The sequence below is a fragment of the Uloborus diversus genome, chromosome 5 (assembly GCF_026930045.1).
Source record: "Uloborus diversus isolate 005 chromosome 5, Udiv.v.3.1, whole genome shotgun sequence".
Taxonomy (NCBI): Eukaryota; Metazoa; Arthropoda; class Arachnida; order Araneae; family Uloboridae; genus Uloborus; species Uloborus diversus.
This window is the reverse complement of record NC_072735.1, coordinates 118,804,765-118,948,615: the sequence shown is the minus strand read 5'-3', so window position 1 is coordinate 118,948,615 and position 143,851 is coordinate 118,804,765. Positions and strand designations below refer to the sequence as shown.

The window sequence follows — 143,851 nt, the reverse complement described above, 5'->3', positions numbered from 1 at the left end:
TCCTTTTTTCGTCCTGTTTTCCCTTTTGTTTTCCGTGGCAGGTTGCTACTTCTTACAGTGGAATGCTAGAAGCGTCACTAACAAGCGCACCTGGCTGAACACGGAATTTTTTTTTGGGCACTGATGTTATCGCTATTCAAGAAACTTTTTTAAATAATCAAATTAATTTTAACCTAAAAGATAAGACCATCTTTCGTAAGGACAGGGGAAACCGTCATGAGGGCGGGCTCATTACCGCTGTCAGTACAAAATATTCTGCTAAAATTATCAACATCACCCTACCTAGCTCCAATGTTGAAGTACTTGGAATTGAAATTTTTTACAAAAAAAAAAAAAAAATAAATAAAATAAAATAAAAAATAAAAATTTTTAATATCTACTCTCCATCCAGCTCATGGAACAAAAACTGGCTCTCTGCCTTTCAACAATATTTTACCCCTCCTTTTTTAATTATGGGGGACTTCAATATCCACCACACCTCCCTATTGGCAGTGATAATGACTCCCGGCATGCTGAAACAGTAATCGACTGGATAATTAACAACAACATGGTTCTTTTAAACTGCAGTACTCCCACGTACTACTCAAACAACAATAAACCTGCTCTTCTGGACTTAACAATCACATCATTGGACCTTTACAATTATCTATCATACGAAGTAATTGCCGAAACCTTTGACAGCGCCCATCACCCTATCAAAATAAATATTCCGCATCTTGGGAGTCATTACCAAAACAGATGGAAAATAAACTGGAAGAATTTCAACTCTGACTTAAACAAATACCTTAATGATGCCAACAACATTAATATTAACGAATTTAATAATATCATAGAAAAAATCCTTTTTAAAAACAGCAAGAATGAAATTATAAAAACAAGCGGCAATAATCTCTGGTGGAACAGAGAATGCAGCTTTCTCCTTGGCCAAAAAAGAAAATATCATCGACTTTCAAGAAACTCTCTAAACCGTGATGCATGGGAAAAATACAAGCAAATAGGGGCAAAACTAAGAAGATTATGTAATTGTTTAAGAAGAATTTATTGGAATAAGACCATGAAAAAAAAATGGCAAAGGAAAATCACAGCATAAATAAAATTCTAAAGAGTCTTAATAACAGAACGTACGAAGATACAAAATCTCACTTTATCCTAAATACGCCTGCGAGAGAGCTCCATTCACCTGTTGCCCAAGCGAATGCGTTCAGTAAATTTTTTATGCATCAGAAAATCAACGAATTTATTCCCCTAGACCTCAGTGGAAACTGTGACTTAGATGCACCTTTCACTTTAAACGATCTAAAGGAAGCAATCAATAAAAACAGGAATTCTGCCCCCGGACCTGATAAAATATCTGCAAAAGCATTAAAAAATATTTCAGCAAATAACCAGAATAAAATTCTGAATACAATTAACCATCTCTGGAACACCGGAGAGGTCCCAAACTCCTTTAAAAATGCATATATAGTTCCAATTCACAAAAAAGGGAAGAATAAAGAAGACATTAACTCGTACAGACCAATTTCACTCACATCTACTCTCGCTAAAACTGTCGAACGCATGATATAAACCAGGCTGACAAACCATAGTAGGGACTGCGATGTAATTTTGGCAGAAATCCATCATGAGTTGTTCCGAGCAAGAAATGAAGGTCGATTCACCTTCCTCGTCGCATTGGATCTTAAGGGAGCCTATGATGCAGTTTGGGCATGATGGTCTAATATGGAAATTGCTACAAAACGGAATACAAGGCAAAACTGCACAACGGATACACAATTTCATCAGCCACAGATCTGCCCAGGTCAGATGGAGAGAACATTTCTCAACTAATATAACATCACAAAGAGGAGTCCGCCAAGGCGCGGTATTGAGCCCGTTTCTTTTCCAAATTTACATCAAAGATCTTTGCCTCCTACATCTTAAAAATGTAAAAATGATCACTTACGCTGATGATATTTTTATCTTAGGCTCAGGTGTGAACATTGACAACACACTTAATGATGTTCAAAACTCGCTAAATAAAGTATATTCCTGGTGTAAAACTTGGCACATGACGAATGTACCGGAGAAATGTGTGGCAGTTAATTTTTCAAGTAAAAGAAAGAAGACAGATCGTAATTTATCTATAAACCAAGATACCATCGAATGGAGGGAAGATATCAGAATATTAGGCATTTACTTCAATAACAACCTCACCTTCAAATCACACATAAACTACTTAGCCAAAAAAGTTTTTACATATACTAACATTCTAAAAGTTGTCGCCTCGAACAGATGGGGAGCAAGAACAAAAGATCTTCTAAAAATTGCGAACAGCTGCATCAAGAGCAAGATTAATTTTGGCAGTCACATCTACTCATCTTCTTTTCCCAGAAAAATAAAAATAAAATTGAAATAATATACCATGCTGCTTTACGAGTAACAAAAAATTCACCCCAATCCCTATCCTGCTTAGAGAAGCAAATGAGACCTCCTGCAGCCAAACACATGATTTCAAATCTGAGATGTTTTTTATCAGACAAGTTGCCTTGGACAAGCTCTCACCAATCAGGAAAACACTTCTCTCTTATGAGATTAAAAAAATTCCTACCAAATTAGAAAAAACTCCTTTAGGAATTCGGAACAAAAATTTACTGACAGACACCTAAACATCTATCTTAGCCAATGCATACCTATTTGTATTCCTTCAAATATTAATCCAAACAGAACTACAATTTCCCTCAAGTCCCTTCCTTTCCAAAAAGAAGATATTCCAAGGCAACTAATTAGCAAAGCTTTCGACGACTACTGTTCCACCCACTGGAAAGACTGCCATATTATAGCAACTGATGCATCAAAAACCCAATACTCTACAGCAATAGGGGTCCACAATTCGAGTTCAAATGAAAATATAAAGGGAAAAATTTCAAATATGAACTCCATCTTCACCGCTGAAGGGCTCGCTCTATGGCTCGCTATTATTAGTTTCGGAAACAAAGGTCCAAAGATAGTATTCTGCTCCGACAGTCTGTCAGTCCTTTCTGCCCTCGAAAGAGCTAACAATAAGTCTCCCCACATCATCACGATGATTACAAAAAGTATTGCCAATCACACTTCAAACGGTCATGCACTCGAATTCGTTTGGACCCCTGCCCACGTGGGTATCAAAGCAAATGAAACTGCAGACAGACTGGCTAGCATGGGACACGGGGAAAATATCATTCTCCACTGGATTGCCCCTGAAGACATAATACAAAACCTGAAACAAAAGTACAGAGATAAAGCTACAACTTCCTGGAACAGATCTAAATACTATACCGGATACAGCCACTTAAATGGTCAAGGAAACAGCAAACACAATTTAACAAAAAATCGATATGAAGATGTCCTGCTATCAAGAGCTCAGACCCGTACCACTCTCACTCAATTCAACCAGCACCGAATCAAACATAGTAACTCACCTCTGTGCTTAACATGTAATACTCCTGATACAGTAGACCATGCCATTCTAGTCTGCAATAAATATAATAAGGAAAGAGACAGAATTCGTGCCTATATGGGATGTGTACCCTTGTCCTTTTCTCTTGTTTTCTCGGCCGCTCATGTTTCTCGCCGCTTGATGTCCCTTCTCATTGGTTTGCTCAAGGCTATTGATTCATAATTTCCTTTTCCTTTTGGTGTTCTCCTTCCTAGGCTTTCCCCTAGTTGCGGGGTTAAGCTTTGTTCCTTTTTGCATCTTCCTTGCCCTCTGCTCTCAGCCTCTCGTTCTTTATTGTTTTGTCGAATTTTCTGATTATTGAAGCTTGTCCTTCCTTTTGTTTCAAGCAGAAACAGGAAAAATTTTGGAGTAATAGAGGTGAAGCCACTGTGTTAGAGTGAAGCATATACCTCAAGAGAGAGAAGAAGAAGAAGAAGAAGAAACACATTACCCTCCTTTGCGTCGCGCACACGCAGTCGGGTAAAAAAAACCTGTAGGCGCAACAAAGTAAAAATAAGATTAAAAAAAAAGTAATCAAAATAAGTTAACAAAATAAAAAAAATAAAAAAAAAACGAAAGTGCAAAAAAAAAAAAAAAAGGGGGGGGGGGGACAACCGATGACGACACAAAGGCGCACAAGTTGTAAAGCAAAAAAAAAAAAAAAAACAAGAAGTTCCGTCTAGAACTATACGAGTCTACTTTCCCGGATACCCATACTACTTTCTAGTACCTGATCAATATTCTCAAAAATAGCTAAAATCGCAAATTGTTTCAAACATATCTTTTCTAATTTCTAGGAATAAAGTATTCCTCACACATCTAATAATAATAATAATAATAATAATAATAATAATAATAATAATAATAATAATAATAATAATAATAATAATAAAGCAACAGCACCTTTTAAACAAAGCAGCTAATACACTTTTTCCCTTAAAAAAATTTTTTAACAGCTTTCAAAACGAAAAAAATAATAATTAAAATTAATAAGCTTATTAAAATAAATACATCATATCAAAAAAAAAAATCGTTTCTTTTTCCCCTGTTGCCAAAAATAATTTTTTAAATGAATTAATGCACTTACCAAAATAAATAAAAACAATAAAATGTCAACTTAAAGAATAACTTTCCATTGTCAAAAAAAAAAAAAAAAAAATCGTCTGCGCAAATCGTTATGTAGAAACATAAATGACTTCGAGTTTATTCGCAACTCCAACGCTCGAATACGCTACATTGCGGAGATTTACAAATTTGCCGACAAAACTAAAACATTGCGTTCCATGTGTTCATTTTGGGCAAAACAAATAGTTTGTTATGTGTATTTTTTTTATTTGCGTAATTCATCATTTGGAATTGTCATCCGCAACAGCGTAACATCAAAAACTGTGAGTACACATTTTATTTATCTTGTTCTGAGTGAATTTGAATAAATATCAGTTTTTCAATTCGATGAAAAAAAAACGAACTTAACAACATAGACTGGACACTTTTCCTTAACCTAATTCCACATAAATGATTTAAATAACCTTTGTTACTACAATATCCTACTGAAATGGACAGTATGCAAATAAATTTTCTTGAAAATATTTATCGCAGAACAGATTGAAAAAACCCGGAAAAAACGTTAAGAATTTGAACAATAAAAAATAAAAGTTCGCCAAAAATCTGTTTATAGGGTTATGGTTTTAAAATTGTGTGAAAGAATAATGTATCTTGACAAGATTTCGTATATCAGGTAAATCATTTCCATGACGAATGAATTAAATGCATGATTTCTTTTGATATTCAATCATATAGTCATAGAAATAAATTATCTAGTGTTAAACGTTACTCTTGACAGTCTGTCACGTATGTGCACTATGTGACAAAAATGTCAACAAATGCCGGAAATGTCACGAAACTGAACTTAATATGTACTAATGTATAGAAAAAACGGTACAAAATGAAAATGCCGTTCGAAGCGAACCAAAAATTTATGAATTTCGAATTCAATATTGTGAAAATGGCTGCTTCAGAACAACTTGTTCTGCATAATTTTTTACTTTCGTAATACTTTTTGATTTCTAATCTCTTTCTACATGGGTCAGAATAACCAAAAGACTGTGAAAAGTCTTTTCAAATGAATAAAGAACAAAAAATCATACATGCGAACAAAAATATCAATCATTTCCGAAGTTTAGAAGCAATTTATATGTTACAGCGTGCGTTTGTTTTAGTTTTTTCATCGGCCCTTAGACAGTGGCTGCAACGCCCCCTATAGTTTGTTGGAGTTGCGAATTCGCCTAAATTAAAACTTTAGCGTGAAAATAAAAACAAATCATATCAACAATAATTATTTTACAGTTAAAACCATAGCTGCGGAATTGGAGTCGGAGTCGATCTCATTTCGGGATAAAGGAGTCGGAGACGAATATCCAAGAATCGGAGTCAGTCATTTGTTCTCCGTGTATAAATTTTTGCCAAAGCTACGAAGTCGGAGTCGAAGTCGGGGAGTCGGAGTCCGATTAATTGTCGGGCACAGGAGTGGGAGTCGGAGTCAGGTGCCTCTAAATTCTCGGAGTCGGAGTCTGGAGTTTGAGGTCAATAGCTATTTCCAACAAAATTTGTTTGAAATAAATCCGCCTTCAAGCACGGAATCTACATTGACTTTCAATTTCCCCGTAGGCGCTAATGTTAAGTTTTTTTGAACTGTTCGGAATTGAACAAAAAATAGTTCAAATCAAAAAGTGAAATATAGGAATGAGGTGTTCTCGCCGAGATCTTTCGAACAAAAAAAAGTTTGTTCGAATCGGACTATTAATTCAAAAGTTATTGGGGGGGGGGGGGACAGACCGACAGACATTTTTCCCTATCTCAATACCCTACTTTCCAATTTTTAATTTTTCGATATTTATTTAATTATTTTATTTATTTTTTATTTTATTTTATTTTTATTTTTTTCGCGACATTTTTAAGATGCATTAAACCTTCTTTCATGATTTTTTCTCCTTTTTCTGACTTTTACTGGAAAAGTAGGCTAAAAAAGAGACGCACGCGTTCGAAGACGCAAATAAAGTAAAATAAAATAAAGTTTTTATTAAAAAAAAAAAAAAGGCTCGAGAGCGAGGGGGGGAAAAACCGCACACGCTGGAGGCAGGACCGGATTAACATCTATTTACGCCCAAGGTCAAACTTTGAGATTCATACGCCCCACCTCACATGTCTGAACTCTATCGAAATCGTATCCCCCCCCCTGCCATTAATTGAGGCGTAGTAACGTCCAATGACAGTGACAGTTGAAGATTTCGTATGCTTCCCACATGTTTGACAAAAGGAGGGATGGATTTCTTTCTTTGTTTACCTTCAATGGTGTTCGAAAAAGAGGGGTTTGAGAGTGCTCCTCCGCGAGTTTTTTGAAATTGAAGCGATACAAATGCAGTTTTAGACCTTCTAAGGCTATTTAAAGGGAAGTAATGGCATTTGGAATTCCCTGTCTGTTATCTTTGATGATGCTAAAGATAAGGATGAGTTCGGGAACTCTCCTCCCCTCCCCCGTAGAAATTAGTTTTTAAAACGAAATTCTCGACGATCTTTTTCTAATGATGCTGGGAAACGGTGGGAGTCGGGATAACCCTCCTGAAATTTTTTTGAACTTGAGATCCTAGAGCGCAATTTTAAAAGATTTTTTTTTTTCTGCTGCAGTGCGATTGGTGACTCTGGCGAAAAAACTTTTCGAAACTGAAAACCAAAAAATTGTAGGACTTCTTTTATGACGTCCGGACATAGATGGGGTTTAACCGTTCTTCTCCAGAAAGGTTTTGAAATTGAAAACTTAAATACGCAATTGGAAACCATCTCTGATGATATTACGAGAAGGAATAGGGTTCGGTAACTCTCCTCCGTAATTGTTTTGAAATTGAAGTCGTTTGGACGATTTAAATATCCAGGCTCTTGAATTTCTTGATGCACTTTTGTTTTCCATTCATTTTTTTTACCTCAGAAAAATTTAGAACATTTACATCATTCTTTTTTTTTTTTTTTTTTGCGCCCTCCAACCTGTGCGCTCTTTGGGAGTCAAGGTTAACGCGCTCTTGGAAGACCCAGTCCGCCCCTGGGGAAAGCTATATTTAAAAAAAATACTGTTTTAGTCAAAGACATTGAAAATTATCTGCTTTGACCAAAAATGGAACTCGACTCAATCATTACGCCCCTTCCCTTTCCTCCAATTGCTTTTTTTTCCCTACCTAACGGGCTGGTTGCAATCTATTCTAGTTGAACTTTGCTTCTTCATTTTTAGTAGCGCGCCACATTTTTTTTTTTTTTTTTTTTAACAAGCTGTTTATTAATTTTCTTTTTTGCTGTGATGTGCGTCCTTTTCGACTAGCGCCCCTAGGCCAGGACCTAAGGTGAACTATTGGATAATCCGTGCCTGGCTCGAAGACACAAAATAAAACCGAGGGAGCTCAGGCTTAAAGGTGCAAGAGAGAAAAAGATCGTACTGGTGTGCAGGGTATCAAAAAAAAAAAAAAAAAAAAAAAAATAGAAAAAAAAAAGAAAAGAAAAGAAAAGAAAAAAAAAGATCTGTGAACCACTTCCCCGAATTAACTCTAATTTGAATTCCGAAACTTTGAATTCAAATTATGTTTTTCGCAATCACGAGTTGCGACAAGACCCTACTGATTAGAGTTATTGTTTCTGGAAATGGCTCCCCCCCCCCCCAAGCATGTCCCTCCTCCTGGGTGGTTACGTGTGTATTGTTGTGTGTGTAGGCTTACGTGTGTGCACGTAGGCGTGTGTATGTGTGTAAAGGCGTGCGCGCGTAGGGGAGTGTGTATGAGCATGCGTGTGTAGGCACCACCACCGAGATTCTACTCAAGGCCAAACAGCGGGAGGAAGATGGCTCCCCAAGAAGACCTATGCGGCTGGATGCAGCTTGATGCAGATACCGATATTTTATGCGATTTTCTTTCTTAATCCATCGTTTAAATAGTTTCCTTTTGTCAGCGAAATGCTTATTTTGATGCTCGTGACGCGCATTTCCTTTCGGTGAAAACAAAATAATTCCTACTACAATTATTAAATGAGTATGAATACATTCCTGAAAAAATTATTGAAAGTATTTCTGTTTGTCTTCAGCATTCAGTATGATTATCTCTACAACACATTATCAACAATAATATTTTTTTCAGCGTGGGATAATTTAATAGTCGTGTTTAATGTTCACAAAAAAAGCAAAGATTCCAGTCATGGAACTCATTTATTCCCTTTTGGCACATCAAAATATCACTAAAATAAAACCCATTTCACTATCTCAACAAATAAATGCACAAATAAAATATAAAGAAAAAAAAAATTATTCAAAATATCTATTTTATATTTAAAAAAGACATTTGATAACATAATTAGACTTTAATAAGTTAAGATTCATCGCTTGTGCATCTGTGTCTGACTTTTTTTAATTTAACAGTGCAAATTTTGACAGTTCATTAGTTTAGATCAAAAAGGATCAACACCAGTAAAAATCTGGAGATTTTTCTGACTAATACTTAAGTGGGAATAAAAAATAAAAAATATATTCTGAGAAAACCGTAAGGAAAAACACCTTTTTAGCTATTTTCATTTCATGGCAGTAGCTATTTTTTAATGATAGGTATAAGTTGACTGCTTCTGCTTTTAAAACAAAACATGATTCAAATTAAATTTTACATTAACACCCCCACCCCTTAGCTACAACCACCATTTTTTCAACTATAATTCTGGGAAGCAGAGGTACCCACTATTTCCTAAAATTATTATTTCCATACTTTTTAGAAGAAATTTTTCTTTTAATTTGGCAGTTTTCTATGTTTATCAGCTTAGAGTCAACATAATTTCTGAAATGAATTCAATTGTTCAGTTGGAATGAAGAGGGCAAAAAACTTTGATAAGAAAGCAATCTGAACTAATGGAATCAATTCGGCTAACTCCTATAATTTTGGGGTAAGATTTTTAAATAATAAATTTTTAAGATTTATAAATATATTATTATGTTAAGATAAGATGTGATGCTCTATGATATGCTTAAAGATAAGGTTTCCATCATCCTGTAAATTTCTAGTGTAAAACAGTATGTTCAACAATTATTTTTCTAAATTATATTAGTCATGATGTATAAGAAAAACTGCAAATTTTTTTATCTTGTTCTGAAGTAATTTTGAAGTAAAAACAATATTGCTAAAGTCTGAAAATCTGTTACACACACAGAAAGAGGGATATATATAATTTTGCTAGTTTAATTAAAATTATGTAATGCAGTATAATTAAATTTAGAGTAACATATTTCAAAAATGCAAAATTAATTTATGTAAAATAAACTCATTTCAATCAATGACTTTGTTAAAAAAAATCACTAGATTCAAATCAATTGATTTAAAAAATAATCATTTGATTTAAATCATGATTTTAATCACGATTTAAAAAAAGCTGATTTAATTCAACGAACCCTGCTTATAACATTAAGTACATTAAAATTAAATCTGTGAACTAGTTTACTTTAATAATGTTTGGAACTTGCGTTCATTCAACAGCGTGCAACAATAATTGTGCCAGACAGTTTTCCCCAGAACAATCAACTTCAGTAATTATTAGTAATTATTATTATTATTGTAAGATGCATTATATATATATATATATATATATATATATATATATATATATATATATATATATATATATATATATATATATGTTATTTAATGAAGCTGTAAATTTTAATGTTCGAATATGTTTCATTCTGCTAATATTTCATTCCCTTACTTTTTAAATTTTGTAAATAATTTATGTATTTAAGAATTTTGAATATTTTTCATGACCAATATTTTTTTTACATAAAAAGCCCTTACATATGTCTATCTCTATAAAATGTTTCATTTGATTCCACTCACTTTAACTTTTCTGATTTTTATAAGCTCAAAATGGTTGCTTTTATGAAAGTGACTCATTTCCATTTTTAGGTTCTTAAAAAACCCTCTATTTAAAGTACAGAATTTGCTGCCCTATATATAGTAGGAACTATTGCTATATTTAGTATGAACTATTGCAACATCGGTAGTGGGTACTTCCAAAAACTAAAACATTAGATAATTTAGAATTTATAAAATTTATTATTATTTATTTAAACTTTTATAATGATTGTAAAAGTGTTTATTTTTTGACACGGGGTTTTTGACTTAACATGGTTAATATTAAAACTGACATGGTTAAAATTAAAACTGTCAAAAGCCCAAGTAACACTGAAACGTTACGTCATCGTTACATCACGTTGCAATTAGTTGAAACATCGTTACCGTTTCCCACGCAACGTGATATTACGTTGCTTTATCGATTCGTTACAAAAAGTGTAATTTTGAAACGTTACATCACGTTGCAAATTTCTTAAATTTGTAACGTTGACAAACAGTTGCAAAAGAAACGTTACTTATCGTTACTTTTCGTTGCACCTTGCCTCGTCTTCGGCAACCTCCGAACCCTAGTGGCCATTTTCAGTAAACAACTTCTGGCTTGCTATGCCGCCATTGTTTTGCTGCTTCGCAATCGCGATCTCTCATCACTTTTAGCGGTAAGTTCTTTGTATTATTGTTAGAGTATTATTGTTGATATACTTATTTAATTAAAAAAAAAGTGTTATCACATATTTTTGTGAAGTTAATGAACCGCCGTTTGTCGGAGTTTGAGTATTTTCCCCACCGTTACTTTTATTTATAATATTGTTTGAAAGAACAATGTTAGATGCTTTTATTTGAGTATTTATTCATTGATTTCTTAAAAAGATGTTGAAGCTTGGGGATATGTTCCATTAATAAGCTATAAAAGCGATAAATGATACCGTTTTTTACTCATTTAATCGGCTTTTTGCAGAATGTTTTGACGAAATAATTGTAACAATTTTTTGAGAAAAATTTTGTCATGTAACTGAAATTATCTTTAGTAATAATACTGCAAATTTTTGTTAAAGCACTGATGTAAGAGGATTTTTTTAAAACTTTCATGCCTTTCGAAAAATATTTCTGGAGTTCTTTAGTAATAATAATAATTATTTTTTCAAGGATTTATTTATGAAAGAAGTTTTTATTTAATTTGTAGTAATATCGTTAATTTTGACTATTAATAGAACTCCACTTGTTGTAAATTCGGCTATGCTATGTTATGCTCTGTTTATTTTTAAATGTCAGGACTGCTCTTACAAAATATTGTAAATGAAGCAACAGTGTGAGAATACTCGAACGCTTTTAACGGCATGAGACATTTTATAAATTAAAAAAAAAAAAATTTTTTTTTGAAGATTTTATAAAAGTATATTAACAATAATTGCATTAACAAAAAATGCAGAATACTTACTGTATCAAAAATTAAGGGTTCAATGAACCCACCTCCATTCTCTCCAAGAAAAAAAAAAACATTTTTTTTTTTTTCAAAGCTTGAATAAAATTTTAATACAACGTTTAAAAGCAACGTGATGTAACGTGATAAATAAAGATTAATGTAACGTTTCAAAAATCGTTGATGTAACGTTACTGAAACCGTTGATGTAACGTTACTAAAAACCGTTGCTTTTGCGTTTTGCAACGAGACATATTTTCGCTCTATCAACGTTACCAGTAACGTGATGTCAACGCTTCAGAGCAACGTGATGTAACGTGATTTATGTTACTTGGGAGCTTGCCCACCAGGTTTTTTCCATATTAACAAATTAATGCAGAAAATTTAAACATTTTAATAATAATATAAATGATTACATATTGTTAAATTATTGTTTTGAATTAAGAATTTAAATTCACTTTCAACAGATATTTGTTGTGACGAGGAAAATAATTTAAAAAAATTAATGCATAAAATACGGAATTTAACAAAAATTTAATTTTCATGAAACGTATTTTAAATATTTCTGTCTCATTGAATGTGAAAAATATTTTATAATTAGGATACAACCACACAAAGGAACAAAAACACTCATGAATAAAATAGGTATAAGGTATACTGAACCTGATACTATCCCAAGTAACATAAATCACGTTACATCACGTTGCTCTGAAGCGTTGACATCACGTTACTGGTAACGTTGATAGAGCGAAAATATGTCTCGTTGCAAAACGCAAAAGCAACGGCTTTTAGTAACGTTACATCAACGGTTTCAGTAACGTTACATCAACGATTTTTGAAACGTTACATTACTCTTTATTTATCACGTTACATCACGTTGCTTTTAAACGTTGTATTAAAATTTTATTCAAGCTTTGAAAAAAAAAATGTTTTTTCTTTTCTTGGTGAGAATGGAGATGGGTTCATTGAACCCTTAATTTTTGATACAGTAAGTATTCTGTATTTCTTGTTAATGCAATTATTGTTAATATACTTTTAAAAAAACATCTTCAAAAATTTTTTTTTTATTTATAAAATGCCTCATGCCGTTAAAGGCGTTCGAGTATTCTCACACTGTTGCTTCATTTACAATATTTTGTAAGAGCAGTCCTGACATTTAAAAATAAACAGAGCATAACATAGCATAGCCGAATTTACATCAAGTGGAGTTTTATTAATAGTCAAAATTAACGATATTACTACAAATTAAATAAAAACTTCTTTCATAAATAAATCCTTGAAAAAATAATTATTATTATTACTAAAGAACTCCAGAAATATTTTTCGAAAGGCATGAAAGTTTTAAAAAAATCCTCTTACATCAGTGCTTTAACAAAAATTTGCAGTATTATTACTAAGGATAATTTCAGTTACATGACAAAATTTTTCTCAAAAAATTGTTACAATTATTTCGTCAAAATCAAAAAAGCCGATTAAATGAGTAAAAAATGGAATCATTTATCGCTTTTATAGCTTATTAATGGAACATATCCCCAAGCTTCAGCATCTTTTTAAGAAATCAATGAATAAATACTCAAATAAAAGCATCTAACATTATTCTTTCAAACAATATTATAAATAAAAGTAACGGTGGGAAAAATACTCAAACTCCGACCAACGGCGGTTCATTAACTTCACAAAAATATGTGATAACACTTTTTTTTAATTTAAATAAGTATATCAACAATAATACACTAACAATAATACAAAGTACTTACCGCTAAAAGTGATGAGAGATCGCGATTGCGAAGCAGCAAAACAATGGCGGCAAAGCAAGCCAGAAGTTGTTTACTGAAAATGGCCACTAGGGTTCGGAGGTTGCCGAAGACGAGGCAAGGTGCAACGAAAAGTAACGATAAGTAACGTTTCTTTTGCAACTGTTTGTCAACGTTACAAATTTAAGAAATTTGCAACGTGATGTAACGTTTCAAAATTACACTTTTTGTAACGAATCGATAAAGCAACGTGATATCACGTTGCGTGGGAAACGGTAACGATGTTTCAACTAATTGCAACGTGATGTAACGATGACGTAACGTTTCAGTGTTACTTGGGATATTACCAATGAACTGTAATAGGGGAGGGGGGAGCGGAATAATGATTTACTTCCTGGTTATTCACGTTACTGTATACGGTTTATGATTATTCAGCATTTTAAAAACTGCCAAAAAAATCATTTTGCTAAAAGTAATTATTGACATTTGTTATTCAATGTACCAGTCTTATTTTTGAGAAACAACAACAGAATTAATTTGTGCACATTCGTTTTTAATGGGGAAAAATGTTAAGAACTCACCCGAGATGACTTAGTTGGTGCAAAATCCTTGCGTGTAATAGATTTAATCCATCTTTTGCACATCTCTACATCGGCCGAGAATTAAAAAAGTTTACATTTTATAGGTGCTGTCGTAATTGCACTGAAATCCAGGCACACAGTATCTGAACGGCATGATTGATACACTTATACACAATAACAAAAGAAATAACTATAATAAGCGAAACTTAACCACTAAACAAATAAAATATGCGAATCAACAAAAACAATTCACAAAGTAAAGTCGTCATAATCCCAAGAGTAAATGGCGGGGACAAAGCATAGCGACCATTACTTTCAGCAAATTCAACGATGTGAGAGATTGAAAACACTCCCCCAGAAGGTTTGGGGAAAGCACTAACAGGTCTTCTTCGCGTGACTCATACACTTCCCTTCGGATAGGTTGTTTGGCCTTGAGGAGTATCTCGGTGGTGGTGGTAGGACATGGACGCCACCGCCCAGCAAAAGTGGATTCTGGTGGACAGTGCTCAGGACCAGCCGCGCCGCCGCCGGTGGACGGTGGTGCTGCAGCCCTGGTCCAAGCTGAAAAAGGAACCACACGCCAAGGACGGTGAAATGAAAGCAATAAGCAATTGTGATTGCTCAAAAAAGAAACTCGGATTTAAAGGAACGAAAAAAAAAAAAAGAAGTCGCACAGCCTTGAGGGCTCACAACCAAAAAACGAAGCCATTTATACTACTCAAGGACGCAAAAAAAAAAACCTAAGGCAGAAAATGTTTATGGGCATTAAAAAAAACGAAGACGCACAAGTTCGTGGGTGGAAAAAAAAATGAAAGAGAGTAAAAGTCGCACAAGTTTGAGGTTGAGAGCGAAAGAGAGAGAGAGAGAGAAGAAGAAGGCGCAAAAAAAAAAAAAAAAAGAAAGAAAGAAAGAAAGAAAGGCTTCCAGAGGACGTTTGAGGGTGCACAAGCGGCGGGAGGGTGCATCGCCCGTGGGGTGCCGGTTCGGCGGAATCCCTATATGAAAAAAGTTTTCATATCGGTCAAGGAAGATTGGGCGCCGTCAATTCCCAAGTAACATAAATCACGTTACATCACGTTGCTCTGAAGCGTTGACATCACGTTACTGGTAACGTTGATAGAGCGAAAATATGTCTCGTTGCAAAACGCAAAAGCAACGGTTTTTAGTAACGTTACATCAACGATTTTTGAAACGTTACATTAATCTTTATTTATCACGTTACATCACGTTGCTTTTAAACGTTGTATTAAAATTTTATTCAAGCTTTGAAAAAAAAAAAAATGTTTTTTCTTTTCTTGGTGAGAATGGAGGCGGGTTCATTGAACCCTTAATTTTTGATACAGTAAGTATTCTGCATTTTTTGTTAATGCAATTAGTGTTAATATACTTTTATAAAATCTTTGGTTTTTTTTTTCTTTTTTTTTTTATTTATAAAAATGTCCCATGCCGTTAAAGGCGTTCGAGTATTCTCACACTGTTGCTTCATTTACAATATTTTGTAAGAGCAGTCCTGACATTTAAAAATAAACAGAGCATAACATAGCATAGCCGAATTTACATCAAGTGGAGTTCTATTAATAGTCAAAATTAACGATATTACTACAAATTAAATAAAAACTTCTTTCATAAATAAATCCTTGAAAAAATAATTTTTATTATTACTAAAGAACTCCAGAAACATTTTTCGAAAGGCATGAAAGTTTTTAAAAAATCCTCTTACATCAGTGCTTTAACAAAAATTTGCAGTATTATTACTAAAGATAATTTCAGTTACATGACAAAATTTTTCTCAAAAAATTGTTACAATTATTTCGTCAAAATCATTCTGAAAAAAGCCGATTAAATGAGTAAAAATGGAATCATTTATCGCTTTTATAGCTTATTAATGGAACATATCCCCAAGCTTCAGCATCTTTTTAAGAAATCAATGAATAAATACTCAAATTAAAGCATCTAACATTATTCTTTCAAACAATATTATAAATAAAAGTAACGGTGGGAAAAATACTCAAACTCCGACCAACGGCGGTTCATTAACTTCACAAAAATATGTGATAACACTTTTTTTTTAATTAAATAAGTATATCAACAATAATACACTAACAATAATACAAAGTACTTACCGCTAAAAGTGATGAGAGATCGCGATTGCGAAGCAGTAAAACAATGGCGGCATAGCAAGCCAGAAGTTGTTTACTGAAAATGGCCACTAGGGTTCGGAGGTTGCCGAAGACGAGGCACGGTGCAACGAAAAGTAACGATAAGTAACGTTTCTTTTGCAACTGTTTGTCAACGTTACAAATTTAAGAAATTTGCAACGTGATGTAACGTTTCAAAATTACACTTTTTGTAACGAATCGATAAAGCAACGTGATATCACGTTGCGTGGGAAACGGTAACGATGTTTCAACTAATTGCAACGTGATGTAACGATGACGTAACGTTTCAGTGTTACTTGGGTTGGGCGACTGGAACATTGGGAGCCGAGTATTTTGAGCGGCGAGCACATTTGTCTCAATGTTCCTGGCAGCCAATATGCCCGACGCCCGATGTTCCCGGCGCCCAAAATGCTGGGCGCCCAAAGTGCTCGGCGCCCAATGTTCTCATCTCCCAGTGCTCGATGCGTCGGTGCCCAAAATCTCCCAATTGACGGCCCCCAATCTTCCCATTTCGTTTTCCTATAGGCACTCTAGTATTAGTATGGAACTGTCCATGGGAAAGCAGGAAACTCGCATCAATGTTGGCCTTAAAGGCGAAACCATTTTTTAAAAAAATCTACCGCTCCCTTTGAAAAAACTGTAACTGTAGCTGTACCGGTAACTTTTTTGTTTATGTTGTTGAATTCGAAAAAAATTTGCAAATTGGAAGCTCCAGTAATGAATTTATGAAAATAATAGTTGATTTATCCGTCAGTTTTTGGAACAAAAGATTGCGATGTGTTGCTATAGCTTCATCACTATGTCGTTAATTTAATTTTTTGCCCATATTATTCGTTTTTTAGCACATAATCATATCCTTTGAAAAAATCTTTAAATCCGAATGTAATCCTTGCTTAGCAGTTTTAAAAGAAATCTGTTTGAAGTGCTATATTTCTTAGAACAGTTGTATTCATTGCTTATTCCCTGTAATTTCAAGTTTGATAGCTCATAATGGCAAACATTGAGTTAACGTCAAACCAGCTTATTGAGGCTGTAAATTTAATCATGAATCCATATACTCCTGCCGATCAACGAGCTGCTGCTCATAAGGTATATGATGTTAAAGTTTAGTATGTTTTATTGTTATTATATTCCAGTATGGCTCGTTTTTGAGATGGGGCTCGTCTGACCGTGGGTCACGTTGGACCGGTTTCAATAATTTTAATAAAATACTAATGTTTTTTACTTATGACTAACAAACTGCCCGACAGTCGTCCTATAAATCCTATTCTGATGTAACTTAGTGCAGTTATAGTCAACAAATTTTACTTCAGAAACAAATTTCATTGCTATTTTTTCAGTGCTGAGTATTTTCATAATTCTGCAATAATGATTGTTTAAATGGGTGTTACGTAGAGTAATAAATTGAGCTCCTCTCCTATAGTAAGTTCTTTTAGTCATAATTATTTGAATTTTCTTTATCTCTTGACATAAAGAAAAAAAAATTAATTTGAATTTTGTCATCTTGAATTCAAATTATGTTTTTCACAATCACGAGTGTGTGTACACATGGATGCGTGTGTGTTTGTGTGTGGGGGTATGTGTGTGTGTGTAGGCATGTGTGTTTGTGTCTGTGTGTGGGTAGTTGTGTGTGGGGGTATGTGTATGTGTGTGTAGGCATATGTGTTTGTGTCTGTGTGCAGGCATGAGTGTGTGGGTAGTTGTGTGTATGTGAGTATGTAGGTGTGTGTATGTATGTGTTTGTGCATGTCTGTAGGTGTATGTATGTGTGTGTAGATGTATGTATGTGTGTGTAGGTATATATATGTATGGGCAGTTCTCAAAAGGTGGGAGCAAACACAGACCTCAACTTTGAAGCTTCAACACCTAATAATTTTCATTTTAATTAATTCAAAAATTTTTGAGTTAAATTATAATACTGTATAGACACAAGAATTGACATAAATTATGGAAAAATTGCTCTTCAAATGCCCTTAAAAAATATTTTCTTTGCTAAAAGGCACAATTTTGGACATACCAAAAGGGCAGTTCTCAAAAGGTGGGAACAAACACAGACCTCAACTTTGAAGCTTCAACACCAAATAACTTTCATTTTAATTAACTCAAATTTTTTTTGGGTTAAATTATAATACTGTATAGAGACAAGAATTGCCATAAATTTTTGAAAAAATGCTCTTCAAATGCCCTTAAAAAATATTTTCTTTGCTAAAAGGCACAATTTTGGACATACCAAAACGTTAACTGAGCAAATGTACCATTAAAAAAATTTTTTTTAAATTATTTCCATACGTTTCAAAAAAAAAATTAAAGGCATGAATCTTACACTGAATAATTTTTTGTTAATATTTTACACAAATAACAAAAGTAAAGTAAAGACAGATTATTTACTTTGTAAACGATTTTAGAAAAAAGTTAAGTTTGAAATTTGATGCATGTCCAAAAGTTACGATCTTTACAATGCTATTTTTTGAGAACTAAGTATATGATGTTTTCGTTTTAAAGGTATTCATCGATCTTCAGAATCAATTTTTAATTGTTTAAAAGTGTTTTCATAAGTTTTTATGCAGTATCTTAAAAGAAAAGTAATTTTTCTTAAACATACATACGAGATGTCCAAATAGTGTTACGATCTTGACGCCGATAATTCTGTCCGTTTATTCATAATTTTTAGATGATCCACTGTCTTCTAACCTCAATAAAAAAGGTTATTATAATGTTATCTTCTTTAATCCATCGGTATTTTGCATAATTAATACGTTACACATTGAACAATACATAAATTGCAGTGGAAACATGGCTATTATGATCGCAACGAAAGCCATTTTGCGCTAAAATCGCCAAGCAAACCTCCGTTGGCGACAACTCAGTATACGATAAGCTAAAGGTTACCAGAGGGGAATTCCAATTTGACAAATGGAGTTTATCGTCAGCTGTACCAGTTTTGGCGACTTTATCACCTGCGCTAGCAATTTTTTTTTTTCCCGCTTTTATTATTTTAGAATTCTTTTTCTCTTCTTTCTTTTGGAAACATAATTTAACGATCTCCAAATAGAAATACGAATTTCTTTCTTCAATAATTTTTTTAGACATCATTTTAATTCTTATGACATTAGAAAAAATATTCATTATTAAAACTGATGTCACTTTTTACAATTGTATTATTTTTAATTTGAAGCTTTTTTTTAACTTTGCATCAATTTCTTCAAAATCATTCCAAAACTTTATTAAATGTAAGGAGCAGCATGTATAGCCATTCAAGTATTTCATTAATATCCTCTTTATTATTAAATTGCAAAATTTAAAAAGTAGTAAATAAAATTTTCATTGGAAAAGTTAAAAATCAGATTAACAATTGTCAAAAATGGTGAAACTTACGTTATGATGATGTCCAAAATCCGTTACCTACAGGAAAACAATGTCCAAAATCTGTTACCTACAGACTGCTGATTTAATTTGCTAATTAACAATTTTTACAAATACCTGCTGTCTTTTCATGTTCATATATTGTGTTCTAGGTATGCATACTATAGAATAAAATCAAAATTGATATCAAATTCGAAAATTTTTGAAATTGCTCAAAGTTAACTTTTTTGTTCCCACCTTTTGAGAACTGCCCAAAACGTTAACTGGGCAAATGTACCGTTAAAAAAAATTTTTTTTAAATTATTTCCATACGTTTCAAAAAAAAAATTAAAGTATGAATCTTACACTGAATAATTTTCTGTTAATATTTTACACAAATAACAAAAGTAAAGACAGATTATTTACTTTGTAAACGATTTTAGAAAAAAGTAAGTTTGAAATTTGATGTATGTCCAAAAGTTACGATCTTTACAATGCTATTATTTGAGAACTAAGTATATGATGTTTTTGTTTTAAAGGTATTTATCGATCCTGAGAATCAATTTATTATTGTTTAAAAGCGTTTTCATGAGCTTTTATGCAGTATCTTAGAAGATTAAAAAAAACATACATGTGAGATGTCCAAATGGCGTTACGATCTTGACGCCAATAATTCTGTCCGTTTATTCATAATTTTTGATCCTCCACTGTCTTCTAACCTCAATACAAAAGGTTATTATAATGTTATCTTCTTTAATCCATTGGTATTTTGCATAATTAATACGTTACACATTGAACAATACATAAATTACAGTAGAAACATGGCTGGTTATGATCGAACGAAAGCCATTTTGCGCTAAAATCGCCAAGCAAACTCCGTTGGCGACAACACAGTGTACGATAAGGCACTATAACGATAAGCTAAAGGTTACCAGAGGGGAATTCCAGTTTGACAAATGTAGTTTTTCGTCAGCTGCACCAGTTTTGGCGACTTTATCACCTGTGCTAGCAATTTTTTTCCCCCGCTTTTATTATTTTAGAATTTTTTTTTTCTCTTTCTTTTCGAAACATAATTTAACGATCTCCAAATAGAAATACGAATTTCGTTTTTCAATAATTATTTTTAGACATTGTTTTAATTTTATGACATTAAAAAAAATATTCATTATAAAACTGATGTCACTTTTACATTTGTATTATTTTTAATTTGAAGATTTTTTTTACCTTTCATCAACTTTTTCAAAATCATTCCAAAACTTATATTTAACTTTATTTATCACTAGCATTCCCGTACTTGATATTGCTCGGGTAATGGAATTAGCTGGGTTTAACAGTGTTTGGTGCACCTTGTTTCGAAAATCCCCTGTAATAATTACTTATTACCTATAATTTTTTCTAATTTTGGGAGGATCCCGGAGCCCCTGGACTCCTTATATGTATGCCCTTGTCCTTAACCGATCTTTAACTGTTACTAACGATCCTTTTAAAGTATTAATTATCTTTGCAAACACAAGTCATCCACATTTTATTGTTATGCCTATGTTTAAGTGAGAACTTCTTTGTATACAACATTTTTAGTTTTTTTTATGGTGATAAAATTATTTTTTACTTTTTGGTGACTTTGGAGCAAGCTACACAACATTGGCTGTTTGAAAAAAAAGTTTTCTCTTAAATCGATCCCTGCTACTTTTAATGTCTGTCCATGTGACTTATTAATGGTTATTACAAAGCAAACTTTAACAGGAAACTGCACTCTTCTAAATTCAAAAGGATAGTCCGCCAGTGATGATGTTCTTAAAAGCTTCGTTTCTAGTTTTGAAAAAACAAAAGCGAAAGACAGAAACATTATGATTTGACTTGAGAAAAGCCTCGAAGAATCACGTGAGAAACAAAAATAATATCAAATTTATAGTTCGCTATCGACCAAAAGTTGAGATGAAGTACTGAATAACGATTTGAATGGAGGAAAGCCTTCGAAAATAAGGGATTGAATTTCAATGACAGGTTTTAATTTCGCAGAAATTAAGGGGTTTTAATTAATTTCTCCCGAACTAATTGAGATTTGGAAGAATCCTTTCTTAGTGGTTAGTTTTGTAATCATACGGACATGTCTGCCAAATTTCAAGTCTGAAGCTTCAGCGGTATTGGCTGTGCGATGATATATATATATGTGTGTATATATATATATATATATATATATATATATATATATATATATATATATATATATGTTATCTCAGGACATTGATTTTTATATATTAAGATTATATGTAAAGAGCGGTATGTATAGCCATTCAAGTACTTGATTAAAATCCTCTTTATTATTAAATTGCAAAATTCAAAAAGTAGTAAATAAAATTTTCATTGGAAAAGTTAAAAATCAGATTAACAATTGTCAAAAATGGTGAAACTTACATTAAGATGATGTCCAAAATCCGTTACCTACAGGACAACAATGTCCAAAATCTATTACCTACAGACTGCTGATTTAATTTGCTAATTAACAATTTTTACAAATACCTGCTGTCTTTTCATGTTCATATATTGTGTTCTAGGTATGCATACTATAGAATAAAAGCAAAATTGATGTCAAATTTGAAAATTTTTGAAATTGCTCAAAGTTAACTTTTTTGTTCCCACCTTTTGAGAACTGCCCGTATATGTGTGTAGGTGCGTGTATGTATGCGTGTAAGTGTAGGATATTGATGAAACCTAGAGACGGTTTTTGCTAGAGGTGCAGCATCGTGAGGAACCGGTCGACGGTGATGCTGTGGAGGGTGCTGGTGGGAAAAATCAAAGGAACGTCAAAAACAGTCAAATGAAAGCAATAAGCAATCGTGATTGCTCAAAAAATGACTGCATTTCTACATTCCAAGTTCACAGGGTATTATTAGGCTTGCCAGATGTCCCAGTTTTCAGATAAAATCTCGGTGTGCTGGCCAATTTACTCCACATCCCGGAAAAAGATTAATTTGATTACAGATGGCGAAAAAAGTCTAAAATTAATTAATTGGGAAAAATTATTTAGGATAATTACTTTGTCGTTTGAACAGTGACCAAAAAAAAAAAAAAAAACTATTGGATTAGCTTATGAGGATTTTTGCCAGATTAAATCCAAAATGTGGTTCTATTTTTTATTGCTCAGAATTTAAAATGTTTCTTCTTACTAAAGTAGCTTTAAAATATTTGTGTAGAGGAAATAAAATGAATAAACACTTACCTGTTTGTGTCATTTATTACTACCCCTGGTGAAGATTCATAATTAGCAACCATTTACCCATGTACCATAGCAATGAGAATGAACTATTCTCTTAAAACCAGCTAGGTATATCTACCCTTTTGAATACTCGCGACACTGGAGGGAGGGGGGGGGGGCTCATTCCGGTGGCCTGGTTGAACATTTCATAAATCTGGCAAGCCTGGGGTATTATGTTAGTTCACTTTTAGACCCCCCCCCCCTTTAAAAAAAAAACGAACTTTATTGACTATTTAAAAAATAATTTTCGTCAAAACATCATGTAAATCTTATAAATAAGTTTTACATAAAAATTTTCTGTAAACATTAAAGAAATTAAGAGCTATTCCATTTCAGATCAGGCAGGGTCTGTCACATGACCATCACCGATTTTTTTGAAAAAATTACAGTAGTTACAACTAAAGGACATATGAAATATCCCAAAAGGATTTTGCAAGAAAATTTTTTTTTCTTCAGTTACAGCTAGTGATGTAAAATACCCGGGTATTTATTTTTAGGGGTAAATACCCAGGGTATATACCTGGGTAAATACCCAAAATGGGTATTTACCCGGGTATTTATTTCAAAAATTTATATTCAACTAAAATACTTTTCTGTATGTATTCCACTATGTATATATACAGAGTGTTTTGTTTTAGCCTTCAAGACCTCTATTTTTGCAACCGTTAGTCCTAGATGCATGCTTACAATTGCAAAAATGTTCAAAATCAGATGCAGACTTAAGATATTGAAAATTTGAAGTAAAAATAAAAATGAGTAAAAAAATACAAATTTTAACTTTTTACACGGGCCCCAGATCCTCTGACTTATTGATATTTAAGGAAATAATCTCTACTGAAAACCAATTACAAAAAAAGTTTGACATTAGTACGACCAATATTCACTGAGATATGAAACGCAGCGTTTTATAACTTACACCATTTTACACTCGCCGTCAGTAACATCTTTTGGGGGAAAATATAGCAGTTAATGAGTGTTTATATAAAATTATATGTGTTCAAAGTGATTTTTCAAATTGTTCAAGGTTTTGCAGCGTGTTTTGCGTATCACGGCATAACATTTGCATGAATTTTTGAGTAGAAATGAAAAATGTAATACCTTGTGTTTTTTACTTTGCCAACCTGTCATTATTCTGAAAGGGTAATAAGTTCTAATCACATCTTCTGCATGGTCCCTTAAAACTTTCAAATGGAATATCTCCTTGAGTTTTCATTGCACAAATGTCAAGTTTTTTTGTGTCAGTAAGTTTTAAATTCAGATCATTTCTCTAAATATAAGTTAGGGGACCTAAAGCCATATAAAAAGTTAAATTTTGTAGTTTTTGACTCATTTTATATTTTTGCTTCAAACTTCCAATGTCTTTACTCTGCATCTGAATATTTTTGCAATTGGAAATAAGCATCTAGGACTAACGGTTGCAAAAATAAAGGTCTTGCAGGTTAAAACGAAACACCTTGTATAACCAACTATATATACAAAACAATACATTTTTCCCTAAAATTTGTATTTTGATCACATATTTAAAGAATTATTGTGTGAAACAACTCAGCAATCTAATATGATATTCACATTAAATGTGTTGGATATGCCTAATCAATGTTGATAGCCAAATTTCACATATAAAAAGCAATTCTACAAAAAGCAAAAAGCTTAACTGGTTACAAAAAAAAAAAAAAAAAAAAAAAAGCAAACATCTTCTTCAATTATGGCATTGAAAAGAAAGATTCTTTGGTTCGTGATATGTTTCTTTCATAATTTCATTAAGTCTTTCGATAAAAAATATTATAAACTGTGTAATACCATATGTATGTATCAGTTTTACCAATTATTTCATATTTAGAATTTAAAAAAAATTCTCATTCACTTTTTGCATTTTTTTGTAAAATACCCAGTTTTTGGGTATTTACCCAGGCCTTGGGTAAATACCCGGGTAAATACCCAAAAAATATTTACCTACCCACTGGGTATTTACCCGATCCACATCACTAGTTACAGCCTATTAAAATTCTGCACAAAATCCGCCATTTTGGAAAAAACCGGCAAAACACTCCATTTGAAATGGACACTATTTCAAAAGTATTTAACCTATTCGAATAATTCTTTTTTCTAAAAATAAATAAGGACACATATATCCTCTAGACATCATTTTTGAAAGTTTAGTTAGATTTTTTGATAAAGAAAAAAATTCATTTTTGCCGCGAAAAAACTGCATTTTTACCGATTTCATGATTTTTTTTCTCCATGAAAAAAAAGTTTTTTTTACTAAACGGAGATGGCAGTCTAAAACCCTTATATGATAGTTTCATAACATATTTTATTAGAATCCTTGGATACATACAGCCTCGGAAATAAAATTTGAAATTTTGAAAATTTTCAAAAATTAGCGATTTTTGAAGTGATTTTACTCAAAAAACCCATTTTTTTAAAATCTAAAAATTGGCTCATTTGAACCCCATATAATGCTTAACAAGTGGATAGACACCGCATCCAGTATTTTTTCCCATAAAATGTTTTATGATTTTTTGAAAGTGACCTTATCGCCCATGGCATGCATGTAAAATAAAAATTTCAGTCACTGAAAATCTGATCATATTAATGGATTAATGCCTAATAGCTACAATGATGGTGCACTTCATCAGCAACAAATAAAATTTTACTGACTTTTAATAATATAGCAATATCAAACCGCTTTTGATGAACCAGTCAATTCGTCTTTTTGTAAGACTCTGTGTGTAGCCTTTAGATAGAAGAGCCTTTGGTGATTATATTAATGACTAATTCAGTGGCTCCCAAAAGCGTTCGTACACCTTGAAATTTTGTAGTAAAACCAAAATAACGCAAAACTGAATTCGAATATGAAGTCCAATTTTTTTTCACATCATTCCTATGCCATTCTGAATAAAACCCAGCAGTTTTTTTTTTCAAAATATCTGATGACTCAGTCAATTCGCCTTTTTGTATTTCGTTATATAAATATATTTTTCTGTTGATCAGCGCCTAATTGTTATGGGAGCTGAGCTCCCATACTTCCTTATATGTTTTACTCGAATTTTTGTATTTTTGACCGAATTCAGGCCACTTAAGCATTAAAACAAGTTCTAAAGACTATAGGGGATCCTGCACTTCTTTTGTTAGAAATTGGATCCCTGGCTATAATAGTCACCTTTAGTGAGATCTGTTTGATTACCTCAACTTACAACCATGTTCAATTGATTACTTCTCTCATAAAACAGGTGGGCTTTTTAAATTCTTAAACTACAAATGAGTTTTACGGTTTGAATTTAGTATAAATATTCTTACGTATAAAAGTAATCATACGAGGTAGGATCCAAAAATTATGTGACAACATTCGCCAATGACAACCAAAGCACGAAATTAAAATTAATCGTTTTAAATGCATTGTATTGTTCTTGATTTTCCCTGTTGTGTAATTGAGTTGAAGAGAATGACTATTGAAAGAGAAAAAATATGATTTGTTGCTGCATATGAAAGTAACGGTGAATGCATAGCTTTGGAGACGAAATAAACTAATATTTATTTTAAAAAAAGGAAAGATTTTAACTGTTACTGATAAAGTACATCATTATCATAGCTAGTCATTAATATAATCACCAAAGGCTCTTCTATCTATAAACTACACACAGAGTCTTACAAAAAGACGAATTGACTGGATCATCAAAAGCAGTTTGTTACTGATATATTATTAAAAGTCAGTAAGATTTTAGTTGTTCCTGATAAAGTGCACTGTTTTTGTAGCTATTAGGCATTAATATAATCAGATTTTCAGTGACTGAAATTATTAGACATTTTTATTTTACATGCATGCCATGGGCGATAAGGTCACTTTCAAAAAATCATAAAACATTTTATGGGAAAAAATACCGGATGCGGTGTCTATCCACTAGTTAAGCATTATATGGGGTTCAAATGAGCCAATTTTTAGATTTTTTAAAAATGGGTTTTTTGAGTAAAATCACTTCAAAAATCGCTAATTTTTGAAAATTTTCAAAATTTCAAATTTTATTTACGAGGCTGTATGCACTCAAGGATTCTAATAAAATATGTTATGAAACTATCATATAAGGGCTTTATACTGCCATCTCCGTTTAGTAAAAAAAACTTTTTTTCATGGAGAAAAAAAATCATAAAATTAGTAAAAATGCAGTTTTTTGGCGGCAAAAATGAATTTTTTTCTTTATCAAAAAACCTAACTAAACTTTCAAAAACGATGTCTAGAGGATATATGGGTCCTTATTTATTTTTAGAAAAAAGAATTATTCGAATAGGTTAAATACTTTTGAAATAATGTCCATTTCAAATAGAGTGTTTTGCCAGTTTTTTCCAAAATGGCGGATTTTGTGCAGAATTTTAACAGGCTGTAACTGAAGAAAAAAAAATTTTCTTGCAAAATCCTTTGGGGATAGCTCATATGTACCTTAGTTGTAACTACTGTATTTTTTTCAAAAAAATCGGTGATGGTCATATGACACTTTTCATACCTGCCTGCCTGATTTGAAATGGAATGACTCTTAAGCTTTTTTTTTTTGACCTAAATATTGTACTTTTAATAACATTCCTTTGAGTTACAAATGGAACTGAAATTAGTTGTCTTGATAGTGTTAAGGAATTTACTTTTTAACTCATACCAACTGTTACAAAAGGGGAAATTTTCATGTAATAGAGTTTTTGCCAATTTTTTTGAGTAAAATATTTTTTAAATGAGCATTTTGGAGAAAAATATTTTCAAATGCTCATTATAATTAAACCTTATTAAAATTTAAATTTATGCATTGCAAATATTGCAGTAAATGCAAATTGATTCTTACACCGACTATACTCCTTTAGTTTTATCATACTTTTGGACTCAACCCAAACCCAACCCTGGTTCCATGTAATGTAGAAGTATTCAACATAAAAATATAAAAATTCTTACATACCTCCAGAAATTATGGGGGGTTTATGAAAATATACTCATGGGTGGTTAAAATAGAAATTTAGGTGAAAACTTTTTTCTTTCTGCAATACTTCCCTTCCCTACATTTTGTAGAAGAAAGAAAAAGATTTGTGTGCGTTCTTTTCTCAAGCTAATAGTGTAAAATGTTAATTGCTAAGTTTTCCTTCAAATTCAAGATTTAGTACACCCCAAATACTGTCCATTCTCGAAAGCGAAAACTACCACTCAGGACAGATTCCATTTGAAAAGGGGGCAATAGGTTGAGGTGGGCTCTTACCGCTTGCACGTGCTATCTTTGTCTTTTTCGATGCTGCATTGGAAGAATTGCTGAACATGTTATTTTGCACCTTTTACTTCCGGGTTTCCCTTTCTATTTTGATAAAATCAGAGCAGACCTGACGCATGCGCAAATTGGCACTAGGTCTCGGCTAAGTGAAACGAACAGTACCTCAGATTTTCGGGACCCTACTGTAGTTTAAGCTTTTATTAAGTTTTTGATCTGATTTGTTCAGAAAAGAACAATAATAGTTCAGAAATAAATTGTTAATGTCATCTTTTTTTTTTCTTGAAATAATACCTAACTATTTTCTGTTTTTAAGATGCTTGAAGAGTTTAAAGATAACTCTCCTATTGGTGCAAAATGTGGATTGTATCTTTCACAGAAATCAAATCCTTCCATTGTTCGCCATTTTGGTTTGAGGCTTGTTGACAGCTATATTAAGTAAGTTTTTTAACTATGTTATGAAATCAAATCATTATTTTAGACTATTATATTTCTCAGGGGTGCTTACAGCAAGTTGTGTGTTATGGCGCAAGTTGCGCTGTCAACAGTTTGGGGGGATTTTAATTAATTTATTTAAATTTATTTATTAGTTTATTTTTAAGTTAATTTTTTATTCATTTTATTTTATTCTGTTTACATTTTACTTCATTTATTTATTTATTTGGTTTGTGTGTGTGTGTTTATTTGTCTGTCATTGACAGTAGCACAGAACTTTTCTAATAAAATAATATTTAAAAATAAATAAATAAGTAATATTTATTAAAAAAAAAATAAATAAATAATATATATATATATATATATATATATATATATATATATATATATATATATATATATATATATATATATATATATATATATATATATATATATATATATATATATTTAAAAAAAAGGGAGCTAAAAATAAAAAGGGGAAAAGGGTTGAGAAAAATGGGAGGGGGGAGGATTTGTGCATTGAACTTGGGGAGGATGGGCGCCCCTGATATTTCTTGTGATCTGTTTTTACACTCATTCTTTGAAAGCATTGTACATAGTTAAGTGAAAAGTTATTTTGCTTCTTGTCTTGGGCAAAAAACATTATCCAATTTTCCACTTTGAGTTAGATCATTAATAACAATGTTCACAACATCCCCTACACACAGAAAGAAAAAAAAATGTTTTTTTTTTCTTTTTATAACTTTTTAACTGCCCACTTAGAGCAAAACAAATATGTATTTCTGAGTTTTGAAATAGGAAATTTTCTAACTATTGTGGGTGAGTGTCTCTCAACCCTGAGGTTTTTGAAAGAAGGAATCTAAAAACTTTCAATTTGAATTTCTCCCTCTCATCCTGAATTTAAGAAGTTGTTTGTTAGATTTTTTTAATATTAAAAATGAAGTCCTTTCATCTTAAATGCCTCCTTTTTTAAAAATAAAGAGAAATAAAAATCCTCTTATTAAAAAAAAATTTCATAAGAGAGAAAGCATTCGATTCTCAGGGACATAATGCAAGTCAGTTGAGTCATTTTTATTTGTAAAGTGATGAATTGCTTTTGTGGACAAATTTGTTCACAAGTATTGTTCTTATTGAAAATAGTTTAGAATTGTTTTCAATCATTGGTGTACAGTCGAACTTGCTCATAATGAGTGCAAAAGGACTGATATTTGCTCATTTTAACCGAGTGCTCGTAAAAAGGGGGTTCTTAAGAAAATCATAAAAATTCATCATACTGTTTGCCTCGCTTAAATGAATACCGTTGGTTCAAAGATATATTATTCGATTTAGTTGGGCATTTGATTAGGCAGGGAAATTTTCTTTACCTTTGTAAATTTACAACATTGGTCTGAAAACATAATTATAATGAACCAATATTTAGTAAATAGGTAATTAATGTTATTGTAACAAGTTTTGAAATGAGTAATGTAATGTTTGAAGAATGTAAGTACGAAAATTGGATGCCTCAGTTGCCAAATGGATTAACTCCATTTTTTAAATAGTCCTCATTTCTGCTTTAATAGTGCTTAATCAATGCTTAGCATGTGAATTTATATTAAAGTTTTGATTCAGTACATTTCTGATCCTGTGATGGCAGAAAATGTAACACGAGGGCCCATTCACTCCTATGGATATGAGTATCTTCTTCATCACTTTTCTTGACTTTTTGTTTTATGGAGATAATCGATTTGGCAAGTGAAGCATCCAATTAAAAAAATAATTAACTTGCAACAACTTAGTTACAGAATCTTTGTTTTAGCATCTTCTTTTCACTACATTATTTTTTGAAAAGTTTCATAATAGTAGATTGTTTGCTGTAGGTTTTTTGAGAACACTTTTCTAACTTATTTTTTCCCCTCTTTGTTTACCATGTTTTATATATAATATTTATTAATTTGTTATTGTCAGCAATGTTTATATTTCTTTGTGTTGTCAAAATATGCTGTGTTAAGCGAAAATGTGTATATTGCTGTTTATATTAAAGCTATAAATGAAAACAAAAGCTTTTTTAGCTTTGATAAGCCCTTATTTCAGTAGTTTTGTAAAATACTAGTGGTATCCGCAGAACTTTGCTCGTAGTGGAAAATTAAAAGATCATTTGGTTCGCCTGTTCATTTACAAATAATGGATGATGAATTTCTCACTAATTTGCTCACCCATGTTATGTACCATGATAGATTGGTAATTTACTCATCGACGTTGTGATAATTTGCTCGGTAAAATGTTCTTAAAATTGAAATAGGAAAAAAAATGGAATTTTCGAAAAATTGCTTCGAGGTGCACACCCATAACAAACTAATTTTGTGCCAAATTTCATAAAAATCAATCGAACGGTCTAGGCGCTATAGGCGTCACAGAGATCCAGACATCTAGACAAAGAGACTTTCAGCTTTATTTTTAGTAAAGATTATCGTTAGAGCTATTTATTGTTTTTTTTTTTTTTTTTTTTTGCAATTGCAATGACAAAAGAAATTAGTGGAAATGTTTTGCTGAAATGTGAATGTTGTTTTTCTCTTTCGTCAAAAGAACAAAATGGAATTTTCGAAAAATCGCTTCAGATGCACACCCTCAACGAACTAATTTTGTGCCAAAGTTCATAAAAATCGATCGAACAGTCTAGGCGCTGTGGGCGTCACAGAGATCCAGACATCTAGACAGAGAGACTTTCAACATTATTATTAGTAAAGATTATTGTCAGCACTATTTATTGTTTTTTTTTTTTTTGCAATTGCAATGACAAAAGAAATTAATGAAAATGTTTTGATGAAATGTGAATGTTGTTTTTCCCTTCTGTCGTTGGCGGACAATATTATTTCATTTTTTAAGTCAATAATTGTTCTTACTTGAATTATTTTCATTTTATTCAAAATTATTCTCAGCAAAAATATTTGCAAAAGCTGACCAATATTATTCGATTATCCGGGGAATTTATTTGATTACATGTAGTACGGTGCAAATAGACCAAAAAAAGGCCTAACCTCAACATTCAAAGTAAAAGTTTCCCTCCAACTCCAAATTGTTCTATACAGTCCACAAATTGTTTAGTAAAAAGTTACACCTTTTTCAGTGTCGGGTTTTGGGGGGAGGGGGGAAAGAAGTTGGTAAATTAGTAGTTTTTATCGGTTTTTCGGAAATACTTAGAAAACTATGGCGTTTAGAGCGAAAAGTGCAGTATACAAAATAATCTCCACTAAATTACGAACAAAATGATCCTAAGCATTATTTTGTTAAGTGAACGGTTCCAGAGTTACGAAAGGTGTAAAAATAGAAAATTTTCGTATTTTTTTAGATTTTTTGAAAAAAAATATTCATTATCACTAAGGAAACTAATTTTTTGTATAAATTGTGTTTTGTAAAAGCAAATTATGATTTTAGGGGCCGGTGGTATGTTTGTGATAAGCCCTTGAAGGAGCGACAACCTCACCACCTACTCAAGGAGCTCTACTTTTAAGGGAAAAGACGCTTCCACAGGGCCTGGCTATGTAAATCTGCGGCACGGAGAAACCCGAACTTTCTCTAGACAATGCCGCAATAAGAATGAATATATTTTCAACATAGATGATTTTAAAATGTAAAAATGCATAACAATTATGACTTCTAATTATATCATTTTTAATGATAACATTTTTATAAGTGTAGCTTTTGAAGATTTTCTTTAGAAAATAGGCATATTTGCCTGTATATTACAATCGTATTTTATCAAACTTTTTGAAGTTCGTAAACTGAGTGCACTACTAATATTTAATAAAAATGTAGAACGTTACATGGGACATACTGATGAAAGATTTTCACCTGTATATTCAGTCCTCTTCAAACATAGCACCGTCCTCTTCTAGACCTTCTTCTATCATATTAGTGTCCCTGTTAATACATCCTAGACCTGAGCAATTACTGCACATGCTTAATCAGTTTAGACCACTATTTCTGCACTCGCAGTTACGGACGCATTCGTCTTTGCAAATGTACACTATGAGGGAAAGTAATTCCTGGGAACCAGCAGAATGCATTGTTGTCATAGGCCTCAGCTGATCACCAATCTTCTTCCACCCCCACTGGAGCGGATTCTTTTTCTCATCCGGCCACTGTTGGACCTGGTGGTAGGATCTATATGAATGCAGCTTAAAGCTGCTGAAAAAGGGGGTAGTGCAGTCACCTTGAACAATGAATATATGAGCTGCTTTGCAATAGCCTGCAAGTAATCCTGATTGTGAAAGCTATCGAGATCTTTAGTATTCTTTGCTCCAAACATCGCAAGGAGGAAATGCTTTCCTGCTTCAGCCCTTAGAGTAGGAGACTCCTACTCTAAGGGCTGACATTAAACTTAAGGGCTCCATTTTAATTCCTGGAATTAAAATGGAGGGAGCAAGTTCAATCATTGGCTTAGCAAAAGCTGATTGAAAGACCCCAAGTTACGTGAGTCAACAACGACGAATGCTTGGCACGTTTTGCATGAAACAAACGAAAGAAACCCGATTTCTTCCAATGCTTTGCTTTACAAACTATCAAGTGACTTGGGGCCTTGGTTCCATGAATGAAAGTCTTCACTCCCTCCATTTTATCTCTTTAAAATCCGTCAGCCACTGCACTGGGATCGTCAGACTGCACGAAGAGAGTTGTTGGCTTTTGTACTTTTCTATACGGTGAAATTTTTTCCTTCTTGTAGATAGATGATACAGTGTCACATCCTGTGAAGGTATATATATTGCTAAGAGTACACTTTTCATACCTCCAATGCCAAGCTGAATGTTCGAAATAGTGTACACCTTTTCTTTCTGATTGCCTTTCTTTGGTACCACCATTTTCAGTTTGTTTTCTGATGGTGTGTGAACCAGGGTTTCCGCTACGGTCGCATTTTTCGCAAAATGCGAAAACACTATCTAAATTGCGAAAATTAAGCAATGTATTTTCTCTTTTTTGCTCAAATAAAAAATAAATTAGTTTTTTAAATAAAGAAGAAATGTATGATCCTAGAGAGGAAGCGTGCATGGCTATAATCAACTTAATCTTTTTAAAATCTTAGCTAAGATGTTTAAACTACAATTAAGTTCAATAACTATTAGTCTTATCCAGCATTATGTCCCCCCAAAAACTGCTTTATTAGGAAGAGGGGACTGCAACGTTCTAAACACCAATCCTGTTTTCTTTTCTTATTTTATGTTTTAAAAAAATTGCTGTTGTACTTATTTCTTCAAGGATGTCACAAATGAAATATGAATTTTATTTTCAACTGGAGATGAAACACACTGAGGCATATATAAATATATGATAATGTGTAACATTTTAGCATTTTGCTTACATTTTCCCATCAATTTTAGCTTTTATACTAAAGAACTTTTGAACCCAGCTTAAACCCTGGTGTGAACAGTCAACAAGGCTAGTAAGTTCGTATCGTCACCAATCACACAAGCTTCAACTCCATTCATATCTTTACCAATCGGTAAAACTATTAATAAGTCAGCATCACCAGATGCTTGATGAACTGTGCAACCGCCTCTTTGTAAGTGCATTGTAAGGAGAGAAATAAGCCCAATTTTGTCGTTAGCCTTAGCTAGAAATTCACTCTGGTTGATAGTTGCATCGAGTGAGTCAATTGTTTGATTGAGTCGAAATTTCAATATTGAAACTTTGAATAGCCGCAACCCTATGATTGGATCACTTTTGCTTAGGCAACCCTATAAAATTGGTTTGTAATATTTTTACCTACATTTTTTTATATAACTTGTGGGGAAACTCAATGAAGGGTAAATTACCCCTTTTGGGGCACTTTTTAGACCCTGGCAACCCTGATTAATTCACACGCAACAGGTAGGAAAGCTTACTTTAACGTTTTTTATAGCTTTTACTTTTTATTTATGACAACAATTTTAGGAAACTCAATGAGGGAAAATTACTCATTTTGGGACACTTTTTAACCTCTGGCAACCCTTCTTAGGCACTGGAAAAATGTACCCAACCTTGCTTTAGCGTTTTATTTACAGCTTTTACTCTTGATATGTTACAACAATTTCCGGAAACTCAATGAGGGGTGAATTATTTTCCTCATTGAAAACCTTTATCCCCTGACAATCTTGATTAAGGAGCGTAAAAGGTAGGCAACCTTAGTTTAGCGTTTTATTTCCATCTTTTGCTCTTCATTTAAGGTAGCGATTTTCGGAAACTCGATGAGGGAAAATTACTCATTTTTAGGCACCTTTCAACCCCTGGCAACCCTGATTAGTTCACGTGAAAGAGGTAGAAATTCTTACTTTCACGTTTTATTTACAACTTTTACTCTTCATATATGGTAACAATTTTAGGAAACTCGATGAGGGTAGGTCAAGCCTAGTGGGATCCCATGTGGCGCCTCATACGACTATACAATATTACTTTTAAATAAAATTGTTTAGTTATTTCTGTTTACGTAGTAGTTAGCATTTCCTCTTTTTCCTAAAGATGTTAAAAATGCAAATATTTTCTACTTTTACACCCGCCGTAACACTGGAACCGTTCACGTAAAAAAATAATGCTTGGGACCATTTTGTTCGTAATTTAGTGTAGATTATTTTGTATATTGCACTTTTTGAGCTAAATGCCATAGTTTTCTAAATATTTCCCAAAAACTGATAAAAACTACTAATTTACCAACTTCTCTGCCCCCTCCCCCCAAAACCCGACGCTGTAAACGGTGTAACTTTTTACCAAACAATATGTGGACAGTATACAACAGTTTAAAATAGGCAGGAAACTTTTACTTTGGATGTTGAGGTTTATGTCTAATTGCACTGTACTAATGGGGAACTTCAACATTGCAACTATGGGGAAATATTCGGTTCCAGAAGGTTTTGTTCATATAAGTGGGGTATTCATTTATCTGTTACCCGATTAAGCGGGGCTGACAGTAGTTGCTTTTTCTTCTTCTTTTTAGACACCGTACAGATTTTAAGAAGTTAGTTATTTACTTAACTTTGCTTTCAACTGCCTTGAGCCAACTAATTATTTCTAATTTCTTCGCTAAATTCGGGTTCTCATTAAATCAGGGCTCGTTATCAGCGAGTGCCACTGTAGTAATCAGTGCTGTTTTATACGGTATACAGTACATCATATACCCTCTGGTTTGTCTGAATTTCAAATTATGACTGATGTTTTATATAAGTTTTTATGCTCATGCAAAGGAAAGAATTTGGAAATTTTTTTTATTATGATTATTTTAAATAAAACCTCTGCATTTATTTTTTGAAATTTTTATTTTTTAAAGTTTTGTATAAAAATCTCATGGTTGTAAAATAATTTATATTTTTAATACGTTTTAGGATACATTGGAATGAAATCGAAGTATCTGAAAAATTCTTTATAAAAGACAGTATTCTTAATATTATAGAAAAGGTAAGTTATCGGGTAAACTTATTTATGTATTTCTTTCGTAGTCTACACATTACATCAGCCAAAAAGTAAGTTCCTCGCTAGATTGCTCCTTTTCAATTTCTCAATCCTTGATGAAGATCAAGAGCCCTCTTAAAACTATTCACTCCATTGCAAGTAATTGCTGTATTGGCATGCATATGAAACCTAATTACAATTTCTTTCATTTGCATTTATTTCTCCCCCTCCCTCTTCCAAGCTGTTTTTAAACCTTTTGTACATACCCCTGAGTTTTCACTAGCTAGTTCTTTAGAGCGTACATGTTATGTCCAAACTGAGGATTGTTTTTGGTTCACAAACTATGTGCAATGATAGAAAATGTTCTTTTTTTAGGTAAGGGGGTGGGGGTTTCCAAAATTGCTGGCCAGAGTTTTGGAACTGATTTTAGCTGTATTTTGAGTTCTGTTGAAATATCAAACTCATTTCTAAAGCCAGTATAGGGGGGTTCTGAAACAAAGATAGTATCTTGCATGTTTGCCCTAGTCCCAGTCTGCAATATAGTTATATAAAGAAAAATTCACTAGATGGAGCAATAAACAAGTAAACATCTGGCAAATTTACCAACAACGTTTAATTAGATAAGGTCAATTTATGTGTTCTTGCCTTGCTTATATTTGCTTGGTGCAATGTGTGAAAAGTTGTATCTTTGTGTGCAGTTTGGTAGCAAGTGTGTGGGGGGAGGGGGGGGAGTAATAGCACACCCCCCCCCCAGAGGATTTTGTTCTAACATAGTTGCCTATCTTAATACAGTTGTTTATACACTTGTAAAAACTTGTTAGCAACAAAACCTAGAGAAAGGTATAGTCCTAGATCTATCTAGAAGGTATAGTCCTGGATCTGACAGCACTTCTGTAGGAAAGTTTGAGTAGGGAGAATTTTTTTTCAAAAATGCTTAGTAGGTGTCCTAGAAAGTATTTTGGACTCGGGTGGACATCCGCCACCTGGTCACTTCTCCTGCTATGACGTCATCAAAGATGGCGGCCGCTCGATCACATAAATGCTCATATTTATTTTAATACTTGACTTTTTTGCATGATTCTTGCATATTTTTATACTAATTTATATTAACTAGTTTACTTTTAAGTTACAGTGTTAAAGTTTTCCCGAAAAAGTAGTTGGAAAACAATTTATTTTATTGCTTTTTTATTTATATTCCTTTTTTTAAATTAATTCTTTAAAATTATTTTTTTAACTGTCAATCGTTGAATAACTGTATAAAATTGTGCTCAAAAACGATTTGCGTAAAAAAAATTTTTATTTTCAATTTTTACCTGGCGTGAGTAATCAATCAGAATGTTTATTAGTCGCTCCACTTAGGCGCGCCACTATAAGCGGCGCAGACGTAACATTCGAGCGCGTTGTTATTCTTCGAAGCAGTAAGTTGGCAGGCATTGAATTATATGATGTGTTATGAGGGCGACAGAGGGTGGTTTTTGAGATGATGAAACGCTGTTAATCTGAATGATTCCTTTGTTTGTGATTTATCGAAATAAAATTGAGATATGGATATTATTAAATTTTCGAGAGTGTCAAAAGACAGCATAAGAGACCTTAAACCAGTTGAAAAGACTTGCATTATATGTAATAAAAGCGACAATAGTGTGATAAGTACAGAAAATGGTCGTGAAAAATACAGGGCCGCTGCAAAATTGCGAAATGACGTAGTTACTAAGCGTTTGAATGCGTTAAGTGAGGAAGAGGTGTTGTACTGCCATACGAATAATGCTTATAAGCAATAGTGTCATAAGAAACCTCTTTTACAGCTTCAAAATGAGAACGAAATATCAAAAGATGAAGATGACGGCATCATTACTGCTCAGTCCAATGTGCAGGAAAGTTTAAGGAAATCTGGAAGGAAGCGTGCACGTCATCATAGTCCTCAAGCAAGAGGTATTCCTCATCAATTACAATTGTGTATCATCTGTAACCATGTACCACATAATCGCATTTGCGAGAAGAGCAGAATAAGTGAGTATCCGAGAGCTAAGGAGTTTTTAAAAGCCACATTATACTTACAAGATGATGTTTTCACTCGCACTTGTGATTTGGAGGATGTATCAAGTATTTTCGGTACCGATCTTTTATGTCATGACAATTGTATTTCTGGATATTTATTGAAGTACAAACAAAAACTTGAAGCAGATAACAAGCGTACACCTCCAGTTTCAGAAAAGGTGGCAGCCTTTTCGCTTATAGCCCATGACATCGAATCTGGACTGCATGAAGACTACGGATACACGCTCAGTTACATTCGAGACAAGTTTAATATGCAAAATGAGGGCATCAAAATCAGCAACAAGGAGCTTAAACTAATGCTGTGTGATTACTTTCAAAATGACATTACTTTCGCCAAACCTAAAGAGTCAAACAAACCGACTGTGTAGCAGATGTGCTTAGAAGCTGCAATCCTGTAACAGAATGTGCCATTCTACTAAGAGACGCATTGCAGGGGCTAGATTTCGAGCTCAGCGATAAATTTGGTGATGCGCAAGACCTTAAAAGCTTTTGGACTAAAAGTTAAATACCTGATGTTTTAATAAACTTTTTCAGTACATTATTTGACACAGATCCAAACTCCATGAAATAACTTGACAATGAAGAAGAAGAGGAAGAAAAGAGGAAGTATTCTCAGAAGTGGTATCTGAAGGCACAAAGCGTTATTACAAATAATGTACTATAACATGCATCGTGGAACTAAAAAATACTCCTTTACATATGATGATGGGTGAAGCAATACATCAGAAATGCAAAAGTAAAACATTGATAACAAGCTTGAATCATTTCGGCTTCAGTGTCAGCTACAGTGAGGTCATTCGTCACCACCATAATCTTGCACAATCTGCTCTTAAATAGTCTCCTACTGCAGTGCCAATGCCCAGTCATTTTAAGACTGATTTATATACGGATGGCGCTTTCGATAACTTTGACCATGAAGAATCTACTTTATCCGGTAGAAAAGGAATTTCAATAATGTTCTTGACCAGGTGGATCAAAATTATTTACCAGTAACCTGTGACGAAGGTATATACGCTATTACACGCGAAGTAAAACTTAGCAATCCAGATAAATTTTCCAATATTGTACTGGTGATGGGTGCATTCCATATGGCTAAAATTGTGCTATGTTGTTTAGTTAAATATCTTCGAGGAAGTGGAATATCCGATGTGTTTATTGAATTTTCAGTGTTTGGAAGTAAATGTGCTACAATCGGTTTTACATGGGAAGAATTATGTGAGAGGTGTCAAGGGGATGTTCATGTTGGGAGAAACCATGTTCAGATTGCAGGTGAAATCTTTATTGGAAGAATGTTCCATTGAGTCCTACGCTACAGAGTTTGAAAACGTACAGAACATTCAGCAGAACATTTCTCTGGCATGGGAAAAAAATCAGATCATATAGATGTAGATGGTAATGTGGAAAAACTCTTCTCGGACTTTGAGAGGTTTTTCAGCCGAGGAAGGAAAATGTCAGAGCAATTTTTTAACTGGGACAATTTTTTGAAACTCGTCCAACTTCTCAGAAATTTGATTCGTTCGGATAGACAAGTTTCAAGTCTGACGATAAAACCTGTTTTATAGTCGACGTCATGAACTCTGTACGAAAGGTTATGACAAATGAAAGTAAAACCTTTGGTGGAGCTGTTTCAGCTTTTTCGTCATACAGCGGGAGCATCACGAAGAAATGTGGAAGAATAGATTACATTTTTGACAGTTATCGCAAATTTTCTCCTAAAAAGTCTGAAAGGGTGTAAAGACAAGGTAGCAGCATCGTTATAGATGTGGTCAAAATCTCAGAAGATATTCCATTGCCTGTCCAACTCAGCAGCTTTTGGGGATCTTCAAGAAACAAACTGATGTTGAAAATACTGATACAGTGAAAGCTTCTTTGACTCAAACACCACATAATACCAACCACACTTTTAGTGCCTTTCATGGTGATGAAGAGGATGATGTAATATTTAACTGTACATCTTTGCAAAGTGGAAAATAGATAAATCACCCAGAATTAAACTGTCTAGACTAGTAGAGGAAGTCGACTTCAGAATGTTGATTCATTCAAAACATGCATCCCTCTGTGAGTTCACTAAAATCGTTCTTGTTAGCACCGACACTGATATAATGGTGTTAGCTTTGTTTTACTATCTTACTCTTCAACGATTTGGTGCTCGGGAACTTTGGGTTCGTACTGGAGTTGGTGATTCTACGCGATTCTTATCTGTTAATGATATTCACCGAAAAATAGGTGAAAACTTATGTTCGTTGCTTCCTGCCACCCACGCACTATCTGGATCAGATTATACAAGTAAATTATAATACAAGTAAATAATAACACAATAACAATAAAGAACATCTTATGGTAGCACCAGTGATGATACCTGGTTCAAGTCTGACGATAAAACCTGTTTTATAGGCGACATCATGATCTATATGCGAAAGGTTATGACAAATTAAAATAAAACCTTTGGCGGAGCTGTTTCAGCTTTTTCGTCATACGTCGGGAGTATCACCAAGAACTATGGAAGAGTAGATTACATTTTTGACAGTTATCGCGAATTTTCTCCTAAAAAGTCTGAAAGGGTGCAAAGACAAGGTTTACCCGGACTTTGGATTACTTGTATTTTACCGAAAAATAGGTGAAAATTAATGTTCGTTGCTTCCTGCCATCCACGCACTATTGGGATCTGATTATAAATTCGGTACCAAAAAATCTGCTCTTCATTGTGCATCTGTAGAGCATTTGGAGAGTTTTGGCGTATCATCTGACTGGGTTTATATAGAGCAAAGCCTTAAATCTGCAGAAGAATACTTAGTGCAAGTACTGCGAAAAGGGTCATTCTGTAAATCTTTAGATGAACTTAGGTTATATGGCTGTATCATCATGCGAAAAATATTAACACTGATAACTTGCCGCCTACTAGCAGAAGTGCTAAGGGCCACTTATTAAGATCATATTTTTACACATACCTACAACGACATTGTATTGACGATGTTACTGTTGACTTAGATCCTTGTGAATTTGATTTTGCTTGATTGAGGATTTGATGCCAGAAAAGAACTTAATAAGACTTACCAGCAGAAAGAACTTACCAGCTGATTTTATTGAAGCATGTAATTGCTTGAAATGTGCCAAATCTTCCTGTACTTGTAGAGCAAATGAAATAACCTGTTGCACTCTTTCTGTAAGTGTAATAGTACGGGTTTGCAACCAAATTGTAACAACCCCTTTCAAGTATAATTTTATTAAGTGCAACAAAAAAATAAAAAAATAGTTATTAAGTTATCGCAGTAGTAAAAATACTTTGCTGTTTGCCTGAAAAACACTAATTGTAACTTACTGGCCAAATTTTCATTTTTGTTTGTTAAGTATTAACATAAATTTGGGTTTATATGGAGACGAAAGCGCACTTGCCATCTTTGATGATGTCATAGCTAAAAAATGTACGAAATGGCAGATGTCCACATAAGCTCTAAATACTTTTTAGCACACCTACTAAACATTTCTGAAGAAAAATTCTTCGTACTCAATGTTTCTATCGCAGTACTAAGCATTTACGAGAGCGAGCGGCCGCCATCTTTGATGACGTCATAGCAGAAGTGATCAGGTGTCGGATATCCACCCGAGTCCAAAATACTTTCTAGGATACCTACTAAACATTTTTGAAAAGAAACTCTCCCTACTCGAACTTTCCTACAGACGTGCTGTCAGATCCTGGACTAGTAACCCTGACTGCACTAGTGTTTATATAGTGTTTGCCGGGCCCAATAAAAAATTTAAGGTAGCCTAAGCCAAACATTTTTTCTGGGCCCTCTGTAGTCAAATCCTATAAACACAAACATTCACAGAGAACCTGAACCAGGAGTGGCATTTTCAGGAGTATTAAAGTGCTCAGCCACTCTTTCGAAGTATTTCTTTGGGTGCAGAGCATCTCACACCTTAAGTACACATAGAAACAGATAAATAAATACAGACGAAAACCTTAATTTTCCTTAATTTTCTTAAATAATGGACTAGAACAATTTTAGTCATTTTGGGGCTTTTGAGAATCGGGGACCAAAGCCATAGCCAAGGTGATCCGTTCTGTAATCAAGCTCAGAATATTTGTATAATATAACACTAATAAAAATTCCATGTTTTGAGTTTGTTCTAAGTTAAACCTGTGTCACGTACATTTCTCTAAAGTGATACAAAAAGTGTTAAAAATTTGTTCACCTGGGCAAAAACTAATGTCATAATTAAATTCAGGGCAGCTAATTCATACAAAATCAATTCTAAATCCCCCAGAACCAAAATGACTGTTCCCCTGTAACCAGTTGGGTTCCTAAAAAGTTGCCACTAGAGTATTTTATTTAGTCACCAAAGTAAGCCATTTAGTCGCTAGGTAGTGAGTGGTTATTTTCAGGTCGATGCTGACCCTCTTTCGCATTTAAACTTTATTGTAACACAAATCAATGCAATACACAAATGAAATGAAATTTGATTCATCATATAGATATTGCATGAAATGTGTATGGTAAAACCCCATCCAAAACAAAAGTCTGGCCCTGCTTCAACATCTGTGTTTAAAAAAAAAGAGATATTGAAAAAAATAATTCCGTATTACCCCGCTTTATCCAGCATCCTCCTCAGAATTTGGGGGTCACCAGATTTTCAATAACACTTGCCTGGTCCTTTCTGGCATGCCGGAAAAATCAAAGTAACTGAAAAAATTAATACTATAAAAAATATATGTTCAGCTTAGAAATGAATATAAGTTCTATACATATCTTATTAGTATTAATAAACAGTTTAACTTTGCAAAAATATTTACTAACAATGTCATTTATTATTTTAATAAGAAAAATACTGTTTAATAATGAGCAATTTTATAAAAATTAAATTAAAACTAAGTAAGCAAACATTTAAGCAGTAAGTTACCCCCCCCCCCCCTCTAAACCAATGCTGAAGAATTTACCATAGCTGTTCAATAAATAAAAATTAAATTTACGTCTTTAAAAGGAAACTAAAATAATTTATTTAAAAAAGTTATGAACAAATTGCAGCAACGATAATTGCTTCTGAATTGATTACTTTTTTGGCGTATAATTAAATCATTTAGTAATGACCTACCATAAATAACAAGCACATATTATATGCAATACACATTTTTTTTTTTAAAAAGAAGGTAACTTTCAGAATTTATTTATTTTTTTCCTGACAGGAGCTTGCTTTCTGTTTGAAACTGAATGGGGAAATTTATTTTTGTTGCTAAATAAACCTCAAATTACCTGGCTTGCCGGATAATGCAGGGTAATACGGTAATAAAATCAATTTTAATAAATGGACACCTGGTTTTTCTATGAAGGAGGTTGTAGCTCTATGCACCTCTTGTATCCACTGGTTGGAAAGACTGGTTTTAAATGATAATTAAATAATCTGGTTTTAATCGTACAGTACTAAAGAAAAATTCTAGGGTACAATGTCTGGATTCAAAAACAAAAATTATTTTATAGTTTTTTTTCTGGGTTGAAACTTCATTTATCATAGGTTTCCCATTTCTACTTTTTTTATTGTTCTAGTATGTTACTCTTTATTATTTTCAATATACTGGTAATTATTAATAATGAGAACGATAGATTCTTTTATTTTACAGTGAAATGCTTTTAACACGAAAACGCTTAACATGAAAAATCGGTTACCACGAAATGATATCGAGGTCCAGACAGTGTACATAGCAATTTAATACATTATTTTACTTTTAACACGAAACAAAATTCGCTTAACACGAAATGTTTTTTTCATTTTCGATCTTCAGTGGCGAGTTTGCTACAAGTCACTGCAGAGTTTTTTCATAGAACAATTTCATGGAACTTTCGGGTACCAGTTCCTCTTCATTCACAGCCACTTTTTTGTTCATGCTTTTGTTTCCATTCAACAGGGATCTTCCACTCCCTCTCTAATGAATAGAATCCTTATCTTCTACTGGAAAAGAAATGTCAAGAGTTCGAGGATAAGAAATTCACAAGCATTTTAACACGCATTTAGCACTGAATTTAGTTGAATTTCGCATTAATTTTGGCAAAGATCTAAACTCTGTGGTTCTTGTTTGAACTCTTTTTTTCCTGTTTTGCGGGCACAATGGCTGAGAAAAGGAAGCAAACGGCTATTTCTTTAAAAGTGAAGATGGACTTGATTAATGCAGTGGATGAAAAACGCAGGATCAAAACAGAAATTTGCAAAGAGTTTGGCATATCCAATTCTACTCTATCAACAATAACAAATAACAGGAATCAATTTTCGCCAATGTTTGAGTCGGAAAGAAAACGGATGAGGAGCTTTGCTAATTTGGTTCAAGCAAGCTAGGTCACAAAATTTAGATGTGCATTCAAATGGAGAGATGAAAAAAGCAATGGATGATCTCGAGCAATTTGTAGAGAATATGGCGCTGAAAAAGACAATTCAAAAAAAGATAACTAACATGTTCCCTGAAACACAATATTTTTTTCTTGCATTTTATTCCAATGGATGTCATCTACTAGTTGTTTGAATGGAATTCGAAATAAAATTTGATGGCATTGAAAATATTCGTAAGTATTGTTTTTTTTATGTAAGAAATTTTTTAACGCGAAAATCTTTTAACACAAAAAAAATTTCGGTCCCCTCAGTTTCGTGTTAAACGTATTCCACTGTACATTGATAACCAAAATCAAATGTAGACAGTTTTTAGCCTTAAGTTTTTATTCTTTTCAAAACAAGGAAACAAATTTTGCAAGTGGTGTTATGTTTTTACTGTTGTCATACCAGTAAATTCCTCATTTTGTCATTATTTTGTAAGATTTTATTACAGTAATCTTATTTAAAATTTAAAAAGAAATATTATAATGTGCTTTAAAACGTAAAACATTAGAATAAAACTCAAATAGTTTTATTTGAATGAAGAAAGATAAATATCAGAATAAATGAATCAATAAATTAAGTAATTCAATGAAATTGGGATGGGGGGGAGAGCAATTTAAGCGCAATCAATGGTTTAACCCTCCTCAATATTTTCATATATTTCATGAAAACTTGGTTTGAGCTATCTTGCCTCTGATTTTTTCAATTTGTTAATTATTACATGAGCAAATAATATTAATATTAGTGTTATTTGCAGTGGCGTAGCTAGACCCGACTTTCGGGGGGGGGGGGTGTTACTTCTTATATATATATATATATATATATATATATATATATATATATATATATATATATATATATATATATATATACATATAATATATATACATATATAATATATATATATACATATATAATATATATATATATATATATATATATATATATATATATATATATATATATGCATAATCGCTTTGAATTTTTTCCTTTTCTTCTTTTTTTTTCTTTCTCTTCTCTCTTCTTTTTCTCTTTTTTTTGAGACTAACTTTTCGGGGGGGGGGGGTTGTCCCCAACCCCCCCCCCCTTAGCTATGCCCCTGGTTATTTGTAACAATTTTATTTGCTCCTTTGTTTAGCGATAGCTTTTTCAATAGCTTCCTTTAGTTGGTCTTCATATTTATTTAGTCGAAAAAATATTTAATAACAAGGCTGTTACATTGTTTTTTAGGGAACCATTATTGTGAATTTGTTACTTTTTAAAATCCAAGTATGTATCATAAATGATTTCTTACATAGCAAATGAATCAATGTTGTCAGCTTTGAAAATCTTGTATTTTTATTTTAGGACATTCAGTCAGTATTGGAAGATGAACTTCATATAAAAGATGCTATATCACGCATAGTTGTTGAAATTATTAAGAGAGAATGGCCTCAGCAATGGCCTACTCTTTTCCAGGAATTAAATGATCTGTGTTTAAAAGGGGTATGTAATTTAAGAATGTCAACAAGTTTTAATTTCAAAAATGTTTTATCTCACATAAATGTAACAGAAATATTTTTTATTTGTTTTATGTTTGTTCAAATATTTTCAAAGCTCTGAAAACAAGTTTTGTCTTCATTAATTAATTATTTCAATACTTTTCTCGCCATTTACCAACCTGCAAATTTTGTAATACAAATATATTTTACTTTAGCTTAAACATTTTTTTTAAATCAATTTAAGCTTAACTCCTTACACTTTCATAAAATTTATCATAGAATGTTTACTATTGGTCATGTGTTAAAAATAATCATGTATCATGCTCTCCCCCCCTTTTTGCTCTTAAATTTATTAATTAGATGCGTTACTTTTATGCATGAAGTTTTAAAGCAAAAAAATATTACATTTTTAAATATTGTGATAGTAATAATGTAAATGTACCTTATTTTGCTTCCATCATTTACAAAACTTTTTCAGTCTTAAGTAAGTTATTTTGAGTTTAGCATTTCCTGCAGCTTTGACAGTACATATTGATGTTTGCTTATTAAGATAACCGATTACCCAAGTTTTCTCTCCCCTTCCCCCAATTAAATAGCTGTTTAACAACGTTGCACAAGAGTATTCTACTTTTTCCCTACAAAATATATTTATTAATCAACCTTGATTACACTGCAGCAAAAAAAAGAAAAAGAAAAAACCCTCTCAAAGAGCTTCTGACACCATTTTTGCTGCTTTTTATGTGAAATGACACCCTGCATTCAAATATGACCACAGTTTTCCCCATTCTCCGCCACTTTTTGAAATAGAAGCCCCCTTCCCCCATTTTATTAGTGTTCGACAGTTTCACAGCCATCATTTTTATTTGGTTGGGAAGGGAGCATTATATAAACCCAAAACATTCTTCTGAGGTTGTTAGAGAGGTGAAACATTCAGAAACATGAAAATTTGTAGCAAGAAGGGAGACTCATGGGGGTATCCCCCATAAAGTATTTAAAAAATCATCAAAAACCATATATTTTTTCTGGGTTTTTTTTCCCTCAAATTTTTTACTAATTTTTCGATGTAAAACCAGATTATGAGGGTAGGAGTTGTCCTAATTTTCCTAAAATTCCTTTTTTTAAAAGTGTCCTACAGTGTCTAAAATTTTCAACTTTGTCATAAATATCCTATAACTTTCATTAAGGTACACCTCGTCTTTTGCAGAAATAGAGAAAGTTCCACTTAATTCTACAGATGTTATCCTTGTTCAGTTGTAAGTGGTAGAAATTACTTGTCTGTCCAGAAACTGCACTTGTGATAGGATGACAAATCGGTGGATTTGTCACCAGCATATAAGCTAATGAGACAGTAGACTTAAAAGTTCAAATTTTTATTTAGTAGCCAGTAACCAATTGATACTTTAAGCTGCTTTATTGTACAGTGCAAATTGGCCACTGTACTATTAATAGCCACTTCATCCAGGTTTTTTTTTTTTTTTTATGAAAGCAATAACTCGAGCCCAAGCCATTATAGTAAAAGGAATTTGGAGAAAAGTGTTGGCATATGAGAGCTGTTGCTGCATACTATGCTTACTATAAAATGGTAAAGGAAATAATTGTATAAAACTTATACTAGCTTTAAAGTGCGTGCACATAAATTTAAAAAAAAATTAAGTGAAACAGTTGGAAGTTTAACTTTAATTTGTAAAATGTATGCTAATACAACCATGCAGTGAATACATAGAAAATGAAAAAAAAAAGAAAAGAAAAAAAAGCATTTAGTTTTATTCAAAGTATTCTTTCAGAAATTATTTGAGGGCAGGGTAGGACAACAGACATATTTCCCCACCTCATAACAACTTGAAAAATAAATATTTTTCCCCTTGTGTAAATTTTTATTTTATAATAATTACATTATTTTGAGACTAATTTTGTATTTACTTTCTATGTTTCTCTGCTGAGCTGATGCCCCTTTAAATGAGACAATTTTTATGTCTCACTTTTATAGCAAGGACAGTCGTTCCTGCATGCCTCTGTAATGGAGAAATTTTGCTGTACTAATTTAATTTTGCTTATAATGGCAGTAAAATTTTGTAATTGTACAAAAAATTATTTACTCCTTTTTGACCTATCGATGGATTATCACAGTTAACAAAGTTTTGATCTAATTGTTGTTTTTGATCTTCTTTCATTGATGATTATAAATTTATTATAGATCGTTTTTTTTTTCTTATCTTTCAGTCATTGAAAGTTGTTTTCTATTGCCTATCACAGGGACGGCAAATAGGGGGGTCAAGAGGGGGCGGTTGCACCCCCAAATTTTTTGGGCAGAATGATAGAAAATGGGTGAATTCAATTTATGAAAGTCGGAAATCATTGTTCAATTTAAAAAAATCTCGCTGGTTCTCAGAAACTATTTGATGAAACCGACATATTCCCAGACTATAAAAGTGTTTATCGTTATTTGGATGATGACTTAAAAATTCATGAAGTATTTTCCGGCCTTTTCAGAACATAGAAAACTGATAGAGAACCATGTTTAATTTTAACTAAAGAAGACATTTTCTCATGTAGGCTAAATATTTCATACTTGTGTGCCCAGTGTAACGATGGTATGTCCATGGCGCGTGCAAAGTAGTGTGGCTGCATGATTTTCACACGAAAATCCTTATATTATTTCTGTAGCCTGTTTTTTGTGCTTACGCCAGATCTTCCTCAATTCTTAATTGAGTTCTTTGATTTACACCTCATTTTAGAGCTTATCGTGCAGGCTAATGACAAAAATAGACCCACGGTCTAAAAATTCTTTTCTGTCAAAAAAAAAAAAAAAACATGTTTTAAAGTACCGGTTAAAATTATAAGTTTAACTTCCGTTGTGACTAGTGATGTAAAATACCCGGGTATATATTTTTAGGGGTAAATACCCAGGGTATATACCCGGGTAAATACCCAGGTATTTATTTCAAAAATTTATATTCAACTAATACTTTTCTGTATGTCTTCCATTATGTATATATACAACCAACCATATACAAAACAATAAATTTTTGCCCAAAAATTGTATTTTGATCACATATTTAAAGAATTATTGTGTGAAACAGCTTAGCAATCTAACATGATATTCACATTAATTGTGTTGGATATGCCTTATCAATGTTGATAGCCAAATTTCAGATATAAAAAGCCATTCATCAAAAAGTAAAAAGCTTAACTGGTTACAAAAAAAAAGCAAACATCAATTTTTTAAGGTCCTAGTTTTTTATAACCCAGTAATATGTCCCTGCATGACATCAAAATGTAACGAAATGTCGCTCAATTTATTATTACTATTTATTTACCTATATCTTATGCAGAAATTTCCTCCACACCACGGACGGATACAAGGGAGGGCGATGGGGGCGATCGCCCCCTCCTTGAGCCGAGAGTCAGGAAATTTCTTCATGTATATTTTCAATACTGAAGTTTCAAAACCGTAATTTTACATAATATTCGATGGTGTTAGAAGAAAGGGAACTCTTTCCAGGAATTCTTCCGGAATTTAAGTCTTTAAAGCGCAATCGTAGCACATCTCTTATTACTCTGGGGATAGGGGCACGAACTTTCTACAGGAATATTTTTTAAATTGAAGTTCCGAAATCTCAATTTTAGACGATAGATGATATTAGGGATAGGTAAACGTGGAGTTCAATGCACTCCTTCGAAAATTTTTAGAAATTGAAGTTCTAAAGAGTAAAGAGTGAAAACAATTGCCCCCTCCTTGAACATTTTCTGGATCCGCCCTTGCTCCACACTTAGTTCAATTGTTCAGGTGTATTTTGTATCACACACACACGCACACATAATATACATAAACATTTAAAATTCATTTAAAATTTTTAATCTTTTATTTTAGGGTTTATGTTTAAAAAAGAAAATAGTCACCTTTTAATACTACCTAAAAATTTTTTTCAAAATGCGCAATTACTAGGGGATTTACCCTGCCTTTGGATAAATACCCAAAAAAATATTTACCTTCCCACCCTACAGGGGAGCAAGGCAACAGAATAGAATATTTTGCTTTTTTTTTTGCTTATTAATGTGAAAACTTTCTATATTTTCCATGTTATCACTTAAATATCAATAAAATAAATAACACCATAGTCTTAATAACTTCTCAGTTTATTCTTCCAAACATCCCTCATGCTTCCTTTTTTTTTCATTTTGGATATGACTAACCTAGATTGTGATTTTGAAATCCTGAATTTCATAATGAATTGCTTATACTTCTCCAGTTATGACATTGAAAAGAAAGATTCTTTGGTTCACAATATGTTTCTTTCATGATTTCATCAAGTCTTTCAATAAAAAATATTATAAACTGTGTAATACATATGTATATATCAGTTTTACCAATTATTTCAAATTTAGATTTAAAAAAAAAATCCCATTCACTTTTTTGCATTTTTTGTAAAATACCCAATTTTTGGGTATTTACCCAGGCCTTGGGTAAATACCCGGGTAAATACCCAAAAAATATTTACCTACCCACTGGGTATTTACCTGATCCACATCACTAGTTGTGACCGACAGAGCTGAATAGCTCGATCGGCTGAGCGTTCGAATGATAACCAGAAAAAGAAACCATCTTCAATCCGCTACCCTTAATTTTCGGACTATTCAAGCGACAGTTCAATCTACAACTGATCTGCGCACCATACTGCCATAGTTCAATCTACAATTGAACTGAAAATAGATTTTGTATATTGCAAATGTATATTTGAAGCAAACGTGAAACTTTTAAAAAAAAATCCTTCTTCCGAGCCAAAAAAAAAAAAAAAGTGACAAAAATCCACATGATGATGTGAAGATAAACATTGATTTTTTAAATTTTGTATGAAGCAATAGGTTTAATTTCAAATGAAATTAACACAAGATTTGATGATAATTATTTTTCTGTATGATTAGTATATTATCCGAATTGGATTTTTGAAACGAAAAATTTAATGTTTCAATTATGAGTAAAATTTTTAGCATGAGGCAAGAAAAATTACAAGCAATATACTAACAGACCGGTCATCATGTCCAGAGACTGCAGTTTCGTCCTTGTTATGGACTCGTAAATCTGAAATTGTGAACAACAGAGCTGGAGGCAGATGATATCTGATTGAAGCTGTGAGGGTGGACAAGACTAGATTATTCAATGATGAAAAATTAAGCCCCTCACAATTTTTGAAGTTGCCTGGGTGATTTTGAAGAGCAATATATAAAAAGTGTTTTCATACATAACTTTGCTACTTCAATTATGTTTTAACTATTAAAATCAACTCAGCTGGTAGAGAAAGTTTTTTTTATGTCTCAGGAGGTTAGAGAATTATTTTCGAAGCACAATGGGCAAAAATTTCAAACGAAGTCATACATGCTGAAGGGCATGAACTTTCTCACCATCTGTTATGTTTAGCTGTACTGGCAAAACAGAATGACACTGGGCACTGATACATTAGTATTGCTTCTAAACACTAATTTTTATTCATATTAAACCCATTTTATGACCATTTCCTGTTAGCTAATGTGTGTTTAGAACCGCACTGTGATAATACTTACATATTTAAGAAACTTGACCCCCCCCCCCCAAATGAAATGCTGAAATGCCGCCCCTGGCCTATCATTTGATTTTTCGCATAACATTGTTTCCAAATTTTATCCATCTGACTTAACAAATTAATTCATGAATTCAAACAATTAAACTATGTTTTTTTATGATTAAAATTCATGCAAGTATTTAATACTTATTTTCTAGGATGCTCAAGTCGAACTAGTCTTGTTGATATTTTTAAGACTTGCAGAAGACGTAATGCAATTTCAAAATGTTCCTGACAAACGAAGACGAGAGATACACAAGTCTCTAAGCTCATCTTTTAATGAAATGTTTGCATTTTTCTGGAAAACACTGAGTGAAAAATGTGAAAAATATTTTTTAAATGTAAGTTATCTGATAAGGCAAGTTATATCATTTTTCTTGTTCTTACCTTCATTTTGAATTAATTTTTGATTTTATACTAATTCATTAATCAATTGTATTATAGAAGAAAAACGAAAGCTTAAATTTCAAGCTTAGCAGCATTTTTTCCCAAAATTAATCACTTTTCAATTACTTGTTTCTAATGGATGACTTTCATTATTTTGCTGATCTATAACATTTTGGCTAAGAGATTCCATCTGTCTATTCTCTCATTTTCTGACTAATTTCCTTTTTTTTATTCCCTTCCACAAGGAATTTGTTATTTTCATTGTTTTTGCTGAAAGCAAAAATTCATCAATTTTGCTAGCTACAAGATCAAGTACTTCAACAAGAGTGCAGAAATCTACATTTATTTGGTTCTTTGGTAATTACAGTAAACACCTCGCTATCTGGGAGTGGATTATCCACTGCAGATTATCTTTGAGCACTCTAGGGGGGAAATACTAAACTCGGTTAACTGTCAAATTAAGCCCTTAACGATCGATTAATTTTCAAAAAAAAAAAAAAAAAAAAAGTGATAAAAGTGTCTATTTTTTATTTAAGAAAATTATATAAAAGCAAGTGTATGAACAACATGTGCATTCAATTTTTCATTTTCATTATTTTTTAGATTGAAATTTTTAAAAAATATAAAATTTTATGAAAAGTCAACGAGCAAGCCCAAGCAAGCAGCGAAAATTTTAGAAATACGTCGTTTAAACATTAAAAAAGAATTTCATTAATCTTTTGTGTAATATAAGTAAAGATAAGTTAATTTTTCTTGTGTGGTAAATTTCAAATCATGAAATACAAAGGCCAACATCACAACCTGGACAGGAGTACGAAAATTCATTCCTGCATCTCTGCAATTACATTTAAAATCCGCAATTACGTTTAAAATTGACAGGTGCTGCCATCTAGTGTATAAAAAGAGAAATAAAATGTATTCGGGGCAAAAGAAAATTAATTGATTTTAATCGTTTCGTTGCGTTAATATTGCACACCACAGCACGGCAATATCACAAGCGCAAGAAATGAAGATCCAAACCCCAGCACAGCATATCCACGGGAGCGAGAGGGAAGGGGCTAAGGGATTGCAAAGAAAGCAATAGGTGAAGGAAAAGAGCAAAGTGGAAAGTGACAAAAGCCAGTCCAAAACACAGGCGCTAATGACTTGTGAAACGGCTTTATAACAGGTTGACAGACTACTATAGTGTTTAGAAGGGCAAGAGAAAACACAGTTGGCTGTAAAACTCATGCTTAGGAAAGTATAACCTAAAATTAAGAAAATGTTTTTGTAGAAAAAAACAAAAACAAGTGGCTGATTTTTTCAAAAATCGTTAATTTTATTGCTTTTGTTTTACATTTCCTACAGAGGAGTGAAGTGTAATTTAGAGAATAAATTCCTTATCTGGAAGTTGTTTTAAGTATACTTTTTCTATGTTACTTTTATGTGCTTTGGCACTACTAAGGGTTTTATGAAAATAAAAAAAATAGGCAAGAGATCCACAAAGCAAAAAGTTTGAGAACCTCTTTGAACTAAATTATTATAAAAATCAAGTTTAAAAAGTAATGTGATTTGTGAGTCACCTAAATAGCTATAACAACTTATTTTTCAATGATATGTCAAAAATTTTCTTTCAAAATGACTTTTAACTAGTTGTTAGAAAGATGACTAGTTGTCATCTTTTCTAGCGAAGACTTATTTGACATTGGGGAGAATTTAATACTCTTAAAATTTTCAGTATTCTTTTTCCAAAGATACATAATTTCCTATTAAGTAATCAAAACAATTATTTTTTTCCCCTGTTTAAAATGGTACGCTTAATGCTGAAAATCATAGTTTCAGTACAGAATCTGTGAGTAAGAATTCTCGTCCCTCCTTCTTTCTTTGTTTAGCTTAACTTTTTCGATTTTGAGTTTGAGAAGTTGCACAGAAAATATATCAAAATTTTCAGAGCATACACTTTTAGATGTTTAACTACTCATAAATCTTACCGAAAGAGAAGTGTATGAAATGATCAGTTTTTGTTTATTCATATATGAGTTCAACAAACACAAATGCTGTGTCACTGAGGTTGAAATTAACCTACAGCCTTTCTTCGATGCATAATAATTGTTGACATGATGTTTCCCGAATGATACTTATATAACTGCAAGATACTTATTAGATATGGAACTGATGTGATATACCCCACCCTTGGCGACTTTTTCCTGATGGCGCCAAGAAAGCGTCGCCAAGAAAACAATGTATGACGACATATGTCATACATCGTTCTTAGCGATGCCTTTTTAGCGCCAACAGGAAAAAATATGATCAAAGTACTTCAGAACACAATATATATAAAAACAACATAAAACCACAACAAAAAACATCACGAATATATGCTTCAAAAATACCAGAAACTACAAAGTTTTGGACACAAAGAACAATTACTAGAAAGTATTTAAAATGCTTAAATTGACAAATTACTATAACAGCTCACCAATGAAATATGTACCAATAGAAATAAAGCTATTTTCCATCATGCATCTCATCAAACAAAAACTTTTCTCATACTCTGCTAAAAAAGAGCAAAGCGATTCAAATTGCAATGTTTAAAGCGGAAAACATCCCCAAAATCAATAACTATTTCAGCCAAAAAAGCGCTTAGTTACTCAAATTTCGATGTATGAAAAGTAGAAATGTCTCAGCAAAACATCCTAAACATAAATAGTACAAAAATACCATACATTTATTTGCTATCATTACATGCTTTCAAAATACCTATTATATATTACATAAAACAACACCTTTATATTTTTATAAAATGCTGGAGGCAACTTATTTTCAGAAATTCAGTACCTAAGCACGTTAATAGAATGTCTAAATAATTCGTGGCATCGATAAGAATTAACTTTTAGAACAAAATAACCGTACTATTTTTGTAAAATTAATTTACAAACAGTAAAAAAAGTTAAAAACTACAAGAACCCCTCAAGGATTTGTAAAAACAAAGAATTTCGGAAGTGAGAGGTTTTTTCTTAATTCTAAAATGAAGAACTTACCTTTTTATGGTATAAATCTTCACACTCAGTCTAAAACAATGCATCATATGACATTGGCACGTTACAGATACACACCACGTTGGAGTTAAAATTTAGTTAACGTTCAAGTTTGAAGAAACTGGCATTTTCTAATGTTTTTACTTCAAAACATAACTACTGAATTTAAACTAACACAAAATAAGCTTTCCTGTATGGTATATTGCACGAAACAACACGTATCTAAACAACCCAAGTAAACAAGTTTGAACAGATCCAACTAGCTTGTCTTCGGGTTACCAAACACAGGTTAATTTCGCCAGGGATGCCATGCTTAAAAAATTATCACCTCATTAACGAGAAAAATATTTCAATTTTGTACAAAAAATCGGATGTCGCCAAATGGGGGGGGGGTATATCCCATCTGTACCTTAGATATATAGGTTAGAATTGGTAAACTTGAATGTTTGCTTGTTTGTTTATTTTAGAGAATTAAATTCTTGGAATAGATTTTAATGAATTTTTAATTTCTTATTTCAGAAACAAGTTGGTGCTGAAACTGAGGTGAGTGAATTTTATATGTTAGTGGTGCAACATCAATGTCGATGTTTTCAAATATCGATGTTTTTGTTAAAATATTGAAATATCAATGGTTTGTTTGAGGGTTGATGTTTTGCGTTCCATGTTTTTCCGATGTCAATGTTTTGCATTTGAGCCAAAAATGTTGTTTAAGAAAGTAAATGTGTCTACATTTATGATATTAGTTATTGCAGGATCCACCGTATTAGAAAGAGTTATTGTTAGTTGTCTATAGAAGTAAACTTACATTGCAGAATAGTTAACAATCCTTTTTTCCAGCTCACTGTCAAAAAGAAAATTGGGTGTTTCTGAAGTTTCCCCTAAATATGAACACGAGTATTTTTTTATCATAATTTTCCTCTAAGATAAATATGAACCAAAATTATTGTTCTCTGCTCTCAATAAGTCGTTGATTTAAAAACTAATTTTAATTTAAATGTGTATTTATAATGCATCTTAGGTCGCTATAAATAGTTATAATCTTTGTACAACTCAAATTCAAAATAATAAAATATCTGAACTTATTAAACAAAACTTGTCCCTGAGTTGGGAGAAATGAATGCATGCAAATTAAAAAGATTAAAACTCGTTATTCATGAATAAGTAAATCAATTTAAATAATTTTTCAGTTATTTTTTTAACAATTTATGGATCATTAACATATTGGAAAATTATATTGGTTTTTATATGGGTCAAAAGATTAGAATAATCTATTCATGCAATGTGAACTTTAAAAAGTACAGGGTGGGGACAGATCAGGGAGATCAGGGAAAAGTCAGGAAACTTTATCACTCAGGGAAAAATCAGGGAAATATCAGGGAATTTTAAAAAACAACAAAAATTCAGGGAAAATTGATGAAATGAAGAAAAACATTATTCTTTGCAAAATGAAGTTTTTTTTTATTCCTTACGAGTTTTTCACCAATTATTTGTTCTAAAAAATTAAAATTAATGCAATATGATTATAGACTGCCCCATATTTGTGCATTTTTTTTTTCATCAAGGTCAAAGTATTCAATCTTAGAATGAGCTTCCTAAGATTTCTTGTGTGTCTGTAAAGTTGTTCTTTTTAGCTAGCTTGAATTTTCCTTCTAAGCATTCCATGCTACGTAAAATAAACAACCCTACAGGCAAAGAGGAAGCCATCATTATTGACTTTGCTGCCTTGCCTTTACTCATTGTCTTGAAGTATTTAACATACTGTTATCACAATTTCAAGATGAAATCTTTATTTTTTTAATAAGGTTGATAAAATCTTAAAAGTTATCACTTGAAGTTTTTAATTTAATAGCTAAAATTAAATTTTGACTAAAAATGATTTTTTTTTTTGCTATAGTATTATTTGTTGTCACTTCAGATTATACGAAGGTTTTTTTTTTTTTAAAGACTTTAAAACTCTTGTATTTTAAAACCATATACATATATATATTTTGAAATCTCAATTATTGTTTTTGCATTTCAATGTTGTTCGTTACTAAAGTAATATAAGATTTTTTTTTTGACAACTAATGAAATCATTTGAAATTGAGTTGTGTACATTAAATAAATATTTTTTATTTTTTTAACACTTAAAATGCCCCATTCATTCATTAAAACCAAAGTTTTTGATTAGAGAACAGCTCAATATGACTGGTTGTTGAAAGATTTAAATTTGTTTTACATAAATATGTCTATTAATGATTTACGTAAGTAAAACTACACTACTTCTATACTCTAACTATCACTTATCATTCTTGCAGCAACAATTATACTGCTTGAAAATTCAGTTCATGATTATTTCCATTTAAATTTTTTACTTGCATCATGATTAGATATGTCTTTAAGAGTGGTTTTGATAATTTCTTAATTCTTATGTTAACTGGTTCCTGGAAGTAAAGTATTTGTTTTAGATTTCCTATAAGATTTCTGTGCCCAAAATTTAATGTACTGTTTTTAACAAAAAAAAAAAAAAAAAAAAAGAGCATCTTTTCAATATATATTTTTAATTTACAGCTTAAACCGTTTTAAACATTGCATTTTATTTAATATGCAATGCTTTTCAGGTAGCGCAAAGAAAGAAAACCATTATCATTGGTAACGTTAATCAGGGAAATTTGGTGAACTTAATTAGGGAAATCAGGGAAAAGTCAGAGAACTTTTTCTTACTGTTCCTGTCGCCACCCTGAAGTAGCGAAAATATTTGCATACCTGTTATCCTATAGTTTGTCACAAGTATGGAGCTTTGCGCCCGGATAATTTTACACTCTTTAAAACTCCTTTTATTGCTCAAAATGTGTTGCCAAGGTGATAAATAAGAAAAAAACGAAGTTATATTGTATCATTTCTTAAAGTTAGCAAAAAATCTATCCAACTCAATTCAAATGAAAGTTTTACAGTCTATGGTATGTAAGGTTTTAAAGGAATATCGAAGGACTGACCAACTAAAAAGTAACCAAAGTAAACAAGGCAGAAAAATTGTAACACCTGGCAGAGATAAAACCAAATTAAAGTGAATTTACCAAAATAATCATTGAAAAATGCTTCTTACGTCCAAAAGTGTTGAACAGAATGTATAGTTATCTTATCCACGCCAACTACACTTGGACGGTTGCATAAACTGCAGTTTTAATGGTGGATCTACGAAGTAAGACCAAAGATAAACATGAAGCAAAAACGTGCTCAAATCTCCTGAAGCAAAGAGAAGCTCAAACAGGGGCAACAAGGTTGGAAAAGCATTATACTTAGTGATGAATCTTTTTTTTGAAATATCTGTGAACAAAAAAAGGTGTTTAGGTTTGACGTTTAAAAAGAAAAGCGTATGGGAAATCTTGTGTGAGACGTTCTCTCCATTTTGACACACCCTTCTAGGTTTGTGAGTGCATGAGGGTTGCTGGAATTGGGAAGTTTTATATATCATAAAATAAAACAATGCGTGACTTCCACTGTTTATCAATAATACTGCATGATACTTTATCTGAGGCACAGCAGTTACACATTTAGTGACATTTTATCTTTTAGTAAGATTCTACTCTGTGTTACATCTCTAAATAGACTTATAGATTTTTAAAAAAAGAGGAATTTTGGTATTAAACTGGTCAAGCAACTCTACCGATCTCAAGACAATCAAGAATTTGTGGCACCATCAAATCTAAAGAAAGTGGTTCAAGACCGAGTGCCCACTAACAAAATTGGACTCGTTGCCGCATTGAAGAGAGCCTGAAAACAGTGTCAGAAGCGATGAATGTAAATAGGAGGTAGAATGAATGTGTGATAGGATTAAAGAATTGAATTCAGCAAAAAATTATACATTCAAGTATTGATATTGTTTATTTAAAAATTTTCTTCCTTTTAGTTTGGTTACTAATTTGCACTTATATTTGGTTAGAATAAACTTTTCTCCCAAAAGTGAAAAAAATTCTATTATTTTGAATTTGGGTTGTATATAACTTGATTTTTAAATATAAGTTGTACTATTCTTCCATGCAATACCATTGGAAGTTTGTAGAAGAGAACAATAATTTATTATGTATTTTATTTCCTTTTTTCTTCTTTACTTTTTCTTTTGCATTTTTTGTGCATGCATGTTATCATCTGTGAAAAAATGTATAAATTTCCCCAATTGTTATGCATTAATTATTAAATAACTTATGTTGAGTATTTGCATTATTCAGGTGGAAATGTAAAAGATGTCATGAATTTTTTTAAAGTAATTTGTATTGACTTAATGTTTTATATTTTATCTGTATAAGTTGTTTATCCTATTGACTTACTTGATTTCGAATGTTGATAATTATCATTATTACTATCAGCTTTCTTTTGATCTAGCTCAAAATTCTTCTTTGTTAATAAAGTGATCACTGAATTCAGTCCTTTCATTAAAGCATTTTTAGAGCTTATTATGGATGAATATACATTGAAAAATTCGATGTTTCAGAACATCGATGCGTTTGGATCAATGTATCGATACCATCAAATGTTTTAATTTTGAACATCAATGTTTTTCATCTATGTCGCACCACTATTATACATTTGAAAAGTCATTATTAAATAATATACTATGTAATTTATGTTCTCTTTCTGTTCAAAAACAAATGAAATTGCTTTAAAGTCATTTTAATTCCTAAGAAATCAGATATTGTTGTTATTATTTTTACTGCAGTTATTTTAAATTGAATATTTTATAGGCACTAATACAATGTCGAGTGGCAAAAGTTACTTTGGAAACAATATGCTTATTTCTGGAATGGGTTCCTATTGATCTCATTTTTGAAAATAAGTCTATGCTTAAGTTGCTATGTCAGTTGTTGGGAGATGAATGTTTGCAAACTTCTGCTGCCATGTGTTTGTTAAATATTGCAGAGAGAAAAGTAAGTCAGTTACTTGATTTTTTTTTTTGATATATTTATTTAAAATTAATTTTTGTGTTCAGTATTTTGAATGTGTGGAAACATTTCATGAAATTATTGTGCAGTCAAACCTCGTTATCGTGACACCCGGATTTCACCACACTCCGGATGTCACGTCACTTTTTCAAAGTCCTTAACTTATTCCATATATAGTAGGGGAGATAGCGACAGTTTTTTAATACATTACTTATATAAAGCCAATTCTTGCATTGATCAGGTTACGGATTGGAAGTTATCTGATGAAACAACTTTATCTGATTACCGACTAATCTCTTTCTCTGTTACAGGTCTAAAGAGACATACTTTCCTTTACAGGAATCCCAGGAACGCAAACTGAGAGGCCTTTAAGGAGGGTCTCAAGTCGTCTATTCACGGTTTGTCTGGTAAGTTTAGTTCATTATTGGATTTGGAGTTGTCTGTTGACCAGTTGCAACGTGCCATTCTCCGATCCTACTACCAGAACTGTGACGCTAACGTCACTGACTCGCCAAAGATAGTTCCTTGATGGTCTAGAGATATCAGTGACCTACGCAGCAAATGCAGAAAGCTCTTCAACAGAGCTAAGAAAAATTGTGATTGGGATACTTATGAAAGCACTCTCACTGATTACAATAAAGCCATCAGGGATGCTAAATATGCTTCCTAAAGGAATTTTTGTGATAATAATAAAGATGTTCCTGCTATGGCCAGAATAACAAAATTCATGACCAGAGACAGGAACTGCGACCTAAATACACTAAAGCTTACTGACGGTAGCTTCACTGAATCTGGAAGTGATACCCTAGCAGAGACGCTAAAGGTCCACTTCCCTGGTTCAAATGTTATTGATTGCCCACTCCCTTCTGCCATAATACCTATTATCAGGTGTACAAAATGCAGATGGGACTGTGCTAGAAGTATTGTCACTTATGAAAGGGTTCTTTGGGCATTTAACTCATTTTAGCCTTTCAAGACTCCTGGTATGGATGGCATTGATGGCTGATTTTCGATAACATGAAGAGTTTTGATCCATCATCCTTACTGTCATGTCAATCTGAACTTTGTGAACATTTTCTTTGAACAGCTTACATTTCGCAAATTTGGAGAAATGTTCATTTAAAAAAATCAGACAAGCTTTTCGCCTCTTGATTGTGGGTGGAAAATTGAGGATAACCAATATGTATTTAAATGGTTTACTGATGAACAATTACCGCAAACAATAAAAGATGTTACAGTCGAAGCACAGCCTGCTGCCTCATGTAATCTATTACATGTTTTCTATTACAGATATTGATGATTTTACCGAGACAGCTAATAATAGTACCGACATTCACAATGATGATTATTCAACTGGCAATGATGCTGAGTTGAGTGTAAGACATTCTGAAGATGAATTCAGCAACTTAAGCGCGAGCGAAAATTATTTTGGCGAGTCAGACGTGAGCAACAATGGACTTTATGAATAGTTTGTTTACTATAGCATAGCTAGGGAGGGGCAGGGGCACCCCGGGTGGTAATTTTTGGGGGGTGATAATTTTGCTCTTTTGATGCGAAAAAATTTAACCTGTTTTCCCTATTTGGAAATCATGCTTTTAATCTATTACCGGAGGCAAAAAAAAATAAATTTCTTTGAATTGTAAGGTTTTAGTACGACTATGATAATAAAATTATTCTCATACAAAACATGTTTTTCTTGTGGACATCTCAGCACTATTGTTTGTTTTTTTCTTTTCCTTTGTCTGAAGCTACAGACTGAGGGAGGTGTAGTGTAAAGTCAATGGACCATTTTTTTTTCTTTTTGCTGTTAAGGTTAACTATTACGGAGGAAACAATAAATTTCAGAACCTTTTGTTATATGATGAAGCAAACACTTGATTTTAAGTAAGTTCTGAGAAAACCACTGTATTTAAAAAAGAAGAATAAAAACACTTTTTTAAACAAAAATGACATCAAGAGTAAAAGGAGAGAGGTCTCAAATGGTGGCCAATTTCTTGCTCCTTTTCAGGATAGCATTACCTGTTTCAACAATTGCTTTGATTGGTCATTGATTACAAAATTTTCACTAAGACAGAATGGATTTTATGTTCATTTTATAAACTTGTTTTTTTCAAAACTCAAATAATAATTGCTTGTACTACTGCACTATATCAACTAATCTAATTTAAAATGCAGATACTATTAATTTCCTGATTAAATCTAATTTTAATGTTAACTAATGTTTAACTATGAATTTTTAAATTATTCTGGTTATGACGTCGCTCCGGCTATGACGACGCTTTGTTGACAGTCTGAAAAGTGTCATGGTAACGAGGTTTTGACTGTACATCATAATTATGTTTATCTAGAATTTTTGCTTTTATATATTCATAGTATTATTTTATTGTTTAAAATAATGAGTTTTTGGGTCTTGTCTTAAGGTTTGTTATAATTTTGTTAATAGTTTTTTATTTTTAAATATGAATATTTTTTCTAAAATTAAAAAGTGAGTTTCAGATTACAAAATTTGTGTAGCATTTAAATTCTTTAAAAGGTTTCATTTTGTTTATTTTCTTTTACTCCTCTATATAATATTCTTTTTAACATTTTTCTAAATTTAAAATTATAAGATACAGTAAGCCTCAATGTATTGTACCTTGTTATATTGCTCATTGTTATGTCATTCTTATATTGTATATTTAAATGTATTGCCTTTAAACTCTTGCCTCCCGAAAAATTACTGGTAGAAGAACTTTGCTTTTAGTTTGGTATCACTGATATTGTAAAAATATTTTACTTTGCAGGAAAAGTCTTTTGTTCTCTTCTTAGTCAATAAACAAAACAGATATTCTTCATTTATTAGAATTTTCTATAATTCAAGTTGTACTGTTCATAATTCATGAAGAAACACAATAAACATATTTTAAATTATTTTTTTACATGAACTGGATGGAAGGGAAGTGATGTTAACCGCCCCAAAGACTCCCTCCTTGATCTGAAATTTATAATGTAAATAGAATAAAAATAGAACAAAAGAAACAACAACAACAATAATAATAATAACTGATAACTAACAGTAATATGCCATTGCAGCAATAAATTTAGCAAAATAAATTTGAAAAATAAAATTAATTCGAAAATAAACTAAAAATGAGATTGAGCTGGTCAGTGGGAGAAGTTTTAGATAAAATATTGGTGAATACAAAAGGAAAAGTCAAAATGGTGAAATTAATGTAGAAAGACAGAAGTTATTTGGACTAGGTATAACTCTCTCAACATCATGGTGATGATGAGTAATCACCAAAAAAGTAAATAAAGAGTAAAAAATTATACCAAATAAAACATGAGCATAGTACTGAGTTGCTTAATTTTTCCCATTACCTTTATCATAGATAAAGTAAGGCAGACCGCATTTATAAGACATACCCCATTAGTGCTAGAAAGCATATTAACATTTACCTTTCAGAGCGAGTTCACGAAAAGTGGTCCTGATACACTCAAATATTTTTTTCACACAAATTGAAAACAAATCTTTTTTTTAGATTAAAAAATATCTACCATTTTCAATTTCAGCATCAATTTTTCAATAAAAACATTTTTTTCTATGAAATTTTGGCCATATTTGGTAGCACACAAACAGCACAAAAAAAAAAAAAAAATAAATAAATAAATAAATAAAAATGCAGTTATAAAGATAAATTTAAAAGCCATATTTTTCTTAATCATTAATTTTTTCTTGAAAAAATTATGAAATAATATTGAAACAAATGTTCTACTATAACTATGAGTTAAAAAACTTAAAAGTAAGATTTTATTAAAATTTCAACCCTGGAAAATACTCAGACTATTTTTTTTTTCGGTAACGCGTAAAGTACTAAAGTTTTTCCCCTAACCTAAATTAGGGGGTTAAAAGAAAAATAAAGTTGGCTCTCTGTTTAACAACTTTCAAGGGACCACAAGAAATCATCCTTAAGTAGAAATCGTCCTTAAATAGAATGTTTTTAACACTACAATGGACCATCTGGGACCGTGAAAAGTCGTCGTTAAATAAAGCGTCGTTAAACAGAGAGCCAACTGTATCTCAAATTGTAAATTAACTTGATATGTTAATCATATACCTGAAGTTTCATCTTTCTACATTTGGTAGAAAATATTTATTAGAGCTTCATAAAGGAGGTAACTCACGTAACGTTTTATGTAATGTTTTTACATAAACCGAGAAAAACTTGTTCTACAATGATTATAGAATGGTGAGTGCCGTGACAACCGACTTATAGGGATTATTCAGCTGTTATAAATCAGAAATAGTTTTTTTATTAGTCATTTATAAAGATACTTTGCAAATGAAATATGATAAAAAAAAAAGAAAATTATCTTGTTCTATCCGGTGTATCTATCAGTCTGATTTTTGAACAAAATACTTTTCTGATTCTAACATATTTACTTTGCAAAAAAACTTTTTAAATGATTAATAAAAAACTATTTCTGACTTATAACAGTTGTGAAATCCCTATAAGTCGGTTGTCATGGCATTCACCATTCTTTAGTTATTGTAGAACGAGATTTTCTCGCTAACAAAAATATATTTCAGGCACATTTTTTTTCTTGCTTATCTGAAAGAACACCATCGAAAAGAAAAACTATTTTTATAGGAAAAAATATGTTCTTTCTCATGGTACCAATGAAAAAAAGTTGCATGTTGACAAACTTGAGCTACAGGGCATTAAAAACAGGCTTTTCTTCTTGTGAACTATTTTGATAGCCACTTTGGATGCCAATACCTTTTAGAAAATCAATATTTATGCTCTGCAACTATAACCCATTAAAAACAGGCATATCGACAATAGAATTACAAAGTTCAAGCATTTGAATCATTTATGTTCAGAATTTATGACATTCTGAAATCCATGGAAAAATTTCTCTGCTGTGTTTTGTCAAGATTTCGCATACGTGCTGCACAAAAGTTAATGAACTCAAATCCACAAAAATATTAGAACGTATTGACAAGCAAAAGTACTTTAAGCTCCTAAAATTTCAGGCTTCCAGTGTTATAAAATGTCCCAAAATCTAAGATTGAACATGGCAATTCGTTATGACAGTTATAATTTCAAACTCATTTTTTTGTCCTTGTTCGAAAGCACACCATCAAAGAAAAAACTTATTTTGAAAGGAAAAAATGTTCTTTCTAATAGTATAAATGAAAAGAAGATGCAAGGTGTCAAACTTGAGCGATATTGCTTTGAAAATAGGCTATTTTTCACTTGAGCTGTTTTGATAGCCACTTTGAATCACAATATCTTTTAGAAAATAGATATTTAAGCTCTGTAACTGTAACCCATTAAAAACAAGCATTTTTACAATGGAATCATGCAGTATGAGCTTTTTGAATTATTTTTGTTCAGATTTTATGACAGCCTAAAATCCAGGAAAAAAAATTTCCCATTGCGCTTTTTCACAAGTTCACGTGCATGCTACACAAAATCTAATGAGCTCAAATTCACAAAAATATTTGAATATTCAAATATCAAATCTAACAATCAAACATACTTTAAGTGCCTAAAATTTCAGGCATTTAATAAAATTTCCTGTAAACTTGGCAATTTGGCACAAAAAGGTAATCCGCCATCTTGGATCACATTTTTCGAAGATCCTAGATTCTCAGGATTTGGATCTAAGAAGCTGAAAATTTACATAGATTAGTTTCAAAGGCATCTCTACACCTCTATAAAATTTCATCCAAAATGGAGATGGTCGAGTGGGGACCCCTAGGTCACTTGACATGGAATAACTCAACTATAACATTTCTTTAATTAGCTCTTGAAAGTGTTTTAGCTGAAGATTGGAAGAGCCTGTAAAATGTATTCGTAAGAGTAAATGTGAATTATAAAATTGATTTTTTTTAGTGTTTTGTTCATTTTGATATTGCTCATTGTCATAATGTTGCCCATAATTGGAGATGAAAATCTTTTGCAGTAATGTATTTTGCACCTACATTAAAAAAACTGTTTGTTTAAAATGTAAAATGTTGTCATGCTTTTTCATGATTTAATAAGAAGCCTGTAGATGTTGTTTACATTGATTTTCCAAATGCTTTCGATAAAGTACCACATGTTGCTCTACTTAACAAATTAGCTGATATAGGAATAGGAGGGAAAATTTTCATTTGGGTAAAAAACTGGCTGAACGGCAGGAAACAAAGGGTTGTTGTGAGGGGAAATTATTCTAAATGGAGTGAGGTTTTAAGTGGGGTTCCTCAAGGATCAGTGTTAAGGCCTGTTTTGTTCATTGTTTTTATGAACGATATTCATAAATATATTTCTGGGAACATGAATTGTTTTGCTGATGATGCCAAAGTTATGGGGATTGTAGAAAATGAAGAACAAGCAAATCAGCTGCAAGAGGATCTACAGATGGGGGACAAAATAATATGAACACCTATGAAAAAGTATGCCGTATTTCACACCTATAGTACAGCCACGCCACCTGCAACAGAAGTCTGCTACCTGGTGAGCGTGAAGAGGAACCTATCAGTGTCTCAACAGTAGTCACAAATGTTGCGTGCTTGGTTCTAAATTTCTGTAATAAGTTGAGATGTCAGACCTTACAGAGTTCCAAAGAGGAATGATTGTTGGGGCGCGTTTAAGTGGAGTATCAGTTATGGAAACAGCAAAGCTTTTGGGGTGTGCAAGAGGTACGGTGTCAGAGGTTATGACAGCATACACGAAAGAAGGTAAGACGACGTCTTCAAAGCACCACAGTGGCCGAAAGTCAAAGCTTGCTGATAGGGATAGAAGAGCTTTGAAGCGCATGCTAGCCCGAAAGCGCAAGCAATCCTTATCCGAAATAACATCTGAAATGAATAGTCATCTCCAGGACCCCGTTTGAACAAAAACTGTCAAAAGGGAACTTCATGCTGCGAACATTTATGGCAGAGTGGCAATTCGAAAACCTTTGGTGACGGCAACTAATGCTTTCAAGCAACGCCAATGGTGCAGAGACCACAAAGTTTGGTCCCCACAGATGTGGCATCAGGTAATATGGTCAGATGAATCATCATTTACCCTATTTCAGACTACCGGGCGCGTTTACGTCTGGCGAACGCCCTCAGAAGCCTTTAATCTGAATGCCTCTTGCCGACTGTGAAGCATGGGGGTTAGGGTGGGCTGAAAAAACTTTTTTTGGAAATCTGTTTTTGGATAGTGCGGAAAAGTTGCTATATGGGCCCGTTATTACCCATAAAAAATTTCGCTAAATTTGTTTAATATTTAGCCGACGCTATTTGACCTTGAAAAACTGAAAAAAAGGGCAAAAATGCACTTTTTCCAAAAAAAAAGAAAGAAAAGAAAAGAAAATGGAGGGGGGAGGGGGGCTAAAAATAAAAGTTTGAAGTTAGTTTCAGCAAACATTAGAAGTATCTGCCAGTGAATTAGTTGAAATCCTCAAAGACTTATACATTTCGTAGAATATTTAGCTACGCTCCTTTAAGACTGACACATGGGAAAAATGAAAAAAAAAAATAAATAAATAAATAAATAAAAGTAGTTTCAAAATAAGTAAATACTGAAATGTTACGCAATACGTTATTTAGAAAAAAACAGTGAAAATTCAATCAATTTTTTGCGACATTTGTACACCAATTTTAAAAAATGCACACACTCAAATAAAAAATAGTTACATAAGATGCTAATTTTTTAATCTTCGGTTCCAATTGTTTCTCCAGGATAATAAACGGCGCTCAACTGCTTCTATTATTCCTAAGATTATTTTATAACTATTTTATATATGTTTGACAAATAGAGCCCTTGAGTATTAAAAAAAAATGTGAATCCTCTGAAGTCTTGGACATTTCGAATGTCATTGTATTATTATCTTTGTTTTGGTATACAACATGACTGTTATGTAGAAACGTGCGAAAAAGAAAGTAACAGAGTAAGCACAAGTAGTCTTCTATTTGGACCTGGTAGAGATTTGTCTCCTCCCGATGCTTTATTTCTTCAAACATGTGAGGACATTATCAGATGTTATCAAATCACTAAGATGCAAATAAAGGGAGAAGGAAGTAAGCAACCATCTTCTGCAAGTGTGGCCACTGTAGTTGCAAAAAAAGTTATTGATATTTGGGGACGTGCTTCCCTTCCCCTTGTTTCGATAAGAAGAGTGATTGGCATGATTTTATCTCAAAAATGCTAAGAATATAAAGACGCAACTTTTACAATCAAAGCAAGGCAAATTTAAAGCAGAGGCTACGACTGTTTGACTTTTGTGCCTGCAAATGCGCAGATTTATATTCGTGTAATTGCAGAAAAAAAGCAAAAGTCTCTGATAGAGAAAAACAATTTCTTATTGATCAAAGGACAGTAAGAAAAATGGCTATTGGAAAAGTGGATAAGGTAACAAATAATGCATATTTCGCTCATCCTGAACAGCTATTGTTGACAATGTTGTTTGACTCAAGAAAATACATTCGGGAATTAGCTGTTAGGTGCATTCTGAACTCTAGAAATATGAAGACGAAGAGCTCAGATGGGGTACGATTTTTTAAGCGTCCTAAACTCAATTTTCTCAATTTTGAAACCGTTGGTTATGTTAATTTAGTTCATTGGACAAACTGTGTTGCAACAGAGCCACCTTTTACAATGCATCTAAAAGGCCAACAATTGAAAGAAATGTGCAAAGAACAGCCTACAGAGTTCACTTTCGAGAAATTTCCCTGTCACACGGAAGCTGTGAAACGTTGTGTGAAACTAATAACCGAAGCTGCAATATAAATTCGTGGTGAAACTGCACAAGATGGATACATTCGTGCCAAACTTCAAGCTAGGAAAGAGCTTCCATCATTCGATAACAAGGGACAATATTATTCCAAAAAATAATATTCATTATGCATGAGGTATTATAAATCAAATTTGAAGATTTCTTTTTCAAAATTTTATTATCTTTATATGTAATTCTAGAAAATGTATGATATTATTGCGTGATAATAATTACTATGATTAATAGTGCTATTTAATTAATTAGTCTATGATTTCAATTTAAGAAATAATTTTCACAATGGGTTTTAAAGAAATTCAATATTTTTGCATTTTTATCCAATTTTTGATGTCGGAGAGGAGCGGTTAAATGCTCATTAAAATCAATGAAACATTTTATGGGCTCGAAATGGCTCATTATATAGCATTTTCGGTGCATTCCAGCAAAATATTTGGAATTTAATTTTTTAAAAAAAATTTCGACAAAACTTCATTTTTCTCATTTTTTTTCGGTTTTTTAGTGTCAAATAGCGCCGGCTAGATATTTTTTAATATCCAAGAAATTTTTTGTGAGTCCTACCTAGCTCACCACGCAACTTTTGCGCGCTATCCAAAAATTGATTTCGAAAAAAAAAAAATTTCGGCTTATTTCGGCCCACCCTAATGGGGGTGGCTCAATTATGGTATGGGGTGCGATATCTTGGCGTGGTCTTGGGCCACTTGTTATTCTGCATGGGCGTGTCAAATCTAATCACTATCTGAGCATTCTAGAGGATCATGTACATCCGTTTGTCCAGACTGTGTTCCCTGGAGAGCGACCGCTTTCAAGACGACAACGCCCCCCATACACACTGCCAGATGTGTCCAAGAATGGTTTGAAGAGCATGACTGTGAAGTTGAACATCTCGCCTGGCCCCCTCAGTCTCCGGACTTAAATATTATTGAACATTTATGGGGATATTTAGAGTTCAAACTTCATTCCCAATTTCCACCTTCATTCGAACTTTCGGAATTAAAGACCATTCTGCAGGAGGAATGGCTTAATGTTCCTTTAAATGTTGTCCATGACCTTTATGCATCTATCCCCCGTCGCATTCAATCTGTTCTTCAATCAAAGGGTGGTCCAACCCCCTATTAATAAAGATTTTTCTTTATTTCACAGGTGTTCATATTATTTTGTCCCCCATCTGTAGATCATATTACGGAGTGGGCTGATAAATGGGGTATGGCTGTTAATGTTGGGAAATGTCAAGTGCTACATTTAGGGCATGGAAATAAGTGTACAAATTATTATTTGCAAGGTTCAGTCATTAATCAGGCAGAAAAAGTTACTGACCTGGACGTCTTAATAAGTCAGGATTTAAAGTTTAGTCAACAGTGCAGCATAGCTAGTAACAAAGCCCATAAGATGCTTGGGTTTATCAATAGATCTATTTCAAACAAATCTAAAGAAGTTCTTCTGCCCTTATATAGAAGTTTGGTAAGACCCCATTTGGAGTATGCTGTTCAGTTTTGGTCTCCTTATCTTAAGAAAGACATTAATGTATTGGAAGGGGTTCAAAGGCGGGCTACAAGGCTAATAAGTAGACTTTCCCACTTAGATTATGATTCCAGGCTTAGAATGCTAAATATGTCTTGAGTCTTGAGCAAAGAGACTAAGGGGACTTGATTCAGTTGTTTAAATTTATTAAAATGAAAGATGTTACGGGGCTAAAGTTTAGCACTGAAAACAGGACAAGGGGTCATTGTTTTTTAGCTATTTAAATCTCAGGCTAATATGGATATTAGAAAAAATTATTATTTTAGCCGGGCAGTGGAACTTTGGAACAGCTTACTGGAAGAGGTGGTAATGAGCAAGGGTTTTAGTTTTAGTTTTTTAGTTCAGTTTTTTAGCAAGGGAGATAGTTTTAAGAGGGCCATTGATCTTCACTGGGGATTGTAAATTGACTAGGACCAGCCTAGCTGGGCCCAGAGCCTGTTGCTGGTCGTCACTTTTGTATTTGTACTTATTTTGTATTTTAAATAGTTGCAAGTAATTTTATCATCTTGCTTTGAAAAAACAATCTTTTACAGGGGAAGCTGGAAGATAGAAAACCATTATTGTATCTCTTTGAAGAAATGCCTCTCTTCAATGCTGCAAGGTATATATGTTGCAGTTTACTTGCAATTAGCTTAAAATAATGAAATGTAAATTGAAACCATTGAACTTTATACTTTAAGTGTTTTTAGACAAAAGACCTACATTACAAAAATATCAAAACCAGAAAAGTGATCCAACAGTCAAATTTATAAAATATTGGAATTAACAAGTGGATACTTGAGTTAAAATAACAAAAGTGAGCCTGAACTATAACACCTGTTTGAAAAAAGTGAAAAATCAAGATCAAAGCATGGTTACTTCCTCTGTTGTGAATGAAAGGAACCTCTAATTTCTTTTTTTTTTTCTTTAAATCATATTAACCATGATTTGAGCTGTAATTTGCATGTTACTGCTTAGCTGTAAAGTTTGTTCCTTAATATTTTTTTCCCTTATGTTATAAGATTACACTGTGCCGTTATCCCTAATAAACCTCCTAACAGTCCAATAACGGTTAGCCTTAGTAAAGTTGTCTGGGATAAAATTCTCGAAACTGGAGAGTGCAGAGCACTTTGTTAAATGTAAAAGGTTTATTATTTCATCCGAGAAACACAAAAGACAATTACTACTACTTACTATACGGATACATTGTATGTGCTCATATGTAAATCATGACCTGTTGTTTGTCTAGAAATGGCAGCAAACATTCAATGAGGTAAGCTCGTTAAAACAGGAGAAAGGAGCAGGTCCCTGCATATTTTTCCTTTGAGACCTGTGTAATTTTCTACGGCTATATCTCCCTCATTGCCTTTTTACCCGAGTACAAAATTGGTGAAAGGAAAACGGGAAAACCGGCCTACTGCAATTAAGAATCATTTTTGGCTAGGATATCCTTTTCATTTCCAGGTATGTTGCAATGACTGGGGATTCATAGAAGAACTGTCTCCTAGCCAATGGTGTAAGCATAGGAAAAGTAAATATTTACTGCCTCAAAGAGAAAGCAATCGCTAAGAAAAAGCGAGATAGTTTTCAAGATTGCAACTTGTGAGTTTATGACAGATGCTGTCTTTCTAAATGTAGTTTCCTGCCTCAGAAGGTCTGATATTGCAACTTTTATGGCATAGATCTCTGCATCAAAATTGTTTCCTAATACTGAATATATTGTGCTGGAAACCTTTTCACATACAAATTATTTTTATGAAATTAGTGGTAATGATCGCAGTTTGTATGTGTTCCTTTTTACTTATTTCAAGAGTATGAAATGACTTTTTGAAATGATTTTAATGTATTTAAATGTTTTCATCATTTTCTAATGCTTTGTATTCATTATTTATAGTTCAATTAAAGTTACTGAAAGACATCATCATGTGTTTTTGAAGACTTTGACCCAAATGCTTGTCACTTTAGGTGTAAATTTGTGTTTCACAGTGGTAAATAAATTTCTTCATTCTATTTTGCATTTTTGAAAATGAATAATCTTTATTTATTCATTTATTTATTTTTGTAATATCTGTAATATCATATTTTTCAAAAGTGTACAAGTGTGATTATCTACTCCTGTGCCGTAGTTAGGGTTGGTAGGCTTTTGACACAAAACAGTTTTTGACAATTTAAACCATGCAACACACACACACACACAAAACCTTACACATCCAAACCTTATTGTTAAAAACCTATATTTATTCAAAAGGTTTAACTAATAAGTTAAATTTAATTGGTATTAATGAACACATGCATTTTTAAATATGCTGAGAAAAAAATATTATGTTATCTTTAATTTAAATAACTTGAAGTAAGAAATACTTAATACACTGAGTATCACCATTCTGCTGTTAACAAATAGCAAAACATGCAAAAAATACAGATAGAATTAATGTTGATTTTAACCTGAGTATAATGTTAAGACTTAAGATTAAACTGTTTAGAGCAATGGAACTATGTAACTGAAAAATAAATAAAAATTAAGGAAATGAATAAAAACAGAAATTCCATCTTCTCACCCCTCATTTTTAAAGCCATTTAGTTTAGTTAGATATTGGATCATTAATTGAATATTTAGTTTAATCAAATCTTGTTAAATACAATATGTTGGGATTACTAAGTTTTAAGGAATAATTTCATTAGTACATAAAATACATCGCCGGCTCAGTTATTCCATCTGAGGACTACAGCTTCATTTTTTTAACACTCATCAGCCCGGAATAGGTCTCTTGGCTTCCTTAAGAGGTTTTCCGCCTTTAGCTCAGTTGCTTTCCTATTTCGGGCTGATGGGTGCTTAAAAGCACAAAACTGCAGTCCTCAGATGGTATAACTGAGCTGGTGGAGAATTTTATGTATTTCTGCCCTTTTCTTAGGGCTATAACTTAAAGCAAAATTTCATTAGTATTTAGCAGCTGAATAACTATTTCTCCTCTTGCTTGCTTTCAATGCAAATATTCTTTTGATATTTACTGTTTGGATTTAAATGAGCATGTATAGTTATTATGTTTGTGCTTCATATGTGGCAAAAAAAAAACCCTTAAGATAAAAATGGTAACGATAAGTGCATTAATTTTAAGTGCTATTAAATTCACATTAACTTACTAAATAGTAAACATATAGTTTGTAACATTTTTTTTAAATGTCACACTCTTGTATCAGGTTAGTCATTTTTAATGAATCCCGTATGTTTTTTAAAAGTCTTGGGAATCTTATTTAGCATGTAAGTTTGATTAATTCATATTATCTTTCAAAAAAATATTTAAACTTAACTTGAGTTTTTGTTTATAAAGGTTTTGAAAAAATCACAAAATAGTTCAAAATGTATGCAATGAAATTCTGAGATTAAGTTTGTCATTTTACCTTCATTTCCATTAATCAAAATTAATTTATGACCAGATAAATTACTCATGTTAAACTTAAAATTTCAGAATTATAAGTGACAGCTATTACTGGTTTGTACTTGAAATGATTCTTCAGCAAGCTTTTGTTAATGGGCAGACTTTGAGACGCTTGGAAGGTTTTGACAGGTTTTTAGTTTAAATCAGTCTTTTACTCTCTTCCAACAAAAGCCACTTTTTGTTGTCAAAAACCCAACCTTGGCTGTAGCAAAATAACAAAATTCATTGCTATCACCGGACCCGGGAGCGTCCCACCGCCAAGGAAACCAAACGTCAGCAGCCAACAAAAGCAAATCCACCGCCATAGACGAAAGAAAATAAAAGCGACCAAGAACAGTTTACACGACAGAACATGTTGGGGTTTTCTGGGTTATTCACCCCTCTGTATCTCAGCCCCATGAAGACCCCCGGAGTTGATTTTTGGTACACGCAATCTCTAGTGGCCCCTGACGACATAAACCAAAACACAATTCCCTGGACCATCAGGAGGAAGAGGAATTTAAGTTATAAAATTGCTGTTCAAAAAAGTTTTCGCTTTCTTTGACAGGGCTACAGCCCAGACGAAAAAAGGAATCAAGCTGAACTTTCGCACACACATTCCTTGTGCCCTACTGATGTGCCTTCTGTGCCGTTTGACCCCCTCCCCCCTCGCTTTTACCCCACAAATCGTACCTTCCCGGGGTTCTGCAGCAGCCTGCCGGGAGGCTATGGTAATGATTTTTTGTATACATATTCTTGGGGGGATCATTGAGGGCATTTACAAAAATTCAAACCCCAGAGACATCATGGGCCGGAGTAATTAAAATTTGAAAATCACTAATTTCCCCTAAATTTATATGTATTTACTCTCAACTTATAGGGCTTGTTAATCTCTGACTGCAATTGCAAGGCTAGAACAGATCTAAGATCTAACGATTATTCAAAAGTTGTCTTTGGAAATGAAATTTAATCAAGACCAATAAAACAGATCCAACAGTTGCAACTAGACGTTAAATTGCGGATATCACAAATTTGTCACAGCGACTGTGCATGCGTGCGGACTTAGCTCATTAGGCTTTTCTGTTTTAAAAATCTATGTATTTGGTTTATATTTAAGCAGAGAAACATTAATGAATCAGATTAGAATACAGTTCCTCCCCTCTCCCCCAGTTTCACCGATACGAAATTTCTTTCCTTCCTGTTTTTCAGTTTTGATATATTTAAGGGGGAAGAAATTTTAAATGTCGGCAAAACTGGGGTTAAACTATGAAAATATTTCGCTTCATGAAAATGTTGAATAATCCATCAAATAAAAAAACTAATAGAATTTATATCGAACTTGTAAAATACTTGAAAACAATATAATTTAAAATATAGTATTTTATTATCCATGCAGTTTTCTTTGCAACAGAGAGTATACAAGGATTGCAATAAAATTTAAATGGCCCAATTCTCACCAAACGAACGTAGAATCTTACTGATCAGAAAATAACATGACGTAAAATTAAACTTGCCATTATTGTTCCTTAAAAACACAAAACAACGTTGTTTCAATTGAATATTTATGACTTGAAATTTTCAATTCTAAAAATACAGACAAAATAATAATATCAATGCAAAAAGATGTGATATCTCAGCAAAAACAACCCTGTTATAAATATTTCCCTGCCAAGAAAACCTTTTTAACTCTTCCCCACAAAAAAGAAAGCCTTCATCCTAAACCAAAAAACCTCAGCCTTAAAAAGTCATGATATCTAGTTTGTTTGCCAAGTATCAGCCAAACTATCATCCTCTCTGTTCTCCTCTTTCATCACACCTACTTCTGTTAAATCCTCCTCCCACCTTCAACTCCTCAGAAAAATGGATAGATTCTTTAAATTGTTTATCTAGTTTGGCGGGAAGCTTTTTGCTCACCAAGCAACCACCTGAACTAGAAGTGGTCAGGAAATTTTGTTTTAATGTCAGAAATACAACTTAGGTGGACCAATCACAAGCATTTATAGATATGTCATCTTTTGCAGAGTGATAATTATGGCAAAGCATGGCTTCCGAAGGAACAATTATCTATCACTTCAGGAACAGTAGCATTTCTTTCAACAGTCTGTAACGTAAAATAAAAATCCCAAAAATAATCTGCAAGGAAAATTGACAATTAGATTATTTGTAAAATTTAAATCAGTACCGAGAAATGCTTAAAACTAAGATGCTAAACTGAAAACTGCAAGTACATGCTACTTGTGGATAAAATTCCTGAAAATACAGGGCAAATCTTTGTTCGCTGAAATTTAAGTTCATTTTTCTTATATTATTTAGGTTTTTGTTTTGCCCCTAACTAAGAAATAATCTAACTTTTCCCAAAAGAATCTGATTTAGGCCACAACATCATGCTGTTTCTGCTACCAGATCTATCACTATGCTATACATGGAAGATAATCCTAAAGATTTTTTCTGCAACCAAGTCATGATTTTCCACACCGAGGAAAGAAAATATTTGTAATGAGTCCTGAAACTGATCAGAAATCAAAAGAAAAATATATTGAGATATGTTTAAAATATTATTGTATTTTTTTTGCTTTTCATTTAGCAAAAAGAAGCTTTGAAGCTTTTTAGCAAATGATTACAATTACTATAAGTTATAATGTTGGAAAGAAACTAGCAGGGATAGGGGAAAAGGTAAAAATTATTCCCTCTCTGAGATTGAGGGCTAATTTCTGTATTATAGTTAAATTGAAAAACAAACTTAAATAAAGCACTTTTTTTCAAGAAAATACATCATATAGCTATTTCAAGGCTACAATGGAACCTCTTCATCAGTGCAATAAACTAAGCACCCAACCAGATGGTTGTAAGAAAACTGTACGTCAATTTCGTGGACACTGGTATTTATACCAAATGGGTCAACCAATTGGATTTCTATATTGGTTGAGACAATTCCAGAAGACAAAGACAGCTTTCCAGATTAACTTGTCTAGTGGCTAAGCGTAATGACTAATTGTAAAAAAGTGAGCTTAATAACACTTGAAGCTCTCGGTAAATTTTAACTTTTCATATTCCAAAAACCCGCATTGTTTGAACATTTTATTTCTTTCACATATAGATAATTTTACGTTACTGTTGTTACTCTTTTATCTTTTAGGGTCATTTCAATGATTTAAAAGAGCCGGTGCATTTTGACATGTATTTAAACTGCATTTTGCTTTTGACAAAGCATCCTAGTATGGTATGTTATGTTTTAATATTCACTTTTTTGTACTTTTAATGATCTAGTTTCTCCAGTTATTTTAAGTGTGCAAACATCATGTATTTGAATTATAGCCTGCATTGCTAGTGATAGTATTCATTTCTGAATTTTGTACAAAGCCAGGTAATATGAGAAAAATTAACATTTAATTTACTTTTTAAGGTAATATGAGACTACTATAAGATTTTACTAGGTAATATGAGAAAAATTAACATTTAATTTACTTTTTACTAAAAACTGTTGTTACAATTTGGTAGGAATTGTATGATTCATTTTCCTGATATTGTTTAATTTTAAATGAAAAATTTTCATATAAGCTTTGTGCTACAATATGATTAAGGTGAAAAAACAACGTAAATAAAGCACAAATATTGGAGAAAAAACAGCATATAGCTATTTCAAGGCTACAATAGAGCCTCTTCATCAGTGCAAAAAGCAGCTTCATCAGTGCAGCTTTGTGCACTGATGAAGAGGCTCCATTGTAGCCTTGAAATAGCTATATGTTGTATTTTCTCCAATATTTGCTTTTTTTACGTTGTTTTTTCACCTTAATCAGTTTAACTTTAATGTAAATCTTACTTTACCTTCTTTTTCATCTTCAGTTAAAAGCTAAATTCCAAATTCAGCCACATGGCATCCTTAAAAAAATTAATACACGATAGAGCTGATATTTTTTTAATGAAATAAAATTTTAGAATTGCACTAAGCATTGAAAGAACACAAGTTTGATTTTTGAAGTTTCAAGGCTACATTTTATAAAGGAGACATAATGTGCATTAAATCTAAGTATTGTTAAACTTAATAGTAGTTTCAACATGTTAGCTAAGATCTATCACAATTCAGTTCAATCACCATGCTTGTTTCCTTAGGTCATGCATTGTTTTTGAATTCAATCATGTGATTAAAAGCATAGGGTTTTTTTTTTTTTTTTTTTGGTAATTGTTTGTGCTTTATTTTGTTTACAAGAGAGAAACAGATAGACAAAACTTTAGTGCATTGCCATAACTATGCAACATTATCTTATTATAACATTATCCTATAATTTTTGAACAGTAAAGTAAAAAATACAAACAATTTGTTTCTTATATTTTTCTTCAATGCAAACATGAATAAATTAAAGAAAAGAAAGAAAGAAAAGAAGAAGAAAAAAAACACAAATCCCATGTGAAAGTAAAACTAATTACTTTAGTATGATAAATTTTAGCAGCAAATCAGTATTTTCAATGAAAATACTGCAAATTCAAAAAAAAAGAAAAAGACTAGCAAACCCTTTTCTGTACACAAACACATTGTTTTTGACAAAGATAAGTGTTTATCATGCCGTCTATCAACATATAACATCTTTGCTGTATAAGTTAAGTAAAGGATAATATATCACAGTCACTTACATTAATTAAATATATTCTTTGAGTTTTTGTAAATAATTATTCTTTTACTTTTTATTGACATAGTTAAACGAATATCAACTGTATTGTTTTGTAATATAGGTTATATCTCATTCCACACAAAGTTTTTGGTCAGGAATTTTGCGTAGTCCCGAGCTCTACCAAAACTCACCATTTCAGCAGATTCTTCATTCCTTAGTTAAAATTGAAAGTGAAAAGCTGCTCAAGGTAATTGTGTTTAGATTTTAACTGAAGCACTTTTTATGCTTGGATGTTGTTTTAAAATGTTACAAAATCATATTTAACTCTTATGGCTGATGCAGATACTTAGCTTTATTTTACAAATGCAATGACTATTTCTTGAATTTGCATCAAAAATCTAGAAAAAAAAGACGTCAAAAGTACTTTATAAGTAATTTTACTTGTTAAAATACAAGCAAATTCTTCATTATTTTTTTTAATTTAATAGTTTTTACTTAGATATTTGCATTTTAAGATGCAAGGTGATTATAATTAAATTTGCAATTTCAAAAGGCTCTAATTTTGCAACTTCTGGTCAGAATAATTTGATATTATTTCATCAGAACAGTTCTGATGTCACTGGAATTTGTTTCAAAAAGAAAAAAATGATAGCTCCAAAAAGTACCAGTAGCTGGTGCTGTCAAGGGTTACAATGTTGATGAGATATGCTAATTATTAAGGTACAGTATGGTGCACTACATACATAGCTGTAAAAAAGGCAGTATGAAATGTGTCATTTGGTCTTTAAATCATTTAAAATATAATAGTTAGACAAGTAATTTTTTGAGATTATAACTTTAACTGTAATCACCCTGTATATTGAAAATTGAATAACTTTATTGTTTTAATTTTTTGTCTATATCATTGATACTGTAATGGAGAAAAACAGAATTAAAACGAAATAATAATAAGCACTTTTAATAATGCACTCATAAGGACAAAATAACTTTTATGGGTCAGGAAGGACAATATTTAAGTATTCCTGTAGATTTCGAAAATTCCAAAAAAAAATGACACCACAAATGAAGAAAAGTGGTTCAAGCATAGATCTTTAAAATGATAGATTATGCCTTTCTCCTACAGCACAGTGTATTTCGCCTGAAGAAAGTGGGGTCATCATGATTCTTCCGCGAATCACGTGATCATGGGACATCGATGAGACTCCCTTCTCTCGGGCAAGAGTAATATGACAATGCAAAATGTCATTTAAATGCTAGTATTGTCTAAAGATTTTCATACACTAATGTAGGATAATCTGTACCTTTGGAAATCTGAGCTTTTCTAGGTCTTGTAGTTGACTTTTTTTCCCCAAGATGGTGGATTATGAAAAAAAAAAATTTTTTTTTACTAAACAAAGATGGCAGTCTGACTCCTTTATGTGGTAGTTTCGTAGTTTATTTTATTGTACAGATGCATACTGCCCGAGAAATCAAATTTAAAAATAAGGAAATTTTCAAAAATTAAATTTTTGATGTGAGACAAAAGCCCATTTTTCTTTTTTAAATCTAACCAATTTGCTCATCTGAACCCCTTTTAATGCTTCAGTAGATATGTATCAAATCCCGTGTTTTTGCTCAGAAGAAGATTTATAATTTTGTCGAAAATGATCTTATTGCACATGAGAAATATGCGTATAAAATGATGTTTTTTCTAATAATTTCATTAATGAAATTCTGATATGCTCATTGCCTAATAGTTACACTAGTGTATTTTATCAGTAACACTTAAAATCTTAATGACTTTTAATAATATATGTGTAACAAATCACTTTTGATCAGAGCCGTGTCCAAGGGGAGGGTTTTAGGGGTTAAACCCCTCCCATTAGGGGAAAAATAATGAGTCAAATGAAGAAAACGCATATTTAAGTTAAATTAACTTTAATGTTGAAGCTTAATGGGGGTCATGGCCCCTCCCAAAGCCTTGTGGTCATAGGAATTTTTTTCGGAAGAAAAAGAGGGAATGAAAATATTATGAGAGGATAACAAAGTTACAGATAGTAACAAACTTTAAAAGAAATTAAGTTCTTGATTGGGAAAGAAATTATATCCCTCTCCTAAAAGCAACTAGTATTTCTAAAATTTTGCTCCATCATTAACACCATTTCTTGATGTCAACTTAAAAGACACTTGGACGATCTCTCAATGGTGCTGTCCTCAGAGTACACCTATTGCTTGCAAGAACAATGGGAGCCTAAATTTGTGTTTTTATGAATTTAATTTCGAAAAATTTCCGAGGGAGAGTTCCATTTTTCCCGTGCTCTTCCTCTAATGCTACAAACGAAAACCAAAAATTGCATTTTAGGACTTCCAGTTTGGAAACTTTTTAGCTTACTTACCCTTTTCCCTCAATTTGCCTAAAAGCGAACTAAATGGCCCTTTTGGGCTTCAATTACAAAAACGATCTCTGATTGGAGCCCTCCCCCCCCTCCTCCGACTAATATCGTGATGATAGCTTTAAAATGGGTTTTTTGGGGGAAGAACTCACGAAGTTCCATCCTCTTCTCTAGTATGTCCAAAAATAGCTTAGAATTGAATTTTTAGAGCCTCAATGACAGAATATTTCAAGAAATTGGAGATTCCAAGCAAACTCTTTTTTATGTTAGCAAACATTGCCTAAATGTGCATTTTTCGGCTTGATAGCAAAAGAACTAGAAGAGCATCCACCCCATCTCGTAATTTCTCAACAAAAACGGCAGAATATTTCGGTTTTAAAACTTCATTTTTCAAAAAATATTTTGGGGTCAGTACCCCAACATTGACCTTTCTTCTTACGTCGTCAAAAATAGCCTAAAATGCGTTTTTAGGACCCCAATTTAAAAAAAATTACCCGAAAATTTCCATTTAGAAACATTTCCAAGTTAGATTCTTAAAACAATGCTTTTCACCCAATGTCCCCAAAGATAACCTAAATTTTTAAAACTTCATTTCAATAAAACTTCTGGGGAGTTTGCTCAAAAATTTCGGATGGCCCCTCCAAAAATGAACGGCTAAATCCGCCACTGTACCAACTAAAATAATATTTTGGAAAAACTATGGTGGAAGAACCGCTAAATGGTCTACAAATGCAAAGCATTAATATTGCTTATTGTAAGGAGATTATGAAGAATTTGACATATGTTACAGCTATGAAGACACATTAATGATTGTGTTTGGTAATATAATTTGCATCTGTAATAAGCTCTTTCTTGCTTAGTTTATAGAACATTCATTATTTCAGAACATAAAACCTAATATACATTCTTACATTATAAAAGAATTTGTGGAGAGTTTTTAATGCTTATTGCAATGTATTGCATAGTAAACAGATTTAATTAAAAAGAAATTTGAAGTGAACTTGTAAAATAAAGGAATACTTTGGTCACTTGTGCAGAAATTATTATCCTTCTTTGGGGCGAGGGGGGGGGGGGGTACAGCAGTCCTTACAGGTGTATAAACCCGTACCAGGATTGGCAATTTGTTGTTAAACTAATGTTTGTGAAGGGTTGAATCCCCCTCCCCCACAGGTAAGATTAAAACCCCTCCCTTTATGAAAACCTGGACACGGGCCTGCTTTTGATGATCCAGTTATTCCTCTTCTTGTATGACTCTGCCTAGTTATTGAAGAGAAGTAACTACCTTTGGTGAATATCTGATTTTGTTATTTATATTACTTTCTGGTTTCTGCTATTATCAGGGTATAATATTTCATGGGAGCTCACAAGAGCTTAGGTCCTGTTCTTCAGTTTCATTTTGCGTAAAAATTTTATATTTTGGACTGAATTCAGTCTGTTCAAATAAATTTTGAAGGTCATAGGGCTCCTGTATTTCTTTTGTTAGAAATTAAGCCTTGGCTGTGATTGCTATAGTGGTGAACAGTTAGGTTATTTCTTATAATCATCTTCAATTAATTATATCGGTCATCAAACAAGTAGGCTTCTAATATTCTCTGACTATACCATTTTACGGTAATGTTTCATGCTTCCAAGAATGAATTTCAACAATAAAAAGAGATAAAATTAAAATTTTAGGTTTTGCTAACTAAAAAACTCTTATAATTTTTTCTAGTGAATTTAGGTTATTGGACCTTGGGCGCATTGACAATTTTTTCGTTAGGCATATTTTTTAAAGACCTTTCCAACCATATCAAATTCGAAAAAAGTGGACCATCCGTTCATGTAGAAGGAGCCATTTAGGATGAAGATGCTTTTTTTTTTATTGATATCTCCGTTAATTAGCGTTCAATTAAAAAAAATTTATTGATGACTTCAAACTCAGCAATAGCTACCAAACAAAAAAAATTGAAGGAAATCGGTTCACAAACAGAGGAGAAATCAGTACCGAAAGAAAATGGCTTGCTCATTAATATATAAAGATTAAAAGAAGTTCAAATGAGCAAATTTTTTGATTTTTAAAAAATGAGCTTTTTGAGTAATTCACTTCAAAAGTTGTTAATGTTTGAAAACTTTCAAAATTTCAATTTAAACTATGCTATATCCATCCAAATATTGCAACAAAATATGCTATGAAATACCATGTAAGAGCTTCTGACTTTCATCATCGTTGAGAAAAAAAAAATATTTTCCATAGTTAAATTATAAAATTGGTAAACATGCAGTTTTTCCAACAGAAAAATATGATCAATAAACCCGACTAAATTTTTAAAAACGATGCTTAGATAATTCATAGGTTTTATTTGTAGAAAAAAGAATTATTCCAATAGGTTAAATAGTTTTGAAGTACGGTCCATTTCAAATCTAATGTTTCGTTCATTTTTTTTTTTCAACATCGCTGTTTGTAACTGGAAAAACCCTTTCGTAATATTTCATACTCCCTTTAGTTGTAACCACTGTAATGTTTTTAAAGAAATCAGTGATGGTCATGTGACAGGCTCTGCCTGACACAAAATGGAATGGCTCAACAAATAAACTCATTTTCTGAATACTTATCAATACTACTTATAAAAAGTTTATTGAAGTTGACTAAAAAAACCAAAGTTATCGTTTCACTAATATATTGTTAGTGTGCAACGCATGAGAATATTATTTAATTGCAAGAATTGTTGTAGATTCAAGAATACTTTCATTTGCTTTTCTAATTGAATTATGGGACATGTAGTTTTATGTAATTATTGCACTGACTTCAAAAGTTACGTTTAAATTCTGCATTAAACCAAAATATCTAGAAAAATCTTGAAAGGTTTTTTATGCTTAAGATTGTTTTCTTCCATAAATAATGTTAAATGCTTCTGTTTCTACTCGGTACTTAAAATACTTGAAAAAAAAAAGCTTGAATAACTTATGCATTTGCATCAAAAGTTGTGATGGGAAACTATTTAATGCTTCTATTTCCCTTAATTGTACAAAAGATCGCAACAAAAAAAGCGATTCTCTGCGATGAGGGAAAGAGATGCTTCTGTAAGGTGTCCCTGTCCCATGATCACTGATGTTCAACGGGGGATGTTGACGTGCGCTCTGAGGAGAAAAAGCGGGGAAATGCTCATCTACTCTATTTTAAAATCTATGGGTTCAAATCATGTAGAGAATTTCTTATCAATACCGAGCTTTCAATCATAACTTTGAGTGTTAAAACATGCATATTTTTTTTATTGGGAAAGTTTGGTTTGAAATGACTAGAACCACTCTTTTCTTTGTTTGTGGTGTCACTTTCTTGGAATTTTTGAAAACTACAGGAATACTAAAAGTGTCATTTCTGACCCAGAAAAGTCTTTTTGAGTGCATTATTAAAAGTGCTTAGTATTTTTAAAAAAAACACACTCAAAGTTATGATGAAAGCTAGATAATGCTAAGAAATCTCTTAAAGACTTGAGCCACACTTTTCTTTGTTTGTGGGGTCATTTTCTTGGAATTTTCGAAAACTAAAGGAATTTTTAAATTGTCCTTTCTGACCCAGAAAGGTTATTTTGTCCTTTTGAGTGCATTATTAAAAGTAATTGATATTTTAAAAAAAAATCTGTTATTTTATTCTTTTTAGTGTAAATATATTTCAAAAATAGAATAATGTTACCATCACAAAACTTCACCTTATTTTTTTATATAAATGTTCTAAACTAAAAGAAAAGAAAACCTAGATACGTGTCTAAAACTTTAAGCAGTTGGTACTAAAAATTTAATCCCTGTTCCTCTCTAGGATTTATTTGTTTGTTAATTTAATTAAAACCATTTAAATATTAAAGTTTTCCCAAACTAATTTATGTTTCAAAACATGCAATTTACTCCTGATAAAGATCGTATTATGTAGGGTTTGGTGGGGGAAAATGGTCATACATTAAATAAATGGCTATAGCTTGGCAATAAATGTTTGAATGAATATAGAAATTTTATTTTAGAGTAGGGTGGTTAGAAACTACATTTTAAATACAAAATTTTGCAATTGGAAAAATGTTATGTGGTTAAAAAAAGTATTTTGTGTGAATAGGAAATTTTTTTAAATCTAAACACCTCTTTTAACTTTCTTGGGAAATTTTGTTTGTTAGAATTATGAACAGATTGACTGCACAGGAATCTTTTTACTTATCTCAAGCTGAATCTATTTTGGATAATTTTTACAGCAATTTTTAGGTAAGATGGGGTAAAGTGGTCGTAAAATTAGGCTTAAAGAATATTGTTCTTCTAAAGTCACTTAATTTTTAAGTATAATGCAGATATGAATTAAATATTAATTCCACTTAAAATGTATTGTTTTTTAGGGTAATTGGAGTTAAACATACAAGTATATGCCTATGCATACACATATACTTGTGTAGGCACGTATATATACGTTTTCACATAAATGCACCAATAAATACGTATATGGGCATCTGAAAGTATTTTTTATCTATACAGATATACCTTGAACAATACACTGGGGTGGAGTGAAAAAAAACGAAATTGAGAAATATGTTTAGCCTGTATGTGAAAAAGTGTCCTCTTACCAAGACTATTTATCATACAAAATTTCAGCTAAATCAAATAATGTCTTTAGCTGCCCATTTGAGGTTCAATTTTAAGTATTTAGCCTCATTTTTCACCAAACTCGCAAAAATGAGCTGATAAAATATAATTATCTCCCATTTGAATCTAAGAATGGTTGAAATTAAACTCTGAAGAATTAAATGCTTAATGTATAGTTAGATGAATGACCTAGGTAATTGCAAAATGGCCTTCAAATGTGCATCAAGAGCGCACATCGCATATGCTATGTCAGCTCTGGTTTGTCCTTTCTTTGCGTTCACCGCTATGAACTGGGTTCTTTGTTCTAGTTTGTTGTCTTTCGTATTTAAAAAGGTTCTATTTAGTATGAATTATTTCAAACTTTTTAGCTATAACTTCAAATGTAAATGAAAAGGCATTTTTTACATATAAAACAATTAAAAAAAAAAAACACAATTAGAAGTCAAGATTTTTCTTCACCAAAGTAAATGAGATAAGCGTCAAGCAGCTAAATTCTATTGAAAGATATTGAAGTAATCTTGAATTCTTAAACATAATTATCGAGTTTAGCCATTTTCCCCCTTAAACGCTCTTGAGGGCTCAGCTCTCTCACACGCTTTCTATTGTTGGCCAGAATTGACCAATGTAATGTTTTCTTGATGTTATTCTATTCTATATGTTATTCTATTACATTGTAAAAGTATTCACTTCCAATAATACACGATGAATTAGGTTTTATTTTATAGAGTATGTATACTATAATAACATATTCTGTTGAAACTTTCATGTTGTCTGATGGGCATTTTCTTGAAATATATAACTGTCATTAGCCTTCTACAATGACTGTATTTTTTTTAACGAACTGATTGAAATATTTCCATTCGAAATTGTATTCTATATTTTGTAGACATACTATTGATCTGTACAAAGTTTACCACAGTCATCTTTTCCCATTACTCTAGTTTGTCCTCAATTTCTAAACAATATCCCTTTGGCCCCGCTGTTTTTTCACCCGAATGTTATAGTATCTGGCGTAATGGAAATTTATTTGTATTTAACTAACAAATAAACCATTGCAATGAACATCTAATGTAAATCTCAATTTTCTTCATAACTCCATTTTCAAAAATATGTATTAATCACTGTTTGCACTTAACCCATAGCTCGTAACTTAGAAATATCAATATTTTTCTTTTAAAATGCTGTTATGCTTATCTTAATCTTATGAAAGCTACCAGACACAGGAAGGTACGGTACATCATACTTTGATACAGGTTATAAGAGTAAAGTAAAACAACTTGGTCTTAAGTTGTCTTTCTAGCTTTATTTTTTCAGTCCTTAACTTGAATCTGGAGCTGGAAATTGAGGCTGATGTATCGGACAGGGGCAGATACTGACTACCACATTAAGGAGAGAGAATCATGCTGAAAATTGACCCCCCCCCCTCCCCCGTACACACACACACACATATGAACGAACCTACGGTCTGGAATATGAAACAATTGTTGAAACTGCTGGGGTGTTAATAAAAAGCATCTAATCGGCCAGGAATAAGGCACTTAGTAGGGCACAAATGTTTGTAATTAATCTCACAAGCAATAAAAAGAAGAAATATTTCAGACATTTAATTTAAAAAATAATAAATGGAAAAAATTACTGAAATTGTTTTTTTTTTTTTCCTTTCAAGTTGTTCACATGTAAAAACAATGTCTTCATTTACATTTGAAATAATGTTTCAGAGTTAAGAAAGAATAGTCATTGCAGAAGGTTAACGACAGCTAATAGAACTTTTCGGTTATATATTTCAAGGAAATGCCCATCAAAGAGTGAAAGTTTTAACAGAATATGTTATTATAATATTTATACTCTATAAAATAAAACCTAATTCATCATTTATTATTGGAAGTGAATACTTTTACAATGTAATAGAATAACGTATAGAATAGAATAACATCAAGAAAACATTATATTGGTCAATTCTGACCAACAATAGAAAACTCGTGAGAGAGCTGAGCCCTCAAGAGAGTTTAATGGGAAAAAAAGGCTAAACTTGATAACTGTGTTTAAGAATTCAAGATTACTTCAATATATTTCAATGGAATTCAGCTGCTTGATGCTTATCTCGTTTACTTTGGTGAAGAAAAATCTTGACTTCTAATTGTGTGTGTGTGTGTGTGTGTGTGTTTTTTTTTTTTTTTTCAAACTGTTTATACGTAAAAACAGCCTTTTCATTTACATTTGAAGTTATAACTTAAAAGTTTGAAATAATTCGTACTATGTAGAACCTTTTTAAATAAGAAAGACAACAAACTAGAACAAAGAACCCAGTTGATAACGGTGAACGCAAAGAAAGGACAACCCAGAGCTGAGACAGCATATGCGATGTGCGCTCTTGATGCACATTTGAAGGCCATTTCGCAATTACCTAGGTCATTCATCTAACTATACATTAAGTATTTAATTCTCCAGAGTTTAATTTCAACCATTCGTAGATTCAAATGAGAGATTAATATATTTTATCAGCTCTCTTTTGCGAGTTTGGTGAAAAATGAGGCTAAATACTTAAAACTGAACCTCAAATGGGCAGCTAAAGATATTGTTTGATTTAGCTGAAATTTTGTATGATAAATAGGTTTGATAAGAGACAACTTTTCCACATACAGGCTAAACATATTTCTCAATTTCATTTTTTTCACTCCACCCTACTATACACATATATACTCGTATACATACCAACACTTATATATACTCAGGTATACAAGTATATGTACTCGAGTAGTAATTACATACATACAAGCATATGATATACAGGTACATGTATACAGGGTGAGTTTAAACTCTTCAGTAAACTGTTAAAAACTGTTAGTGGGGAGGATAAGAAGCAAGACTCACATAAGGAAAATATGGTCACAAACACACTGCTGATGCGCTACATGCACACAAAGCCAGAAGCTGACGGGTGCAAAACAGGTCTAAAATTTATTACATAAAGACAATTTTACACAACATTTTAAGTCTTAAGAATTTTTGGTCTTTGTGGTACTAATTTGTGACTTGTCTTGCATCCATCACTTTCTGGCTTTGTGTGCGTGTAGCTCGTCAGCGACCATAAGTTCCGAATGATTCTTTGCTTCTTATCCTGCCCACCCCTTAGATTTTTGCCCAAGAGCTTGGATTCACTCTGTAGGCATACCTGTATATGAGCACATATACTCATGTATACATACATGTAGTAATGTGTACCCGTAAATGTACGTAGGTGTGTAATAGTGTTTACACCTATACATATGTATATACTAAAGCTTCCATAAAAATATACGTGAGTAGACACGTACAAACACGCCCAGGATGTATCGACGAATTAACTTGTGCATACCCAAATATGTATGTAAACTTATAAATGCGTATATACGTCTACTATACACGTACATACTCGGGTATGCACGTATATACTGGAGATACAAGTGCATACACATGATGTTCGTTTATACACGTATATGCACTGAACAAGTATATACAGGTGACACATATTTACTCGTGTAGAAAGTATACGCTCTTGTAATTAATCATGTTTATATGCTTATATACTCATGTATACACGTGTATACTTGAGTGAGTACATGCATGCATGTATCTGATGTATACATGTCTCATATAAGAACGTGTTTACTCATATATATTACACGACACACATATACTGATTTATACACGCATGTACTCGCGTATATACATGTCACTATAAAAACAACCAAAATATACAAGTATTTGGGTTATATATAATGGTTTTGCATCTAAATTTAACTGTGACCACTTTCCTTCATCCCATGGGGTAAAGTGTTCACAAAAACATAGGGGAAAGTGTTATAAAACTACTAAAATCAATATTTTTTCCCCAAAAATTCAATGTACCGTGTTCTTTAATAATGCAATGTTAACCCTTCAAGCGGCCGTGACGTAAAATTCCTTCACTTAGCGATGTATCGAAGAGCGGCCGTGTCGAAAAATTTCGCCATGAATATTCTTCCATAGAATTTTACGCCGCAGCCGTTCTCGAAAAAGAATATTCAAGGCCAAAATTTTCGACACGGCCGCTCTTCAATACATCGCTGGGTGAAGGAATTTTACGTCACGGCCGCTTGAAGGGTTAAATAACAACAAAAAAAAGTTGAAGTGTTTAAAGAATTTATTGTATTTATTATCCACCTAAGTTGAAAACCTACGATTTTATGACCACTTTACCCCACCAGACCCTACTTTTACTTAGCCCCGTTATTGATTATTGGTATAGATGAGAGCATTGATAAGAAATACATTTCATGCTTGCTTCAGAGAAACCGTAATTCAAAATATTCATTATGATTACTATTAATTTTACTAACTTGAAAGAGTACAGCTTAGCGCAGCTAGAATTATTGCCGGACTTAGACATAGTTGTCGAAATGATATAGTGCTCTTTGAGAGCAACTTGCCTGCCCTTGCAAAAAGAAGACAGTGTGGCCTTACAAGGTATTTTAGCAAATTATATAGTTATAGAGAACAACACCGGACTTCAGCCTACCTTCTTGCATGGAATGATAATACTCGTTTGAAGAAACATAGCCCCTTCTCCTATGCAAGGTCATTGAACTTACCTCCCTCCGATGTGGAAACACATTTCCTGGGTTACGCAGGAGCTGGTTTGGAGCTTGAGGGAATTTATTTCCATGACGAGCTCCTGACTAGTGTGATCAAGAGTTCAGATCCACCGGACCTAGTTAAACAAATGGCCCTGGAAACTATACATAATATACCACATTTCTCCTTGAAAATCTATACAGATGGAAGCAGGGGAGAAGATGGCGTTTCGGGCAGTGGAGTATTCATTCCTACTCCCTCTGGGGCCTTGGAATTTAAAATCAGAAACCCGAATTTCTGTTCAGTATTTAGATCAGAACTAATTGCTATCAGAAAGGGTCTGCAGTGTGCTGTTCAGCGGGAGGAGTGTTTCCAGGAAATCTGGATTTTGACTGACAGTCGTGCCTCAATTCAGCACCTCGCTAATTGGAGTAATGTGGGCGACAAGACCAGCCTGGACATTCTGAGTCTACTACATTCTCTTTCATCAGGACATACAATTCACTTTCAATGGATCCCTTCTCACGTTGGAGTTGAGGGTAATGAAAGGGCTGACTTTTTGGCTAGATCTGCTGCTGCGGAGGGTGTGAGCCCTTGTGGAGATCTTACTTTCAGTGAGATCTCCACAATTTCAAAAATGGAGCTCAATCGCCAATTTAAAACACCTCCCAGACACGCCTGGTATTTTGCAAAATGTCCTGGTGAGTCCTTTAGACTCAAGGGTAGACTCCTCCAGACAACATATTCGAGATTCCTGAGTGGCCACACAAAAGCTCTTAGATTCTCTGGGAATATCAAGACTTTTCCGGAGTGTCACTGGTGCTCTGCTGGAGAGGTTTCACCTGAGCACATTCTATCTTGTTTGGGTTTTGCGAAGGAAGAGGTCCTTAATGACCCATTGCTGTTCTTGGATTTTTTGCAGATATTTGGATTCATGGGGGTTGTTTAGCATTGCTAAACATGCCCGAGATAAGTCAAAAAAAAAAAAAATAATAATTTTACTGTCTAAGGCGACAAATATTTGTAACAATGGGGTTTTATATTTATTCATTTTAATGGGGAAATTGCATGAAATTTGCGGTTTTTCATCTTTAAGTTGTACCTTAAGGTTAAGCAAATCATTTAGTGAAATTCTGAAGTCCCTAAGTGGTCTAGTTTCTAAGATATAAGCAAAAGCAGGCCTCAGATTTTTCTGTGACAAACATTCCAAGTATAATAAAAGTGCTTAAAAATAAGTTCATTTAATTGTTTGAAACTTTTTTCATCTATACAGGTGCATGAACATGTATAACTGTTCATTGTAATTGTATTGTAATTTCACTTTTATAGGTAGGTTATCCTTCAAAAAATGATTCTGCTGCTTGTGAATATTCCCGCTTAGAATTTGACTCTGACGAAGATTTTGATGCTGCATTCCCTAGTAAGTGTGATGTACTCCCTGCCTATCTATCAGCTATTGCATGGAAACATTTTCGTTTGAAAATGCATTTTCAAGTGCTTCAACTGGGTGTTAATGAGTTCAAACTCTCAAACATGTCCTAAAATTTCAATGTACATAAGAATCAAATGCAACTTTGCAACATGAGAAAAATATAAAATAAAATTTTTAAAATGGTAAATAAAGAAAGTAGGTGTTAAATCTTTTAAGATGTTATGATTGTAAGGACTCTTACTTTCATAGACATTAAGTGCATCGACTTTAAAAGGGTATTCTATTTCTTCAAGTTTGTTACGATGAAAAAAAGCTGAAATTTTTAAGAGACAGGTAATACAAAGGGTACTATAAAAGTTTTGCAATACAGCTGAGTAATTTCCACCATATTCAATAATACATTTATTCATTTTTTGTAACCAGTCCTCAAACTAGCTCTGCCAAGTTACATTCTGGAGAGAAACACATTTATTAAGCCAAGTCCTCTAAAGGTCCTCATCACTGGAAAAATTTTCTTTTCAGCTTCATCTTCAAATGTGGGACAGTGCAAAGTAAGAGGGAGTAAGGTCTGACTGTAAGAAGGATGCTCAAGAAGTTTCAGTCCCCCCCTCCCCCATCAGTGGCTAAATACTCGATGCAGGCTCTGGCACGGTGAGCTGGAACCTTTTCATGATGGAGGTACCAGGTGTCCATTCTTAACTTTAGTTGCAGATTTTTCATGGACTCTATGACTTTAGGCAGGTGCTGCTTTGTGTACCACTTACAAGTAACCCTACCTAAGTGTAAATCACTGATTACAATAAAACTTTGCAAATCAATAAAACACTTTAAAATATTGAACCCGTAAATTTTTTTATCAGCAACAAACACTTTTAATGGGATAAAATTTACCCCTAAATGTTGGATAATTGGGATATTAGAGGGTACAATATAGTCTTTTATTTGAAGTTTTAATTACAAAATCTCAAATAATGATTGAAAATTTGGAAAAACGAAGCAAACTAAAGTTGACATGTTTCAAGATTTTTCTGAAAATACTAATTAGAGGGGTAAACCATCTCTCGCAAACTCCGTTGCGTTGCTGACAAGCAATTTCATGTCAGATAAAGCACCTTCTTGGCCTCAACGTTTCTGATTTCAATAAAATTTGGCATGAAGAACGCATATGACAAGAAAAGTAATCCTGCAAGTTTTTTGATATTTACTCTGAAATTATTCAAAATATAGGCCTGTAAAAATACTCAAAATGTGCGAAAAAAATGAAAAGTGTTTTACAAATGACTGTAACTTCTCTTCCAATTACAGTAGAATGAAAATTCAAAAAATATAGTAAAGCTAAAAAATAGAGCTTTCTTTTGATATGTAACATGACTTTCTTACAACAGTTTTAACTTTCAGGGTTATTTACCATGACAGGGTAATATTGTGAAGGTTGGTTTACCCCAATGCGCAGTATTTTCAGAAAAATTACGAATTGCGTCAACTTTAGTTTGTTTAGTTTTTTCAAATTTTCCATCAGAATTTGAATTTTGTAGTTTAAATTCAAAATAATACAACATATTGTACCCTCTAATACTGTCTGTCTTCTATGTATTCAAAACAACACGCTCTACAATTCTGCTCTATCTGAAAAATAAAATGATCTTCTCTTTAGAGATCAAGATTTTCTGACAGTTTTAGGTGTATCCTTGTCATTAAAGTCCCAAACTTTATTTTGAGCCTTGATTGGCACATCCTAACAGTAACTTGCAGCCTCCTGGATCTTTCTGTTCAGTCACATTGCAAAACTTTTTCTGTACCCTCTGTATGAGTAAATGAAAAGTCAGTCAAACACTTATTTATTTATTTTTTAAAAAATAATTCTAAGTTTGAATACTAGAAGTATAGTTTTGAAATCTCTGCAAATACTAACTACCAAAATGTTGTAGCAGTGCAATTTATTATAAACATATATTTGCATTTTAGAGCGTTATTTAAAATTTGAAAGGAATTTATTTAATTTGCTTTTGCATACCTATTAATGAAAAATATTTTGCCCTGAATTATTGTAATGAAAATGGATTTCTACTATATTGTTACAGCTAATTAATTTCATTTATTTAGAATTTCGTGCCGAAGTTTGTGAAAATTTGAGGCTCATTACTAAGCTTTATCCCAAAATTACCTTTTCCTATGGCAACACTCTATTGCGAGCTCTCATGAATGATGTACAAATGTTTGATGGTGTTACTGACAGTCGTAAGTATTTGTTTTATAAAAGAAAATTTGATATGGACTGCACACTATTTCCTTTTACCCCCTACTGAATAATCTGTGATTTTTAATAATTGCTTTTTCATGTTATTTTATGATATTTTTTACTTAAAAAAAGGAATAAATATTTTCAATGAGCAGTTACTTCTGACAGTGTTTCATCTTATTTAACTAAAATTAAACTTAATTATCTTTAGTTAAACATAGAATTCCACATTTTTGAGAAAATATTTACTAATTTTTGCTTTATTGAATTAAAACTCTTTGAAACAAACTTGATTTGTATAAACGGCGGCCACCATATTTATTCAAAAATAAATAAGTAAAACTAAATAATAATAATCATTTATTTCATTACTTTGTTAAAACTATCAGTTTTCATTTTTAATGTTATGTTGTTAAAATAAGTTATGTTTCTCAACATAAATAACTCATTTTATTTTCCTGTGATTTTATTAGGTACTGTGCCATTAGTATTTTCTGTATTGTGTTTTTTCCATTTGTTTGCTTTTTGATTTAAGATAATTGCACCAAAAACTTTCTAAAATCTTGCGAAAGGTTTAAAAAAAGGGAAAGGAAGACTATTTATTGCTTTAAAATTTAATCATTCTTCCTGTATTTCAATCCATTCTTTTCTTTCCCTCTCTACTGCTCATAATTGTTTATATATCTTAAGGATTCAATATTCATCAATATCATAAGAATAATGTTAAACTTTCTTCTATCCTGTTATTAGCCAGCTATTAAATTTATCCTCTTTTATTTTTAGCAATTGATCGCCATGTTTCATGGGAGGCAATCATATATCTGATGGATGCAATAGGCTCCATTTTATTGAAAAATAGTCAAGTGGAGGATGTAAAGGTTTGCCTTTCTTTCTTCTCAAACTTGTTTTTAGTGCACTAAAAGCCAACAAATGACTAAATTTTCTAGCAAGAATATTTCCTTATGACATTATTTTGCTTATAAACAGCTACATTACCAAGGGTAATTGTATTTGGTTTCCACATCAGTATTCTGGTATTTTTGTCTTACAAAACCAGTATTCTAGTCTTCACAGTAATGGTTTTCAAAATTGGTAATGTTGCATCTCTTTTTCTAATGTTTCCGTTTTCCATGCGCCACTTCTTTTTGTTTTTACAATATTTATCTGTTCATGATTATAAACATGTGAAACAAACTTTACACATTTTTAACCTGTAAAAAAATAATGAAATTTTGCTCCACATTATTTGTATGAATAGTACTAATGATTGCTAGTATAAATACATACACAGCAATTATATATAATTTGAATGCAATATTGTGAATTATACGTAGTGATTATACTTCTTCTGTATCACCGTAAGGTCAGTTCTTTAAAGATGCTTGAATTTCTGTCTTATTATTAGCTCGCTTTGGGCAAAAATTATGCAAGGTGATCAGTTTAAAAGAGTATCCATTGTCTTTCATCTTAAATCTGACAAATATGGTAACTATTCTAGCACTGAAATGTAGTTATTTGAACCTTGTTTGAGTGCTGGAGACAATTTTCTAACAATTTTCGGCTCTTAACAACTTTATTTGGGAGGTGAAACAGAAATGGTGATACAGGTTACTTAATCATAAAATAACTTTGCCAAAAGTAACAAATGCTTGTGATTCTCTTCCCGTGATCCCAAAATACCATGATCGAATGCACGAGCTACTAGGATTGCATTCCTTATCATTTCTGCCGAATTGCACAGTAAAACATAATAAAAACACGAGTTTGCAACATATTGAATAATAAAGAAAAAGAGAGGTAACAACAAATCAATACAGGGTTTTCTCTAATGCCTGTGCAAAGGACAGAGATCAGGCATTTCCACCAGAGCCCAAATACTGATGAGCACAGTATTTACTCTTACCTTTACTACAGCTATTGTCCGATAGCTTTAAGCCCAACACAAACTTAAAATAAACCCCACTGTCCAAGGCGTTCCAAATTCTCAACATTTAAACAATGTTATAAAAGTATGGTCAAAACTTTTTTCTAAATTCAAACTGACTGCTATTACAATCAAGACCTAAGCTTTGGAAATTAATTGCCACAATGCACATGGTTGAACAAAGGGCTGCTAAATTGTTAATGTTAGTGGCTATAGTGAAGCAAACGTTCAGGAGACGGAGTTTGTGGAAGTTATTAAAATAAGATTGAGCTACAGCAACATGGAAAGTATCATTCAAAAATTTATGTTTCAGAACATTAATAGTAGTAGTGAAAGCAGTTCTAGTGTTACTATTTTCTTTGTTCTATAACCTCAGAAACAACTCTGGCAATTATTTATTTATTTTGTTAATTATTTTGTGACAGATTCTTCTATTTATTTGTTTCTATGACACTTAAATTTTCAGAGTTGTCTTACGCAAGTTATTTATGGCAGCAGCTGTCGAAGTTGTTAGGATAATGCTCTATATTGCAGTACGTTCGTAATTTGTTCAAAGGTAATTTTTTAATATTAGTTTTTTTTTCTCTTGCAGCTATTAGCAAAAGAAGGTTTGGACCTTTTGCATCTCTGCCTAAATTTTAATACTGAGGTTTGTATATTTCAAATACAAAGTTTTTTTTTTTTTTTATGTCTGTCTGCAGCCTCTCTGCCATTAATTGATGAGTATTCCAGTAAGAAATCGAAGCATAAAAGAGAGGGTGAACTTAAGCGTTCGTACAGTTGTCATTTCTGAATTTTAAAATTACAAAGCATGTCTTAAGATGATCACCATCCATATCACCCTGGCAACAAGCTGAATCCCTCAGTCCAATTTGGTGTAAATGTTTTTGTAGATAGTTGTATCCTACGAGTAAGCAAAAGAAAGCCACTCCAACAGACCAAGGCAGGTTACTAGAGATTTTATAATTTTACTGAGGAGGATACTCCATTTCTTATTTATGGCAGTGTGTCATTTTGTAAAGATAAACTTAATTTTTAATTCATTTTAAACAGTACTTTTAATATAATGCAGAGGCAAAGGAGAATCAGGTTCTGTTATAAGAGATCTAGTGTTCTCAAGTTTATTTGCCTGCTCATTACTCAAAATGTCACAATGACTAGGTGGCACCTGGAGGGCAACACTTTCTCTAATTTTCTTGAGTTTAAAAAGTTTCTCTTTCACACTACAATGGACCAATGCCTTTTCATTGTATTTTGAGTTTGTAAGTGACAAATCAGCTGCTTGCAAATCATTAAGAAAAACAATATTGTGTTCTAGACTGGTTTTTATTTTCATCAAATACATATGAAATTGACCCTATCTCTCCATCAAAATTGTCGCAATGTTTCCCAACAGGACAGCTAATACTGAAAGTACTTGAATTTACTCCAGGTATTTTTTATAGCATTTTTGGCCACAAACCATCTGAGTACTCATGAACAGTGGCGTAGCTGTGGAGGGGGTGGTCCCCCTCCCCCGGACAGCACTTTTTGAAAGGTGGCAAGTTCACATTTTTGATGCGAAAAAATTTAACGTGTTTTCCCAATGAGGAAATCATGCTTTTGATCTATAACTGGAGTCAAAAAACAGGGATGAAAATCTTCCACGGATGAACGTTTTTTTGCTTTTTGTATTTTTTTTATATCCCCGGCCGTCTAGCATTTTCAAGCAATCGATTGCAAACGGGTTCTTCCCGGCAGGATTTTTGCTGCCTCACGTGTTCTTTCTAAGGTAGAAAGAAGAAAGGAACTTCGTTTCGTGGGTGGGGAATGAAAAAGGCTCGAGAATGACGTACAAAGCGAGAATGATGTAGAAAGCGTCAGCGTCTATGCATTTCAATATCCAATTGCATCCGCTTCCATAACAATCGCTCATTTTTGTCTACTATTCCATCCTATCACTTAAACCTTTATAACTTTTTGTAGACTATTATTTTCAACCCTTCTTGTATGTATTTTATTTTTTGCTGAAAACTTGTACGTTCATTGTTTTGCCACACCCATTTCGCAGCCACTTTCTAGCGATCGCGCAATTACCTCTTCACCTCCCTTTTGCCCCGACCTTCTATCAGGATTCTTGCTGAGGCACACATTCTTTCCTTAGTAGAAATAAGTAAGGAACGTTTTGCTGTTGGTGAAGAGGGTGAAATAGGAGGGGAAGAAAGAAGTGCTGGAGAGTGGAGTGACGGTGGGTGCAATCGTTCGATGTAGCATTTGAAATCCGATTGCATCTGCTTCTGTAACACTCTCTCATTTCTATCTGCTGCGTCATTCTACTGCTTAGACATTAATACCTTTTTGTAGACTAATATTTTCAACCCTTCTTATACAGTGAAACCTCCAAATAACGGACAGTCGAGGGACCAGAAGTTTTGTCCGTTATTGAGAGGTGTCCGCTATAAGGAGGAACTACTTAATTTACCTTTTTCAAAATGGGCTGTTGTTTCCTTTATAGAACACAATCGAAACAATTGCGAAAGGTTTACTACATTTTACGTCAAGAGTAATTAATCTGTTTTTTCTTAATAAAGGTATACTGACAGCACACATTTGTCTTAAAAAGCATTTAATCAATTAAAGTAATCAGTTAAAACAGTTTGACATCTCTTTTTTGCATTACAAGCCTGTTTCTCAATATAAATATTTAAATCATTTACCTTAGCAAGTCTTTCAGTGTCCCCATTGCTCAGGAAAAAGTTTTTCATTCTTTACTGTATTTCAGTGCTTCCGAAAATTCTCTACTTTTTATGGTTAATTTATTTATTTTATCTGGAGTTGCATTATTGACAATTGGCAATATGACCTTGAATATGGGCAAATCTTTTTCATGTCTAAAAATTAAACAATCCAACGAAACCACGGCGCCATTAAGCCGACTACTACCAGCGCCGGTCTGCTCAATTGCATCTCCCGAGAGCCCCAGTTAGAAAAAGCACCCAGTTTCCGCTTTTTTATCTTAACTTTTGAATAGTTATTGTGTACAAAATTCATTAAAATCTTTAAAAAAACGTACGTTAATTGTTAGACTGACATCAGTTTTCACTTATCTGCTTCAATACTCTCAAAACTAGCCGTAACAAAATTATGACTTTTTTTTCTTTTCATTATTTGCTGCTCGTAAAAAGTACCATGTCTTTTAGTTCTTTTTTTTTTCTGCCCCCAACTTTTATGCCCCAATCGCTGCTTCTGCCCATTACCACCCTTTCAATTCCAAGAAACAGTGATAAGGAAATAACGGGGGGAGGGGGTGGAATATCAGTTGCAGAGGATGAAAAGCTTTGTAAGGCAAGCAGTTACTAAGATATTCTGTGAAAAGAAAAAAAACTGGAAGTGCTGCGATCGCAAGGAAAATTTTTTGTGAAATAACTGTCCGTTATTCAGAGTGTCCATTATTCAGAGTGTATTACATGGAATGGCCTATATTGAGGGACTGGAACTTGCAAAAATGTCCATTAATTAGAGGTGTCCGTTAAGGGAGGTTTCACTACTTTATTTATTTATTTTTTTTATGAATTCTGCCACACCCATTCAAAAATGTTTATCCTATTCCATCCGAGAATTTAAGCCAACATCATTCTTCAAATCTAGTTTTAATGCTGATCAGGCTTACCAAAGATATAGCTCTAGAAGATCTTAATAAGTTCAAATTTATTTTAATTGCACTGTGCTATTTTATTATGACAGACATGTAAATATAGTAAATTAAAGATACTTATATTTTCAAATCAAAATTTTTTTTATCAATTTAAAAATAATAATTTTTATGCTAGTGCTTAAAATGACCATTAAAACTCAAAATGTTTTAGATTGGGTTTAGTGTTTTAATGATTTTTATAGAATATATCCAGCTGCTCCACAAAATTTCAAAATGCTTCTCAAATTGTTTCTCCAAGGTTAGCCACACTGATAATGTCATTTTGTAATTATGGTGTCCAATGATTCAGCCTGTTTTAAATGTTTATTAAATGGAAGCTTTATAGCATTAGATGTCACATTATAAAGTTTTAATTTCACCTGATTTGTGGACTATGGGGATGGTAAATGGAATTAATGTATTTGTTCAAATCTTAAATAAATGCAAGCTTATTTTATTTATTCATTTGTTAGCATTTCTACTAGTAAAAAAAAACAAAAACCATTCATCTATTAATATTTAAAAGAGAGTATAGTATCAATATAATTTCACGTAATGTAAGAAATATATCTATATTAAAATTTTAAGTCTCGCCATTTTTCCTCTTTTTTGACTTTGGGCTGTTTGTATCCCTGCAAAAAAAAAAGAAGAAAAAGGTCATCGAATTGTAAAGTTTTGGTACAACTAATGATAATTAAATTATTCTAATGCAAAACATGTGTTTTTCTTTGGACATCTCAGCACTATTGTTTGTTTTTTCTCTTCCTTCGTCTGAAGCTATAGGGAGGTGGTAGTGTAAAGTCAAGGGACTATGTTTTTTTCCTTTTACTGTTATGGTTCACTATTGCGAAAGAAGCAATACATTTCATAACGTTTCGCTATATGATGAAGCTACCACTTGATTTTAAGAAAGTTCCTTGGAACCTTATTTTTTAAAAAAATCACTTTTTTTATAAAGGAAAGTGACAACAAGAGTAAAAGGAGAGAGGTCTCAAATGGTGGGCGATTTCTTGCTCATTTTCAAGGTAGCATTATCTGTTTCATCAATTGCTTTGATTGGTCATTGATTACAAAATTTTCACTAAGACAGAATGGATTTTATGTATCTTATTGTCCTTTATCAGTGAAAAATAGTATAATCCAAATTTGGTAATGTAGCAGTACTGGATCTAGGAAAGAGGGAGGGGATAAGTCTTGCTCGTACCCTGGGTGGGAACTTCTGAGTTCGTCAGTATTAAATGATTCGCTCAAGCATGGATCCAAAAGGGAGAAACCAAATTGACCCTGAATTAGCATTTCTAAAACTTTAAATTAGGAAAATTTCCACGACCTTTAAGCTCCTTCTTACTGTCACAAAGCTTAAAATGTATTTTCAGGACTTTAATGTTGAAATTTTTCCAGAGGAAAGCCACTTACCATCCCTTTCTCCCTTAACTTGGCCAAACATAGCCTGAAACAGCATTTTGGGGTGCTCCATTTTCAATCCTCCCCCTTTTTTTACTGTCTAACATTGCCAAAGAAAGCTTTAAAATGTGTTTTAAGGCCAAAGAGTTTTGACCCACCAAAAACAACTTAAAATTGTGTTCTTAAACCCTCAAAAAATGTCACATTTTTCAGGAAGAACAACAAACCTTCTATTAACCTCACCAAACAGCCCAATAGTGCATTTTTAGGCCTTGAGCCTCGAAACATTTTCAAAGGATAACGCTCACCCCATCCCTTCCCATCTCATCTTTTAGCCTAATATTGAGTTTTTAAACCTTCAATATCAACAAATTCCTGAGGGCGGTCAAGCTCTGACACTTCCTGTAACATAGTCTAAAATGTTTATTTAGGACATCAACTTCAAACTTTAAAGTCCACATCTCATCCAATGTCTCCAAAAATAACTTAAAGTAGGGGTTTTGAAAGTTAAATTTCCGAAAAATTCTAAGGTAGGGACCCCAAATGTGCTTCAAAAGTTTCAAGGGGAGACATGAAAACCATTTGAATTCCCAACATTTTTGGAAACATTTGGGAACTTATGTTGTTAAAGACAACCTACAAATGCGTTTTTGAAACTTCGGCATCTGAAGATTCCAGAGAGATCCCGAATGTTCCCTGTTCTCTTTAACGCCATCAAAGATAGACTAAAATTGATTTCTAGTTTGAAAATATTTCGGGAGGAAAATCCAGTCTTTGTTGGAGTTAAGGGAAGCCCTTATATCACTAGATACAGCCTACAGTTACGTGTTTTTCAGTTTAGTTGAAAAGCTTTCCGTCTTGCGCCCCCAAACTTTCCCCAGTATCTTCAGGTATCCAAAAATAATATCCTAAAATTGCTTTTTTAACACATCAATTTCGGAGAATTTGCTTGAAAAGTCCCGACCCCCCCCCCCCCCTAACATCACCTAAGAAAGCATAAAACTGTTTCTAATTTTGAAAAGAAAAAAATTAAAAAGCAATACTCAAAATTCCGAATTTTGTCTTAACTTTTCGAATATTTCGGTGGGAATCTGAATTTCTTTTTTTCTTCTGCAAGAAAAATACGAAGGAAAAAAGGTAAGTTTTTAATTTCTTGATTAAAATCTTATTAAAATACTTTTGACTCTTTAATCTATTAACTATTTCCTATCAAAAGGGCAGCAAATTAAGGAGCTGCCCCGAGTGGCAGAAAGGGTAGCTATGCCACTGCACATAAACATGAAATCAGTTGTCTGATGGGTACCTGCTATGTACAGTACCAAAGTTCATCTCACTTTGAGAACAAAACTGTTCATTTACATTCCAAATAAGGTCTAGGTGGCTCTCCAACATGATCTAGGACAGGGTTCCATTCCTGTGAGAAGACTTGCGAAATGGGTGTGTGGATATCCTATGTATCATAAAGGTCATGCACTGTTGAGAGAAAAGATTTATGTGTTTTAAATCCCTCGCTTGTTGGTCCTTAATATGTTAGAAAGTTATTTTTTCTGTGCAAGATTTTTTCAACAAGGTTTCTGACGCATTTCTAGCACTTTTGACTCGGAGGTTCTAACTCTGTCTGGAGTTCCAAAGCAACTATAGATGTCGACTTAGCACCCCCAGTAATTAATTGCAACATATTGTTTTGGAAAATGTCTAATTTGCCTCTACCAGAATCAGAATCAAAGCTTCATTTCCATATTCAATAACAGGTCGAATATAGTTTTTATAGGCAGTGCATAAACCATCTCAAATTTAGCCCCAAATGACACCTGCTAAGAGTTTTGGTAGTCATGATCTTGAATATCCTCTATCAATGGCTGTGTCCATATGCTTCTTCGAATTTAATTTTGAGTTGAAATGAATGTCCAAGTGGAGAGTATCAAATGTTCTATTTAAATATTAGTGTAGCCAAGTTGGATGTTCTGTTGTTTGTACAAATGTTATTTTGTCAGGTATAAAGTGGTTTATTTTTTACAGGAAATTTCAGTTTTACTTAAACTGTAGACATACTGCTGCTCTTTTTTGAGTGTTGTTTCTGTCCTTTCTATTTTGAACTGTGATGAACTTCACAAAGCTCATTTTCAACGCCGTTTTTAAATCATTCAAGCTTATACTTAGCAGTTATTTATGCATTGTTCTTAAATGTTAATTTTTAACAGGAATCAAACTTATTGGGGTTTGGGCAAAATTGATATTTTTATATGTTTGCGAATAAGTATTTAAAATGTCTTCAATGATTATTTTATTTATCATATGATAAATATAGGAGAGGTTTGGTTTATTTTTTTCCTTTGTATCTCACAAAATTAATTTTAGTTTTCTTTTTTAGTGCATTAAGATCATTAATAGCTATTATTAATAATGTTATCTTTTTAAAAATCAAAGAAATGTAAATTATGCCAAAAGTTTCTAACTTTAATAAGTTTCCTTCCATTCATTTAAATTTGCTTCACTATTTTTGATGCTTTTCAAAAGAATAACGACATTATTTTCAGAATTCCTTAGACACTAAATTTAGACTTGATTGTTTTGTAAGAATCTTCAATTCTTACTACTAAAAAAAAAAATTAATATTTTTTTTTCATAGTAATCTTGCATAAAACTTACTTTAATTTCATGCATTAAAATAAATTGCAAAATTATCAAGTACTTTGGATACATTTCAGAGCAAATGTAGCATCTGTCTTTTATTGTATTTATTAGTAAATGCTCGGTTTTACTTTTAACTTTTTTTGTCCTATAGGATCCAGTTATATCGTCTTCTATGCTTTCTTGTATATCAGCTTTATTCTTCTTTCTTGAATTTTCCTCTGAATTACTTCTTACAGTTTTTGAAAAAGTAAGCATTTAGTTTAAAGAACTTGTTTGTTTATAGTCATCATGTAAGCATTTTTAAGGTAAGTTGCAGTTAAAGTATTTGACTATACTTATAAGAGTCGTAAAATCTATTTATGTTTACTCTTTGCTTAATGAAGTTTTTAATGTTTTTGTTTGACCCTGAGGGCTAGGTTGTAGTTTGGATAACTTATTGAGCTGCTTAATCAGAATATTTGAGTCACAAATTAAAAAACATACTCGATTAACCGCACTTAGCTTTTATTATAGCACACTACAGATATATGCAGCAAGAATTAAGAATAATGAATACTTAAAAATGAAAGAGATATTTACGACTGAAAAGAATATAATGCAGCAACACTGCTTGAATAATGTCTGCTGGACTAACAAATCACTCATTTCAAACAACAACTTTTATGCTGTTGCCATAAGTTTTGCATAATATATAATAATGTAATATTTAATTTTAAGGTCAAGGCTCTAAAACTCTCAAAAAAACATTGTTTTTTTTTTTTTTTTTTAATTTTAAATTTTATCTTAATTTCTGCTTTCTGATTTATTTATTGATTTATTTTTTGGTGGAATGAGTGTGTTGTAATTTTGAAAATGTATTTTTTGAAAATGTATTTCTGTATTTTTATAAATATTAATTATCTATACTTTTTAGCTAGAAAACAAAATTTATTCACCTTAGTATCATGTACACCAAATTCACTCTTTTATAAGCTAAAGATACTGAATTCATTTTTAAATTTCATTTTCAAACTGCAGTGTCATTAGATCCTTCGATTTGTTTGCAGTTGAATGAATGCATTTTCAAGAGTTGCATGTCCTTTCTCTACTACACCAATGTAAATAAATCCTTTGCTATTTGAAGTCTTTCAAGTACAAATTGTTATATTTCCTGTGAAATGTGTAATGTGTGTGCAATTGTCTGGATTTTGTAAAATTTTCTTAATTTTATATTTACGCTTTCCATTTTTGTTCCCCGACATCAGTTGTTATTAAAAATTCCATGTAAGCGAACTTTTGGTTTCCAGAAACATTTTGATAACTCAATTAACTAAACTATCATTCCCACTAGTGTCTGTGACCTTTGCTTTTTTATTTTATTTGTTTGTTATTTTTTATTTGTTGAATCTTCAACCATTAGTCTAATCATCAAAATCTTTGTTAATAATTGAATTGACAAAGAAATGTCAATTCAATTGAATAATCTTTGTTAAAACTGCCTCTGCCAATGTTTTTTAAAGTTTTCACTTTCACAGATATCTCTTAATTTTTGTGTGAAAGAATTTTCATAATAACTTTTCAGTTAAAATTTGAAAATGAATTGTTTCATTTTATTAAAATGATTTCAATTTATTTAGGTGAAAGGCCTCTTTTTAAAAGCTACTCCATAATGGTAGTCCATATATTTTTTGTCATATTTATGTACTTTGTAGGTATTTTCTGTTTGGACTTGTTATACTACTGATGGTAGAAATCAGGCTTACATAAAAGAAATTCAAAATATTAGGAGGCATGCTGGTGCATTGTTTATCAAATTATGCTTATCGTGCCCAAAAATAATTATGGTAAGTCATTTTTAAAACACTGCTGTTTTCTTTTGTTTTCCTTAAAAATTCATTGTGAAAATATTTTTATCATTCTAATTGGTGAGGCTTCTTTTTTTCCTTTTTTTTCTTTTAACCCTTTTGGAAATTTCTAAATGTTACTAAAACTGTGCTCTTATAGAACAACTTTTCTTTCATCTGATTAAACATGTTAAAGGTCATAGAGAATATGCTTCTTTTTCTTCTTGCACTATGCAATCTATTGGTTATGTATGTCTTCTTGCTGGCCTTTTACTTTTTTTTTTTTTGGATTATATTTCTTTTAGAATGTAGGTTTTTTGTTTTCTTTTAAGTAAATGCTCAATCTGATGTACATAACTGTAAAGTTCAGCGTTTGTGTTCGTATTACAAAGATTTATCAGCAAATAATATTTACGTATATTTAAATTGTGTACCAATATTATTCATGCATTTTCAAAACAACTTTAAAAATTTAATTATTCATGTCTGTAAATGTGCTTTGTTATTCATTATTTTTCAAGCCAGCATTTGAATTATTGAGTCAGCATATTCAAGATTTTATCCAGCACTCTCCCAATCTATCACAAATTGAAAAAAGCTCTCTTTTTGAGGGTTTGATAATTCTCAGGTATTTGTTCAATATGTTCAATTTATTGTGCATGCTGATATGTATTTGAAGGATTGACATATTTAGAATGTGATGTTTTATTTACAGTAATGAAATATGTGATTATGACAAGCAAAGGAATTTTCTACAAACATTACTCTCTCCAGTTATATCTCTTTGGCTGTCGAATAATATACAGAAGTGAGTAGACTTTATATGATACATGTGTGTAGAAATACATTTTATTTTACATGATATTTGGACCACGGTCGAACTCGCTTGTAACAAGCCCTGATTTAGCGAGAGTCCGTATATAACAAAGGAATCAAAAATTTATGGTTGGTACAATGTTAAGTCTATGGGAGCATCATTTGCTTGCAACGAGCAAACCCTGCTTACAATGAGCGGTACTTGTGATTCAGAAAATTTCTATTGGCTTCCAGCTCAGCTTATCTTCTCTGGGAAAAACTTCCTCAATATTTCAAAGTCAACCAGAAGTTAAGAGATGAGTAATAAATCTTGAGAACAAGTGATGACTGCCCCATTTTTTTTAATTTGGAGAGTAAAGATGCATTAGAAAATTATATGTTTGTTGACAGCAACCTTCTCACCAACAAGATACTTATTTCCAAGGATATTTTAGCTGAAATTCAAGCTTAAGGAGATAAAGAAAAAAAAACGAAAGCAACTATAATAACGACAAAGTAGAATTTCAAGCCGAACTACAATTGGCATAGTTAATGGCTTTTGATGTGCAGAACAAACTTTTTGAGGTAGTATAACAAACAAGTACAGTCGTCTCTTGCTACATCGGGCTTCGACTTTTGCAGCTTCACTACATTGTGACTTTTTCTTTTTTTCAAATACAGTGATTAGTCTTTTTTATGCACTCGTGTAAACTTATTCCTACAAAAGAATAAGAAGCTTTTAAGTAAGGTCTGAGGGGCTGTAGTTTTACTAGTTGAGGGAGTGGAGGTATAAAATCGCTGAAGAAAGGGTAAGGAATCGCTATCTCATTTTAACCGCTAAACACTAACTGGAAAGTATAAATCATTGTGTTATTACTAGGGGATGAATACATATATATGTATTTATCCCCTATAAATAATGTATAAATGTTGTATATGGTGTTCAACAATGTACTAGCTTTTTAAGTGGTGTACATAATACCTTTAATGAGGATAAATGTAGAGGAAGAATGAGGGTACATACGGTCACTAACTAGCAATTGATTCATCATCGAACAAGTTGAGCTATTTTCATAGATTAGTAGTAATGTGTAAGAACTGCATGTGTGTGTGTAGTTTCTTTCCCAATAATTAACAATGATATCTATTACATCTAATATATCACATTTTATGCAATATATTAAGTAATACAAATGTAATGGTGGCTAAGGCTGCTGTTTCATGTCTAGGAAGCTCTAACTATCTTAAAAACCTTTTTAAATTGTCATAAATAAGTTTTATGAACTCTAATTAGAGGAAAATATTCAGTTTATAAATACAGAATCCTACTTTGTGGAAATTCAGTTATCGCCGTAAAGTTAACTGCAATAAACGAGGGTTGACTGTATCACGGGTCCTTCGTTCTCGTTATAAGTTACGTGTTCGACTGTATATGTATTTGATTTTTAACATAAACTGTTGTAAATATTTTAAGTATGTTGCTTTTTTGAGCCATTTTTCAGCCTTTCAAAAATTCATCAATCAAAGCACCGTCCCTATAGGAAAGAGAGTTCCCCAAATATTTTTGTCTCACTACAGTAGACTTTATTGAATCCTTAGCATTTCAACACATTTATTATATGTGTAAGAGCAGCTTTTGCAGTTTTCTTGTTTGAAATCTTTAATATATACTGTACATAATTTACTATTTGAATAAAATTACAAATTTTATGAATAAATTAAATTTTTAACCAGTCCAATTTTATTTTTGTAGACATATTTCTACCCCCGAAAATTTTATACTTGGCATTGGTTTGGATCAAGCTTCAGAAAATTACCAGAATATGGAAAATAAGATTAGATCAGATGTAAGTAAGTTACATAGATGTTGAATTTATATTGATATTTTTAAGATAAAGCGTGCAGATACGCTCGTGACTCTAAGCGTGTTTGGGGGGGGGGGGGGGGTATGGCCTTACTAGCTATTTGAAACAATTTGTACTTGTGATGTTTGTAGTTCACTGTGCTACTTATTGTCAATTACTAAAAAAATTTACAGATTCCATTTTTTCTCTTTAATTCATCCTAAACACAGTAACTAAAATGGTATGTGAAGAAAATAAAGAGAACTTCTCTCAATAACTCCTTCGCAGGGCCGTCCCAAGGGGGGGAGGGTGAGTGGGGCAATCACCCTGGCGGCCACAAAATGAGAGTAAACCTGATAAAATATTTCAATTTCAAAAATTATTCCCACTAAAATTTATTACACCCATGACTGGATGGTACGAATGTATTTTTTTTTTGTAGGTACATATGAAAGGGTAGTAATTATTTAGCAAAGGTTTTTTTTTTTTTTTTTTTTTTAAGCAAAGGGATGTAAGTGGCAAAATTTTAAAATTTGGAGATAACCAGTACAAATAGTAGGGGCACCTCTCCTCTGTCTTGGGGCAAGAGACTAGTAGCTCTGGTAAGAGTTGCTGTACAGCATGATTTAGAAAAAAAATCAATGAAAACCTACCTAGGATGTTATCTTTATATGCGTTTAACTCAAAACTTAAAAATGTTCACTTACATCCCTTTGCTTCTCATTGACTCATATTATTTGTGCCAAAATACTTTTATTGTAGAAAATTTAGAATAACTGATTAAAATTTAGTTTTATGTAGCCATACAAACAATACAAACAAACAAAAAAATCTTTCCTCTTTATAATAGTAGTATAGATTATTAAATTCAAAAAGATGGAATTTTTGTGTACTTAGCGAAAAGAAAAGAAAAAATGTTACTAGATTTTTTATTTAGTGCCATTTTAAATTAATAAAAGTACATGAATAACGTCTTTATGCGCTTTTTCATATTGATCTATACCCTTCCAAATTGTGTAGCCCTGTTCCAGCTATTGAAAACATACGTTAGTTTAGTGAATTTTTAAAAATTCAACTTATTTTAAGGATTCCATAAATTGGTTCATTATTAGAGAGCTTCTGGAATGTAAATTTCTTTCATTTTTTGCAAGTTATTTGTCAAAGTTTGGTGAAGTCTTCATGTCAATGACAGGGGTGCCCATCCCTCTAAGAGCAAGGGCACCCCCCCCCCCAAGCAAGATCCCTTAAAAGAGTGAAAAATACCTCTCAAAACACCTCGCCCCCCCCCCCCCAAAAAAAAAAATTCAATGCTGCAGTCTGCGCCATGATCCCCTCCTAGTGACCCCTGTCACTGACATTTTAAATCAGAAGGACCTGTAGGGAAACTAACCTCTTAATAATAAAAGTCATCTCACAAATGCATTAATCTTATTGTGCATTGTGTTAAAAAAATAAAACTACCTTTCAATACTTTAGTAAGTTCTTTACTTATTCAATTTGTACTCTTTTATTAATATTTATTATTTCATCTTTAGGTTATGCTTTGTCTAAATGTCATCAAAGCTTGTGTTAAAAGGTGTAAACTACCCAGTGACCTCGAGGTTAGTATGATAAATTAAAAAAAATAGTATAGTTCTCATGTTAATTATATACAAATGCAGATTTTGAAGAATATATACTTATGATTTTTTTTAACAGGCAGCTAAAAAAGGAAATTTTATCCATCCTTTGAGTCAATCATTGAACATAACATTGTATCAAAATCCTTCTGCTGTTCAAATTTTACCTACAATTCCAGGAATATTTGCTTTTATTAAGTTAGTATTCTGTTTTTTAAGCATTCTTTTATTTATAAATTGTGAATTTTGAACTGTTGTTAATTCTTTTTCTGTTTTAGAACTCTTGACTCACTGAATGATCCAAATATGCAAAGTAAAATTCACCCAAGTTTTTCTGGTGTAATGGAAATGACCGAAACAGATAAAAATGCAATTTTAGGTATATTTTTAACATGCTGTTCTGACAGTCATTTTTAATTATTAAATAGGCTAAATAATTAGTGAAGTTCGGTGATCTCTGGTTATGCTGTTTTCACATCAGACTTGCTGATTATAGTAATTGATGCAGCTAACTGAGAATTGGAGAATTTTGTTATTAAATGATAAACAGTTCTCATATACCTGAAGTAAATAAGAGATGCACATGTAAAAAAGCATATGTTTTGGCATAATTAGAGAACTGTTGATAGGCAGGCTATTATACCCTAAATGTAATCAACCGAGCTATACAGTGTCAAATTTTTAATTTTTCAGTGTACTTTCCTTAGTCAGTGTGCAATAAGCAAATTTTAATTCCAATTTTTTTTTTTGTTAGTTTGTCATTTTGTGATTTGCAATTTACTGTATGTGTATTAAAAACCTTTTCTGTTTTTGTAAGATGGGAAAACAATAGGTTTTGCAACATGGATGAAAAAATATAATAGCTCCAGATACAGATCATCCACTGTCTTTCACACTTTAATCTTTTTTTTTTTTTTTACTTTTTTCTTTTTGGTAATGGTTAACAAAATGTAGACAAATGCAACCATTTTAACTAAATAAACAAAAAATATATTTTTAGATATTCATCTTTGCTGCTTTCCTTTCTTTTCCAATGACATTGAACCTTCCAATGTCACTGAAACCTAACTAGTTGCAGGGGTAGGAGTTTTCATAAAAATTCTAAAATTTCAAATTTCGTCCTACAATTCCTAAAATTTTCATTATTTATTCCTTACTTACGCAGGAAAATAATATTCAACCTAAAAATGAAACTTTTCATGATGATATGCCTATATTGTAGAATAAAATAAACTTTGTAGACCCTAAAAAACTTTTTCTAAAAAAGAAACAGAGAAAAACTTGTGCTGCTGCTCCTTTTTTTCTGGAGGAGGGAGGGGATGCAGTTAACAAAAACACATGCTCATTATAAAGCTGTTTCTTTTATCTATACTTTGTTAGGGAAAAGAAATATGATATGATGATTTTGATTTATTTCCTCCTTGAAAAGAAATGAAAAATGTGTGAACCTGGAGTGGGGGGGAGTATTCCCTCCTTCGCTCAAATTGCAGTTCTGTGGCAGAGGGGGGGGGGGGTGAAAGGTATCATAACTAATTGAAATAAAATAAATACAGTGTGTTGAGTTAGAACCCAAACATAAACACTTGGTTCAAAAAATTTATTTAGAGCAAAATTTAAATGATTTGTCCCCAGGTGGGAAGTAATAGTTATTTTTTTAGTGATTATCTTGTGTCTGCTTTGAGCATTAGTTTGTTCTTACAGTACAAAGAGTCAGTTTGCTATGTATTTCTATTCAGTGAAGGCTAATTTTTTCTTGCACATATAATTTTAAAATGTAGTCACTAACTTTTTGCTTTTAAAATATAAATAGATATTTGTTTTGTTAAAATGCCACAGAAAATGAAATTATCTTGTGGTTGGAAAAAGCAGACAGAGATGGATGCAAGATCAGCGCATAGTGCCATGCAGAAAAGGATCAATTTAAGCATTCCATTCTGTTTGTACATTATCTTTCCAATATTGATATTCAAGAATTTTCACTGGTATTGTCTCACACTGAAGTGGCGAAACATAAGAGGTTGACAAATAGCTTGAAAAATCATGTTGTATTTTTAATTACTTATTTTTTGTCTTCTGCTGAAAACGAATTTATTATGATGAAGCAATCCAAAGCTTTTGATTCAAATTCTCTCCAAGATAAAATCTCGAAAGCAGAGGTTTTCTTAGTTTCAGTTGCTGTACAAAAATTGTTAATTAGCATCTTTAAATGATTTATCTGTAATTTACAGGGATAGTTTTGATGATTCTGAGGTAGCAAAAAGGATCAAATTATCTAATAAAAGTTAAGTACATGATAAATTTGCACCTTACTTTTAAAGCCCTTATTAAAAAAATTTTTTCATCATTCTTTGTAATTCACTCTGATGAAACAACAACAAGGCAAGGGAAGTAATTAGACATACATTTATCCTATTGATATGTGGTATATGTGTCACTATGTTGAAGAATAAAAGATTGAATGCATTTTATTATAGTTTTCAAGATTGAATTTGAAACGTTTTATCATCCACTACGAAAAATCAAGCTTATAAATTACATTCAAGTTTTAAAAACTTGATTTTTGTTGTCCTAAAATTTTATCAAAATTGTGTCCTAAAATTTTTGATAAAATTTTTGAAATCACCACTCTGGCCCCTCCTGGCAAATAGATGCTACTTTGGCTTAAAGAGACAATTAAAATCTAAGCTCCTTTCCATTAATACAAAAATAAACCTATACAAAACCCTCATAAGACCGATCATATTATGCGGTAGTGAGACATGGGCAATTAATAAAACAGAGGAAAACAGACTTCTTATTTTTGAAAGAAAGATCCTTCGGGCAATTTTTGGAGCAGTAAAAGAAAATGATGTTTGGAGAAGTTTATATAACTTTGAAGTATACCGTAAATACAGACTACCCAACATCTTAAGAGTAATTAAAGCCAACAGAATCAGATGGCTGGGGCACGTATTTAGGCGTGCAGATCTGGATCCGATTAAAAAGATAACTTTTTCGAAAATTGAGGGTACAAGGAGAAGGGGAAGACCAGCAACTAGGTGGCTGGATAGTGTTGAGAAGGACCTTAAAATTTTGGGAGTGAACAGGTGGAGAAACCTGGCAACGTGTCGTACCGCCTGGAGGAAGCAGACGGAGAAAGCCTTGGCCTGCACCAGGCTGTTGTGCTGATGAAGAAGAAGACTCTGGCCTCTCCAGGGGTCTGTCCAGTATTTTTCACAGGGTCCGTTTTTTGTGAAAAAGGAATTCATTTTGTAAAAAATCAAATAATTTCGCAAAAAAGAAAAAAAATTTTTTTTTACTAAAGCAAAATTTTAGAATTTAGAGATGGCACAAACTGCATCATTTAAACTTAAAGTTGAGTGTTTTCCTCTACTATGTTGAGAATATCATTCTGGGGTGTTTTTTTAGTATTTGGCAGGAATTGGGAACGGCATTGCTCTCTCAAGTATCAACATTTATCAACTATTCTACATTAAGTTAAAGTATACTAGAAATATTTCTGTACAGTATTTAAAATAATTGTAACAAAAAATAAATAAAATTCAGACAAGGGTTCAGCATTTAACTTTTTAACCCAAGACACTCTTAAAAAGCAGAATTTTGTTTAAAACTTATAAATTCCGTGATTTTAACAAAAATAAAAAGAGATTTTATTTGTTTACCTCTTAACAAACGTACAAAACATCGAAAAATCGGATTCCCATAATGGATGCAAAGAGATCGCAATTCTCAAAGTGAAGGCATCAAAAGTATAAAAAACGGCTTGTAAAAAAAATGTTTTTGATAAAATTATTATAAAATTGCATTTTAGAGTCCTATGATAGACATATTATTAATATCTGTGGACACAGTTGAAGCAAAAAAAAAATCAAATTAAACCATCGATTCAACGTTTTGATTTTTGACTCATAGAAGAAAATGAAATTTTGCTTTAAAAACTTGAAATGAGCGTTCTAACAAAAATAAAGAGACTTTTCATTTATTTGCATCCTAATAACGCAAAGTTAGCTTTAAAAAAGAACAAAATATGATTCTCATATCGGATGTTAAAAGATTGCATTTTTCAAAATGTAGACATCTGAAGAAAAAAAAAATGGTAAGTAAATGAGTTTATTTAAAGTTAATCATCCTTGTTAGCATCAAAAAATCAAACCCATATAATTTTCTCCCAAAGTAACAGTAAAACATCTCACTGCACCGTAAAAACACAAATATTGACAAGCTGGTAAAATGATGAGAATATTTTCTAATCAAGTCATTATAAAAGTTCAACGCCTGATGCTAAGTGGAGATAATTTTGAAGTTGGTAACCCTATCTGAAGGGATCATATTTTTTTCCCCACCCTTTGCAGTTCTAAGTTCATTTTGCTTATTATTGTTATTATTGTTTATTAAATCATGAGCAGGGAGAAAAGGGGGAGAAAAGTGCTTGCAACGCCTTTTCAGAAAAGTTTACAACAACACCGCTGCTAATTAGCTGTGATAAAGCAAACAAAATTATTTAAAACCAAACTTATTTTCAGCTGTTAATTGCTTTCCAAGAAACAAACAACAAGCATCATATTTATTTAGCAGTAGCAATTATTTTGCGCTTGCAGGGAGCATCACAAGAGTGCCGTTTTTTTCTTTGCGAAATTAGCAGATTTTGTATAAGCTGATCCCTCTAATTTGACTTTAAAAAAGGTTCCAAAAGTTATTGGTTTTATGCACAGAAATATGCATTATTTTGCTTTCAGATTTCCTCTTTCAATAAAAAATTTGTGAAAGATCCATTCTTGTTTATCAGAATTTTGCGAAGAATCCATTTTGGTTGATCGGGATTTTGTGAAAGGTCCGTTTTGGTTGATCGGATTTTTGTGAAGGACCCGTTAACGGACCCAAATATCCTCTGGCCAAACCCTTGTCCTGCTAATTGAAACTTGGTTTTTAGATTTTCACTTTTTGATGATTAAAGATCTGCACTACTTGCATGCAAAACCAGTAACTAGACCAGCTTTGTTCGCAAAAAGTTCCCTGCCTTCCCCCATACAATTTTGGTATCCTAGCTTGGTCTGTTTCAGTTAATGTGTTTGCACAATTTGCTCGCGGATGTGTGTAATCCATTTGCAATAATGAAAAATCCTTGTTTAGCTTTTACTTACATTTTAGGTCCACAAGTGTTATTGATTCTTTTAAGCTATTGCATACATTAGTATCATTTTTTTACTTATTTTGTAGATTATCAGAAAAATTTGCTGATCTGTGGTCATTGTGCCAACTTATTCCTTGAATAATCAGGAGTTTGCTTTCATCTCACCATTCACCTTTTTTAAATGGAACATTCTAAATGAAAATTTAAAAAATTAAATTTTCATACTATTCTTTTTAATGAATTTAAACTTTTTTTTTTCAATAAAAAGCAAAAATTAAGTTTTACGCTTCTAAAGAATCATGTTTTAAATTTAACATATATGTTACCTTGAAAGATCAAAATTGAAGAATGTCGACTTTCATGGGTGATACATTGGAAATATTTTGTCTTATGCCGATGTTTTCCGCTTGTGAATGTTGATATTTATAGGATAATGTTGACATTTACCAGATTTCACATTAACAAATATATTTTTAAGTCACAAGTTACTGTTCCATAGCTAGAGCTGAGTCAGTGACTTTGGCTCTATTGTTGTTTGAGAAATGATAAAAAAGTAGCATTGATTAAAAATGGAGGGTCAAATTCTATACGATTATTAATTAATTATTTATCTAAAGTTTTAGTTGTAATTTTTGCATAAATTAAATTAGCATTTGAGAAAGAAAAGTTTAAAAAAAATAATAATCCTGGGTTTTAAAAAATACTAATTGATTTTAATTAGTTAGGTTTCAACCAGTCAGCTTTAAACTAAACAACCCTGACCAATGCTGATGTTTTTTTTGTTTGAATTTTTTTATTGTTTCTTTTCTGCCTTATCAAATATTGTTGCCTTTGAGTATCAGTTTTATTTTAACAGTAAACGTTAATTTTTTCAGGCATTCCAAACATTGAAAACTCACAGCAGCCTCGAACACCCTTTGAACGTATGAAAACACACTTGCAGACATTATATGAAAATTGGTAAGCAGTATTCTTTTCTTTCAATATTCTATGTATTTTAAGAAGAACTTTTCCTGGACGTTCATTTTTTATGGAAGTATGGTTGAACTTGCTTATTATGAGCACAAAGAGATTATGATTTTTGCTTATTATAACCGGTGCTTGTAAAGAATGGTTTTGCATACCTGCCAACTCAACAGGTTTTTTTCAGTATTTTCCTGAACTTTGAGCATTTCTCCTGGTCTCCCGATTTTTATTAATAATCTACTGAATTTTATAAATCTTTGGAAAAATCTATTTACAGTATAACTTTGATTTAATGATACCCGATTTAATGATTTTCTCAATTTAATGATACATTTCACTGGTCCAGATTTAACTGCATTGAATGTCCATGCTAGATTTAACAATATCCTTGATTTAACGATAACTTTTTCCAGTCCCTTGACAATCTTTAAATTGGGGTTATACAGTATTTAGGGAGTTTTGAAAAAAAAAAAAAAAACTGTTAAGCTATGTTTCTATAGTTTTTCCAGACGGTATGTACTGCATGGTTTGAAAGCTACTTGCAAAAATTGAAACTTTAGTACATCGAAATCTATTAACATTATTTCTTCTTATTACTTTTGATCAAAAGTAAGTTTTAACTGTATATTAAGCATTAATTTAAATTTTCTTTTAGTTTCACATTCCAATTAATCATTTTATGGGTATATGAATTAAAGAACTTCCATATGATTGGACTTTAAGAGATTGTAAAAAGTCTACTAGATTTTTTCCTTGGAAGGATGGCAGGTATTATTTTGTGGAAAAATCATAGTTCAGTACCTCCTTGCTGCATTACACCTCGTTATATCGCTCAGTGGAATGTATTGCAGCTTTCCTTTGTCTCCTGAATAATTATATTTAAAAAAAAAATTTTGCTTTTCATTTGATATCATAGAAAGAGATTTACCTTTCACAGAAAAAGTGTTTTCTTATAAAGCTGCAAATTTCGATTTGTATTCCACCATAGAACAATAATAGAAATACTATAAATTAATTATTTTTGTTTTAAAAAACAATTGACAATTTTCTGGTGTTTTCATTAAGGAAATCATCCTAAAATTGTAATAAAATAATCTAGGTGCACAATTTATTAATTAGTACGTTTCTTCAAGAGTTATTTTTTTTTATGACCGTTTTGTTTTTTTTTTCTTTTTTGTTTTTGGATATATCGCCCTTTTCTGTTTTTTTCCAACAAGCATGATATAATGAAGGGTTACTGTACGAAACTTGTTTTTATATATTTATTTCTGCAGGGAACCAAATAAGTTGGTTGATTTACTTTAAATTGTGTTATTATCTCTTTCTTGTATTATTACTTTTCTGAAAATGCTCATGAACCCAAAAATATTGTCATTTGCACTCGTGGCATAAAAAGCTTGAAGTTTTCCTGTGTGCTCAAAAGCTGTGAAGTATGTTGGGTGATAGCGACATATTTGACAAATGTTTCACTAACATATGTTGATTTCATTATTGTTTTCATTTACTTTAGCATGAATATCAGTTAGAGTATCTTCTGGCATAGTACTCACCACATAATAAAAGTCCATATTTCTGAAACCACAAAACTATTGTCATTATGACTAGGGTTTGCTCATTAAAAGTAACTCCCCTTGCTTTCATATTGTCCAGACAAAGCATGTGTGGTTTCCTCAATAAAAACAAGTTCAACTCATGTCATTGTTTTGATGGGCTAAACTACAAGTTTTTATATGCAGTTGAAAAAAGAAAACTATTTTGACACTCTCAGTTTAATACGATTCAAGTTTCATTCTATAGTGTAGCTTGGCTGATACTTTAAAGCTGAAGTATAATTGTTTTAAGTATCAGTACAGGTTAATACTAATGTATTTGATCCAAATTTATCTACCTTTGTGCTGATATATTGAAACAGAAAATGGAAGTAATTGAACACACAAATAAGAAATAAAATTGCAGACAAGTTCGGTGTTATATGGAACTTTTTTAACACTTTCCGGTCTGAGCTATATCTATCGTATATCTCCCTCCAGACTGGGGTTTTTTGGCGCTTTGTATGATTTTTTAAAAAATACTTGGAAGATGTGTATTTTAGTAATTTTTATTGTATTACACACTTCACGATATTTTCTTTCGTAATAAATGAACTATTTGAATGAAATAAAAATCAATTTTTAGTAAGAAATTGTCGAAAAAAGCATGTTTGAAACTTTAAAAAAAAGTTCTGCTTAGGAAAACATAATTTTTAACCATAAAAGTTTACCCAGACACAATTAAAAACTTACCTAAATCTTGAACAAATATCTGAAAATAGGTTTAATTTGAAAATACACATTATTTAATAAAATTTGCTTTTGTATAGTATATTTCAAAGCACAAACTCGAATTTAAACCTTCTATTCTCATGTAATTATTTCTGCCTGGTGCTGCCATCTGTATTTTTTTTTTGGAAGTATAAGGTTTGTAGATAGAATCTAAAAGGGTTAGAAACGTATAGAACTCGTATTTTTATAGCTAAGAGTAAAATTTTGACCCCGAGAGAATCTCGGGCTTAGTTAACCTTCACCAAAAACTGCAGCCCGAGTGACGCTCAGGCATAGATCTCAAAGTGTTAAAAATGTTTGAAATTATGTACGTTGTGATGAAAACATTCAAAATAATTGAAAGATTTTCATTGTTGCAATTTTATGCATTGGCAAATGGGTTGCAAGTAACTCTGAAACGAGTGTGGTGTCTGTAGTTTTATTGCTTGTTTGTGCATTTAATTATGTTTATTTTCTATTTTACCAAGCCAATATTCATTTATTAAAAAACAAATAGGCATTTTCTATTTTGTTTAAATATGCTTTCTTTAAGAGCATCCATTTCTTTTTCAAGTATTTTTAGCTGAGAAAACCTTGGCAGTCATGTAAACAATGTAACATAAAAGAAAGAGATAAAACAGGACATCTCATGTAGAAAAGGCTTGTTAAACTTGTATTGGGTCTTAGACACTGCAAAAAGTCCTTGTGTTTGCTTGAATAGAGCTTACTCCTGTTGGTAGTAAGAAATTATGCGGTTTTCATTTTGCTTGGAAACACGTGTTATCTTTGCTTAATCTTTCTATAATTATAGATCTGAATATAAATTTCTTGATATTTATATTAATTATTTATTTCACTTATTTTTTTACCTGTTTTGCATAGACATCATTATGTGGGTTATACCTTTTCTATTGCAGTATTCAAATCCTGGGCTGTTCAGTTGAAAATCTCTTTATTGACTTCTATACAATACAGTCTTTGCCTTGTCTTCTTACTGACAACATGTTTTGTAATATACATAATCTTACCGACTACAAACTTAGACAACTAATTCGTATCCTTTATTTCTGATTTCAATATATCTTTGCTATTGAATACCATTATTAGAAGCTGAATTCTGATTGGTGTCAAGAAAAAAATTAATGTGTGTAGGATAGTTTTAGGCAATTGGTCTGATTCTATTGAATGTTCAAACTTAGCTATTCAGTTATGTGTTTGATGTATGGAGATATGTTTCACAGTCATAAAACAGTGGCGGATCCGTGGGTGGATTTATGGGGGGGGGCAGAGGGGGCAATGCCCCCCCCCCCCCCAGTTTTGGGAGGACTTAAAATAGTAACAACACATCTTCCAAAATCTTAAAACAAAAAAATCATTATTTTTTTTCTTTTTTTGATTAGTTCAATGAAAATGAAGAGAATATCGAATGTCCTTTCCTGATGGGAGAAAAGAAAAAAAAAGAACATTAGATACAAATAGTACAGCTTTCACTGCGGTGCTGAAAATATGCCTATATTCACTATTTTGGACTAAAAACCATTTGGTCAAGTGTATTAATGAAAATATAGGCTGAATGAGCTATGCATTCAGTTGCAACACTTGTAATAATTGACTATTATTTTTAAATTAGAACCTAAAACAAAGGGAAACCCCCTCGCCATTTGCACTAACAGAATGATCTACTCGTTATGATTTGTTTTCTTTCTTTTCAGAATGTTTATTTTCAATTTGCGTGATTTCAAAAAGTAGATATTTTGTGTTGTTACAGACGAAAGATTTTGAAGAACCTTCTGGAATTCACACGTTCTGATTGGTAAAATTGTAAAAATCCTTTAACCGTAAAAACTGACGAATTTTCGTAAAAATTACAAAAATCTGCCGGTAAGAGTGAATTACATTTAGGGCCGGATTTGCCTATAAGATAAACAAGCTATAGCTTCGGGCTACTGCTTTGAAGTGGGTCCGTAACTCACAAAAAATTGCATGATTTGTTCCTTAAAAAACGGAAAGTGTTTGAAAAACTAATTTCATTTTCAAGTGCTTGAAAACCTGGAATATTTGGAAACGTGTGGCTACAAACCTTAAATTTCAAAATTTCTAACAAATGGTAGGGGGAGGAATGCCAAAATATGTCAAATTCAGCTCCTTGCTACATCCTGCATCAAAAGTGTAAAAATCATGGTTCTTACGTTCGTAACATATTACATGAAATAAATTTTTGTGACTCACATGTTTCATATCTTACTATTTATTTAATCCCAAATGCAGTATTTTGGAAATTCTTTTGTATTGATTGCTTTTATCTTGCTTCTACTACATATTGTTAATCTGTTTAGCCCGGAAAAAATGATACAATACTTCTATTTCTTTCAGTTTTCTGTACTGCTTATAATTAAAAAAAAGGTTGTTGTAATGAGAGAATTCTATAGTTTATTTTTTCTTTTAAAATTAAAAGAGCTGTTTTTTTTTTTAAATACAAAGTTTGAATAATACTGTACAACTGTATAATCTAGTACTCAATTTCAGAGACTGGAAAGTGCAAATGAGGTGCCTTCAATTATTAAATGTTATAAAATCCTTGAAAAGAATTGGCGCAGTATAACCTACTAGGGCTCTTGTGCCAAAACACCCAATCTAACCAACCAAATCTTGAAAATAATTAGACAAGTCTTTGAAACTCCTAAGCAAAGTGTGCTTCTATTTTTTTTCTTGTCAGGTGTATAAATTATGAATTGTTCAAATAAGTAGTATGTTACTCTCATGTTACATATTTTCTAAATCTGTACAGCATTTCTTTTAAGTATTAACTTACATCGCAAAGCACATTTAAATCATAAAACTTTAAATTTAAAAAAATGTTCATTTTTCCCCGAGATTTTTGTCCATATAAACCCTTATAAGGCTTTAAAATGCAGAATTTTATATCCATTTTGCAAAATTTCCTCCGGGGGAGAAACCCTGGACCCCCTAAAATTGGGGATATTCTATATCCCACTTAATAGGAAGATCTGCGTCACTCTCTTGATACCAGTCACCTCTCGTACGGTCAATTCATAAAAGGACAGCATGAAAACACACATTAATGAAAACGACACACAGAAAAAAAAAAGTAAAGCATGGCCTTATGCATCACAGGAAAAACAGGCCAAAAAAGGGAGGGGCAGTTTAAAATATTGCTCAAAAAAAAAACCTGCCCCCCCCCCCTCCAGGAACTCAGTCCTAAATCCGCCTATGGACGGATCCAGACGATCCTGTTGGGAGTACGGTTTCCAATCCTGAAATCCCGCATGATATTTATCGGGATTAATCCTGCGGGCTCTCTAATCCCACAAATTTTTTCCATTCATTTGTTTTCCAACTTTTGCCACTCATAAAACGACTATTTTCACAAGCGTTATCTGTTTGAATCACCTTCCTCTTATATCTGCAAGAAGAGAAAGAAAAACTCTGTATCTCATATGATGAACTGTGAATTTACCTTCAAGGAACACGATGAAAAATAGAGTATATTTTTCTGAGAATGAATTGGCATTCCCATTCAAGGTTTCAGTTGTCATACGAACAATAATTGAGGAAATGCGTATAATTTAAAAGCATTTTTGAAAACCATCTCTAAAGTTTAAAATCCAGGAAATTACGCTTAAGAAAAACAGAGAAAGTGTATTACTTGAAATGCACCGCCAGCTTAGTCATTTCCAGCCAAGGACTGCAGTTTCGTGCGTAATTAGCACTCATCAGCGTTCATCTTTGAGTAGAACCAAAGCATTGCTTTGGTCACTCGTCTGGTCTGTGCTAATTCAATATTAGCTACCAGTTTGGCACTCTTGGCTTCCTTCCTTAAGAGGTTTTCCATCTCCAGCTCAGTCACTTTCCTATGACAGGCTGATGAGTGCTAATAAGCACGAAACTGCAGTCCTCGGCTGGAAATGACTGAGATGGCGGTGTATTTCTTGTATTTCTGCTTTAGCCCTGGCTAATGGGTGGTAATTTACTGAATAAAGTGTATTACTGATTGCAAAAACTGCTGGAGTAGCCTGAATGCAATGTTGAATCACTTCTGTAATCTTAAGGAATGCACAACATTTTTCTCCAAAAAAGAAAGCAATGAAAAACCAGGTATTATTTATATATTCAGCACCACTCCAAAAGAGACGACAGAAACTTAAATGCAACACAGGATGACTCGCATGACAGTGCATTAAACTAAGCTGCTCAAGTTTTGAATGTCTCTTAAAAGTGAGAAATAAAATTAGCAAAGTTATTCAAAAATGTTTGCTGAAACTACAACTTGGTGGAACCAAACAAAACTCATCCCTTGCTGCAATGAATCAAATGCACTAATACTATGACAGATATTAATGAAGTCACTAGGGTATTCTCAATGCAAGTTAAATTGGATACAACAAAACACGTATCCAATCGATCATTTTTGTCCGAAATGTGCAGTTCTTGAACAAATACCAAGCATAAGAACAGAAAAATCTACTTAGAAAAAGAAGCTGATGCAGTTAATGGGGATCTTTTGTTAAATGTCCGCAGTTATTTAATCTCAGTAAAACCAACTACACTAAAGCCACATAATGTTTTCATCAAGAGCATTATTTATTGAGCAAAAATCCTTTCTCTCTCCATACGAGCAATGCTTTGTTAAGGGCAGGACCGGATTTAGAGGAGGGCAGGTGGTGCTACTGCTCGGGGCCTCCACAACAAAGGGGCCCCCACAATAAAATTTTTACAAAAATCCTAACTTTCACGGGTTGAAAATATTGGATATATACATATATATCAAAATATTCAGATATATATCAAAGTATCGGATATTTTCGAAAATATGATGATCTTTTCGAACCTTGATTAGGGGCCTCCACTCCTTCGTTGCCCCGGGGCCCCCACACTTCCAAATCCGGCCCTGGTTAAGGGATCTAAGGACCCTTAAGAGCCAGTTTTTATAAGAGCAGGTCAGATACATGCCATTTTTGATTTTGCTAAAAATTTTACACTGGTTTCTTTGAATGATTGGTTTATTTCAATCATCCAAGATTCTGACCTTACTATTCATGCTTGAAATTGTTCTCCAAATAAAAGAAAAAAAAGAGCAATCAGATAAAAAAATTAACTATTTGAAGGAACATCAATGTAACTTCGGTTTTTTATCGATAACTTTCAGCAGAAACATAAACAGACAAATAAATATCTTTGTGCTGAAAAATAAAGTAAGAAAAGACAATGTCAAAAACCGCAATATGCAGATTACTGCAGACACATGTCTCGGCGTTACAAGGAAGGAACGTCTTTTTCAATGCAAAATAAATGAGCTTATGGATGAAAAGACGTCTGACAAAAGCCAAGAGCCAGATAATTATAAAACGAATAAAGAACCGATAGGAATGCAAACGAAGGGCAAGAGCTCTCTAACAGGTGCGATAAAACTGAAAGAAAGAAATCAGTTGGATAAAGATTAAGCCACAAAGCTTAAACAAAAAGAAAATGTCAATAACCACCGCAAGACAAGAAAAAGCTGAATGGATGAAAAAACATCAGGAAATAAAACAAACAAAAACAAAAATTTTCGGAAAAGAAAAAAATAAAGGTAAATAGAAGAAAAGGGGGAAATCTCATCACAAAAAAGTTAAAAATAAACCAAGCAAGTTAGATAAAAATGAATGGAAAAATAAAAATAAAAAAGCATGCAAAATAGAAAAAATGGATGAGGAGAGGACAATGTTAAAGATATGGAAGCCAGACATTGGAAAAATACGGAACTGCTTTACCATCACATTAAATCTGCTCCAACCATTTAACACTTCCTGGGCTACTTTGTCCATCCTTCCCTTACCAAGGCATATAGCCTCTGCAGCTTGCATTCTCATTTTCTGAGGAACCTAATTCTAATTACAGTAAAACCTGTCTACAACGATACTGTTGGGACCTAAAAAAATGTCACAATAGACAGGTTATCGTTATAAACAGTTTGATTATTCATGCTGACATTTTGCTGGGGCCAAAAAAAAATATTGTTATACACAGGTTATCGTTATAAACAGTATCATTATACACAGGTTTCACTTTACTATCTTTTCTTCTAAAAACAAACATTAACAGAATTTTAGTATATTTCTTTTTTTTTTTTTAAATTTTGCACAACATCAATTGTTGATAATTTAAACAATAAAATTAAGTAACTTTTTTCTTAAGAGAGAAAAATGAAATGTGCATGATTTAAAATGAGGCCAATAATTTTAGTTTTAGCATACAAGTATTTTAAAACCTGAATTTTAACAATTAAATATTAAGATTGTATATTTACTTTTAAAGAGAACAAATTTAGTGATTTCTTTTAATTTTAAATATTCTTATGAATATTCACCTCAAAAACTAGTATTTACTCACATTTTATTGTTTTTATGTAAGTAAAATTATGTGGTTCTAATATGATTAGAATAGACAGATTTATTTATTTTTTTAAATTATTATTTATAATTTTGGTATATTTTTAGTTGAATTGATTTCAAATTTTATATGACTTTAAAAAAGGTGTCGTATATCCCTTAACACTTTACATGTGTATTTCTAAAGCCGTTTTTTCTTCAATGTCCTCCTACTGCATATGATATGTTAGTGAATGTAATATTTGGATTTAGTCAATTCATGAGACAAGTAAGTTTTATGAACATAAAAATGTAGATTGAACTTTTCTGTTATTGCTAATATTTGTGTTGGAATTTTAAAGATTGCCTTTACTGCTAAAATTAATTTATATAATGTATTGTCTTGGCTTTTGAATGTCTTTAAGTGCTATGGATATTATTTCTTTGAAAGGTTTTTTTTTTTTTTTTTTTTTTTTTTTTTTTTTTTTTTTTTTTTTTTTTGGCTGGAGAAAAATACTAATGTATTATCAAAGGCTGTAGCCTCCTTTACTACTAAAAGTAATGCATGTAATACATTGTGTTCAACAAGGTTAATCAACCCTGTTATGCCTACCATCTTTTTTTGTATCTATTTTATTGCAACTCTACCCCTACTGGTTCGACAATATAGTTATGAATTAAAGAAGTAACTTGTTAAGGAAGAATTATTAAAGCAGAGTCACAGCATTAAAGCATATAATAAAATAAGTAATGAGACTCTGTTTGGGTTGACAGGATTCTTGCCTTAAATCCTCTCCTTGAAAGTAGTCTTAGTGGTCAAATCCTAGCCAAGAAAAATTCAAAAATTTTCCATGGGAACATGACTGTTAAGAAACTTATGCAGTTTTTTAAAAAGAATGCAGTATGAGATAAAGTTTTATAAAGTAAAAATACACAGCAGGCTGTAATTAAACCATTTCGCTGCTTTTCTCCCTCCCTAAAATTTAGGATCCACCTCGAAACAATGTTTAGAGTCTCTCTTCCACTTAAGGAGTTCAAGCTTAGCCGTCTGTAATAATAATGCAGTTAATTCTCTATTTAACAACTTTCAAGGAAACATAAAAAAAATTGTCCTTAAGTAGAATGTGTTCTTAAATAGAATGCTTCTAAAATTACAGTGGAGCATCCGGGACTAAAAAGTCGTCTTTAAATAGAAAAAGTCGTTCAATAGAGCGCTGTTAAACAGAGAACCAACTGTAATTATTTTTAGGTCATACTTTCACCAAGTTGAGCTGAGTAAATCTTTATAAAAGAACTTACTGTAGTTAAAAATATGTCTTTATTTATACTTTATATGCATAGAGCATGAATTCATTTATTTTTTAATGAGATTCCTGAAGCTGAGACTACAAAACTCATTTTTTGCAAAAAGCATAAGAAGGCTTTCTATTTCAAAAGTATCCGGGTAGTGTGCATTTCCTCCCTATTTTCCATGCTGATGACCAAATCTTCTGCATTTTTGTATCACTGAACCGTTTATACCTCTGACATTGATTCATGATGCTGAAGGAAAATTAATATTAAGAAAAAGTTTTCTGGTCATTCTTTCTATTCCACACAGCAACGTAGAGTGAGATGGTATTTTCACTCATCAAAAAGTACAGAACATTCATCCATGTCTGATGATATTTTGAAAAATTACTCATTATCAAGTCTAGAGGAAAAAATGTTGTTATGAAGTAGATTTCTCAATAGATTTCTAAAAATAGCAAGTGCTACTGCTGCTTCTTTGAACAAGAAATAAATGTGTGAGATTTATTTTACTAACAAATATTTTTTCTTTATTAATTTGTTTTACATAAAATTGTAGTGTAATGTTTCATAATAGATGATTGCAATTGTAGAATTAATAGTTCTGATTAAAAAATGTTTTCTTTTTCTTTCATTTTTTTTCAGCTACAATTTATACTGAAAGCAATTACTCTGAAATCATTAATATACTTTCATGACTTAATTTAATTTTTATTTGTTGCATTCTAACTTTTTGTTCATTTTCCCCCAGAAACTTACAATTAGATGGCAAAATTTCAAAAAGAGATATGGCTCCTGGTAAATATATTATTAACTTTTCCTTTAAAATTTTAAGTAAAGCTATTTCTACTCGACATTATTGATGTGAACTTTATTTTCTATGGAAGAGAATTTTAAATTTGTTAATTTTCTCTTTTTTTTAATCTGAGATAAATGTGCTGTGTTGATTCTATCTTGTTTCTTCTTTTTAAAAAAATAACACTTTTAACACATTTGCTATGATACCAACAGTAGTTTTCTCAGGGGTGTCCCCCCCTCCCAAAGAGCACCCCCTCAAAAATATTGTAAAGATCCCCCCCCCCCAAAAAAAGCAAGAGCTTCCCCCCAGAATGAGAAAAATAACCGTCAAAACAACCCCCGTAAAAATCTCAATGCCGCAGTCTGTGCCATACCCCCCCCCCCCCCTAGGTGGGCACCCTTGGTTTTCTACTATTTGAGAATTTGGAATTAATTTTCTTTTTAAAATTTGTGATGCAACTGGTATCTGTATTAACAAAACTTTCAGTTATACATCTTTAACACCATGAAATTACAAATAAAATATCATTGCACATCATGTACATGGAGATACAGGAGATTTGATCTTCTAACTGCAAATGAACAATAAAAGATTTTGGGGTCCTAATTATCAGTTGTGATATTTAAGGCCATTTTAGAAGAAGCATCCTGTCTCAGTCAAGAACTTTTGCAATAAATTTTTATACATTTATACCATTGTTGTTGTACAAAATTTGACTTTGTATATTACCTACCAAGCTTCTAATTCTTGAAAAAAGTTAACAGTTTAAACTCTTCACTGTTTTTGATTATGCTAAGTATAATATATTCTTTAAATTATTTTATCCACTTGAACAACGAAAATTCTTTGGGTTTTCTGTTATTACTGTAGTAACAAAGTTTTCCATCTTTTTGTAACTAACTTCATTAGTTTTTTTCATATTAGACAATTTACTGAAGTGTCTCAATTGAGATATTAAGAACTCACTGTAAAATTTTGAATTTAGCGGTCGTTTAAAATGTAAAATCCTGTTTTGTTCTCAAGACCTGATTAAACCATAGAGAAGCCCTGAGCCCTCAAGTTCATGCAGCCCCTCCAGCTTTTATTAGTGGGATGAATAAAACTAAAAGTTCTCAAATAAAAAAAGGGCAAATTGATTCTATTTGTACAAACTGTTATATAGTTTTAATGTAACATTATAAAAAATTTTGTTATGTAAATGTACTGAATGTGTAATTTAAACCACAAATACTTCAGATATTAAAGAAGAAGAAGCAAGAAACATCTTTACAAATGTTTTGTTTTTAATTATCCAGTATATAATAACTATTCTATAACACTTGATGTAACTTTGAAAAGAAATGTGGAGCCCCCTGTTGATTGATAATCTTCCCTATAAAAAGGCAAGTTGCCCTAAATATATTTTTTCCTAGTGCAGCACTGGTAATTATATCAGATGAGTTTGGGTACCACTGGGTTAAAGCACTATTTGGAGTTGAAGAAAAAAAACCCTAATTGTCAGTTTTCTTTTGACCGTTTACACGAAGTTCAATTCCTATATGATACAAAATATTTTATTTTTTCAGTGCCGAATATGAACAACAAGAATCTGAAATACAAGAAGTTCTAGAGGATCAATCAAATCGTTTATTAACAAGAGAATATATAAATTTTTTAGGTAATTATTAGAAAATACTAATTTCCTGTTATAAAATTTTTTTGCTCAATATTGGGTCAAAGAAGTTTTCCTTTCTCTCTCTCTCTGTCTTTTTGTCTTAATACTTATATTCAAAGAAATTTTGGTCACTTTTATATAAAAAAAAATTATCATGCTTCAGTGCAAACCTAGAAAGTTGTCCAATGCTGCTAATGTCAATATTGTGAAATTTGTACGACAGTCTAGAACAAAAAAGCCAAAAGAAACAATTTTTACCATGACTAGAACGTGGGTTGAGAACCACACTGAGGGGGTACCATGCTGGAACGTGGCTTCCAGAATTAAACATTCCTTCCACAAATATTAGACTAAAAGTAATGATAAATATGGAAAAGATTCAAAAATTGATGTTTGGGTTTGTTGCATTCTCAAACACTCACTAATCTCATAAAAAGCAGACAGATGCAAGCCTTTGGGACAAAATTTGACATCTTATAGCCAATCATGAAATGGAACCATTCCCACCTTCGCTAAACAGCAGATTTTAATCAGAGAAAAAAAGAAAATGTTGCCTAAAATCTAGAATTGTGATTTTTGTAGTTAAAAAAAAAAAGGCTGATGAATCCTTTCTAGTTTATGATAGATCTCAATGGAGTAGTCCTATATGATAAATCCCTCTGTAATTTCTGATTTCTGACTCTTTAAAGAGTAATTCAACATTTTGCTCTTCATGCCTGCTCCACACTCTCCCTGAAAAGCACGAGAGGTTTTTTTTGCCGAGAGATCTGTGATGTCATGGCGAGGGAAGCGTTGAACGAGAGAGCCGTTCACACTCTCGGGCGAGGTGTTTGCGCACGCAGAAGCCGGTGATGTCACGAGCATTCGCGCGCGTTTCAACTGTCAATCCGCTTGTTTGTTTACAAAATGGACCACGAAGTAGATGCAGATTTTGCGATGTGCCTGTATTCTTTTTACATACAACTACCTACACATTTACAACACCAAGAAGGCAAAAAAGAAGTCGAGGAAGAAGAGATGGTGGTTGACAAATATGTTTATCCGCTATTTTTATGAAACTGTTTTATGACAACAAATGTGAATTTAAAAATTAAGATTACAACCAAAAATGGCCACAATATTGTACAATTTAGTTATACAAATAAAATATAAAGATCTGTACTCATGATTTTCATAGCATTGAATTACACTGTGCGGCAAAAAAAAAAAAAAAACCCTTCGAAATGCTTCTGACATTTTGTCGGCTGATTCTTATGTAAAATGACTCCCTGAATCCGAATATGACCTCCGTTTTCCTCCTATACGTCCCAATTTTATTAAAGTTCCCCCCCCCCCCCAAGTTTTTAAAAAATTTCCTTAGTTTTAGAGCAAGTATTTTTTTTTTTTTGGAAGTGAAAGGAGCTTTATATTAACTGCTAATAATAGTTTTGATGGGCAAGAGAAGTTCACAGTTCAAGATTATGGACACCGATCGCAAAAAGGGGGACTTGGGGTGTATACCCCCCCCCCCACCCCCCCCAATATTAGAAAAATAACGAAAAACGATCTTTTTATTCTGCTTTTTTAAAAAAGATGTTTGCAAAAAAAATTTCGGTGCAGAATGAGAGTTATAAGATTCTTCTATGAATGACTCCTATATCCAAAAAAATTTTCGCAATGTAAAAGAAATTTAAAAAAAAAAGTGTCTTGTGCATGTGGCACGTTGCATACGATTGAATCGCAGGTTTTCTTTCGAAAAGACATTCTTCTGGCTGATTCTAAGGTAAAATAACCCCTTGTTTCCAAATACGACCACTTTCCCCCCATCTCGCCCCCCTTTTTAGAACTTCCCATACCCCTCCTCTAATTCAGGAAGCCATTTTTTTTTTAATTTGGAAGGGGAAAAGAGCATTATATTAACTATAAACATTAACTGTAAGAGATGTCCAAAGCTCAAAATCTTGTGCATATGTGGCAAAAAGGAAAACATGGGGGCACTCCTCCCCCCCCCCCAAAACACACTGCACAGCAAAAAAAAATTTTCAAATGATTCTGAGGCTATTCCGCCTGATTCTTCTGCTAATTGACCCCCTGAATCCAAATATGATCTCCGTTTTCCTCCTACACATACAGATTTTTGTAGAAAATCCCCTCTTTTTGAATTTGGGGGGGGGCAAGTTTTATTTGTTGCTACATATGCACAAAATTTTGAGCTTTGCACATTTCTAGTCATTCAGGGTAATGTTAACGGTTATTGTAATGCTCTTTTCCCACTCCAAGTTTTAAAAAAATGGCTCTGATTTAAAGAAGGGGTGGGGGAAAATCTAAAAGGGGGGCGAGATGGGGGAAAGGTGGTCGTATTTGGAAACAAGGAGTCATTTTACATAAGAAGCAGCCAGAAGAAATGCGATTCCATGCATCAAACCTTTTGCTTATTTTTATGATCCGTGTGCTTTGCGTTCCAAATTATAGGCTCTGCTTGAAAAATTTCCAAAAATTTCAACTCCAAAGAGTTGTTCCAAACCTAATTATTAGACATGGCGAACTGCGATTTGCTTTCTGAAAACCAAAACAAAGCAAATTCCGCGCGACGGACAGATGGCGCTGCAGTAGCCTCTCGCGCTCCTTTGACTCGGGAACAATTTACCGACATTTACTGGAGGCAACGCGAGACATTCGCGAGAGATACCAAGAGGCGCCGAGTTCCCCATCCACACTCTACCCCTTGTCTTGTCTTGTGCTCTCGTTGGAGAGTGTAGAGCCGGCGTCACAATGTCCATATCGTGCTGGTCCAGTAGTAGTCCTGGCCCCACAATGTAGTCCCGTAAAAATTTTTAGGTCCAGAGATTTTCTCTTTAGAATCTTGATCTGTAGGTGTTCTAATGTGAGAATATCTTGGGTAGACATGTTGAATCCTGCGCGAAATAATTTTACAGGCCAACAAAGATAGCGGCCATTTTGGTTCACTTGCTCATTACGTTTTTCGCTACGGGCGTACCTACAAATTTATTTTTAGTTTTGAACTGCAGTTTTTGGAGTTAAGGAAGTCAATTAATGTATTAATTATGTCATAAAATCCGGTCTAGCTGTTTCTTCAATTTTACGTGGAGATATCTCCGACATTTGTTGTTGAATATTCTGGTTACTAAAAAGGGTACAAAAATTAATAAATAATCCAAAATGCTCATTTTAAACTCCTGTTTATCACATACATGTTTCTTCAACAACACAATAAACGAAAAATACAAGATTAGTTACTTTTGAAAAAGGTTACGATCTGTTTTTGCATTGCATGTTAATGCACTACGACGGACGTCTGTATCATTTGATGCCGCAGCCACTCTTTTTGAGCAATTTTTATCAGCCCAGTCTATGTGTGGAAAAATTTGTAGATCTGCATCTTCTCTTGAGTTATTCTAATTAAGCTCTTCAATGATGTGTCTCAAATCTGCTATGAAAAGTATTGCAGATTGCTTCTTCATTAACTGTTAAACCACTAGCAATAGCTGAAAATGTAGCATTTTTGACATTTCTTCTATTTCCTTGCGTGCTAGTTACTGTAAATTTTCCTTATTTGATACTGAAGACCAGAATTTTTCTACCTGCATAGGTACTAGTGTTTTTCTGTCAATTACAGCAATGTTTGTTCTGCCCTTAGTTGATTCTCTTCTCATCTTTTCGAATTATTTCACAACATGCTGCAAATAACTATCGAACACAGGATGAAGGTCATGAAAAGAGCATACAGGAACGAATCCGTGCAGAACATTGCTGATAACTTCGCCAAAAGTTTTCTTTATTTGGCGGACTTGTGACATGAAATATATAACGAGGGCAGTTTTTATTGGGGATACTTTGCTAAATAAAAAATGTTCTGGGAACGGATATTTCTGCAATCTAGCTTGGTAGGTGAATCACCACCGCCAGGGGCGGTGCACCGGGGGGGGGGGGGGGATAAGAGAAACCTGTTTGCCCGGGCCTGAGCCTGAAGGGGGCCTATTATTTTTAAAACTAGGGATAGAAATATGTGCTTAAACAATATGGAAGGGCGGCCGAAACATTTGTGGGGATTTGTGACGGGCCCCAAATTTTCTGTGCACGCCCCTGACCATCACATAATGTGCTCGTTGGAAAACAAGTCATGAGCTAAAATATTTTTAATGCATTCTCCCCTTTCTTTCGCTATTTCCATGTCTCTGTACCCTTGTTAAAGTTGATTCTTCCCCATTAGCTTAGAAGTGATATTTTAAGAAGAACTGTATGCCTCAAAGCATGGTAGGTTGACTTTGGAAAGTAATTCAGACAATTTTTGAAACAAAATGTATCCAGTCTAAACTGGCGGTACTGTTCTGATCAATGATTCATGATGCTGAGAAGGCGAATCTTGACACTACCATTCACAAGTTGTTTAGTGAGAAAGCTGTAAAGTTGCTCTGTTTCAGAAATATCATAGGGATTTACATGTTGGATGGATAAAATCAACAAGTCTTTTGACATTTTCATCAAAATACTGGCTACGATTGCCTATAAAAATAAGGATGCGGGACACTCTCACAGTGATCCATTAAATGAGAACAAGTAAGACCACGAAACACATTGCATATCATTAAAATTTCATGATACTCTAAATGCCACTCGGCAACATACTTTTTCTCGTCTGCTCTGCAATTTCTCCGGCACTTTTCTGTAACCGTTGAATCGTTTGTTCCAATTTCATCTCTGGCTTCACAGCATTGAATTTTAACAACAAATTTACCTTGAATGAATTTTTCTTACAGGTAGGGACACTCATTTTCTAGCGCCCTTATCCTCTCTACGTACGTTGTTTCATATAGTAGATAAATGATGCAATCAAATACACGAAAGACTGGAAACAGTAATTCAACAGTTTGAACGTATAATTTGTAATTTTCTTCGCGATCAGCAATAATCAAGTGTTTTACAAGTGATACCAGTGAACGAAACACTTCCCAACACTTGCACAGTTCTGATTTGTCACTGCATCCTTTAACAAAAACTCAATCTCTGTTTTCAAGCTTTCAATATTTGTGCGTAGCGATTGAATCATTATTTGACTTTTTTCCTCATCCATTGAGCCAAGAGCACCCTGAACCGTCTTTACTCGCTTAGCAGAACTTCTCTTGTAGTCTAAAATCAACACCTTATAATAATTTTCTCAAGATTATCAATGATTTTCTGCAGTCTTCACAGCCTCTTGTGAGCTAAAAGCAGCAGCAAGTACTTTTGGAGATAAATGACTAAAAAAAAAAAAACCAACAAAGGGTCATTCTTTCTTTTGGAAGCACAGAAAAGAATCCTTTCATTATACGTTGTTACGAGAAATAGTTTTGTTTCATTTATAAAAACCAATGCATTTTCATCTACATTGAGCATTAAGCATCAACTCTTATTTCTGAAAGAATAAATCCATGCCCAGCATTTAACAGCAGGCTTTAATATTTCATTTGCCTTTTTAAACAGTTCAAATTTTGAGGATAGATGTTGCGCAGACTGTGTATTGGTTTCTCGCTCATACTTTCGAATATAAGAACTTATACAGTTTGGATGTGCATATGAATTCGCAGCAGAAACATTCATATCGCTGTTAAGATCTGCTACTCTGTCAAAAACTTCGTCTTGATTTGGACCTCCTTCAGTACTTTCTGATTTTTCTAAAATATTGTTTTCACTTTCAAAATAACTTGTCTGTGCATTTTTTTCTACCATTTTTTTTAGCGTTTTTCCTCTCGTGTATTTCTTATAGCATTAGTTGCTGCAATGACACACTATATTTTCTTGCCGCGTTTTTCAATATTGCGTCTTTGCGTATTTCAGCAGCTTCCCGAACTCGTTTTTGGTCGAAGAACATAATTTTTCTCTTGATTCCTTTTGACAAACTACATATTCGTTTGTTAAAACTGTCTTCAAGATGTCTTCAATTGCCTACCAAAACTTTCTGAACTCAGTTTAGAAATATCAGCCATTGCTAAAATAGTTATTGTCACAGAAAAACATGAAACAAAAAGTTTTTGGAACTGTGGAACATTTTTACTCGAAAACAATTACTTTGATAGCAGACGATAAATAACCTTGAACAGCGTGGACCGAGGGGGGGGGGAATCCCTATAGCCACTGGTCTTAACATGAATGCAAATTTTAATACAGTAGCTTATGCATATGAAAGGGCTGTTTTGATCAAAAAATCCCCTTCATAAGGTATTTTTGATCAAAAAATCCCCTTCATAAGGTACTTTTGATCAAAAAATCCCCTTCATAAGGTATTTTTGATCAAAAAATCTCCTTCAGAAGGTATTTTCAATCAAAGAATCCCCTTCAGAAGGCATTTTTGATCGAAAAAATCCATTCAGAAGGTTTTTTATTATCAAAAAAACCCCCTTTAGAAGGTATTTTTGACCAAAAAAACCCCTACAGAAGATATTGCTGGCTACGCTGGTGACCTTGAAAAATATTATTTTACACAAAAGGTTTTACACTTTAAAATCGTTTGGTTTCATAGGGAGTTATTAATTTTTGTACACTTTTAAGTAACTAGAATGTTAAACAAAAAACGTTACAGATACCTCACGTAAAAATTGTAGAAAAAGCCAGAGCGGTTTTTATGACATAACTATTACATTAATTGACTTTCTAAGGCCCAAAAATTTCAGTTAAAAACTAAAAATAAATTTATAGGTACGCACGTTGCGAAAAACGTAATGAGCAAGTGAACCAAAATGGCCGCTATCTTTGATGGCCTGTAAAATTATTTCGCGCAGGATTCAACATGTCTACCCAAGATATTCTCACATTAGAACACCTACAGATCAAGATTCTAAAGAGAAAATCTCTGGACCTAAAAATTTTTACGGGCATACATTGTGGGGCCTGGAATATAGATGCTGATGCCCACTCCTTTTTAGTCTCCAATGTTTGCAGTTTCCCACACACCAGAAATTCTTCAAAAGAGCCTTGATTGGTTGTTAAACATTACAAAGTTCATTGTTAAAGATTTCAACAAAGACTTCAAATGAATGGGTAGAAAAGTATTGTTCAATATTATAAAATTTCATTGGCCTGGCAAAAAAAACATCTTGACCACACTACAGCTAATAGCTACTGAAAGTACCAGTGTAAATGTAAAATAAGAATACAACTGCTGCAACATCTTTTCTTTATATTCTTTACTAATAATAAAGCTTAAAGTCTGTATGTCTGGATCTCCGTCTGTTTCGTGCATAGTGCCAAGACCGTTCGACCGATTTTCATGAAATTTGGCACAAAATTAGTTCTTACCATAGGAATGAGCACCTCAAAATCAATTTTCGAAAATTCGCTTTTGTTCTTTTTTATTCCATTTTTAAGCCCAATTTACTGAGCGAATTACCATTACATTGACAAGCAAATTACCATAACATGGACGAACAAATTAACATAAAATGTTGACGGGAAATTAATCATCCATTATTTGTTAACATACAGGCGAACCAAATGACCTTTTAATTTTCTACTACGGGCAAAGCCATGTGAGTACCGCTAGTTTAGAACAATAAAGTGTTGCCCACCAGCCACATAATTTATGTCTAAAATTAATAGTATTTTTAAAGTGAAGTACAGGTATCATAATGAGTTGCATAATTTTAGGATCGCCCTGTACAAAATAATCAAAGTGTATTTGGAAAACAGAAAGAGATAAAAGTATAAAGAGAGATGGAGAACATTGGAGTGAAGTTTTATAACATATATCATGTTGATTTCAATTTGATAAACTGGTTCATGTAAAGAGAGGGTTAAAATGATGTTGAAACTTTTTTACAGGAGCTTTGTTAACATATAAAGGCACAAATCTAGATGTTAGTGATGTTGGTATGGAAGATGATAGAAATGAGAACTCTCAACCAAAATGCATGTCAGAGTTGGGAATAAAGCTGCTACAGTGTGAGGTGAATTGTATTTAATGTTAATCAGAATTTTTGTTTAATATTTTTACTTTTTTTGTGTAAGTACATTGTCCAATTTTATTAACCTGTTATTGTTCCTAATTTGTAAACTCTTTACAGAATACACGATCTATAATCATTTGCACGTTTTTTGATGCGCTATCATGGCTGGATACAGTAGCAAATCTTAAGTGCATATCCTTTTGTGAACTCATTGTTAAGCAGGTATGGCGTTTGTTGTTAAATCTTAATATATAAAAATCTTCTGTGCGTACGTTTGTCACCATAAGGCTTTTAAACGGCTGGACCAATTTTGATCAAATTTTTTGTGTGTAATTAAGTTGTGGCTAGCATGGTTTCGAAGCGCGATGGATTGATTAATATTTATTTTAACCTATTGTTGAGCGAGAACTGAAATAAATATTTAACCCATTGCCAAAGGACAATGAGGAAGCCAGCTCTGCTTTTTATACTGAAATTTCCTACTGTGATATGTCAACTGAGAATAGATAAAACGTAGAGAGAGAGAGAGAGAGAGAAGCCTTCATTTCTCTCTCTTGAAAGCAACGATTTTAGGTCCAGTGATATATTTCAAAGTAAAGTACTTGCAAGGTTCACGCAAAACGTGTATTCTGTCGTCGTAGTTGAACCATGTGACTGGATCGATGCTTTAGATTTTCCTAACCAAATGATCAGAAAGTACCGTACCCAGCAACATTTGTTTCTCGGCTCAAATCCATCTGAGTTTTGGCACCAATGTGAAAAACACTTTAAGGATTATCTAACTAATCAATACATTATTAAAGGAAAAGATGATGGAATTTAAAGACGAAACAAATTTTATTTTCGTCCAGATAAATTACAACAGGGTAGTTCTGTACATAAAAGATAAGTGCAGGAGAAGATCTTTATCTTTGATGGAAAGAACAAATAGGCAATATGTGAAGCTTAAAAAGTTTTTGTTCAAAAGATCGGACCACTAATCGGTCGGAGTTGGCTTCTCGCACTGATCGGCTGGATTACAGTGACGTGGTGGCTTGGCGACTTTGGCTATAAACAATAGAGTTGCGTAATCGTTTACATTTTAAAGATACTGTTAATGTAATTTATTGTATTTTTTTTTGTTTATTTGGCGAAATATTTCAAATTGCAAAGAATTGTTTTTCGTTTTTAAAGAGTTTTTAGTCATTTTAGTTGAAGAATGTGTTTATTTTACATCGGGAGGGGGGGATGAGTGATTTTCGCTCATTCAAAGAATCGTTTTTACCTTTATCATTTTTCTAAATGATAACCTTTCAATTTTTTTATTCTTTTTCATATGGGGGATGTTGCAGCGGGATTTCTCGTTAGTTCTAGATGAGTAGTTAGATTTTTACACTTAACATCTGAGGACGCTTATTATCTTTTGAGTATGGCTGAAAGAACAAACCATCAAGTAAGAGAGAAAAAATAGTTAATAAAACAACTGCTCAGTTGGCATTAGATAAATCAAATTGCAATAAATATACGAATTCTGACACCATAGCAGCTTAAAACATTTTTTTTTACTTCTTTTTTTCAACAGAACGGTTCAAACACTTATTAGTTTATTGAAATTTTTTAACTTTTCAATTTATAAAATTTGAACAGAACAACGTCTGACGGGTCCTCTAGTTTTAATGTATATTTTTTTTTAATTTCAGTTAATGAAGAATTGCCATTTACCTGAAAAATAATTTAATATAGCTTCAATTCTTCTTTAAATCATTTGAATTAATAAAACCTACCTTTTATTAATTAAATAAACTTTATGGCGGAAGAGTTACTTGAATGAAGACTTTTTGAAGGAATACTCTCATATATTTTCTGAAAATAAATGCTGATACTAATTTCAACCCTCCACTACCCAAATTATTGTTTCCTGCCGAAAAAAAAGTAGTTATATGCACAGGATTTTAATGAATAATGTATTTAACACATAATAGGTGGAGTTTTTAAATTTTTTATATTTTCAAAATTAATTTTACCCCGTGGCTGAAATATTAACTTGTATCAGTACCAACAACCTTAATGTAAAAGCAGCCATTTTGCATCCCTCAAGTCACACTAGTGAACAGTAAAGTGACACTCCTGTGGGGAGATACGGTGGTAGTATTTGATGTGACATCAGAATTATGGTAGGCAGTAAAAAGTTTATTGCTTTTGTAGGACGGGTAGAATCCATGTCAATTCAACAAGGGGCATAACTTGATGATCTCGAATTTTTTTGAATTTAAACTATGTTAAAATTCATGAAAAACTAAGAAATACTTTTTTTTTTTTTTTTGTTTGTTTTGCCCTAATAAATTCCCAGGCAGCCAAAGATGGCGGGCCTGTCATAATTTCTCACTTGAGATTTTATTCAAAATCTTTAAAGTACGTTATCTCGGGAATGGTAGAACATATTTTGTTTCGGTTTGTTTTATTTAAAAGGATATTTTTTCTTGTTTAAGAAAATATGTAACATTTTGAAATATGTGCTTTTGTTTTTTTTCCCCCCATAATCTTTTGGGAAAAAAAAAAGTTTAAAATATTTTTTTTTTTTGATTTTTATCAAAAATGCCATTTTAAAATTTTTTATTTATTTACAGTTCAGTAGTACCACTGAGCACTTTCAGGATATTGAATTTAGTGAGAACAAGATGGCATTGTGCTTAACGATTCTTTTAGCTCTACGCTGAAAAGTTGCCTGGGGAAATGCAGCAAAACGGCTGGAGACTGCGTTCTTGTTTTCATAAAAAATTAAAACGCCAAAAAAAAAGTGGAGACTCAAATGAAAATTTTGCTTTATAACTTGATTAAAAGTGTTTTCTGGCCACCTGTTGCCTTTTTTTTTTTTTTTTTTTTTTTCAGGTTTGCCATTATGTAACGAGTTCCTTAAAAAACCCCATTTTTTCAAATGCCTCTAAAATCTCTTAAACAAAAAAGTGGAAGCTCTCCTTTTCAGGGAACGCAGTGCTCAGTGTTGCTACTAAACTAAAAAAATGACAATTTTTAAAATTGGCCTTTATTGAGAGATATCAAAAATATTATTTTAAACTTTTTTTTCCAAAAGACTGTGGAAGAAAAACAGAAGCACATATTTCAAAATGTTACAGTTTTTTAAAATAAGAAAAAATATCCTTTTATATAAAACAAACCGCTACAAAATTTGTTCGACCGTTCCTGAGATAATGTACTTTAAAGATTTTGACAATAATCCCAATTGGCGATCTGTATCTTGACCCAGGAATTTTTTTGGGAAAAACAAAAAAAAAAAAAAAAAAACACCATATTTCTTAATTGTTTATGATTTTAACTTAAGTTAAATTCAAAAAAAAAAACAGAGACCATGAAGTTACGCCCCTTGTTGAAATGAGATGGATTCTACCTACTGTATTACCTCTCATTATCCGCCATGCCGGAAAAAAGCAAGGTTGACCATCATGCCAGGAAATTCGAATTTTCTGGCATTCCGGATAATTTGAGGTTATTTTGCAACAAAACTAAAGTAACTCTCCTCATTCTGTTCCAATCAGAAAGCAAACCACTGTATGGAAAATAATAAATAAATCCTGAAAGTAACCTTCTTTCAAATAAAATGTGTATTGCATATAATATGTTCTTGTTATTTATGGTAGGTCATAATTAATGGATTTAAAATAAAGTAATCGATTCAGAAGCAATCATCCATACTTCACTTTGTTTGTAATATTTTTAAATAAATTGTTTTAGGCTCTTTTCAGAGATCCAAGTTTAATTTTTATTTATTGAATAGCTATGGTATATTCTTTAACACTGGTTTAGGGGTGATAACTTACTGCCTAAATGCTTGCTTACTTATTTTTAATTTAATTTTTATAAAATTATTCGTTATTAAACAATATTTTTCTTGTTGAAATAACAAACAACATTGTTATTAAATATTTTTACAAATTTAAGCTGTTTATTAATGCTACTAAGGTCCTCGATTTTTCCGGCATGCCGGAAAGGACCAGTTGAGTTTTGTTGAAAATCTGGTGACCCCCCCCCCCCCTTCAAATTTCGTGGCATGCTGGATAATGCAGGGTAATAAGGTACTTAGAACTTATCTTTTTGATCTCAAACTCAGCTAGCAGTTCTGCTAAAATATCCCTGTTGTAATTATATATGCATTTATTTATTTGTTATCTATAAAGCAAAATTAAGGCAATCCATGTCTCATAGTTAATGTGTTCCTGTAAAACTTGTTCAAATTGTTATTTTTTACTGCTATATGACATAATCCTAGTTTTTTTTTTTTTTTTTTTTTTTTTTTTTTTTTTTTTTTTTTTTTTTTTTTTCCCCAAGATGCAAAATGTGAGAGAGAAATTTATTGTGCTGTCAAAAAATAATAATTATTTGACTTGATTCCTAAAGAAATGTGTTGGTTAAGGCATCAAATTGGCCCATAGTTTTTTAACTTTACATCAAGGCTGAATTTACACATTTGGTTTTATTTTTTTATTTTTCTCTACCATAATCTTAATAGAAAAAAATATTCTTGAATATCACCTAATACATGTCCCCTTTTAGTTTTTGAACAAAAGATTTAAATGTAAAATAAAATTTAGTATGATAATGTGATAGCAATATCAACATGAGAATAGACTGATGGATTCATAAAAGAGCATTAAATTGCAGAGAAACAACAGTAATAGAGAATCATAATGCAAAATCTAGAATTTTATGTTATTACTTGAAACAATAGTAAGCACAACCTAGATTATTATTGTTAAGATGATGTTAATCTTCTGATTTATTTCTTAATCCTCAAAATGCTTTAATTGCATTTCTAAGACCTGCAAATGAAGAAAAACATCTCCAAAGAAAGATAAATGTTGTGAATTACTGAAATATTTTTTTTATTGCCATATAGTATGTTGTTCCTTTTATGCAGCAAGTGGTAAACCAACAGGTCTATATTTAATCAATGTCTCTTATCAGTAAATTAAACTTTGTATTTATTCATTGTTTTTAACTGCTACTTTTACAATCACTATGTGCTGATTAGACAAGTTAATGATACTTTTGTAGTCATTATAATGTATGTTATTATCTTTGAAGTTTTTAAAGAAGGTATTTTGTCATTTAAAGACAATTTGAGATTTTATTCAAAGTGCTTAGTCACTTAAAATAGTATTTTACTTCTGTGTTCAGAAATTATTCATAAAACAAATTGCAAATCTTCATTATATTCTCTAAATTAAATGCAAATAATTTATAATGATTTTTTTTTTTTTTTTTTTGCTTTTCAGCTTTTTAAAGAAGATATGATAAAGTCTATGCAAGAAGCTAATTATTTGATGTTGAATGTTATACAAAGTCTTCAAGACTTAGGCGAACATGAATATAATCTAGGTCAACTCATTTCATTAGGTGTTCTTTTGTATGAAAATCTTAGAACTAAATTTCCTGAACTACGTGAAACAATTTTATTGTATACATCCTGTGATCCACACTCAATAAAAGTAAGAGTTTTTTTTACAAGAAATCTTGTGAGTAGTTTTCAAATTATAAAAATATACTCAAAATGAAAAAAAATCTGGAACATAAACCAAATATATTGCTAGAATCTTACCCACATTGTGGCCTTTAATACCTTTCTTTTTATTATATGTTTTAATTTTTATTTGTATTTATTTGTTTAATTTACGTAATTGACCTTTTTTTTCTAAAGTCAAGTTCTTATATGTTTAAAAGACAGTTCTTTTAAAATATTTTTCTCTGAAAGGTGTTGGCCCACTCCATTTCAAAAGTTGTACCTCTAATTTTGTTGTGTACTCATCTTTTCTCAGATTTTAACCTTAATGCTATACCTTTCAAGGACATAGTTCTTTTGGTTATGGTATTTTTCACTCAAGATACCTACTAAGAGTAATAGAATTATATATAGATGGCATATTATAGTTAGTTTAGTTGGAAAAGAAAAATATTGATGAAATATCATTATTGCCCCCTGTCCTTGACAAAGATTTCTCAACTTCATATTGTTTCATTAATTATTATGACTGTATTCATTTATTATTACTGCTTTGCTTTGATAGAATTTTGAAAATATATTGCTCAAAACTGGTGCTAAAAATGAAAAAGTAAAGAAAGAAACTTTCAAAAGACTTTTTGACAAAGTTATTGGTGTAAGTATTTTTTCTACTAATTTCTTCATATGTATGTTGCTTGCATAAAAGTTTTGTTATTTTTTATTTGTTTAAGATTGGTTTTTTTTTCTAACTGAAAAACTAGTTATCCAGAACAAGTTTACAATAATGGTTACCAATTGTGCAGTTAACAGTACAGTAGACCCTCGTTTTACGAGGGTGTTACGTTCATTGGAAATGCTGCGTAAATCAAAACTGCGTAAATTGAGACTTATCAGTTTGCTAAATAATTTTTCTCTTTTTTAAATCAATGCAGCTTTTCTATTAGGTACATAAATATACAAGGCAGGCCAACTAAGTTTTTCTAAAATTACATGGAGGAAAAATCCAAGTAACTCTTTTTTTATTTATTCAATTATCATTATTTTTCAGTCTTTTGCATTTGAAAACAGTCCAAAAAGCATATTTCAACCAAAACTTCATTTAATACCAAATTTGCTTGATCACCTAAGATTTATTGAGATCGATTATGTACCATTGAAGCGATGCATAGTGTATATAAATTTTAATGCTAGAACATTAAAATGACTAGAGAGAAAAGTAACTAAAAACGAAGTCCAAGAACACTTTGAGTTGGCTGCACACTTTTTGCATCCCCAATAGACGATGCAGTCAAGAAAAGAAAATATATAAAATTATGGAAACAAATATCCGTGTAACTCAGTGCTCTAATTTAAAAAAAAAACTAATTTTCACCTTTCAAAGAACTTTTTCTATCCCAATATAATAAAAGAAATCTTATATATGAACGGTGGAAAAATCAATAAACATTAATTTTTATGACAGTCTTTGTTATTAAAATATGTTAAAAGAGTATTTTTATACTGAGGCTTTTAATTTTAAAAAAATGTATTCATAAAAGCATTCAACCAGAAGAAATAATGTCTACAATGAAATACATAATGATTTTCTTAAAACCTACTTGTTTGTTGTCACTGATACATTAAATGATTTGTAACTTTTCTTAAAATATTTAAACAAAATATGCATTGACCTTTTGATTTTAAAAGTTCTGTAATGCACATCAGACTTGTGATTTATTTGTAGATGTTGCAAAATACTTTCCACATGTTTGAGAATGCTTGGTTTTAATTTTACTTTTGTATTTATCGTAGATAGCTATGATTATGAGGAAATTAATTTACAAGAATTTATTCTTGGTTATTTGTACTTAATAATGTCTGAACTAATGCAGTGAATTATTTCTTTGATTATTTATACCAAGGCCCATTTACGTATTGTATTTTTTATAATAGTTAAAGATTTTCAAACAATATTCTCCTATAGAAATCTCTGTGTATGAGGAAATGAAATTACAAGATTTTACTTTTAATTATTTAATTAATTAGGAAGAAATTAGGTACAAATATAAATATTAAACATCCCTTAACTATTAATTGATAAAATTTCATGATTTATCAATTAATAGTTAAGTTAAAACAATTTTATTTTCAAAATAAAATTGTTTTTCTTTCAAATAGTGTTTTAACCAAATAAACACGGTTTAAACCAAAAAACCCTGTTTTAAACCAAAAAAACGTTTGTTTTTTGGTTTTTTCAAAAAAAAAAAAAAACGTTTTTTTTTTTACCAACCCTGGTGAACTCTGAATCGTGTGAGTTTAATAACTTAACTTCTGGATAGAACTCTGGAACCAATCGCAAAAAATGCCTCCGGTGGCCCAAGCTTGCTTGTTAGGTTAGCACGTAAAAATGCAGTTTATTACTTGTATCTCCAATTTCAGGAGTTAGGATTTTGAAAGAGGGGAAATTTTTATCTGTTTGCAATGCTGCATCCACGTAAAAACGAAACTCATCCATGTAAAATAAAATAACTGTCAAATCTTAAACCGCGTAAAATATACCCGCGTAAAAAGAAGGTCCATTGTATAAAGAAATTTAAAAAGGATAAAAGTTTCAGAAAACTGAATTTTATGGTGTTTTCTTTTTCTTTTTTTTTAACCAATAGAATTTAGTGAATTGAAAAATATATGTTTTTTTTTTTTCATATGAGTTTATACTAACTATTTTCAACTAAGGCATTTACAGGAAGAAAAAAAATGCTTGTAGCATTCATTCTTACTTAACATTGAATATAAAAGGAAAATCTGGTCAAGTTCTTTTAATACAGTTAGGACTGTGAAAAAGAGAGAAAAAGTTCCATTTATTATTAAGAATGAGTGTTTATATAAAAAAAAGAAAATGGAAAAAAAAAACTTCTTTTTATTTCCTTGTTTGAAAAGCAGGCTGTGTTGTAGTCACAAAA

General features: G+C 32.2%; 1 protein-coding gene across 1 annotated transcript; it reads left to right on the top strand.

Moving 5' to 3' along the window:
• The first annotated feature begins 28,439 nt into the window (after positions 1–28,439).
• On the top strand, positions 28,440–140,996 carry LOC129223097 (exportin-5-like). Its single transcript, XM_054857664.1, has 29 exons — positions 28,440–28,561; positions 35,890–35,962; positions 37,738–37,824; positions 45,719–45,856; positions 51,608–51,790; positions 55,373–55,396; positions 59,575–59,686; positions 61,063–61,148; positions 78,165–78,290; positions 90,934–91,024; positions 93,140–93,274; positions 94,059–94,153; positions 95,792–95,848; positions 103,062–103,157; positions 104,602–104,733; positions 105,255–105,361; positions 105,449–105,541; positions 107,282–107,375; positions 108,908–108,973; positions 109,071–109,189; positions 109,270–109,370; positions 114,998–115,082; positions 118,306–118,445; positions 123,954–124,045; positions 125,798–125,844; positions 127,411–127,502; positions 135,294–135,418; positions 135,536–135,640; positions 140,689–140,996. The coding sequence occupies exons 1-29, from the start codon at positions 28,440–28,442 to the stop codon at positions 140,965–140,967; spliced, it is 3,102 nt and encodes a 1,033-aa protein (XP_054713639.1). The 3' UTR covers positions 140,968–140,996.
• Positions 140,997–143,851: the final 2,855 nt, after the last annotated feature.

What these genes read in the sequence shown, in the direction of transcription:
- LOC129223097 (XM_054857664.1), top strand. Translation starts at nt 28,440, where the DNA reads ATGCTTGAAGAGTTTAAAGATAACTCTCCTATTGGTGCAAAATGTGGA. An exon ending in AAGTTGGTGCTGAAACTGAG is followed by an intron (nt 55,397 to 59,574) that starts GTGAGTGAATTT and finishes AATATTTTATAG; the next exon opens with GCACTAATACAATGTCGAGT. An exon ending in GTGAACTCATTGTTAAGCAG is followed by an intron (nt 135,641 to 140,688) that starts GTATGGCGTTTG and finishes TTTGCTTTTCAG; the next exon opens with CTTTTTAAAGAAGATATGAT.